The sequence below is a fragment of the Haematobia irritans genome, chromosome 4 (genome assembly GCF_050003625.1).
Source record: "Haematobia irritans isolate KBUSLIRL chromosome 4, ASM5000362v1, whole genome shotgun sequence".
Lineage (NCBI taxonomy): Eukaryota > Metazoa > Arthropoda > Insecta > Diptera > Muscidae > Haematobia > Haematobia irritans.
The window spans coordinates 227,362,751-227,480,102 of record NC_134400.1 but is presented as its reverse complement, the minus strand read 5'-3'; the positions used below and the strand labels follow the sequence as shown (position 1 = coordinate 227,480,102).

At 33.3% G+C, this 117,352-nt stretch overlaps 5 protein-coding genes across 5 annotated transcripts; 1 reads left to right on the top strand and 4 right to left on the bottom strand.

The window, feature by feature from the left end:
• Nucleotides 1-16,202: 16,202 nt before the first annotated feature.
• Nucleotides 16,203-24,506, bottom strand: LOC142236027 (uncharacterized). Its single transcript, XM_075307277.1, has 4 exons — nt 24,477-24,506; nt 16,683-16,842; nt 16,500-16,598; nt 16,203-16,424 (listed from the first exon to the last, which is right to left on the bottom strand). The coding sequence occupies exons 1-4, from the start codon at nt 24,504-24,506 to the stop codon at nt 16,390-16,392; spliced, it is 324 nt and encodes a 107-aa protein (XP_075163392.1). The 3' UTR covers nt 16,203-16,389.
• A 4,647-nt stretch (nt 24,507-29,153) lies between these two features.
• On the top strand, nt 29,154-34,205 carry LOC142236026 (uncharacterized). The gene is made up of 3 exons (XM_075307276.1): nt 29,154-29,951; nt 29,995-30,462; nt 34,053-34,205. The coding sequence occupies exons 1-3, from the start codon at nt 29,154-29,156 to the stop codon at nt 34,203-34,205; spliced, it is 1,419 nt and encodes a 472-aa protein (XP_075163391.1).
• An 8,070-nt stretch (nt 34,206-42,275) lies between these two features.
• On the bottom strand, nt 42,276-80,130 carry LOC142236025 (uncharacterized). The gene is made up of 5 exons (XM_075307275.1): nt 80,037-80,130; nt 55,757-56,734; nt 55,520-55,714; nt 53,904-54,414; nt 42,276-42,420 (listed from the first exon to the last, which is right to left on the bottom strand). Exons 1-5 carry the CDS (start codon nt 80,128-80,130, stop codon nt 42,276-42,278), a joined length of 1,923 nt encoding a protein of 640 aa, XP_075163390.1.
• An 8,456-nt stretch (nt 80,131-88,586) lies between these two features.
• Nucleotides 88,587-92,137, bottom strand: LOC142236024 (uncharacterized). The gene is made up of 4 exons (XM_075307274.1): nt 90,364-92,137; nt 89,356-90,304; nt 89,220-89,260; nt 88,587-88,729 (listed from the first exon to the last, which is right to left on the bottom strand). Exons 1-4 carry the CDS (start codon nt 92,135-92,137, stop codon nt 88,587-88,589), a joined length of 2,907 nt encoding a protein of 968 aa, XP_075163389.1.
• A 189-nt stretch (nt 92,138-92,326) lies between these two features.
• Nucleotides 92,327-94,325, bottom strand: LOC142236023 (uncharacterized). Its single transcript, XM_075307273.1, has 3 exons — nt 92,988-94,325; nt 92,709-92,929; nt 92,327-92,645 (listed from the first exon to the last, which is right to left on the bottom strand). Exons 1-3 carry the CDS (start codon nt 94,323-94,325, stop codon nt 92,327-92,329), a joined length of 1,878 nt encoding a protein of 625 aa, XP_075163388.1.
• Between the last annotated feature and the right edge of the window lie 23,027 nt (nt 94,326-117,352).

Genomic DNA, 117,352 nt, shown 5'->3' with positions numbered 1-117,352 from the left:
TATTTATACTATATTATTTTTTTTTAAATGAAACTTCGAAATGTGCGTTACTAAAGATTTATAGTCAGTAACGGTGCTTGATATAAACGAAATTGACTGATTTTTGGATAAAATATTATTTTTTATTGCAAAAATAACAAACTTGTAATAAAAAACTTTTTTTGTACAAAACTTTAAAATTTGGAAGGAATTCAAAAACTAACAAAAGAAGAACGTGGAGTCGAGTATACACGCTCACAAAAAATCGCTTCTGTAACATATACTCCCAAACATATTTTGCTTCAAGCATATACATTTTTTTAGTTTAGCACATTTTTCTGCAATACAAACATTGTAGAAGAAATTATTCAATTTTATGTTTTTTTTTTATTTTAAATTTACCTTTTGCCGGACGGGGATTCGAACAGCGGACCACACAGTTTGTAAGGATCAAAGAAGTAGCTGATCAATTGCCCAAGGAAAAATAAAATGTTAATTTTGTAATAACAAGCAACAACCACCAACTTAATTCAATATCGCTCCCTGTTAAATAGCGCTCCAAGCTACTAAACACATATATGTTTATAGGCTATTTCTAAATTAATATATGTTTGCATCCAAGCATATTATATTTACAAACATTTTATGTCCCAAACATAATATGTTCTAACATATTAACATATATGTCCCAAACATGTTATGCTAGTTTATGAACATTATATGCTTGCACTCAAAAATATTGTGTTTAAAAATTTGTGTTCCAAACATATAATGTTTATAGCCAAACATATGAAAAACAGTCTTTTTCATCCGTGTAAACATACATACATAATTTTATAATATAAACATAAATTTATTTAGGAGTGAACAGTTTTTTACTAGCATTTAACACCATCGCTCTAAAATTCCTTTTATTTTTCTTTAATAATTCATTTTAAAGAAAATAAACTTTTTAAATTGTTTTAGCTGTAAAACTCGAACTTAATGCCCGCTTTTATATTTGATGGTGTCCGTCAACTCCTCGTGGACTACTTTTTAATAAAGAGGAACTAAAGTTTGTTTTTTTTACATTTTACTGTGTAATTTTTCACTATTTCCTTCTTATTTCATTTTACTGTCCCAACTCTAAAAAGAGTATAGTGCCCTTTCGTTATTTTTATGAAGACCCCTGATTTCTTTTAACGAACCAAGAAAAAAATTGTGCCCATAATGCCAAAATGATAAACAAAACACATGTCCACACATACATAAAATGCTGCTCTCAAGGCGAAAACATAAGCTGTTTGTTTTTCAAATGTCTATTCTCTTGGTTCAGAATGTATATTCTCTTTATTTAAATTAAATAATATTTAGACTTAAACATATCAAATTTTTGGCCTTATCATAAAACAGTTTTCCGAAACAACATACAAGCGGTTCTCTTTTGACTCTTTTGCTGTGTTATATTGATATCTTTCGTCAACTCTCCCGGTTTCCATCTCTATTTCTCTCTATACTCTCTCTGTCGCTTTGAATAAAATATCACAACATATGTATGTTTAGTCGAAATTTGTAAATTTATATATGTTTGTATTCACACATATGATTTTTATGAAACATTCATGCCCCAAACATAATATTTTCTAACATATTAACATAGATGTCCCAAACATTTAGTGTTAGTTTAGGAACATTACATGTTCGCACTTAAATATATTGTGGTTTAAAATCATGCCCGAAACACATTTTGTTTATATCGGAACATATGAAAAACATATTTTTCTAACAGTGTATTTGTTGTGGACTCATTATAACTTGACGGGGAATATCCCAAAGCAAATTTTCACACAGTTTGTATTCATTAAAATGGATTATTAAAGAAAAGTAATCGTGAAAAATGACGATTTTAGCGGCTAAACTCGAACTTAATACCCCCCTTAAATGTATAAACTAGTGTAATTACTATTTTTTTTTACTTTTCATAACAGATTGTCTTAACTTTGTTATGTTTTATCCGCGTGTATAAGGTCAAAGAAGAAAAACAAACGAAAATAAATCCTGGACAACAATCCAACTAAACTTCCAATACTTTGATGGAATTCAATTTATTTCACATATTTAATAAATGTAGAAGTTATAGTATTGATTGATTTACCGGTTTCCTTTCAACATATTGTTAAAAAACGGCAAATTTTGTTACTGGGACAACAAACATTTGTAGTTGTTATAGCAGTAAAAATGTTAGCTATTTCAACTAACGCAGTTTGATACTTTAGCAGTGATGTTTGTCAAAAACTTTTAGCAAACACGTTTGTTAATTAAGCATCATTTGTCTGCTATTTTAGCTGTAAAAATTTTTTGCTGTTCCAACTAACGAATGTTGCTGAAACAACTACATGCTTATGCTGTCCCTTTTTCAGCAAACAAAAACTGCTGTTTTAGCAAACATTTTTGCTATTGTAACAAATTTTTTTGGGTGTATTTATACCGTAAAGTTATTAATGTATAAACAGCGCGGTATTACCTAATAATACTAAAGCGGTATTCCCTGCCAACATTTTTGGAATTTGACGGCGCTTCTGAGAATCCCCACCACGTCGAAAAATATTGTACACAGAAAAAAAAGTATCTTGTAAATTTAAGGACCATTTTGACTTCCACATAGTTCAACAAATTTACTGTAATATAGTTCATTTTTCGTAACCACAACGAAAATTAACTTAGCTAAAGCACAACTTATAAAAATTCAGTAAATGTTTTTTAGTTCACTAACTACGAAATGGGAAGGATTTTTCCTTAAATAAATTTCCAACACAGTAGTTAATGCATCGTTGATTCTATTATAAAAATACATGGGCAATGTAAAAATCTTACTACGAAATGTGGACAATTTACTAAGACAAAATTTTGTATGGAAACAAATTTTTTTAGTAAAAATTAACTTAACGACATTACCGATTCGTACGATGACTACTTACAGATTATTTCCCTTTTTATTATATGTTGGAGTGTTTTTACTCACATTGAAAATTTTAGTTAAAATAGAATAAAAATTATTTAATATAATCCTTGACAGGTGTATATAATTTTTATAGATTCCTCATAGATTTGGTATATATTTTACCTTAACTTATAGATAGAATTCCTACTTATCAATAAACGTGCTACTGGAAAATGTGAGTGCATCATGCGAGGGAGTTTTTAGAGACATTTTGTGTATATCTCGTATGATTGTTTGTGTTTGTTATTGCGTCATTTATGCTGTTGTTGGTTGTTTTGATTCTAGAGACAATGGAATGTTCCTTGTGTGTTGTTGGTATCTTTTGTGGTGAGAGTTGTTTTTTTTGCAATAGCAAGATCAGAAAGGGATCGTGTGTGTGTGTGGAGTTGTGTTTCTTTACGGCAGGTATGTATCCCTTATGACTATTTGTGCCTTTGAGTTTTATTGTTGCATTCAGTTATGTTGATGCATTTATGAAGTGCACACGTGGATTTAATTTTGCAAAATTGTACGTGCGGTATTGGTGTTTATTAATGAAAATACATTTATTTCGAAACATTTTAGAAACTGAAAAGTGAATGATGTGATGTTAGAGGAATCAAAAACGCTTTTTATTGATAAAAAAACAAATAACAGATTAACGAACTGTATATTTCTGTTAATATGTTAGTTTAAAATTAGTGCGGATTTTAAATTGATTTACATAAAAAATATACAACATGAGTGGTAATAGGATGATTTATATTTATTCTACATCTGGATCACAGGTTGAGAAACAACCATTTTTTTGAATCTATATTTTTTATGTTACAGCAATTCCTACAGGTGAGTACTAAGTTCGAGTTTAGCCGCTAAAATTAAAAATAAATCACTAAGCAAAGTATAAAATTATACGTCTTCGATACAAATTTAAATATAACTTGATGGAGAATAGCCCAAATCAAGTTTTTTATAAAGATTATTTTTTATAATGGATTATTAAAGAAAACTTATCATGGAAATTGCAATTTTAGCCGCTAAACTCGAACTTAATATCCACCTTAAATACTAAATGCTATACTGACAAGTGGAAATTATGTCTAATTTTATAATATTTTTTATTTCAAATATATTCTGAGAATAATTTCAATAACGTCCCATTTGTCCATGGATATGATTCCAATAATGTACCTACTGGATGGATTTTTCAATGTGGTAAGTTTTTCTATAAACGGTATTTTGTCCGTTTTTAATAAAACCAAAATTTCAATTTATTAAAAATTATTTTTTTCACTTGCAGGTAGACAGGTCTCGTAATGGTAATTTTTTGAATATTCTTACTGTTTAATACTAATTAAGCTGATATCCTTATTGACTCTAGGAAATACTCTTGAAAACCGTAAGTTAGAGATCAATATGAACGATAGAATTAATTAATAATATTTTTCTTATATTTTGTATAACTTTGCAATTTCAGATGCTTATAAGCCAAAACCGCCCAACAAAAGTTAGCCAAAATCGATGGAATTGGACAATTCAATTGAATATAGCAACTTATGCCACATATATCTTTCATATGGATAGAAAACATGGAAATTTAAATTAATTAGTTTAGTCCTAATAACATAGAATATTACTCTTTTGAAGAAGCAATTACTAACTACCGACAAGTAAATGCGTCCAACGTACTAATAAAAATATTTCCTTTATTGTATATCATAAGCCATAGTTTTGTGTAATATAATAATAATTCTTTGAAATAAAATACTGGTGGTTATAGAAAATTGACTTGTTTTGTACGAAAAATTTCTTGGTTGTATACAGGCTTTTTGTACGTTTGATTCCTCAATTTCTCTACTTTTTTGAAAATTATACCGACAAACAGTTTATTTCAAACCAATTTCTTAATACAGGTTTCCCAAAAAATTGTTAATTTTTCCGGATAGCAGGAATATTTTGAATGAGTTTAACTATATTCTTCCCACAGCATAGTAATAATGAACTAAAATACGATGTAATACATGAACTAATTTATAAGAAAATCATGAACTTATCTAGATGAAAAAATTCTTTGGCGCCAAATCATGGTCATTCTTACTATGGGTTAGTTCATTTTTCATAAAAAATAGTAAACTTTTTTTTCGGTGTATATGATATCCAAAACTCGTCGGAAAAGCGCCGTCACTATTGAGAAGTTGTACCACGCCACGTTACTACAAACAAGTATCGCATGAGTGCAATTATTAGGTGCCTTTATTAATAAATTTAGAACGACGCCAATAAGAGCCCCTTCAAACAATCAGAGAGAGAGAGAGAGTACATTTTAAGATAATTGTAAAAGAATCATTGTGGTCATGTAAAACACGATTGTTTAGATGTTTATTAATTTGATTAAACATTTATAAACACTTATAAATATAACATTTATACCACTATCACAATACATTTAACACAATTTTTTGCATTAATAATATAATGATGTTGAGTTACATGTTGCAGCGTCTATCAGCCAGTGTTTTTATTCTCGATGGAAGCAGCGTGTCTGTAAAATATCTGAAAAACAATCACTTTATTCCATTTGGAAAGTCAAAAAGTGTTCACCAATATACCTTTTACAATTTTGAGCGAAATAACTACACCCAGAAAAAGTGCCTTCGAAACTAAAGGAAAAAATGTTTATCAATTTAGTTTAGCCATTTTATTTCCATTAAGTTAAATTTTTGTGTGAAATAATAAAATTTACTTGTTTCAGGAAAAAAAATCCTAAACTGAAAGCAGTTAGGAATAGTTCATTAACTGGAATAAGGCATGGAATTTTACTAATACTGTTTTCTTCGCTGGGTATAAGATTTTACTACTGAACAAGAAAATTTTATTCACTGATAACAAAACATTCGTAAAAATAAACCGAACTGCAACCAAGTTTCCTCAAATTTAGTAAAATTTCTTTTAAAATGATAATTCTGACTTCCTTTATTATAGAAAGCTTATCATACATACGAATAACACTTAGCATAGAAAAATATTTTAGTTCATTTGAACTAAGAAGTATTCAATCCTTTCAAAACTTAAGGAAACACAATTGTTAGAATATAGGAAATTTTCCCACATTTTTTTATCTACCTGTAATCGATACCTGTCATCGATGTAATCGATATGTTTGCGCGTGGGTTGTTTTTTTTTTTTTAGTTGGAATCGCGTTGTTATAGTATACGGAGAGATTGTTAAAAAATAATATAATAAAAAAACAAATAAAATATAAAAATATCTTCCTAAATATGCCTTGATTAGAACCGATCTACTCTAGAAGAGACGGAGTATTATATCTAGCAGTTTGTTTTATGCCGAACCAATTACACAAATTGTATTTTTTGTTTAGAGAATAATATTAAATTAAAACACAGCTTCAATTGAATGTCGCCTTTCACACCAACGAGTGTCACAAAACTCCACATTCAAATACTCGTTAAATTGCTTGCAAGTGATAATAAGTTCGTGATGATAAAACCAAGCATTCGCAGAGATGTAGTCTAAAAACTGTTTTACTTCGATATGTGGCAATTCGCAGAAATAACATTGCCAAAATTACTGCCCATAGCCTTTTCCACACCAGTCCCGCCCTCGGCAACAACATCTACACTTGCAACAGCTGCAGCCAAGTCATTAGTGATAATTTCCTCTTCATAGTTTAATAACGGGACGTTGTTGTCATTGGTCTCAATGGTCGAAGTGGAAGTGACTACTTTAACACCTGGCCAAATGGTTATTAACGCTGTACGAGAACAAGGTAAGCGAGTCATTATTCAGTACAGAGGGGAAAAATGAAAAGATGTGTGTGAGCTAGCTATAACCCTAGAACACACTCACAATCACATGCACATACACATCCACATAAACTTTATTGAATTGTGTGGAGCTTACTAACACATCTACTTAGTTGGGTTGGCAAAGTTCTCTTAGCTGCTTAGTTTTTAATTATCGCTTGTAGTGTAATTATAATGTTATTATTATTGCTTTTGAAACGTTCTCGCTCTCCCTTTATTTCTCTCTGAATGATGGCGAAGTGATTAATTATTGAGATATAAAAATACCAAAGGAGCCTTAATGATTGTTGATGGACATGGCGCATACGTTCAAGTAATGTTATTGGACTTTTAATTAATTGGTACAACGTGCCGTAGACCACCGGTTGACCATGTTGCAGAAGCGTCTACTCTGAAATGTATACACTCCCATGGTCTAGCTTTAAAGGCCATATGTTCTGTACATATTCTATGTCCGTCAATTGACAATTATGGTCACTTAACCACAAAACTTTAGAATGATTTCTTTTACAAAACCTTAGCGGAAATATTAGTAGTGTAAACTCACGAACAAAACTTTATACTCACGCACGTGCACGCACATTAGTCGTGAATTACGAAAATTTTCTATCAAAAGTAGTATGTTTTAATCACATTCACGAGAGGTGATTTGAATTTTGTTCACTATCACACCATTATCGCTCACTCCTCTACTGTAGAGTCTCCTCTAACGTTGGCATATGAAAAGGAGCCGCTAAAGAACGGCAGGAAATTAATTTAAAATCATTTTTTTTGATACTTACCTTGATTGATGTAAAAACAAGTAAGGAAAGTCTAAAGTCGGGCGGGGCCGACTATATTATACCCTGCACCACTTTGTAGATCTAAATTTTCGATACCATATTACATCCGTCAAATGTGTTGGTTGCTATATATAAATGTTTGTTCCAAATACATACATCTAAATATCACTCGATCTGGACAGAATTTGATAGACTTCTACAAAATCTATAGACTCAAAATTTAAGTCGGCTAATGCACTAGGGTGAAACACAATGTTAGTAAAAAAATATGGGAAGCATTGAAATCTGAAGCAATTTTAAGGAAACTTCGCAAAAGTTTATTTATGATTAATCGATCGATATATATGTAGTAGAAGTTTAGGAGAATTAGAGTTATTTTTACAACTTTTCGACTAAGCAGTGGCGATTTTACAAGGAAAATGTTGGTATTTTGACCATTTTTGTCGAAATCAGAAAAACATATATATGGGAGCTATATCTAAATCTGAACCGATTTCAACCAAATTTGGCACGTGTAGCTACAATGCTAATTCTACTCCCTGTGCAAAATTTCAACTAAATCGGAACAAAAAATTGGCCTCTGTCGTCATATGGGAGCTAAATCTAAATCTGAACCGATTTCAATAAAATTTGGCACACTTGACTACACTACTAATTGTACTCCTAGTGCAAAATTTCAACCAAATTGGGATAAAACTCTGGCTTCCATATCGGGCGAAAGATATATACGGGAGCTATATCTAAATCTGAACCGATTTCAATAAAATTTGGCACACTTGACTGTAGTACTAATTGTTCTTCTTGTGCGAAATTTTAAGCAAATTAGGGTAAAACTCTGGCTTCTGGGGCCATATAAGTCCATATCGGGCGATATATATATATATATATATATATATATGTATATATATATATATGTATATATATATATATATATATATATATATATATATATATATATATATATATATATATATATATATATATATATATATATATATATATATATATATATATATATATATATATATATATATATATATATATATATATATATATATATATATATATATATATATATATATATATATATATATATATATATATATATATATATATATATATATATATATATATATATATATATATATATATATATATATATATATATATATATATATATATATATATATATATATATATATATATATATATATATATATATATATATATATATATATATATATATATATATATATATATATATATATATATATATATATATATATATATATATATATATATATATATATAAAGACATCATGTGTCCATCTCGTCTCCTTCTGGGTGTTGCAAACATATGCACTAATTTATAATACCCTGTTCCACACTGTGGCGCAGGGTATAAATATGCAGCATTTGGTGGAAGAATTATAGCTGAAATCTTGGGTTTAAGTTCCCATATATTTGCTTAAGGTGAACCATAACATGTTTGATCAATTTTTTTTGAACCAAATATATACTGAAAATATATGTATATGCTTGAAGCAGAATGTGTTTTGGAGAATATGCTACGATTTTAGTTGAGGGTGAGTGTATGAGATTTTATCTGATCTTTTTATAAAGGGTGATTCTGTTGAGGTTAAGATTTTCATGCATTAGTATTTGACAGATCACGTGGGATTTCAGACATGGTGTCAAAGAGAAAGATGCTCAGTATGCTTTGACATTTCATCATGAATAGACTTACTAACGAGCAACGCTTGCAAATCATTGAATTTTATTACCAAAATCAGTGGCAGAAAATCCGCTTTTTTATCGACAAATTTTGTTCAGCGATGAGGCTCATTTCTGGTTGAATGGCTACGTAAATAAGCAAAATTGCCGCATTTGGAGTGAAGAGCAACCAGAAGCCGTTCAAGAACTGCCCATGCATCCCGAAAAATGCACTGTTTGGTGTGGTTTGTACGCTGGTGGAATCATTGGACCGTATTTTTTCAAAGATGCTGTTGGACGCAACGTTACGGTGAATGGCGATCGCTATCGTTCGATGCTAACAAACTTTTTGTTGCCAAAAATGGAAGAACTGAACTTGGTTGACATGTGGTTTCAACAAGATGGCGCTACATGCCACACAGCTCGCGATTCTATGGCCATTTTGAGGGAAAACTTCGGAGAACAATTCATCTCAAGAAATGGACCGGTAAGTTGGCCACCAAGATCATGCGATTTGACGCCTTTAGACTATTTTTTGTGGGGCTACGTCAAGTCTAAAGTCTACAGAAATAAGCCAGCAACTATTCCAGCTTTGGAAGACAACATTTCCGAAGAAATTCGGGCTATTCCGGCCGAAATGCTCGAAAAAGTTGCCCAAAATTGGACTTTCCGAATGGACCACCTAAGACGCAGCCGCGGTCAACATTTAAATGAAATTATCTTCAAAAAGTAAATGTCATGGACCAATCTAACGTTTCAAATAAAGAACCGATGAGATTTTGCAAATTTTATGCGTTTTTTTTTAAAAAAAAGTTATCAAGCTCTTAACAAATCACCCTTTAGTTTATCACATTGATATTCTCCATTTCTGCAACGGCTAAAAAACAGAAGTTTGAACCTTTTATCCATTGCACGGCATCATCTTTAATTTTTAAATAGATCTCTCTAGTTTTTTAAGTTCTCTTTTAAGTTTCGAAAATGTTCATTTTCTTTTATATGTTTATTGTCTTCTCTTTTTTCCGAATATATAATTTAATGTGTCAATTCAATAATGTTTAGACTTTAGCCCCGTTAACGTACCAGGCGCATGCACGGATGAAAAAGACCGTTTTTCATATGTTCCGGTGTAAAAATTATATGTTCATTTTGGTATGTGTCTGGCGCAGGAACGAGGCACCCCAAACATTTTGAATGTTTAAGTCTAAACATTATTATTCTTGCGGTCTACATTTTCCGACCAAGAGCATTAAACATTTATGAAGAGATATATTTAAGAAATATAGAAAGGGACCTTAAAAAGATATGCTTAGGGGGAAACATAATATGTTTGCACAGCACAAACAATTTTTTGTTTGAACAAATTCGGAAAATATATAAGCTTGAAGCAGAATATGTTTGGGAGTATATGTTACAGAGGCGATTTTTTGTGAGGGTATAGTGGAAAACTCTCAATTACTGCCGGAAAAACAATCATTTGTTATGTTGATGTTTTTCGTCAACTCTCTCCTTCACCATTTTTAGTTCTTATATAGGATACTTGCACTTAAAAATATAGTGTAAAAACATTTTTTTTATAGCGACACATATGTCTGTTCTCTCACTTAAGGTGAGTACTATGTTCGGTTTTTTTTTTCACGAAAACACTAAATTAAAAGTACAAATATATTTATGAAGATGATTATATTTTGATCAAATCTTGTCAAATAGTGGATGGAAAAGATCCAAGAAATTGATTGCAAATAATTTTATATTTCTAAATGAATTAATTACAAAATGTAACAAGCTGGTTTTCAGCTTGAAAACTGAACGTAGTACTCAGCTTTAGATGCAAACAGGAAAACTAAAGTCCAATAACTGTTGGCATCAGTGTTGCCAGTATTGGAGATTTTTCCCCAAATCGGGGATATTTTTCCGTGAATGGGGACGAATTTTCTGAGTTCGGGACTTGGGGATTTGGTGGGGAGTTTCCATAAATTTGGGGATTTTTGTGCACAGAAAAAAATTTCCGTAGTTAAACTAACTCTAAATTTAAATTATTTTTATTGGAAAAAATTTATTTGCTAGTAACATAGTTAAATTTTATTATTTTTATCGAAATTTTCCACAGCTTAATGAAATCTTACTTTTTTTAAGTATGTCTCAAAAATTTTATGAACTAAACGTGAGTATAAAGTTCAATGACCGTACACATAAGTTCAATATGAACTAAAGCAAAAGAAGATTTTCGTACGATTCCCAAGAATAGTAAGAATGAACTACTGTATGGTTAAAATGGTCATGATTTGGCGTCAATGATTTTCTTCTTTACTTTTAGTTAATTTTTTCTTCTATGAGAGGATGTAATTTCGTGAACTGCAGTTAAAAAGTACAACAGGACATTAAAATTTCCTGGTTTTAACAATGCTTTATGGAAATCTCAAAATGTAGAGCAAAATTTAGTCCAATTTTCGTGCGAGGTAGTTCATTCTTCCTATAAAACAGTTCACTTTTTTCCGGTGTGGGGACTGTTTTGAAATCGGTTTAACATAATAAATTAACATCAACTTTCTACATTTTTACAAAAGAAGTCCAGTGGTTCGTCAACATTTAAAATGGGCAACTATGATACTTTTTATTCCATGGTATTCGAAAGGGTGCAAATGGAGCATTTCAACTAGAAACGGACACAGAATTTTATTTCGGGAGCCCAAGCTCTTTTTGTTTTTAATTTTACTCATTTCGGCTAAGATATTTTTCTACAATTGCAAAATTATTTCAGACTCTTTGCCTCCGTAGTCAGTGAACATCACTGATTTGTACAATATATCCGATAAATACAGACATTATGAAGATAATTCAACCTTGTATTGACTACCATTGATACCAAAATTGGGAGAACATTTTACGAAAAAACAAAACCAACAAATCTTTTTTCCAAAATTTTCTTTCTATATTGAAAATTTTGTCAACCTTTTATTTTTATATGAGAATTTTGTCCAAATTGTATTTCTATTTAGAAAATTTTGTCAAAATTTTATTTCTATATAGAAAATTTTCGTTCATACCTCCAGCATTTAGAAGACGATCACCGGACTATTGGTGTTGTGGTTCGAAATCTTGATCTTATTGTAGCTTACAAGCTGGTTTGATAAAATTTTATTTTTTTTAATTTTTAAATTATTACTGATTTTCTACAGCAGAGCCTTTTTCGTTATTAATTTATTACTTTTCTTTAATGTATTGGGGATTTTTGGGGACGAAAACATCATAATTTGGGGACAAGGGGCCAGAAAAATACTGGCAACACTGGTTGGCATGGAGATTGAGGTACCAAAAATATTGCCACACACGCTTACAGATGTATGTGTGTGTTTGCGTGTGTAGGTACAAATGCATACACCCTCAAAAAAAATCGATTCTCTAAGATGTGTCCCGAATATATTTTGTAGAAAGAATATATATTTTTTGATATTGCCAAAACATTATGATGTTTATATAATATGTTTGGAAACACACTCAAATTATAAAGCATGTTCTCACTCTAATTATAAATTATTTCTCGCAAATCGAGTATAAACATTAATATTTTTCCATGGAATCCTACACCCAGAGAAATGGTTGGTTGTAATTCGATAATTACAATGAGGAAATGATGTCAGTAACTTATTTTTTGTTACAAGAACAATGTTTTGATTATTTTCCCCATTATACATTCAACACGACCATAAAAAAGTTCACAGGATCAAAACGAAATTCCCATAACCATTCAATTGGTTACAATAACCAATGCCGATAAATTTGGTTTTATGCTGCATAAAATTGTTGAGCTAACCACCAGCATAGTGAGACCTACATCATGGGAATCAACAAATGGTTGGTACAACCAAAAGTTGAGTATACTAATAGAATCTTAGTTCAATTATAGGACGGGCGTAAGGTAGTTGTTGCAACAAATAAATATTTATATCAACATCGACATGATAAATGGTATGACGCTACAAAATTTACAAAACCGGGAACAACATTTACTTGATAATAGTCCGCAATACATTGAATAAAGTTTATCCCATAGAAAATAAGTTGCCTTCAGGTAAGTATCGCACCGATTTATAAAAAAGGGATATTACAATAGTTTCCATAAAAATTGCAGGCTTCATACACCAACAAACACAAATACTTTTTACGGCAAGCGAGCTTTTTTTATTGTATTAAGACTACAGGAAGAGTCTAAGTCGATCTGTATTTATATCTAGAGGCTTAAGGAAGAAATTTCTGGCAAGTATAAATTGAATTAGGTTCTGTAGTTTGACAACATAATTGCAACCTAATAACCATCTGTCATTTGTATACAAACATTACCTATAAAAATTGTAAGTAGTTGATGGCCTCAGTTGCCAATGCTTTTTATATCTTTATACTAATATTATATTTACTATAAATTTAGTATCAACTATAAATAAATAAATAAATAAAAAATTTTAAATTGATCTCACATATATGTAGATCAAAAGCCTTTGTTGTTAGCACCTTTTGTATTTATTTTCGTAGTTTATTATGATTGTAAATCTTGTAATAAATTAATAAAATCTCAATATAATCTGCCCTTTCATTTGATATTGGAATTTGGTTAGGATAATAGTAAAGAAAATCGAGGGCGGTTGCACCAACAAACAAAACAATTAATATGAAATTGCGACAACCAATGCAAAGTTGATCCAACACACTACCATGTAGTTACAATTGCCAAATGTTAGTTGTGCTGACAGATATCATTGATAGTTGATGGAACCACCTGCTTTCGGTTGGCAAATAATTCGGTTGAGGCAACGAATTTGTTTTCTGGGTTGTTGTTTAGATCCTAAACAATACATTACCAACACACATCATTAGGGGTGAACTATTTATACCCTGCGCCACACTGTGGAACAGGGTATTATAAGTTAGTGCATATGTTTGCAACATCCAGAAGGAGACGAGATTGACATATGGTGTTTTTGGCAAAAATGCCCAGGGTGGGCTCTTGAGCCGATATAGCGATGTCCGCCTGTCCGTGAACACATTTTTGTAATCAAAGACTAGGTCGCAGTTTTAGACCAATCGACTTCAAATTTGGCACAAGTATGTGTTTTGGCTCAGAATAGATCCCTATTGTTTTTGGAAGCTCCCATATATATGTTTTTCTGATTTTGACAAAAATGGTCAAAATACCAACATTTTCCTTGTTAAATCGCCACTTCTTAGTCGAAAAGTTGTAAAAATGACTAATTTTCCTAAACTTCTAATACATATATATCGAGCGATAAATCATAAATAAACTTTTGCGAAGTTGCCTTAAAATTGCTTCAGATTTAAATGTTTCCCATATTTATACCCTGCGCCACACTGTGGAACAGGGTATTATAAGTTAGTGCATATGTTTGTAACACCCAGAAGGAGACGAGATAGACACATGGTGTCTTTGGCAATAATGCTCAGGGTGGGTCCCTGAGTCGATATAACCATGTCCGTCTGTCCGTCCGTCCGTCCGTCTGTCTGTGAACACATTTTTGTGATCAAACTCTAGGTCGCAATTTAAGTCCAATCGCCTTCAAATTTGGCACATGTTCCTAGTTTGGGTCAGAATAGAACCCTATTGATTTTGGAAGAAATCGGTTCAGATTTAGATATAGCTCCCATATATATATTTCGCCCGATATGCACTAATATGGACCCAGCAGCTAGAGTTTTATACCGATTTGCTTGAAATTTTGTACAAACATAACACTTAGTCGTATAGTCAAGTGTGCACAATTTGATTGAAATCGGTTCAGATTTAGATATAGCTCCCATATATATCTTTCGCCCGATATGGACTTATATGGCCCCAGAAGCCAGATTTTTGGCCGAATTTGGTTGAAGTTTTGCACTAGGAGTACAATTAGTAGTATAGTCAAGTGTGCAAAATTTGATTGAAATCGGTTCAGATTTAGATATAGCTCCCATATACATCTTTCGCTCGATATGGACTAATATGGTCCTAAAAGCAAGAGTTTTGGCCCAATTTGGTTGAAATTTTGCACAGAGAGTAGATTTAGCATTGCAGCTATGCGTGCCAAATTTGTTTGAAATCGATTCAGATTTAGATATAGCTCCCATATATATCTTTCACCCGATATGCACTTATATGGACCTAGAAGCCAGAGTTTTATCCCGATTAGCTTGAAATTTTGCACAAGGAGTACAATTGGTAGTATAGTCATGTGTGCCAAATTTGATTGAAATCGGTTCAGATTTAGATATAGCTCCCATATATATGTTATTCTGATTTCGACAAAAATGGCCAAAATGCCAAAATTTTCCTTGTTAAATCGCCACTGCTTAGTCGAAAGATGTAAAAATGACTCTAATTTTCCTAAACTTCTAATACATATATATCGAGCGATAAATCATAAATAAACTTTTGCGAAGTTTCTTAAAATTGCTTCAGATTTAAATGCTTCCCATATTTTTTAATAAAATTATGTTCCACCCTAGTACATTAGCCAATTTAAATTTTGAGTCTACACCGAAAAAAAAGTTTACTATTTTTTATGAAAAATGAACTAACCCATAGTAAGAATGACCATGATTTGGCGCCAAAGATTTTTTTCATCTAGATAAGTTCATGATTTTCTTATAAATTAGTTCATGTATTGCATCGTATTTTAGTTCATTATTACTATGCTGTGGGAAGAATATAGTTAAACTCATTCAAAATATTCCTGCTATCCGGAAAAATGAACAATTTTTTGGGAAACCTGTATTAAGAAATTGGTTTGAAATAAACTGTTTGTCGGTATAATTTTCAAAAAAGTAGAGAAATTGAGGAATCAAAGGTACAACAAGCCTGTATACAACTAATAAATTTTTCGTACAAAACAAGTCAATTTTCTATAACCACCAGTATTTAATTCCAAAAAATTATTATTATATTACACAAAACTATGGTTTATGATATACAATAAAGGAAATATTTTTATTAGTACGTTGGATGCAGTTACTTGTCGGTAGTTAGTAATTGCTTCTTCAAAAGAGTAATATTCTACGTTATTAGGACTAAACTAATTAATTTAAATTTCCATGTTTTCTATCCAGATGAAAGATATATTGAATTGTCCAATTTCATCGATTTTGGCTAACTTTTGTTGGGCGGATTTGTCTTATAAGCATCTGAAATTGCAAAGTTATACAAAATATAAGAAAAATATTATCAAATTCTATCGTTCATATTGATTTTTAACTTACGGGTTTCAAGAGTGTTTCCTAGAGCCAATAAGGATATCAGCTTAATTAGCATTAAACAGTAAGAATATTCAAAAAAATACCATTGCAAGACCTGTTTACCTGCAAGTGAAAATAATAATTTTTAATAAATTTAAATTTTAGTTTTATTAAAAACGGACAAAATACCGTTTATAGAAAACTTACCACATTGACAAATCCATCCAGTTGGTACATTATTGAAATCATATCCATGGACTAATGGGACGTTTTTGAAATTATTCTCAGAATATATTTGAAATAAAAAATGAAAAAAAAAATAGACATAATTTCCAATTGTCAGTATAGCATTTAGTAAAGGGTGATTCTTTTGAGGTTAGGATTTTCATGCATTAGTATTTGACAGATCACGTGGGATTTCAGACATGGTGTCAAAGAGAAAGATGCTCAGTATGCTTTGACATTTCATCATGAATAGACTTACTAACGAGCCACAACGTCGAATTTTCAGTGAATGGGCCCTAGAAAAGTTGGCAGAAAATCCGCTTTTTTATCGACAAATTTTGTTCAGCGATGAGGCTCATTTCTGGTTGAATGGCTACGTAAATAAGCAAAATTGCCGCATTTGGAGTGAAGAGCAACCAGAAGCCGTTCAAGAACTGCCCATGCATCCCGAAAAATGCACTGTTTGGTGTGGTTTGTACGCTGGTGGAATCATTGGACCGTATTTTTTCAAAGATGCTGTTGGACGCAACGTTACGGTGAATGGCGATCGCTATCGTTCGATGCTAACAAACTTTTTGTTGCCAAAAATGGAAGAACTGAACTTGGTTGACATGTGGTTTCAACAAGATGGCGCTACATGCCACACAGCTCGCGATTCTATGGCCATTTTGAGGGAAAACTTCGGAGAACAATTCATCTCAAGAAATGGACCGGTAAGTTGGCCACCAAGATCATGCGATTTGACGCCTTTAGACTATCACAATGGACTGAATAGTCTAAGTGAGCCTGAATCTTAATCGGGCTGCCACTTTAACCACTTTAACCTTTAGACTATTTTTTGTGGGGCTACGTCAAGTCTAAAGTCTACAGAAATAAGCCAGCAACTATTCCAGCTTTGGAAGACAACATTTCCGAAGAAATTCGGGCTATTCCGGCCGAAATGCTCGAAAAAGTTGCCCAAAATTGGACTTTCCGAATGGACCACCTAAGACGCAGCCGCGGTCAACATTTAAATGAAATTATCTTCAAAAAGTAAATGTCATGGACCAATCTAACGTTTCAAATAAAGAACCGATGAGATTTTGCAAATTTTATGCGTTTTTTTTAAAAAAAAAGTTATCAAGCTCTTAACAAATCACCCTTTATTTAAGGTGGATATTAAGTTCGAGTTTAGAGGCTAAAATCGCAATTTTCATGATACGTTTTCTTTAATAATCCATTATAAAAAAATAATCTTTATAAAAAACTTGGTTTGGGCTATTCTCCATCAAGTTATATTTAAATTTGTATCGGAAGACGTACAATTTTACACTTTTCTTAGTAATTTATTTTTATTTTTAGCGTATAAACTCGAACTTAGTACTCACCTGTAGGAATTGCTGTAACATAAAAAATATAGATTCAAAAACATGGTTGCATCTCCAACCTGTGATCCAGATGTAGAATAAATATAGATCATCCTATTACCACTCATGTTGTATATTTTTTATGTAAATCAATTAAAAATCCGCACTAATTTTAAACTATTAACAGAAATATACAGTTCCTTAATCTGTTATTTGTTTTTTATCAATAAAAAGCGTTTCTGATTACTCTAACATCACATCATTCACTTCTCAGTTTATAAAATGTTTCGAAATAAATGTATTTTCATTAATAATCACCAATACCTCACGTACAATTTTGCAAAATTAAAACCACGTGTGCACTTCATAAATGCATCAACATAACTGAATGCAACAATAAAACTCAAAGACACAAATAGCCATAAAGAAAAACAACTCCGTAAAGAAAAACAACTCCACACACACACACACACGATCCCTTTCTGATCTCGCTATTGCAAGAAAACAACTCTCACCACAAAAGATACCAACAACACACAAGGAACATTTCATTGTCTCTAGAATCAAAACAACCAACAACAGCATAAATGACGCAATAACAAACACAAACAATCATACGAGATATACACAAAATGTCTCTTAAAAACTCCCTCACATGATGCACTCACATTTTCCAGTAGCACGTTTATTGATTAGTTTGAATTCTATCTATAAGTTAAGGTAAAATATATACCAAATCTATGAGGAATCTATAAAAAATGATATACACCCGGCAAGGATTATATTAACTACTTTTTATTCTACTTTATCTACAATTTTCAATGTGAGGAAAAACACTCCAACTTATAATAAAAAGGGAAATAATCTGTAGGTAGCCATCATACGAATCGGTAATGTCGTTAAGTTAATTTTTACTACAAAAATTTTTTTCCATACAAAATTTTTTCTTAGTAAATTGTCTACATTTCGTAGTAAGATTTTTATATTGCCCATGTATTTTTATAATAGAATCAACGATGCATTAACTACTGTGTTGGAAATTTATTTAAGGAAAAATCCTTCCCATTTCGTAGTTAGTGAACTAAAAAACATTTACTGAATTTTTATAAGTTTTTCTTTAGCTTTTTAGTTAATTTTCGTTGTGGTTACGAAAAATGAACTATATTACAGTAAATTTGTCGAACTATGTGGAAGTCAAAATGGTCCTTAAATTTACAAGACACTTTTTTTCTGTGTATAGGTTTTGTAAAAGTCTATCAAATTCTGTCCAAATCGAGTGATATTTAAATGTATGTATTTGGGACAAACCTTTATATATAGCACCCAACACATTTGACGGATGTGATATGGTATCGAACATTTAGATCTACAAAGTGGTGCAGGGTATAATATAGTCGGCCCCGCCCGACTTTAGACTTTCCTTACTTGTTTTTTACTAAAATTGTGTTCCACCCTAGTGCATTAGCCAACTTAAATTTTGAGTCTATAGATTTTGTAAAAGTCTATCAAATTCTGTCCAAATCGAGTGATATTTAAATGTATGTATTTGGGACAAACCTTTATATATAGCACCCAACACATTTGACGGATGTGATATGGTATCGAAAATTCAGATCTACACCCTCACAAAAAATCGCCTCTGTAACATATACTCCCAAACATATTTTGCTTCAAGCATATAAATACAAGGCCGTATTCAGGGGAGATGAGGGGGATCAAACCCCCCCCCCCCCGAAATGAATGAATATTTTTATATAAATAAATATATATTTTTAGCTGCATAGAAAAATCTTATCGAAGATGTTGAAGAAAATCTGGAGGTTTTATTTTGAAAAACGCTTACCTATAAAACTTGCACAAATCATAAAATACTAGTTGAAAAGCACGTCAAATGACGGTCGAAAAAAACAAATTGTTTTTGTTCTCGCACCACAAATTTCATTTTTGGAAAATGTATTTCTGCTTTTTATGTGTGTTTGTTGTTCCTTTTGTGAACATGACTCGCTTTGTTTGGCCATAGAACAACAACGAAACAGCCAAACATACGTGTGTAAATGAAATGGAGCAAAATCTGCGAAAAGAACCTGCCTAATTTAGCGATGGAAGCAATAAAGAGATATTTCCAAACGTGCATATTTTAAAAATTTTGGTCACTTTACCAGTTACTCAGGGATGGAAAATACAATTTTTAAGAAAGTACAAAAAAGGTATTTTTTGATCGGAAAGGTACTTGTTACTAAATTTCAACAAAAATTTCACTTGAATATTATTGTCAAGAGACTGAATTTTAAAGAAAATAAAATTTTGACAAAATTTTAAAGAAAATAAAATTTTGACAAAATTTTCTATATAAATAAAATTTTGCAAAAATTTTCTATAGAAATAAAATTTTACATTCGTTTTGTTTTGTTATTGTTGGTTTTGATCTTTAAGCATTGTTGTTTTTTTGTTGCAGCTTAAAACCATACATTGACTAAACTACAAGTGTAGTTTAACCAACAGAGGAAAATAATGTTTGTCAAATTTATTTGGGCAAAGACCTATAGACTGCAAGATGGTTGGATGGTTTCGGAATTACCACATTCCTTATCAGCATCCTCTATTTGCAGCAAAACTATCAACCAATTATTAGAATAAATTCAGGCAGTTCATTAAACCCAATGAACCACACTTGAACACTCCGAAAAAAGGTTTTGTATGATAGCCGGCTTATGCCGAAATAATTTTGCAAAAAAATTCTATAGAAAAAAATTTTGCAAAATTTTTTCTATAGAAATAAAATTTTGCAAAAATTTCCTATAGAAATAAAATTTTTACAAAATTTTCAATTGAAATAAAATGTTGACAAAATTTTCTATAAAAATAAAATTTTGCAAAAATTCTATATAGAAATAAAATTTTGACAACATTTTCCACCGAAACAAAAAATCGATAATATACACAGTCTCACATAAGTTTACATACCCTTGAGGTTTTTACCTTATAACTAAAGATGTTTCTTGTTGTTGTTTATAATCCAGACTAAAAAATCTTCTTAAAAATTTACAAATACTTTGTTTTTCAAATTAATTTACAAAATCTAAAGCATATATATCCATATTTTATTATATTTTATTAATTAAAGAAAATACAATTTCTTAAACCGTATGTACACTTGTGTAAGACTGTGTAGAACCGCATTCTTTTTTCGACTAAAACATTCTTGAAGTTCAATAAAATCTTGTTTTTGACTATGTCTTTTACAAAATCGAGATTTTCTTCCCACATGAACATGTCTGTTTTGCCATATTTGTAAAAGACTATTAGCAAATAAGGTTGATAAAGACTTTCTCAAAATATTAAAATATTTTGTCAAAGCTATTGTACCATAAATCTGATATCGACTCAAAAATGTCTACACAAAAGGTACTAAATCATTCACGGGGGTACTACGTTACTGACCGGGGTGAAAAAGTTTTGAAAAAAGTACTATAGTACTGCATTTTCCATCCCTGCAGTTACTACGTGCTCATCCGAACGTTCATTTTTAACAATGAAGAGATTCATGGCTTAACAAGAAGGTTAAATAATGGGGCCATATGAGTACAATTTTTTTATTTCGACCAAATTTTAAGATGTCAAAATCATATGTTTATGGTGATTGCAGCTCTCCAAATGACACTGCATAGCAAATGCATCTCAAACAAACTAGCGCATTCATAGCTGGAGAATTGTTCAAAGATGACTGGAGTATCTTGATAACATATTCCAGACCCAAAATACCACGCACATCAGTTTTTAAACTGCATCTCTGGATTTGAATTATTTTTTCAGGACAATTGAAGGAATAAATAATTGCCACTTTTGCCAATGCCCAAGGCATATTAATTAAAGGTAAAGTCACGAGCAAACGTGTGTACACCCCATGATATTTAGAAAGTCAAACTAAAATGGCAGGTCACTAGTTGAGTTGGTAAGTTGACATTTTTTGTATGTGTAGTGTTGTTGTATTGTAATATTTATGTACACAAAGAATGTAAACAAACCTACTAAACGTAAACAAAGCATTTGACAATATGAATATCGATATTAGTCACCTGATTGCATGACTTTACCTCTTTAATATGCCTTGGCCAATGCCATACGATTCTTTTATCAGCTGATTTTGACTTCTTAAAATTGTAAACAACATATTGAAATTTGTTGTTTTTGTTATCGTGATTCAACCTCCTTATTCAGCCATGGAAGAGATTAAAGACGTATCTTAGAAATTCGACTAGCGAGAGTAGACTCAAAGGATTGGCATTAATGTCGGTTCATCGCCGAATAAATGTGCCGACTGAAGAAGTCATTGATTTATTTGCTGCCCAAAAAGCCCGTCGGTTCAATTTAATATTATAAATATATTGTACAAAGTTGTGCACACGGATGAAAAAGACTGTTTTTCATATGTTTGGCTATAAACATTATATGTTTGGAACACACATTTTTAAACACAATATTTTTGAGTGCAAGCATATAATGTTCATAAACTAGCATAACATGTTTGGGACATATATGTTAATATGTTAGAACATATTATGTTTGGGACATAAAATGTTTGTAAATATAATATGCTTGGATGCAAACATATATTAATTTAGAAATAGCCTATAAACATATATGTGTTTAGTAGCTTGGAGCGCTATTTAACAGGGAGCGATATTGAATTAAGTTGGTGGTTGTTGCTTGTTATTACAAAATTAACATTTTATTTTTCCTTGGGCAATTGATCAGCTACTTCTTTGATACTTACAAACTGTGTGGTCCGCTGTTCGAATCCCCGTCCGGCAAAAGGTAAAATTAAAATAAAAAAATCATAAAATTGAATGATTTTGTATCGCAGAAAAATGTTTGTATCACAGAAAAAGGTGCTAAGAACTAAAAAATCTCGTGGAAGTGAGAAAGATGTGAGGGAATATACAATTAGGCAGAAACAAAATTTTGAGCATTCAGGTCGAAAACCTATGTTGTTAGCACCTATATTACCTGTTTATTTTCATAATTCATTATGATTGTAAATATATAAATAAATAAATAAAATTTTGAGCACAATATTGTTTGGGAGAATTTTTTTAAGCATATAATATTTTTGGGTGCAAAATGCTTCCAAACATATTATATGTTCACATAATAACATATTGTTTTTTGGAAGACAACATTATTGAATTTGGATGCAAAAATACAAAATGTTTGGAACTTAGACTACCCAAACATATATTGTTTAGACCAATATGCTTTCAAACATATTATATATTGGAAGAGATCAAACATATAAATGTTTGGGCAATACCCAAAAATTGTATATGCTTGAAGCAAAATATGTTTGGGAGTATATGGTACAGAAGCGATTTTTTGTGAGGGTGCAGGGTATAATATAGTCGGCCCCGCCCGACTTTAGACTTTCCTTACTTGTTTTTACTGGCATTTTGATTGCAGTGTCGTATTTAGAAACACCAATGAATATGAACATTCTAATGAATAATTTTGTTCTTAATTTCATTTATACCTTGTTTATATAAAATGTATCCACCATTGTTGTAACCTCTAAAAAGAATAGATCGCCCTGTCGTTATAGCTTGTTTTAATTTCCTTTGTGTACTTTGACTTACTCCCCAGGTATATCGATTTGTTTTACGCCTCAAAAAGAAAATCTGATGCCGATGTTGGGAAGCAAACACATACATAAAACGCTGATCTAAAGACAAAAACACATTATAATGTTTTCAAATGTCTATTCTCTTTGTCACTCTATTTTCACCGAATACACATTTTAATATTCAAATTAAATAATAGTTACACTTAAGCATATCAATTTTTTGGAGAAGGCGTTTTAACATGCAAGCGCATACCCAAAACGACTGCTTTCATTCAAGAACTGTTTTCCGAAACAACATACAAGCATTTTCAAAGCAACCACTAATTGCTCTGCTGAATTGTGTTTATATATTTTTTCAAGTTTCTCAGTTTTCATTTCTATTAATTTCTCTTTACACTCTCGCTTTCTGAATAAGATATCGCAACATGTTTAATCGAAAATTCTAAATTAATATGGGTTTAGATCAACATATCCACATTTTATAAAAAATGGATGTCCCAAAAATAATATATTCTAACATATTAACATATGAGTCCCAAACATTCTATGTTAATTTAGAAACAAGTATATACGGCCGTAAGTTCGGCCAGGCCGAATCTTATGTACCCTCCACCATGGATTGCGTAGAAACTTCTATGAAAGACTAACATCCACAATCGAATTACTTGGGTTGTGGTATCTTAAAACTTCTTAACATCGTTTTCTAAATTGTGAGTTAATCCATACGTGTTATATATTAGACAAAAAAGTTATGTATAGTTAACCCTACGGTCCATAACCAGCTGGATGAACGGGAGTCCATAACCAGGGTACCCGGGTACCTAGTGCAGTTTTTTCGTTCATTTTCAAATAAAATAGTATGTATCGTCACAGATTATTAGAAACGCTTAGTTTTTACGTCTCAACTGTACAAATTTCATGTTTGTGTTTTTTTTTGTAGCATGTGTACCGTTACACATTTCGTCATTATAAGTTAAACTGTTGTACAGTGAAGTTGATGAAAAATGATCCGCAATAAACAATTTTTAACTGAAAGACAATATCTGCGTTTGAGTGAAGAAGCCAGAGGAATATATATTGAGTCTTTACTTGATGATATGACTTTGGATGACGACGCTTCCGGGCCAATTGAGGAAGAACAAGAGGTATTTGCTGGAGAAGTGCAAGACTCAGAGAGTGAAGACTGGGAAAATTACAACGAAACTTCAAACGCTATTGATACGCCAATGCAAATTGAGCAAGATGTATTTGAAGATGAGAGTGACTATGAAAGTGATATTGTTGAAGAAAATGCACCAACATCAAGCACAACAGAATGTATGATTGCACGTGATGGTACTCAGCGGCTAACAAGACCAGTTGTTTTTCAACAAATAAGGAGTCACAACATCATTAGAACTCGCAGTGGTCCATTACGAATGACGGAAAGTATGACTGGCATGCAATGCTTCAAGAGTTATTTTACAATAGAAATGGTCGATATAATCGTGCGTCTTACCAACAAAAAAGCCAATTCGACCTATGATGCCTACAATGCAGCGAATCCAACAAAGCTCCAATTGAAGTGAAGGGATACGACAGTGGAAGAAATATACGCATTCATTGGAATTCTGATAATGGCAGGCACAAATCATTCTAATGATGAAAATGCTAGGGACTTATGGACGCACTTGTCGCATCCTCTATTCCGCGCAACGATGGGATTAAACCGCTTCTGGGATCTTATTCGTTTTATACGTTTTGATGACGCAAGAACAAGAAACGAGAGGCAACGTACAGATAAAGCTACTCCAATACGAGATATTTGGATAATGTTGAACGCCAATCTCGTAAAATATTATGTGCCTACAGAAAATTTAACAATCGACGAACAATTGTATTCGTACCGCGGCAGAACGAAATTTACACAGTATATTCCATCAAAGCCTGCGAAATACGGTATCAAGGTGTGGTGGATATGCGATGCCGAAAATTCATATCCTCTTCATGACCAAATCTATACTGGCAAACAAGACAATGTTCGCGAAATTGGTGTAGGCGAACGAGTAGTCAGAGATTTGGTGGGACCATACCATGGTAGCGGACGTAATATCACCATGGACAATTTTTTTACGACGCTGCCACTGGCAAAACAGCTGATGTCCTTCAAACTAAGTATTGTCGGAACACTGCGTCGAAACAAAGCCTATATACCAATAGAAATGAAAGACGATAAGAGGTGGACCATTGGGACAAGCAAATTTGGTTTCCACGAGAAGGTGACTATGGTTACATACAAACAGAGAAAAACTAATTCCGTAATATTGCTGTCGACTATGCATAATGATGCAACTGTAGAAGAAAACGGCAAACCAGAAATTGTCAATTTTTATAATAAAACGAAAGGTGGCGTGGATGTAATGGACCAGACGCTTCGAGAGTATACCACACAGAGACACACAAAACGGTGGCCTTTGTCGTTTTTCTACAATATGCTCGTTAGTGCTTTTGCGGCATATTTTATGAAAATAACACAACTGTCCCATATCAAACAACACGTAGAAAACACTTTTTGCGTAAACTTGCTGAAGATTTGTGCGCGCCAGTAATAGAAGAAAGAGCTACCAATCGCCAAGTAACGCGTCACTTTTCCACCAAAACAGCAATTGAGAACTTTTTGGGAAGACCAGTGGGGCCGGTAACCTATACCGAGCAACCATCTACTTCTACAGCCGCTTCTACTGGTGATGACAGGAAGCCAATAACAGGAAGCTGTTATTTGTGCGCTTCATTACCAGATAAAAAGAGAAGAAAGACGAGAAAAGTCTGCAGCGTTTGCAAGAAACCAGTTTGCGATCAACATACTAAAACAATATCAAAATGTTTTCCATGTTTTAATGATTAGAAATAAGTTAAAATGAATAAAATATAAATGATTCAAGTAAGAAACAATTACATTTCCTATTTTAAACACCAATAAACGATATGAAAAAAACCAAAAGCTTTTTCTTTGAAATATAATTTATAATTTGCACTAAGGTACCCGGGTACCCTGGTCATGGACCCCTGTATACAAAAACATTACACTCAGTTTTTGGCTAAAATATTTAACCAAATGTGATAATCTTTTTTCTAGTCTCTAAGTTTAGCCGAAATGGCTGATGATTCGGAGTTTCATGTTGATATCTTCAATATTGTAGGAACAGCAGCATTTTAAATTTCAAATTGTTACCCGGGTACCCGGTTATGGACCGTAGGGTTAACCCTACAAATAATTACGAATCGACATGGACTTTTGCACGGTACGTAGAGAGCCAGAATTGAAATATGGGGGTCGCTTATATGGGGGCTATATAGAATTATGAACTTGATATGGACCAATTTTTGTGTGATTGGGGATCGATTTATCTGAGGGCTATATATAACTATAGACCGATATGGACCTAGTTAGGCATGGTTGTTAACGGCCATATACTAGCACAATGTACCAAATTTCAACTGACTCGGATGAAATTTGCTCCTTCAAGAGGCTCCAAAACCAAATCTCGGGATCGGTTTATATGGGGGCTATATATGATTATGGACTGATATCGACCACTTTTCGCATGGTTGTTAAAAATCATATACTACCACCACGTACCAAATTTCAACCAGATCGGATGAATTTTGCTTCTCCAAAAGGCACCGGAGGTCAAATCTGGGGATCGGTTTATATGGGGGATATATGTAATTATGGACTGATATGAACCAATTCCTGCATGGTTGGTGGATACCATATACTAACATCACGTACAAAATTTAAACCGAATCGGATGAATTTTGCTCTTCCAAGGGGCTCCGGAGGTCAAATCTGGGGATCGGTTTATATGGGGCCTATATATAATTATTGACCGATTTCGACCAATTTTTGCATGGGTGCTTGAGGCCATATATTAACACCACCTACCAAATTTCAACTGAATCAGATGAATTTTGGTCTTCCAAGAGGCTTCGGAGGTCAAATCTGGTGATCGGTTTATATGGGGGCTATATATAATTATGGACCGATGTGGACTAATTTCTGCATGGTCATTAGAGACCATATACTAACACCAGCCACCGTGGTACAATGGTTAGCATGCCCGCCTTGCATACACAAGGTCGTGGGTTCGATTCCTGCTACGACCGAACACCAACAAGTTTTTCAGCGGTGGATTATCCCACCTCAGTAATGCTGGTGACATTTCTGAGGGGTTCAAAGCTTCTCTAAGTGGTTTCACTGGAATGTGGAACGCCGTTCGGACTCGGCTATAAAAAGGAGGTCCCTTGTCATTGAGCTTAACATGGAATCGGGCAGCACTCAGTGATAAGAGAGAAGTTCACCACTGTGGTATCACAATGGACTGAATAGTCTAAGTGAGCCTGATACATCGGGCTGCCACCTAACCTAACCTAACCCTATATAATTATGGACCGATGTGGACCAATTTTTGCATGGTTGTTAGAGACCATATACAAACACCATGTACCAAATTTCAGCCGGATCAGATGAAATTTGCTTCTCTTAGAGCAATCGCAAGCCAAATTTGGGAGTCCGTTTATATGGAGGCTATACGTAAAAGTGGACCGATATGGCCGATTTGCAATACCATCCGACCTACATCAATAACAACTACACTGTTAGAAAAATATGTTTTTCATATGTTCCGATATAAACAAAATGTGTTTCGGGCACAATTTTTAAACACAATATATTTAAGTGCAAACATGTAATGTTTATTTATTTATTTCGTCTAGGGAAAATATTCCTTACAGACTAATGCTTAATAATAAATTGTGTTTAACAAGTTCTTAAATTGATTAATATTCAAAGAAAAGTCTACGTCGTATAGCAAACTTATTCTATTACATTCTGTAAGAAATCTAGTGATGGGCTCATTCATAGCGTAGCTAGTTCTATGACAAGGAACATGAAAAACTTCAAAATTTCTTAATCTTCGGGATGGTACATGAAATCCTATTTTACTAAGAATATAAGGACAATCTAAAGTGCCACATATAACTTTATATAAGAATAGAATGCATTGCAGAAGTCTTCGATCTTTTAATGTAGGCAAATGTATCAATGTATAAACTAACACAAAATGTTTGGGACACATATGTTAATATGTTACAATATATTATGTTTGGGGCATGAATGTTTCATAAAAATAATATGTGTGAATGTATACATATATAAATTTACACATTTCGAGTAAAAATATATATGTTGTGATACTTTATTCAGAGAGCGACAGAGAGAGAGAGAGAGAGTTAGTATAGAGAAAGGAATAGAGATGGAAACCGGGAGGGTTGAATAAAAAGATATCAACATAACACAGCGAGAATGAAGTGAGAGCAATTTCTGTGAAACCGCTTATATGTTGTTTCGGAAAACTGTTTCATGATAAGGCCAACAATTTAATATGCTTAAAACACAGTATAAATAGACATAAAAATTTAAATGAAAAAGTTATAAGGACAAAATCGACAATGACTTTCCTAATAAAATGTCGCAACGAGGGAATTATACCAGGATTCATAAAACAAGCAATGAAACATGTTTACAATATATTAGGAAATAGACGAAAGGAATATGAAGTACAGAAGACGCTAGACAAGCATATTGAGAATTTTCAAAGAAAAATTCTAAATGTTGTTATAAAACATCAACATAATATAAAACGAGATATTGAACGAGAAAACGACGGAATAAAATCATACTTAGACAGTAAACTTAATGAAGAAGAAAAGAATTACCTTTGGACAAGAGAAAATAAAATTACAAGGGAAATTAAAGAAAAGTCAACAGCAACACACAAGAAAAAATTATTAAAACTTCAAGAACAACAAAGAGAGGAATTGGACATAAAGATAAACGAAAAATGGTTTATTAATACAACAGATACTCAATTTCCCGAAAATGTAAAATGGTTACTGTCGCTAGGACAAAAACATGGTCTCCCAACATCAAAAGCCGAATTTCCACTTTTTAAATATATAAGTGATGGGGAACATATAATACAATCTACAAAAAAAGAAAAGGAAGAACAGGAAACTGCGAGAACAATGTTCGCAACAACTTTAGAAACTCATTTAAATAAAATGAAATACAACAGTAGGGAGAAGTTCGTTACAAGAACAGTGGAGCAAACTCGACAATTTCTAAAGAAAAATAAAAATATATTAATTTTAAATGCAGACAAAGGCAATACAACAGTTGCTATGGAAAAAAGTGAATATCAACAGAGAATGATGATTATTATAAGCGACTTCGAGCAATCTCTGCAAGTACATTGGAAACCTTTTAAACATTTTAACACAGGACTCGAAGTACAATATAAAGGACTCCCTGCAATTTAAAAATAAGATCAAGAACCTGACTATCAAGGAGGATGAAAAATTAGTATCTTTTGACGTTGTGTCCCTATTCCCAAGTGTACCGGTTGACTTAGCTTTAAAAATCATCGAAAGTAGATGGCAAGAATTGGAGGGCCATACTAGACTTACAAAGAATATATTTATGAAAATTTTAAAATTCGGCATAGTGGTGAATAGATACTTTACGTATGAAGACAAAACATATAAACAAAAGAGAGGACTGCCGATGGGATCATCTGCTTCACCTATTGTAGCTGATATAGTTATGGAACATTTACTGGACAACTGCATGAAAAACTTGACAACAAAACCAAAAATCTTGACGAAATATGTGGACGATATATTTGCTGTGGTTCGGGAAGGTGCAATACATGAGATCTTGACAACATTAAATGGCTTCCATAATAGCATAAAATTCACGGTAGAAATAGAGAAAAACGGCAGAATTCCATACTTAGACACGCTGGTTATCAGGAAGGAAAATTATAAACTTGGTTTAGATTGGTACCAAAAACCAACAGCATCGGGGAGAATAATGAATTATTTTTCACAACACCCAAAAAGGATAGTGATTAACACAGCAAAAAATCTTATAAACAGGGTGTTAAACATAAGTGACAAAGAATATCATTCTAAAAACAAATCCATTATTAGAGATATTCTACACAACAATAATTTTCCAAAATATTTAATTAATGACTTAATATCACAATTTAAACCGGAGGGGAAAAAACAAAACGAAAATAAAAACGAGGAAACAATATACAAGTCACTAGTATATGTCAACAAATTATCAGAACGAATTACAAACTCTGAAATCTTTGATAAAGGACAATACACTTTAGCACACAAGTCAAACAATACTCTCAAAAAATTATTTTCCAACATGAAAACCAAGATCCCCACTATGGAAAAACATAATACGATTTATGAAATACCGTGCGGTGGAAATAATAAAGAAAAATGTGAAAAAGTTTATGTAGGAACATCCAAAAACAAATTAAAAACAAGAATTTCAGGACATAAATCGGATATTAAATTACGCACCAACTCGAATACCACAAAAACGGCACTAGCAGACCACTGTGCGAGAAACAATCATACCCCAAACTTTGACGACGTAAGAATATTAGAAAGAGAGAATAATTACAGCAAAAGGTTTACATATACCATTTAAGATTATTAACTAAAAGTAATTAAGATTTACACTTATTTTAAATTATTAAATGTTTAATACTGTGATATTTATGAAATGTAATTTCTATAAATCTATTGTAGACCCCTGAGGAAGCGATTCAATATCGTAATCGCGAAATATTGGGAATAATAAATAAAATATTTTAAAAAGACCTCGAGCTTGAAGAACCATTAATTTATAATTTTAAGTCTAAATATTATTTAATTTGAATATTAGAATGAGTATTCGGAATAAAGAGAATAGACATTCGGAACCAAGAGAATAGACATTTGAAAAAAAAACAGCATATTTGTATTACAGAAAAAGATGCGAAGAACTCAAAAATTTCGTGGAAGTGAAAATTATGTGAGGGAATGAGCACAATCTTCTTTGAGGATTCTTCCAAGCATATACTATTTTTGGACTCAAAATGCTTCCAAACATATAATACGCTCACATAAAACAAACATATTAATGTTTCGCAGTATCCAATAATATATGTGCTTCCTGCAAAATATGTTTGGAACATATGTTAGAGAAGCGATTTTTTTTGAGGGTGTACTTGTGCCAAGTTTCAAGTCGATAGCTTGTTTCGTTCGGAAGTTAGCGTGATTTCAACAGACGGACGGACATGCTCAGATCGACTCAGAATTGCACCACGACCAAGAATATATATACGGCCATTATGGGGTCTTAGAGCAATATTTCGATGTGTTACAAACGGAATGACAAAGTTAATAAAGGGTGATTTGTTAAGAGCTTGATAACTTTTTTTAAAAAAAAAACGCATAAAATTTGCAAAATCTCATCGGTTCTTTATTTGAAACGTTACTTTTTGAAGATAATTTCATTTAAATGTTGACCGCGGCTGCGTCTTAGGTGGTCCATTCGGAAAGTCCAATTTTGGGCAACTTTTTCGAGCATTTCGGCCGGAATAGCCCGAATTTCTTCGGAAATGTTGTCTTCCAAAGCTGGAATAGTTGCTGGCTTATTTCTGTAGACTTTAGACTTCACGTAGCCCCACAAAAAATAGTCTAAAGGCGTCAAATCGCATGATCTTGGTGGCCAACTTACCGGTCCATTTCTTGAGATGAATTGTTCTCCGAAGTTTTCCCTCAAAATGGCCATAGAATCGCGAGCTGTGTGGCATGTAGCGCCATCTTGTTGAAACCACATGTCAACCAAGTTCAGTTCTTCCATTTTTGGCAACAAAAAGTTTGTTAGCATCGAACGATAGCGATCGCCATTCACCGTAACGTTGCGTCCAACAGCATACGGTCCAATGATTCCACCAGCGTACAAACCACACCAAACAGTGCATTTTTCGGGATGCATGGGCAGTTCTTGAACGGCTTCTGGTTGCTCTTCACTCCAAATGCGGCAATTTTGCTTATTTACGTAGCCATTCAACCAGAAATGAGCCTCATCGCTGAACAAAATTTGTCGATAAAAAAGCGGATTTTCTGCCAACTTTTCTAGGGCCCATTCACTGAAAATTCGACGTTGTGGCAGATCGTAAGTCTATTCGTGATGAAATGTCAAAGCATACTGAGCATCTTTCTCTTTGACACCATGTCTGAAATCCCACGTGATCTGTCAAATACTAATGCATGAAAATCCTAACCTCAAAAGAATCACCCTTTATATTCCCATCCTATGGTGGAGGGTATAACAAAAATATTGTGTTTCAAAAGTTCACATACTTTTCTATCCGTGTAGGAAGGCAACATAATTTTTGGTCAACATAAAAAATCATTTCCAACAAAATCATCCTTCTCTCATCCAACTATAGTTTATTTCCTTTCCAATATCTTAGCGTCGTTTATGATCATGCAAAGGACCACTCAATCTCTATGAAATTAAAAGGAAATTGGATGCGTTAGACTTTTCAGTTTATGGCTTCACGGGTTTCGAGATGGTTGTTGTTGATGGAAGAATGGAAGAGAACACCACACCATTCTCATATCTCAACCATAAGGAAACGGCATGAACTACCCCCTCTAGAGAAGTTTGTAATCCAATTTGAGACGAGCGAAAAAGGTCAGATTGGCCCCTGTAATCATATTAGGAGTCATGACGACCCATCATCCATCGATGGTTGTGCGCAATACATTGCAAACATTTGTACTCAATTGGAAAGACATCATTTCATCACTTTTATGTATGTCGACAAGAGGGGAGACGTATGAGTACATTTATTTTTTTATAGCTTTACCGTCGACAAGGGATATACAAGGTGCAATGGGTGATTTTTTGTGTTGAACAGGACACATCTATTCGTTTGCATTAAAATGCTCAATGAAGCTGGGAGATTTCATTCATATTTTATACGGATTCTTGTTTGCCCTTCTACTAATCGCAAGTATAACCATTCGTAAAAGGAATTTAATAAACATTTTCCATTCAACTATTTTTAAAGCAAACAAGTGAGCAGAATAAAAAGTCGGTAGGGGTTGGTTCCGACCAGAGGTGACTTCCTTTTGGTATTCTGGACATCAATTTGGTATTCAAAATTATAAAACTGGCTACATTAAAGTATTCAGCAGCTGGTATCCGAAAGTACCGATATCGAAGGACATAATGTTGAATTTTTAATCTCGAAAGCAGTTTCGGCTAATGCACACAAATTGTAAACCAGCTGATCGCTATTAAATAACTGTTAATATATGTTCCATATACCCTTAAATGAAACGTCGCACCTCTTAATTTTTTTGCTCATAAATTATTCAATGTTTTACACGTACATCGTTTGATAACAATAAAATAGTTGCTGCCGTGAGTTTCCACCATCTTGTCAATAAATTGCATTTAATGCTACCGAATACTTCGTTAAGATAAATAGCAATGCATTTCTTTGGGAGGAACATTTGTTCACACCAGCCAAGGCTACCTCTCAACTCTCAGTACTAACTCCTCCTATTCTTCATTGTTTCACGTGTCGCATGCATAGATTACAAATGGTCCGTTTTTCTCCGTGTCAGTTCTAAAGAAAAATTGTGTTATTTTCAACGATTCCTTCAGGTTTCCTACTACAGCTCATGAACTATTGAAAATTTTACCAAACAATCAAGGTAAGAAATGTAGCCTATATATTTATGAAAAACTTTCTAGTTCACACAAAGTTCATACGATTACTCCTTAACGATTTTTTTCCAATTTTATTCGTTTTTTTTTAATTCAAGCATTTTAAAACGTTTAGTGACTTTCCTAGTAAATTGCGGTTTTTTGTTTTGTTTTTTTTTTTGTTTACATGGTATGTGTAGGTTCTTGTAACAAAAATATATATGAGCCGGAGCTATCCATAGCTCTGAGATGCATGTGAAGTATATTGGGCACTCTTGATTTCTTACGAGCGGTAGCTACCTGATTTTTTTATTACACTTGTTTCAGGCCTCAGATTAATTTTCTGCAAGGAAATCTACAGTTACCACTGAAACCTCGTTTATTTGAGATAAATATACTAATATTTTGGCAACATGAAGACCCAATTTTTTTTTAATTTAGTTTTTATTTTGCAGCCAAGACTACACACGCAAAGGACTTATTCATATCTCAAACCGTCAGACTTCAATATGTAATTCCAACCATTTCTCTTAATTGCCAACAAAAACTCAAAGATCCCAAAATTTGTAAACCTGAGTGTTTCTGAAAAATATCATTCATTCATTAATTAACAGGGAAAAGCAGTTTTGCCATGGCATAAAAAGATTTCTGCAAATGATCCCATGTAAACATTTCCAATGGCACTTCAAAACAGTTTTAGTTTTACTCCACGAAAAACGATCTCAAATGTCATAAAAAAGTACACACAAAAACCCATCAAATAACTACGAAATAAAACATTTAGCAACTTCTATTTGTATATATTTAAACTACACGCAAAGAAGAAAAACGTTTGGAAAACGTGTACCGAAAAAATTTAAATTTATAAAATCGTATAATTTCTTCTACATTGTTTGTATTATAGAAAAAGGTGCTAATAACTAAAAAACTTCGTGGAAGTGAGAAAGATGTGAGGGAAAATGAAATTAGCTAGAAAAATTTTTTTTGAGGTAGTCTTTATGAAATTGTTTTTACATCCTGAAAAAGAATAAACGTTTATCACAAAAAGTATATACTTTTCTTCCAAATACACTTGTTTGTCTAAAACTTAGTTTGGGATGAAAGAATTATTTCTATGCGTGTACTCACCTTGAGTATTCTCATATTTCTCTCATATATTTTTTTATAAAAATATTTATTTAAAAAACTATTTTTTAATTTTACAAAAATTGCGCTGCTTTACTCTTTTTATCACCGAATAAACAATTTTGTCAACATTAATCAACTAATAAAAAATTTTGTACTCACCTTCAGTATTCTCATATTTCTCTCATATATTTTTTTATAAAAATATTTATTTAAAGAACTATTTTTAATTTTACAAAAATTGCGCTGCTTTACTCTGCTGTTTGTGCATAAACAGGGTTGCCAATAGAACAATTTATTTTGATTTTTACTATCAATATGTTCGTTAGTAAACCCCATCTAGAAAATATTAAAAATTTTAAGTTGAAAATTTGACTTTGTGCCGCTAAAATCGCGATTTCAGTCATAGTTCAATGGACTGAATAGTATAAGTAAGCCCATATAACGGGCCGCCACTATACCTAAACCCTTAGATCATGTTTGTATTCATTACATATGTCGAGGAAAATTTAAATGCAATATTTGAAGTCTTAGAAATTCAGTTGAAAACTATTTTATTTTTTCTTTGTTTAAATTATTAAAATTCGGAAGCAAACGTGATATGTTTCATATATCTAAAGTTTATTTTTTGTAAAATGTGCTGCCACACATATTATTAAAAAGATGTAAGATGAGTGACGGTGATTGAGGCTTATCTTAATATTTACACTTTTGGTGTTGTATATAAATTTAGAATTTTTATCCAATGCCTTTGTTTTGTTATCCGTCAAGCCAAACACATTTTTTATTGGTTGTTTTCTGTGCGTAGTTTGGACTTCATTTTCTGAAAGTGTTCCATGGTTGATGTGTCATTATCGCAACGTATTTGACAAATTTATCATCCTTGTGTATTTATTTTGAATAACCCACTAACACGAATGCTAAGTGTATTCTATGGCTTTGTAGATTAATTAATGTGGGTACTGAATATAAAGATGGGTCGATTATGTTTTATACAGTCAATTACTGGAAATATTCTTTACTAATATTGACGTGGACTACGATGGTCGCCTTTACTTACACAAACTCTTTTTGTTGTGGTTATAACAATGAATTCTGTTATTGCGACCCAAAAATACTAACTCGTTGTTTTCATATTTTTAATGGGTAACTTTTTTTTTAAGGTTAAAATTGAGTAGGAATCATTAAAATGGCTCAAATTATTAAAATATTGCAGAAAAAATGCTAAATACATTCTAGAAATCAAATGTTCAGACAAGCGCTAGAATGCATCGAAATTCATAAAAAAATTATGAAAATTATTTATTTGGGAAAATATCACAAAATTTTTTAATTCACATTCAAAACACTGAATTTAGATCACGCTTTAAGAAGTGATGCAAACTCAGTGCAACGTCTATTGAAATGGTTGGCGTTCGTCCTGCGCCAATTTTGAACCACTTTCGGACCCAAAAATAACATTTTCACTACAATTTTGTTGACGTTTTTTAAACAGCGATATTAAGACATTCATGTTTGAAAGAATAGTTTTAATATCAATTACTATTTTTTTTTTAATTAAAACAAAATAATAAATGAGCTTTTGTTATTAAACTAAATTTAAATTTAGGAAATTAAATTAAATGTTTTATTTCATAAATATCAGACTTCAAACATTCACATATAATAAAGAATCTAACTTACAATTTAAAAGACAATGTTAAGAAACAAAACTACACCCTCATAAAAATCGCTTCTGTAACATATACTCCAAACAAATTTTGCTTCAAGCATATATATTTTCAGGATTTGTCCAAACAAAATATTGTTTGTATTATTCAAACATATTATGTTTCCCCTTAGGGCATACACTGGTAGTAAAAAATTTTAATGAACTTTTCTTTGTATGGATATATTTTTAAGGCGCCAATTGGTTACTTCCATTATTTTACTTGCAGCATACTCTTTCTAAACACATATATGTTTATAGGCTATTTCCAAATTCATATATGTTTACATCTAAGCATATTATATTTACAAACATTTTATGTCCTAAACATAATATGTTCTAACAAAATATTGTGTTAAAAAAATTTGAGTTGCAACCAGGGCTGTGGAGTCGGAGCCGGAGTCTTGGAGTCTGAAGATTTTGCTGGAGTCGGAGCCGGAGTCGTAGAAAATTTGCTCGACTCCGACTCCGGCGAAACAAACATTGAAAAATCTTCCTATCTTTATAACTAAAGAAATATTTCGACAAATTAGATTCCATTAGGGTTTTTAATCGAACAACGGAAAACGAAGTAATGGATTTCAGGCCATTCAAAGTGTATTTATATGAGTGAAATTTCACGGTGATATAAAAAGTAGGTTTTACTAAAGGGTGATTCTTTTGAGGTTAGGATTTTCATGCATTAGTATTTGACAGATCACGTGGGATTTCAGACATGGTGTCAAAGAGAAAGATGCTCAGTATGCTTTGACATTTCATCATGAATAGACTTACTAACGAGCAACGCTTGCAAATCATTGAATTTTATTACCAAAATCAGTGTTCGGTTCGAAATGTGTTTCGCGCTTTACGTCCGATTTATGGTCTACATAAATAAGCTACGTAAATAAGCAAAATTGCCGCATTTGGAGTGAAGAGCAACCAGAAGCCGTTCAAGAACTGCCCATGCATCCCGAAAAATGCACTGTTTGGTGTGGTTTGTACGCTGGTGGAATCATTGGACCGTATTTTTTCAAAGATGCTGTTGGACGCAACGTTACGGTGAATGGCGATAGCTATCGTTCGAAGCTAACAAACTTTTTGTTGCCAAAAATGGAAGAACTGAACTTGGTTGACATGTGGTTTCAACAAGATGGCGCTACATGCCACACAGCTCGCGATTCTATGGCCATTTTGAGGGAAAACTTCGGAGAACAATTCATCTCAAGAAATGGACCGGTAAGTTGGCCACCAAGATCATGCGATTTGACGCCTTTAGACTATTTTTTGTGGGGCTACGTCAAGTCTAAAGTCTACAGAAATAAGCCAGCAACTATTCCAGCTTTGGAAGACAACATTTCCGAAGAAATTCGGGCTATTCCGGCCGAAATGCTCGAAAAAGTTGCCCAAAATTGGACTTTCCGAATGGACCACCTAAGACGCAGCCGCGGTCAACATTTAAATGAAATTATCTTCAAAAAGTAAATGTCATGGACCAATCTAACGTTTCAAATAAAGAACCGATGAGATTTTGCAAATTTTATGCGTTTTTTTTTTTTTAAAGTTATCAAGCTCTTAACAAATCACCCTTTAGAATATTGGCTGAATTGATCAATTATATTGTCCATTTTTAACATATTAAAATATCGATTTTTGACCATACACGCTCACAAAAAATCGCTTCTGTAACATATACTCCCAAACATATTTTGCTTCAAGCATATACATTTTTGGGTATTGCCCAAACATTTATATGTTTGATCTCTTCCAATATATAATATGTTTGAAAGCATATTGGTCTAAACAATATATGTTTGGGTAGTCTAAGTTCCAAACATTTTGTATTTTTGCATCCAAATTGAATAATGTTGTCTTCCAAAAAACAATATGTTATTATGTGACCATATAATATGTTTAGAAGCATTTTGCACCCAAAAATATTATATACTTAAAAAAAATTCTGCCAAACACTATTGTGCTCAAAATTTTATTTATTTATTTATATATTTACAATTATAATGAATTATGAAAATAAACAGGTAATGTAGGTGCTAACAACATAGGTTTTCGACCTGAATGCTCAAAATTTTGTTTCTGCCCAATTGTATATTCCCCCACATCTTTCTCACTTCCACGAGATTTTTTAGTTCTTAGCACCTTTTTCTGTAATACAAACATTGTAGAAGAAATTATTCAATTATATGATTTTATTTTATTTTAATTTTACCTTTTGCCGGACGGGGATTCGAACAGCGGACCACACAGTTTGTAAGGATCAAAGAAGTAGCTGATCAATTGCCCAAGGAAAAATAAAATGTTAATTTTGTAATAACAAGCAACAACCACCAACTTAATTCAATATCGCTCCCTGTTAAATAGCGCTCCCAGCTACTAAACACATATATGTTTATAGGCTATTTCTAAATTAATATATGTTTGCATCCAAGCATATTATATTTACAAACATTTTATGTCCCAAACATAATATGTTCTAACATATTAACATATATGTCCCAAACATGTTATGCTAGTTTATGAACATTATATGCTTGCACTCAAAAATATTGTGTTTAAAAATTTGTGTTCCAAACATATAATGTTTATAGCCAAACATATGAAAAACAGTCTTTTTCATCCGTGTATATGTATGTACTCTTGATAAAGGTACAATTTTAAGGCAATATAGCAGTAGAACCTAACGTTCTAATTTTTTTGGCGGGCATGTCGAGTTCGAAGATGGGTCGTACCGGACAATTTTGAGATATAGCACCTAACAGGTTGGCTGATAAGTCCCCGGTCTGACACATAGATGGCGTCGCTAGTATTAAATGCATATTATTTTTATATAGTACCAACCTTCAAATGATTCGTGTCAAAATTGGAAGTCTGTAAGTCAATTAGTTTGTGAAGCAACTTTTGTTATTGTGAAAAAATTGAAAAAAAGGAATTTCGTATAAAATACTGTTTTCTGAAGGGAAAAAATACGGTGGAAGCAAAAACTTGGCTTGATAATGAGTTTCCGGACTCTGGCTCAGGGAAATCAACAATAATTGATTGGTATGCAAAATTCAAGCGTGGTGAAATGAGCACGGAGGACGGTGAACGCAGTGGTCGCCCGAAAGAGGTGGTTACCGACGAAAACATCAAAAAAAATCCACAAAATGATTGTGAATGACCGTAAAATGAAGTTGATCGAGATAGCAGAAGCCTTAAAGATATCAAAGGAACGTGTTGGTCATATCATTCATTAATATTTGGATATGCGGAAGCTCTGTGCAAAATGGGTGCCGCGCGAGCTCTCATTTGACCAAAAATAGCAACGTGTTGATGATTCTGAGTCGATATGTGACAATGGATGAAACATGGTTCCATCACTACACTCCTGAGTGCAATAGACAGTCGGCGGAGTGGACAGCGACCGGTGAACCGTCTCCGAATCGTGGTAAGACTCAAAAGTCCGCTGGCAAAGTAATGGTCTCTGTTTTTTGGGATCCGCATGGAATAATTTTTATCGATTATCTTGAGAAGGGAAAAACCATCAACGGACTATTATATGGCGTTATTGGAGCGTTTGAAGGTCGCAATCGCGGCAAAACGTCCACATATGAAGAAGAAAAAAGTGTTGTTTCACCAAGCCAACGCACCGTGCCACAAGTCATTAAGAACGATGGCAAAAATTCATGAATTGGGCTTCGAATTGCTTCCCATTCGTATTCTCCAGATCTGGCCCAGCGACTTTTTCTTGTTCTCAGACTTCGCAGGGATGAAATTTGGCTGCAATGAAGAGGTGATCGCCGAAACTGAGGCCTATTTTGAGGCAAAACCGAAGGAGCACTACCAAAATGGTATCAAAAAATTGGAAGGTCGTTATAATCGTTATATCGCTCTTGAAGGGAATTAAAAAAATGTGTTTTTCTTTGTTAGTCCGGGGACTTATCAGCCAACCTGTTACATAAATATAAACCCATCTTTTGATTTGTTTTCAGAAGTTTTTTTCCAGTCTAAAATTTTCATTAGAAATTTTGAGTTATTTGAGAACCATAAATAAATGCGGAAATTTCCCGTCGGCCCAGATTTTGTTTGATAAAAATTTGTTATTAAAAATTCCGCCCGTCCTAATTTTTGGCAGTTTATGTTTGTTTTCTATATCCGACACATTAAATTTTTTAATATCTAAAATTTCTATCTGATTAGCCCGACATTTTGATTTTTGTGTATTTTTGTTTTTTGTATAGATTTTTTTCTATAAAATGCCTATAATATAGATTAATACCAGGATTTTACTTCTTAACTTGAAAATTTTTGTTTTTATAAATACATATTATGGAGATTGTGGTTATCTACCCATATTTTGATGTGGTCTCTATATAGTCTTGTGTCGTATTTTAATTTATTCGCCTGAAATTAAAATGTAGAGTTCTTTACATCCCTGAAATGCTGAGATTTGTCGTCGAGTCGTATCAAAATTTAAAATTAGGGTTCTTTAGGACATATAAACACATATGGCAAAATAGAATACTTATATCGGTCTATTTTTGGAACACTACACCTTAAAATTACAATTGGAATACTGTTAAATTGAGATTTAGGTACACCACCTGGAGTCGACTCCGGAATCGGAGTCGAGGCTAATAAGAAATGCTGGAGTCGGAGTCGAGCAAAATTGAATCGACTCCACAGCCCTGGTTCCAACCATATAATTTTTACACCCAAACATATGAAAAACAGTAATTCGATTGTACATGAAAGTCTTTAGCGGAACTTTGTGCGGTTGTATTTACTTTGTTTCATATCTACCGTTGATGACCCACCTTAATGTAGACACGCATATTAATGAACCACTGCCATCGTTAGTTCTGGTCGGTTACCGTCCAGTACGTTGGAGTTAGAATCGCCCAACACTTGGTAGAAGGGGCCACAACCGTGTGTCTTTGGGCCTACAAGGATGCGGATGTTGGTGTGCTACAATGTCATCATTTTATGTTTGATGATGTCTAAATAAAACTAAACATAATGTAAACATTTGTCTTGTCGTTCGCTCTCGCTCTCCTCTGCAATTACTGCTCTGCCCCGCACTCTGGTGGATATGCTTACAAGTGTTTACCTAACCTAAACGTCAGATGCTCCAACTGCATCAGATTCACATAGCATTAGCAACGACATCCACAAACACACTCATACACTATTGCCAAGTTTGGGTGGTTCGTATGTTAGACACGAACACAGCCTGAGTGACAAATGGTGAAAGTAAGGATGACAATGGCACCATAGCAATCTCAAAGCGCAGCATATCCATTATCGCAGCGTAGTGGTTCTGAATAATGCATCTGTGTGAGTTGGGGTTACATTTTGAGAGTGGTGTACGGAGGGCGTCTGATTTCCGAAATCTTGAGATGAACCCATGGAATAGGAGAGACGGGATATGACGTCGATGGGGGAAATCACCCGAATTGCGATGTGATGAGAAAGCGTTCTAGAGAGTGCAAGGACAGACCACTCTGGGCAATGTCATGTTGAAGCGTTTCCGTCTTTTTTTGTTACATTCACTCGCTGGGATTATAGTCTACATATTTAGTGCAATATTTGTTATTCAATTTCAGTCAGATGGAAAAGTTAAAATAATCGTTGGTGTTCAGATGGAATGAGGAGTAAAACGGAAGCGGTGAATAAACATGAATTTGTTCCATTTGTAATGACATAATTCATTATGCAGGCACCTCTGACTGCCATAGTGACTGTATTTCATTAGTAATAAAGGCACTAATGTTTCAGGCCTACGTGCACTGAAATTAAACTTACTTAATATGAAACATTGTGCAACCTGCATCGTGTCCTAACGGTACTTAGCACAAATTCCTTTGAAATAAAGAAACTTATATTAAAAGAAAGTTAGCAATTTAAAAATTGTTTTCATTAGTTTTTGGATACTCAATAAGGCAATTTTTTTTGTTATTATTTGAAGAAATAATCTTTAGATCAGCGGAGATATTGAATCTATAAAAAGTTTCAACTATAAATTAATATATCAAATAGATCAAAAAGAGAATGAAAATTCAATAAATGAGATCTGTTTTCTAATTTTCATTTTATAGAGCCTATATTTAAAACTAGATGGTTCCCTAAAAATAACTTCATTTTAAAGAACTCGCATTGATGCCGCCGAGGGGCAATGGTTAGCGTACCCACTACCATTACTGAGAGACCCTTTGTCCTGAATGGTGGATTATCAGTGGCAGATTATCCCCTTTCGTTAATGCTGGTGAAATTTATGAGCGTTTCAAAGTTTCTCTCAGTAGTTTCACCGCAATGTGTAATTCCATCGGGATCGGCTATAAAAAGGAGGTCCCTTGTTATTGTCATAAAATTAGACAGCACTCATTGATAAGAGAGAAATTCACAATGGACTGAATAGGTGAGTCTGAAATAACGTGGTGCCACTATATCTAACTTAAAGAAGCAGCATCCTTCGCTCGGAATGAATACCAAATGCAAGGACAAAATCGGCCCTTTATGCTAACTCCTTATGGAGAAAACATCTAGGAATTTTTCTCTTACAAATTGAATCATCTTTACTCCCATCTTTACTCCCACAATGGACTGAATAGTCTAAGTGAGTCTGATACATCGGGCTGCCACATAACCTAACCTACTCCCACCGTACATCATCTTTTCATATAACTCCAAGTCCCTTAATTTTATTTTTATTTAATTTTGTTACTGCAGTAATACAACAACATGAAATTTATTTTTAGAAACTATTTGTTTCAATTCACCTTAATGGTGGACAATCAAACAATGCTTTTGTTTCTACAGTCAACAACTCCATAAGGAGTTAGCATAAAGGGCCCACAATTGAGTTATCTACACCAGCCAGATCTATAATAAAGGCTGTGGAAAGGTTTATTCGCCCGAACCGAACCATGTACAGTCTAGGCGTGTATATATTTGTATCTGGCGTTTTCTTTTCAATGACGCTATTAATCAAGTTCCTTAATCAAATTTGTTCATAAAAGCTCGAATAATAATTGTTAATTAAAACATTTGAAATTTCTTCATTGTGAATGTCTTCTTTTTTAGGGCAATTAAGAGGCAAACAAATGGTTTCACATAAAATCATAGACCAAGAAAATATAAAGACATACTTTTACAGTGCGCAGTCATTCCACTCAATTGCGCAGTCAAGTAGAAAACGAGAATTACCGTACAAATCAGTCAATTTGCATTATAAACAAGTAAGTAAAGTAGAAAGTCGGGCGGGGCCGACTATATCATACCCTAAACCACCCTTACTGAATTAGTAATCATAAGCATTTGTACACGGATGAAAAAGACTGTTTTTCATATGTTTGGCTATAAACATTATATGTTTGGAACACAAATTTTTAAACACAATATTTTTGAGTGCAAGCATATAATGTTCATAAACTAGCATAACATGTTTGGGACATATATGTTAATATGCTAGAACATATTATGTTTGGGACATAAAATGTTTGTAAATATAATATGCTTGGATGCAAACATATATTAATTTAGAAATAGCCTATAAACATATATGTGTTTAGTAGCTTGGAGCGCTATTTAACAGGGAGCGATATTGAATTAAGTTGGTGGTTGTTGCTTGTTATTACAAAATTAACATTTTATTTTTCCTTGGGCAATTGATCAGCTACTTCTTTGATCCTTACAAACTGTGTGGTCCGCTGTTCGAATCCCCGTCCGGCAAAAGGTAAAATTAAAATAAAAAAATCATAAAATTCAATAATTTCTTATACAATGTTTGTATTACAGAAAAAGGTGCTAAGAACTAAAAAATCTCGTGGAAGTGAGAAAGATGTGGGGGAATATACAATTGGGCAGAAACAAAATTTTGAGCATTCAGGTCGAAAACCTATGTTGTCAGCACCTATATTACCTGTTTATTTTCATAATTCATTATGATTGTAAATATATAAATAAATAAATAAAATTTTGAGAATTTTTTTTAAGCATATAATAATTTTGGGTGCAAAATGCTTCCAAACATATTATATGTTCATATAATAACATATTGTTGTTTTGGAAGACAACATTATTGAATTTGGATGCAAAAATACAAAATGTTTGGAACTTAGACTACCCAAACATATATTGTTTAGACCAATATGCTTTCAAACATATTATATATTGGAAGAGATCAAACATATAAATGTTTGGGCAATACCCAAAAATGTATATGCTTGAAGCAAAATATGTTTGGGAGTATATGTTACAGAAGCGATTTTTTGTTAGCGTGTAGGGTAACATTGATATAGGTCTGGGAGATAAACCACAGTTGCATATTTAAGAAAATTAAGGGGTACATGTTTATGGGTGCTTTGTCTCAATCTGACTATAGCTCATAGTCAGTGTTGCTAGAGAAAATTTTCGGTTAACTCTACAAGCACAAAAACAGTTTCCTACTTTCCCATACATTCCCAAACAATTTTCCCTACAATATTTTTCGTCTGGGAGATAAACCGCAGTTACATATTTAAGAAAAATAAGGGGTACATGTTTATGGGTGCTTTGTCTCAATCTGACTATAGCTCATAGTCAGTGTTGCCAGGGAAAATGTTCGGTTTACCCTACAAGGACAAAAAAGTTTCCTACTATCCCATACATTCCGAAACAATTTTCCCTACAATATTTTTCGTTAAATTTAAACAAATTTTACAAACCAAAAATGGTTCTAAGTACTTTATTATATTAAAACATGAAAATGCAATGTACATAACCTAGAATAAATTTGTATTACACCACGGTTGCCACAGTTGGTAGAATTCTACCAAAAATACTATTTTTTTTGTTAAATCTCTATAGAAATAAAATATTGGAAAAAGTTTCTATAAACAAATTTTTTTGAGAAATTGTTCTATGGAAATAAAATTTTGATAATAAATTCTATAGAAATTAGAATTTTGAAAAAAAAAAATACCACAGAAATAGCATTTTGAGAAATTTTTTAATTGAAATAATATTTTGGAAAAAAATCTATAGAAATACAATTTTTTTCTATAGAAATAAAATGTTGACAAAATTTTCTACAGGAATAAAGTTTTGACAAAAATTTCTATAGAAATATTTGTTTGGTAGATTTGTGGTAATCTTCAAATTTTGTTAGATTTTTTATTGGCACGAGTGGTAAATGTTGTTAAAGATCAAGCCTTGCCGGCTTCTAATTTCCTCCTCTAGAGCCACCAAAATGTAAAAATTATTAGAAATTGTGTTGAGTGAAAATGTCCCTACATTGTGGTCCAACGTGCCTACAAGACGCTAAATATTAGGAAAACCCTATATAGGGAATTTCCACTACTTCTAGCAACACTGGCTGTATTTGATATTGCACCTACGGAGTTAGTATGCCACTAATATTGATCCCATTATTAAAAAAGAGAAAATCGTGCAATATTCTTATGTAAGATTTGAGTAAGATCAGTTAAGAAATGAGGCCTGTATGGTCAATCATAAGGTTATTAGGGGCGAATTTATAAAAATCGGGCGATACATATATGGGAGCTATATCTACATCTGAACCGATTTCGATGAAATTTTGCACATATAGTTAGTACCATAGAGGACTGGATCTAGCCAACTTTGAGTAAGATCGGTTAATAAATAAGGGTTCTATGGCCAAATTTTGGAAAAATCGGGCTCTACATATATATGGGAGCTATATCTAAATCTAAACCGATTTCGATGATTTTTTGCACGTAAAGTTAGTGCTATAGAAGACTACATTTATCCAAATTTGAGTAGGATCGGTGGATAAATAAAGGTTTTGTGGCCAATTTGGGAAAATCAGGCGATACATATATATGAGAGCAATATCTAAATCTGAACCGATGTGGATAAAATTTTGCAGACTTGAAAGGCGGTGAAAAAGATTACCTTTTGCCAACTTTGGTTACGATCCGTTTGGAAAAAAGCGCAACGTGACCCCATTTGTCGAAATTGGGCGATACATATATATGGGAGCTATATCTAAATTTGATCCGATTTCTTCCAAATTCAATAGCGTTCGTCCTTGTGCCCAAAAAACTCCCTGTATCAAATTTCATCAAAATCGGTTAATAATTGCGACCGGAAACCTGTGAACAACAAATACATGGACAGACGGACGGACGGACGGACGGACACCAAGCGCTAGATCGACTCAGGAGGTGATTCTGAGTCGATCGGTATATATTTTTTGGGGTCTAAAATCAATATTTCTGTTAGGCACATTTTTTGGCAGATCAAACTTATTATACCCTGACCACTATGTGCACCCTCACAAAAAATCGCTTCTGTAACATATACTCCCAAACATATTTTCTTCAAGCATATACATTTTTGGGTATTGCCCAAACATTTATATGTTTGATCTCCACCAATATATAATATGTTTGAAAGCATATTGGTCTAAACAATATATGTTTGGGTAGTCTAAGTTCCAAACATTTTGTATTTTTGCATCCAAATTCAATAATGTTGTCTTCCAAAAAACAATATGTTATTATGTGACCATATAATATGTTTGGAAGCATTTTGCACCCAAAAATATTATATGCTTAAAAAAAATTCTCCCAAACAATATTGTGCTCAAAATTTTATTTATTTATTTATATATTTACAATCATAATGAATTATGAAAATAAACAGGTAATATAGGTGCTAACAACATAGGAACTCGACCTGAATGCTCAAAATTTTGTTTCTGCCCAATTGTATATTCCCCGACATCTTTCTCACTTCCACGAGATTTTTTAGTTCTTAGCACCTTTTTCTGTAATACAAACATTGTAGAAGAAATTATTCACTTTTATGATTTTTTGTTATTTTAATTTTACCTTTTGCCGGACGGGGATTCGAACAGCGGACCACACAATTTGTAAGGATCAAAGAAGTAGCTGATCAATTGCCCAAGGAAAAATAAAATGTTAATTTTGTAATAACAAGCAACAACCACCAACTTAATTCAATATCGCTCCCTGTTAAAAAGCGCTCCAAGCTACTAAACACATATATGTTTATAGGCTATTTCTAAATTAATATATGTTTGCATCCAAGCATATTATATTTACAAACATTTTATGTCCCAAACATAATATGTTCTAACATATTAACATATATGTCCCAAACATGTTATGCTAGTTTATGAACATTATATTCTTGCACTCAAAAATATTGTGTTTAAAAATTTGTGTTCCAAACATATAATGTTTATAGCCAAACATATGAAAAACAGTCTTTTTCATCCGTGTGGTTTAGGGTATAAAAAGGTGTGGATGTATAGAATTTTATATGCTTTTACAATATTTGGTGTTTCATCAAGAAAACAAAGGAAAGAAAGCAAATTAAAAAAAAATTACTCAATTGCAGACGAAAAAGAGCCCTCACGGTGTGCAGACTAACTACAGCTCTGTGAATTCACTTAAGATGTCTATACCTTCCTTGGTCTATGATAAAATGAAGATGAACCAAACACTGTGCATTGTATGGAAGACTACTAATATCCAGTGCTATCCTAGTTCTATTTCCACTATTGTACTATGGTTATTTTTTCAATATGGTTTTCATTTACTCATTAGCGTAGCTAGACAATTTTCCTAGGGGGGGCTATAGCCCCCCTAGCTAATAATTTATAGACTGAACTTACAAGCAAAAAAATAATTCTTTCCTCCCAAACGAAATTTTAGACAAACAAAGTTCGTTTCTCATTTGCTTTTCGCTGTAAGGAAGTGTATTTGGAAGAAAAGTATATACTTTTTGTGATAAACGTTTATTCTTTTCCAGGATGTAAAAACAATTTCATAAAGACAAACTAAAAAAACACATTGTTTTCTTGCTAATTGCATTTCCCCCACATCTTTCTCACATCCACGATGTTTTTTTACTTCTTAACACCTTTTCCTGTAATACCAACAACGGAGAATCGAACCGCGGACCATGCACTTTGTAAGCCAACACACTAACCACTGAGCTATGTACCTGTTATGGTCATCAATACATAAATATCCATATAAGTTATACATTTATATAGCATAGCTTGCGGCGCCCACGAACCGAATAAACAAAGTTTATTTAACAGAAACAAACATTTAGTTTGGCACCGTGGAGCAGTGGTTGCTACGTCCGACTTGCATGCCAAGGGTCGTGGGTTCGATCCCTGCTTCGACCAAAGTTTTTTGTTTGTTGTTTTTTTACATATATTCAAGATATGTTCGGAAGATTCCGAAAAAATGTTCAACATTACATTGTAGTATATTAAATTTTGAACTGTAAAATGTGTCTTATTAAAGACCTACAGTCAGAAAAGAACAGTGGTTGATATAAACGAAATGGACTGTGTTGTTGTTTCAAAAATAACTTTTTTTATTGAAAAAATAAAAAATTTGTAACAAACGAATTTTTTTGGTGACAAAAGTTTAAAATTTTCGAAGCAATTCAAAAAACTCTAACAAAAGAAAAACGTTTGCGGTACACGTTTTCCAAACGTTTTTTTTTCTTTGCGTGTATAGGTTCAATTATTGTTTTATTTCATAAAAAAGAATAAAAATAGACATCAAAATAATATATAATAAAGCAACTAAAAGTAGTTCCACACTTTTCCCAGCAAAAAATTGGGATTTGTTTTAAAGGCACAACTTTAAAAGCACTTCCAAAAATGTCCTCACAAAGAAGTTAATTATATTAACTACACAGGAAGTTTTTTACTTCAGTTTTTTCATATTTTAATGCATAATTTTTGTTTTCTTTTTTCAAATAGTTTAAAAAAAGAGTAAGAATAAATAAAATGGTAAAAATTATTCAAATTTTGCCACAAAAATGCCAAATCCATTTTAGAAAAATCGATAATTTTTGAAAATATTCAAACAGGCGTAAGAATGCATTAAAAATCATAAAAAAATATGAAAATTATTATATATTAATGTTTCTTGAAGCTCGAGGTCTTTATAAATATTTATATAATTCTAACAAAAGGTCGACCAAAAATCAAATAAAAAACGAATAAATAAAAATTATTTGCGCGTGACATGAAATTCTCGTGATACGCGTGAATCATGCGAGTCGTGAACAAAATCTAAAGCAACTCTCGTGAATGTGCGTGAATGGGACTAAAATAAATATGTCGTGCGTGAGAAATAAAATCGGTTCGTGAATGTGCGTGAATAAAATTTCTGCAAAATCACACTCACGAAAATAATCAAGATTTAATTCACGCTCGTATGTTAACTGAAATTAATTTAACTCTCGAACTGTATTCTATTTTTGAATTTTGTTACCTTGGTTGATTTCCGTTTGGAAAATATCGTTAGTGATTTTCCTGACCATATAATGGTCTCAAATTCTATCATTTAAATAATAGAACATGTTTGCGGCATTTGAGAACCATTTAAATGCTTATTGCCAACATATATTTTTTCCGCTCGAAAATTATTTTTACAAAGACAAAATACATGGTTTTCGCGACAATTACATACTCTAAATAAGCATTAAATGGATGCGGCAACCATGTCCAAACATGTTTTTTCTGTGCGTGCATAAGGACCATGTACATTGTTTTCGGGACCATTTAATTTTTTAATTTTTTTGCAGCGAAAAGAATTTTATAAAAACATTGAGCAGGTACACACGATTTTCATTTTGGGCGTCAGTCGTGTGTTGATTGTTTCTTTGAGTGGACGGAGAATACGGAATTACTGTGTTTTGTGTAAGTTTATTTATTCAGAAGTGGCACGTGGTCTTATGTGAACACAAAAGGGAATGTATAATTGAAAATAAATGTACCTATTTTTGTTCTGCATTTTGATATATGTTATGGTATAATTTATTTTTATTTGCAGTTAATTTGATGTCTGCGTTGGTACATTTGATGGGCACGAATTAAATATGGAATGATTACATATTGTTGAAATTGAACCAAAATAGAGTGTGTAAAATTATGTGATGTTTGCTTGCACGACATTATAAATACAAATAAACACGGAATTAGTTTATAAATAAATAAAAACAAATGAATAAAGTTAATTTTGTGTTTTCTTTCTTAAGTGGGGTCCTTTTTTCGACGACTTTTTAACTTTTTAGATGAGGACAATTTTCATCACAGTGGACTGAATAGTCCAAGTGAGCCTGAAAATCGGGCTGCCTCTATACCTAACTAAAGTAATGCAGAGAGTAGTCTATTGTTTAAATTCATAGGTACTCACTGCTTCTCAGAACAAACGGGTATTGTTAGTTCAATTGTAGCGAGCAGTGTGTATTTGTGTGTGTGAGTTATTGTGCTGATGATTTGCTGACATGAATGAGGATGAATTTCCATTTATCACCTGAAGACGTTTACAATCAAATCCGGATCCGATCACCGCTCTTGCTTCATCCAACAGAGGCGGTTAAAACTGTAACGACTTGGCCTATTTCTGTTGTCCATTGTAGAGATTGCTGGCCCCCAAAAACTGAATGTCTTAGACACAATGCCATTTGGGGTGAATATCCTGGTTGACTGGTGAACATTTACGTGATTTACACAAAATTTAAATACAATCAAATAATGAGGAAGTCACAATGAGGTTCATATCACGACTGGGAGAATTTAATGGCTCATTTTATTAATTTATTTTAAATGAGAGTCTTCCGAGACATTTGTCGTGCTGTTGGTAATGGATACTGTGCTTGTTATTACGAAACGTATAAGAGAATTAACATAAATAATGTTTAGCACAAAAATGGAGGTAATCTGTGAGCCATAGAGACGAACACCCGCATCGAGATAAAGCCTACATCTCCATAGGCGACAGAAGAAGAAGGGAGTGAGTATTTCTCAAGTTATTACTCAATGAATTCAAATATTTTACTTAAGTTTGTTTTTGGTTTTGGCTTGGATGATGAAATGTGCACTGAAAAAATATTGTACTGAAGCCTAAGATTCCTAGTCCTTAAATATACATAATGTGTTTTTTTCCCAAAGTCGATAAACTTCTCAATAAAGTCCTTTTTCCTTATAAATAAGTGATTTGACTTAAAAATGGGTATCTTAACATGAAAGAAAATTTTGTTGACTAAGAACAAAATTAATGAAACACTCCCTTTGTTCCATTCGTGTTTTTCTCTGTACACTGAAAAAAATATTGACCTAATATGGAAGATTATGCAACTTAAATTTTAGGACTCAAAATTTATGTAATGCTAAGGACAAAATTCTTTAAAACAATGACATTTTAATTAAAAGAAAGTTTATAAGTTGCTTCAAAAAAAATTTCATTAAATTTAGGACACAAATCTTGAAATTTTGCATCTCTCGGCTGAAGTTGTAGATCTTTGAAGTAAGACAAATGTTCATTAAAATAAAGAAAACATTTTTAATTTAAAGAAATCGTCTTTAACTCAACTGACATATTGAATTTTTAAATTTAAGATAAAAACGCTTCAAATATAGGCTAAGACTTATTTTAAGAATTTGCATCTTTGGTTTAAAGTATTTTTAGCATTAAGAAAACTGTTTTTACTTTGAAGTACCTGGCATAATTTGGATTTTGAAATTGAAATTTGTTTGTATATAAATACCTTTATTAATATATCGCAAAAAGAAAATAAAAACTCGATGATTGAGATCTCCATCCAATTTTAAATTTATTGATCCTAGATTTAAAGCCAGGTAGGTCCATAAAAAATGTCTTTATCCTTAAGGGAAGGTCAAAATCTTTGAATCCAAATAAACCTTTTTTTTGAGTGTATGGCCTGGATATTTCACTTTTTTGAGTGTGTATTCCTAAATAGAACCAACATTTTGTTATTGAAGATGAAACGGGTGGGTGTTTCATGTAGAACTTCTCTACACTGAAAAAAGTCATGTCCGGTTCCAAAGATTTTGTCTTTACTTTAACAATTTTGGTATTGATTCCGAGCCAAAGAAGCGGAGAATTCAAGTAAGGATACGTTTAAGACACAATTTTCTTTTAAATTTGGGTTTTGTGTACTTGACTCTACGAAGCAAATTTTAATATTTCGCTTTTTAATTTTTTTTTCTTCATATGCTATCAAAGTCCCTTAAAAACAAGTTCACGACAACTTAATTTTCCAAATTCAGACACGACTTCCAGTAGAAATTATGCTATGCTTCAAGTAAAAAACGTCTTTAAAATATCTTAAAGTGTTGGAAAACATGTCCTATATTTGAACGATTTTTTGCTTTGTAGGCAAGATGGAAAACGACAACAAATTTAAAGACAATTTCGTTCATTTTAAAGAATTTTCAATTCAATTTCAATTCAAACATTTATTTAATCAATCTTTAATCTTGGACCATACATTGATAGATTTGAAAAAAAGTACAACAAGCTAAAGAAATTACAAATGCAAAGGAAAAAAATCATAATAATACTTAAAACTAATGTGAATACAATATTCTCAAAAGCTGAAAAACTACACGCACATTTCTTTACCTAAACACCAAAAAAACCAACACCGCATATGGAGGTAATTATCAGTGATGATACAAAAACAAAGTTAATTGTTATAATTAAAAATACGGAAAAGTTCTTATAATCGGATGGAATTGCATTCCATAATCTGGATAAACGAATTATGAACGATCTTTCAAAAACAAGGTGTGAGAAAGTCTATCAGAATTTGAGTATTACGAGTAGAGTTTAGAAAATTAAAACATTGGATGTAAGCGGGTTCACCATGTTTTATAATGCTAAAGAAAAAACTAAGGCATCTTATGCTTGGGAAGTGCTCAAAAGTACAGCCAAGAAACTGATGCGTGAAATACACATAATTACGTCGGCAGTTACGACCATAGACATACCTTAAAATGCTGTGAAATGAGGATTCAGTATATACCTCAGCTCCGTACAATATATGAGGCATTAGTAACGAGTGAGCCAACATATACTTTATTTGCGTAGGCAAGATAACATTTATGCTGTACAACTTTTTTAGGATGAGATTTAGTTTGGAGCAGATGTGGGCAATATGCTGCGCATAAACCAAATTGGAGTCAATTTGATAACCAAGTGAAGTTATGACATCTTTCGAAGAGACTATATGATTCTGTACAGTTATAATTTGAGGAGTATTTTGGCGACGTGAGTAGTTAAACACTATACATTTAGTTTTCGGAATATTAATGTTGAGATGGTTGCGACGGGCCCAGTCGCATATCCTCCCAATATCGTCGTCCAAATGTGAAATGCAGCGTGATAATCCTCCACTAGTACACGTACTCAACAGCTGAAAATCGTCTGCATAAATTCCCATATTTACATGTTGAACACAGAGCCGAACATCATTGACATACAACATGAACAACACAGGACCTAAAATGGAACCCTGAGGAACACCGGCAGAAATTGCATTAACACCAGACACACGACCATCACATCGAATATACACGCAATAAAATAATTGTTTCCTCCCAAACGAAATTTTAGACAAACAAAGTTCGTTTCTCATTTGTTTTTCGCTGTAAGGAAATGTATTTGGAAGAAAAGTATATACATTTTGTGATAAACGTTTATTTTTTTCCAGGATGTAAAAACAATTTCATAAAGACAAACTCAAAAAAAAAAAACATTGTTTTCTTGCTAATTGCATTTTCCCTGACATCTTTCTCACATCCACGAGGTTTTTTTAGTTCTCAACACCTTTTCCTGTAATACCAACAATGTAGAAGAAATTATACGATTTTATAAATTTTAAAATTTTTTTTTACCTTTCGCCTGGACGGAGAATCGAACCGCGAACCATGCACTTTGTAAGCCAACACACTAACCACTGAGCTATGTACCTGTTATGGTCAATAGATAAATATCCATATAAGTTATATTTATATAGCATAGCTTGCGGCGCCCACGAACCGAATAAACAAAGTTTATTTAACAGAAACAAACATTTAGTTTGGCCCCGTGGAGCAGTGGTTGCTACGTCCGACTTGCATGCCAAGGGTCGTGGGTTCGATTCCTGCTTCGACCAAAGTTTTTTTTGTTTTTTTTTTTACATATATTCCAGATATGTTCGGAAGATTCCGAAAAAATTTTCAACATTACATTGTAGTATATTAAATTTTGAACTGTAAAATGTGTCTTATTAAAGACCTAAAGTCAGAAAAGAACAGTGTTTGAAATAAACGAAATGGACTGTGTTGTTGTTTCAAAAATAACTTTTTTTATTAAAAAAATAAAAATTTTGTAACAAACGAATTTTTTTGGTGATAAAAGTTTAAAATTTTCGAAGCAATTCAAAAAACTCTAACAAAAGAAAAACGTTTTCGGTACACGTTTTCCAAACGTTTTTTTCTTTGCGTGTATTGAGAGCGACCAGACAGGAAAGACAATAAAAGTTTACAAGCTGTAGAAGAAAATTTAAATTCGTGGTAGAGCTTCGAATGTAGTATAATATGGTCGACTGAATCGAAAGTTTTACTCAAATCAAGAGCCGCGAGAATACATGGGTCACCTCTATCAAGTGCCCGCCTAATGTCATCCGTTAGCTTAATCATAAGAGATGTGGTACTATGATGTCTCCTGAAGCCCGACTGACAGTCATAAATTAATGAGTACCGATCAAGATGTTCAATAAGTTGGTCCTTTATTATTATTTCAAAGACCTTTGATAAAGCTGGAAGGATAGAAATGGGACGAAAATCAGAACAGTCATTACCACTAGTACCCTTTTTCCTCATCGGCGCCACTCTAGCCAGTTTCCAAGCCATAGGAAATTTATTAGTCAATATAATAGTATTAAACAAGTGCAAAATATGCTGTGATACAAATGGAAAAATCAATATAACAAATCTAATAGGTATTTCGTCAGAACCAACTGCGTTGGACTTAATTCTGTATATTGCACTTTCTAATTCTACCATATCTATATTTCTAAAACTAAGACAGTTATTGCGATCATCCTCGTATATAAAATTTCCTAAGCTATTAACAGGTACATAATGAGGCGTAGTAAAATAATTATTAAGATTATCTAGATCTACATCACAGTTATCGCTATCACAGAATTTAGAATCGAGAACTCCCGTGGAACGAAACATTCGAAAACCATACGAACGTTTAACTCGTCGAATGGTTCGACGGGCAATAGCTCTATACATCTTGAAACGAGATCTACTTTCGTCGGATCGATTCTCAATAAAATCCCGGTGAGAGAGATCCCTATTAATAATAGCTCGACGTATGTCTCTGTTATCATACCATATAGGCTTGTCATTTCTAATTACTCTTGACCTCAAAGGGACATAGTAATTAAACAATGCATATAAAATATTACTCAGGATTGAGAGTTGTGTGTCAGTATCATTAGTAAAATAAATAGCAGAAAAGTCAGTATTCAATGCCGCGAGAGACAAATCATCCAGTGAAATAGAATCATAATCCCCAAAAACATAAGTAAGATTATCACTATAGGTCGGGATCCTATATTGCAGAAGGATGAATGCATGTCGGGAATTCAAAGCAGGGAAGTGAAATTGACTGCTGCGGGTGATAGATGAAGTATTACTGACAAGAGTATAGTCAATCATTGTAAGCACATTTCTTGTGAGATCATAGTGCGTTGGAACGTTATTATGCAGCACAGAGAGATTGCAGCGGGTTAACATCAATTTAAGACAGGAATACTTTCTACGATCTAAGATATCACAGTTAAAATCACCTTAAATAATTACATCAGGAAACCGTATAATAAATTCTGAAATGTAATTCTCCAGGGCATCTAAATTACCACTGGGCAAATACACCACACCAACAAGTAACTCATATCCGCTGGACACTATTTTCAAGAACAGCGCCTCACAAGAATTCGGCTCGGATAAAGTTGAAACAACCTTGGCCTGTAGGTTCTTGGAAACATATAGCCCGACACCCCCTCCTCTCATTCCTAGGCGATCATTCCTAAAAAAGTTATAGCCCGGGATTTGCACGGATCTGGAAGGAACATATGGCTTGAGCCAAGTTTCAGCCACACCAACTATATTAAGGTGTCCACTGTTTAAAGCATTTTGAATCTCATCAAATTTGGTAGAACGAATAGAAGGTTTCATCGACTGCGCGTTAAAAAATCCAATATTTAGAAATCCTTGGTTGGCACAAAAATGTCTTATAAAAGAATCATCACTGACAACCTCGCCGATGCAGTTATCCGTAATCAATGTGAATATCGAAAGAAATGTGCGTCAATATGGAATGGAAAGGAAATATTAAACTAACAACTATAATAAATATTATGTAAAATACTAAACGAAACATTAGAAATGATAAAAAAATTTTGTTTTAAAATAAATCATGTAATAGCTGACTAATATAAATAAAATAAATAACAAAAAAACCGCTACCTAGATAAAGTCGGACAGCCTGAACAACGTACCGTTCATACCACAAATACACCCGCACAATCTCCCGGGGCCCCACATGAGACGCATGGCAATCCTGACCTGACTCAAATGAAATTATTAAAAGCCAAGTCAACCTTGCCAAGCATCCCACATAGTATCCACCAAAAAAAAAATTGCCGGAGTAAAATCGTAACATGAACAACCTATGAATCCTAGCAATCCGACAACTAACCCACCCACCCTTTCCAAATCTAGTGAAGAAATATCTAGTACTTAACTGAATTATTAGCCTTACCTTAGCCCACAAAAATTTTCTTTCATGTTATGATACCCATTTTTAAGTCAAATCACTTAATTACAAGGATAACACGACTTCATTGAAAGGTTTATCGACTTTTGGACAAGGAAAAAAACTTTATATTAGAGAAATGTGATTTTGCATTCGTATTTTCAGGACATAAAATCTTTGGCCTCACGACAATATTTTTTTTCAGTGTATGACTTGTGTGGAGCGCCATTCGGACTCGACGATAAGATAAGCAATGAGAAGAAACTAGAATCGGGCCTCTACAGTGAAAAAACAGTGAACCCAACAGGAAGAAACATTTTAGAAAATTTAGATTATGTTTAGAAAATTTCAACCAAACAGTATTACAAACGCTGACATCAAGAATGCCTTTAGTGCCATACGAAGTTCAAGATGGGCGCATTTTACAAATTTAAAGAAAAAATGAACTATTTTGTGAGAAGTACGAATTTAGTAAATCTTTATGCTTCATTTGTGTATTATACTTTGCCGTAATTTAGTTAATTTAACGAACGTACACTCTTACAAAAAATCGCTTCTGTAACATATACTCCCAAACATATTTTGCTTCAAGCATATACATTTTTGGGTATTGCCCAAACATTTATATGTTTGATCTCTTCCAATATATAATATGTTTGAAAGCATATTGGTCTAAACAATATATGTTTGGGTAGTCTAAGTTCCAAACATTTTGTATTTTTGCATCCAAATTCAATAATGTTGTCTTCCAAAAAACAATATGTTATTATGTGACCATATAATATGTTTGGAAGCATTTTGCACCCAAAAATATTATATGCTTAAAAAAAATTCTCCCAAACAATATTGTGCTCAAAATTTTATTTATTTATGTATATATTTACAATCATAATGAATTATGAAAATAAACAGGTAATATAGGTGCTAACAACATAGGTTTTCGACCTGAATGCTCAAAATTTTGTTTCTGCCCAATTGTATATTCCCCGACATCTTTCTCACTTCCACGAGATTTTTTTTAGTTCTTAGCACCTTTTTCTGTAATACAAACATTGTAGAAGAAATTATTCAATTTTATGATTTTTTTTTATTTTAATTTTACCTTTTGCCGGACGGGGATTCGAACAGCGGACCACACAGTTTGTAAGGATCAAAGAAGTAGCTGATCAATTGCCCAAGGAAAAATAAAATGTTAATTTTGTAATAACAAGCAACAACCACCAACTTAATTCAATATCGCTCCCAGTTAAATAGCGCTCCAAGCTACTAAACACATATATGTTTATAGGCTATTTCTAAATTAATATATGTTTGCATCCAAGCATATTATATTTACAAACATTTTATGTCCCAAACATAATATGTTCTAACATATTAACATATATGTCCCAAACATGTTATGCTAGTTTATGAACATTATATGCTTGCACTCAAAAATATTGTGTTTACAAATTTGTGTTCCAAACATATAATGTTTATAGCCAAACATATGAAAAACAGTCTTTTTCATCCGTGTACGCAAATAATTTTTAGAGTAAAGGAAACATAATATTCCATGAACTAAAATAAAGTTAAATTGGCTTTATAGAAATAGAGGGTTCACTTTTATTGAGTGTAGGATATTCTGATTTTAGTAAGTAAGAGTTAGCACCTTTTCTGTAATTACTGATTTAGTAGTAAGAGTCTACAGGATGGTTGACTCGAAGAGAATCAGAATCCCACAAAAAACGCTTTGACACATGTACACCCTCAAAAAAATCGCTTCTTTAACATATGTTCCAAACATATTTTGCAGGAAGCACATATATTATTGGATACTGCCGACACATTAATATGTTTGTTTTATGTGAACATATTATATGTTGGAAGCATTTTGAGCCCAAAAATATTATATGCTTGGAAGAATTTTGCACATACTCGTAATTTTTACTTCCACGAAATATTTTAGCACCTTTTTCTGTAATACAAATAATGTTGAAGAAATTATTCACTTTTATAATTTTTTTAAATTTTACCTTTCGCCTGCACGTAGAATCGAACCGAGGACCATACAGTTTGTAAGCCAACACACTATCCACTGGGCTACGTAGCTGTTATAGTCACCAGTAGATAATTATCGTTATAAGTTACATTTATATAGCATAGTTTGCAGCGCTAACGAGCCCATGCAAACAGAACACTGTTTAACAGAAACATACATTTGTTTGCCATGTGGAGCAGTGGTTAGTATGTTTGCCTTGCATGCAAAGGATCGTGGGTTCAATCCCTGCTCCGACAAAACACTTTTTTTATTTATTTTTTTTTTTAATTAACACATTTATATTTATACTATATTAAATTTTTATAATGAAACTTTGAAATGTGGGTTATTAAAGATTTATAGTCAGTAACAGTGCTTGATATAAACGAAATTGACTGATTTTTGGATAAAATATTATTTTTTTATTGCAAAAATAACAATTTTGTAAAAAAAACTGTTTTTGGTAAAAAAATTAATATTTGGAAGCAATTCAAAAACTCGAACAAAAGAAGAACGTGGAGTCGACTATAAACATATATAAATAGATTTATAATATAAACATAAATTTAGTTAGGCGTGAACAGTTTTTTACTAGCATTTAACACCATCGCTCTAAAATGCCTTTTATTTTTCTTTAATAATTCATTTTAAAGAAAATAAACTTTTTAAATTGTTTTAGCTGCAAAACTCGAACTTATAGTCCGCTTTTATATTTGAAGGTGTCCGTCAACTCCTCGTGGACTACTTACTAATAAAGAGGAACTAAACTTTGTTTTTATACATTTTACTGTGTAATTTTTCAATATTTCCTCCTTATTTCATATTACTGTCCCAACTCTAAAAAGAGTATAGTGCCCTTTCGTTATTTTTATGAAGACCCCTGATTTCTTTTAACGAACCAAGAAAAAAATTGTGCCCATAATGCCAAAATGATAAACAAAACACATGTCCCCACATATATAAAATGCTGCTCTCAAGGTGAAAACATATGCTGTTTGTTTTTCAAATGTCTATTCTCTTGGTTCCGAATGTCTATTCTCTTTATTCAAATTAAATAATATTTAGACTTAAGCATATCAAATTTTCCGAAACAACATACAAGCGGTTTCACAGAAATTGTTCTCTTATGATTCTTTCGCTGTGTTATGTTGATATCTTTCGTCAACTCTCCCGGTTTCCATCTCTATTTCTTTCTCTATACTCTCTCTCTGTCGCTTTGAAAAAAATACCACAACATATGTATGTTTAGCAGAAATTTGTAAATTTATATATGTTTGCATTTACACATATGATTTTTATGGAACATTAATGCCCCAAACATAATATATTCTAACATATTAACATAGATGTCCCAAACATTTAGTGTTAGTTTAGGAACATTACATGTTTGCACTTAAATATATTGTGTTTTAAAATTTTGCCCGAAACATATTTTGTTTATATCGGAACATATGAAAAACATAGTTTTCTAACAGTGTACAAATGTTAGCTGCCCGTTTAATGGCTTTTCTCAGCGCGGCCATACAGGCATACGTTTTACACCCTTTTCTCGCTCGCTACACGCAAAGAAAAAAAACGTTTGGAAAACGTGTACCGAAAACGTTTTTCTTTTGTTAGAGTTTTTTGAATTGCTTCGAAAATTTTAAACTTTTATCACCAAAAAAATTCGTTTGTTTCAAAATTTTTATTTTTTCAATAAAAAAAGTTATTTTTGAAATAACAACACAGTCCATTTCGTTTATATCAAACACTGTTCTTTTCTGACTTTAGGTCTTTAATAAGACACATTTTACAGTTCAAAATTTAATATAGTACAATGTAATGTTGAACATTTTTTCGGAATCTTCCGAATATATCTGGAATATATGTAAAAAAAAAAAGCAAAAAAAAACTTTGGCCGAAGCAGGGATCGAACCCACGACCCTTGGCATGAGAGTCGGACGTAGCTACCACTGCTCCACGGTGCCAAACTAAATGTTTGTTTCTGTTAAATAAACTTTGTTTATTCGGTTCGTGGGCGCCGCAAGCTATGCTATATAAATATAACTTATATGGATATTTATCTATTGATGACCATAACAGGTACATAGCTCAGTGGTTAGTGTGTTGGCTTACAATGTGCATGGTCCGCGGTTCGATTCTCCGTCCAGGCGAAAGGTAAAAAAAATTTTAAAATTTATAAAATCGTATAATTTCTTCTACATTGTTGGTATTACAGGAAAAGGTGTTAAGAACTAAAAATCCTCGTGGATGTGAGAAAGATGTGAGGGACAATGCAATTAGCAAGAAAATAATGTTTTTTTTTTTGAGATAGTCTTTATGAAATTGTTTTCACATCCTGGAAAAGAATAAACGTTTATCACAAAAAGTATATACTTTTCTTCCAAATACACTTCCTTACAGCGAAAAGCAAATGAGAAACGAACTTTGTTTGTCTAAAATTTCGTTTGGGAGGAAGGAATTATTTTTTTGCGTGTAATTGTGTTATTGCTTATAGATCTAAGGATGATGAGTTTCGATCATTCCTAGTTAAATTTGCAACTCTTTATGCTTGAATGTGCTTTAATGAATCGCAAACACCCACACACACATATTTTTAAGCACAACACAATTTTGGCACCTTAGGTTTGTGAAAACGCTAGTTGATATTCGTAAAGCTTAAAATCTCCGCAGAAAATTGAAATTTGAATTTTTGCAATGTCATGGGAATTCAACACCACAGTTTTTATTTGCATAGTTTCAATAATCCCCTCATATCCATACTATATAAAATTTTAAAAAATGGGTAAAAGTAACATAGGGGCCCCTATGCAAACCGGTTTGCAGATACATACACACACACAATCGTGACTACTAGCCCTTGTGTACATACATTCATGGCCAATGTTCTCTGCAAGAGACGGAGGAGTGAAGAAGTTTCTAACAGCTCTTACGGCTCCTTGGGGAATTAATTTCGTTCTTCTTAAAGGGGTTGTGTGTCTTCGTTCCTTGTGAAATATAAGCCTCTAGGGCCAATGGCTATAGCCAAAGGCAGTACGATAGGCAAAGGCGAAAGCATGAAAGAACTTTGCCTTAGACGAATAGCACATCGGTGTGCTAGAGAATTCATTGGATGGGATTTTCTATCGATTCAAAATGAATATGTTTCAGTCCATGAAAAAAATTCTTCCGAAAATATTTAGTAAGAAATTTAAATTTGAGTAACTCCATGGGAAGAAGAAACGAGAAGGAGGAGAAAGAATGCACTGCAACAAATATTGTCGTAAGCATCAATATACCTTATTTTTATGTTTTCGCTGATGCAAGTATCTTTTGCTCATCCAAAAATCGATAAACTGTTTACAGAAAGCATTGTGTCTTCAGAGTTAGGCGGTTCGACTTTAAAATAGGACTAAAAGACTGCAAGAAAAAGGAAGTCCATTTTGGCTTTAATAGATATAAAACAATTCTTGAATACTATAGACGATAATTTTTTATAACTTGATTAAGACAATAAAACCCAGTTTGAAAATTGGAGACATCTCTATTTTAGGGACTCATTTTTAGTCGAGTTTAAATGTCGAATTTTAAGTTTTACTTTACTCAATTATGAAGGACTTTTACGCTACATTATGTTGTCTCTTAAATGTATTCCTTCTTTGGCTCGGAATCAAAAAAAAAAAACTCATTACTGTAAAGACAAAATCATTGTGTGCGCGTTTTTTCCAGTGTGGTTAAATCATATTAATCGTTTGTTACACATTAACAAATTTAACCTTTTTTCTTTTGCCATTAAGATAAATGATCTCTTTGTGAGAATAGTTTTGCCATTAATTTCATTGAAAACTCAAAACTGGAGGACTAAAAGACTATTAGCGTAGTAGGCATTAGGGTTAAATTAATTTTGTCGGGACAACAACAGCAGACAGACATTCGAGACGCCGACTTCCAAACTCATCATCTCATTATTTCGGAGCAAAACTGTTGTAATTTTATTGTTTCTGCACTGAAAAAAATATTGTCGTGAGGTCAAAGAATTCATGTCTTTAAAATACGAATGCAAATTTGGCTTAGCATAGAAGATGCATTTCTCTAATATAAAGTTTTTTCCTTGTCCAAAAGTCGATAAACTTTTCAATGAAGTCGTGTTGTCCTTATAATTAAGTGATTTTACTTAAAAATGGGTATCACAGCATAAAAGAAAAATTTTTTGGGCTAAGGTCAACTTGACTTTAATAATTCAGAAAAATTCTTTAAAATAATGAAATTGTCTTTAAATTTGTTGTCTTTTTGCATCTTGACTACAAAGCAAAAAATCGTTCAAATATAGGTCATGTTTTTCAACACTTTATTTTAAAGACGTTTTTTACTTGAAATAAAGCATTATTTCTACTGGAAGTCGAGTCTGAGTTGTCGTTAACTCTTTTTTAACTCTTTTAAATGACTTTGATAGCATATAAAGAAAAACAGCTGACAAAAAACGAAAAATTATTATAATTGTGTCTTAAAAGTATCCTTACTTGTATTCTCCGCTTCTTTGGCTAGGAATCAATACGAAAATGTTTGAAGTAAAGAAAAAATCTTTGGAACCTGACATGCTTTTGTTCCATTGTTGGCATCGCTCGCTTAGGGAGTTAAAATTTATATTAAATTGGATGACATAACCTGTTACACAAAGCGTTGGCAGAATTACTCCAAGTGGTGGAACACATTGCATTTTTAGATGGGAGAAGTCTCTCGATCTCGATTGGGGGGAAATCTAAAACGAGCTAAGAACGTTCGTCTGTCTGCTGTAATCATGCTAAATCCATCAATATAACATTCTGAAATTTGGCACAGATTCGTCCGAAATCTGGTCATGTTCAAAAAGAGGCTATATCGTGCCCATATAAACCGAGCATTAGGTTTGGTTAGGATAAAGTAGCAGACTGTTTTTATTCAAGATCACTTAGACTATCCAGTCCCTTGTGAGGCCATATTAACTAAAAATGTGGAGATCGATTTATATGGGGGCTATATATAATTATGAACCGATTTAGACCAAGTTTGTGCACGGTTATTAAATAACATATATTGATATCACAAACCAAACATAAACCGGATCGGATGAAACTGAAGAGGTTCCGAAGTAATTTTCAATTCCATCCGACTTACGCCAATAATTATTCAAAATAGGTCCTTACAATCAATCAATCACCCTTTATTTTGGAAAATTTTGGTTGGGTTGAAGTAAGTAAAATTTGCCAGTAAATATTTAAAATAAAGTTTCATGTAACTAACATCTTCTCGAAAGTCTCATTTGAGCAATAACTAAAATTAACTTAAAACAAGTAAGGAAAGTCTAAAGTCGGGTGGGGCCGACTATATTATACCCTGCACCACTTTGTAGATCTAAATTTTCGATACCATATCACATCCGTCAAATGTGTTGGGGGCTATATATAAAGGTTTGTCCCAAATACATACATTTAAATACCACTCGATCTGGAAGAATTTGATAGACTTCTACAAAATCTATAGACTCAAAATTTAAGTCGGCTAATGCACTAGGGTGGAACACAATGTTAGTAAAAAATATGGGAAACGTTTAAATCTGAAGCAATTTTAAGGAAACTTCGAAAAAGTTTATTTATGATTTATCGCTCGATATATGTGTATTAAAAGTTTAGGAAAATTAGAGTAATTTTTTCGACTAAGCAGTGGCGATTTTACAAGGAAAATGTTGGTATTTTGACCATTTTTGTCGAAATCAGAAAAACATATATATGGGAGCTATATCTAAATCTGAACCGATTTCAACCAAATTTGGCACGCATAGCAACAAAGCTAATTCTACTCCCTGTGCAAAATTTCAACTAAATCGGAGTTAAAAATTGGCCTCTGCGGTCATATGAGTGTAAATCGGGCGAAAGCTATATATGGGAGATATATCTAAATCTGGACCGATTTCAACCATTTTTGGCACGCATAGCTACAATGCTAATTCTACTCCCTGTGCAAAATTTCAACTAAATCGGAGCAAAAAATTGGCCTCTGTGGTCATATGAGTGTAAATCGGCCGAAAGCTATATATGGGAGCTATATCTAAATCTGAACCGATTTCGACCAAATTTGGCACGCATAGCTACAATGCTAATTCTACTCCCTGTGCAAAATTTCAACCAAATTGGGGTAAAACTCTGGCTTCTGGGAACGTATTAGTCCATATCGGGCGAAAGATATATATGGGAGCTATATCTAAATCTGAACCGATTTCAATAAAATTTGGCACACTTGACTATAGTGCTAATTGTTCTTCTTGTGCAAAATTTTAAGCAAATTAGGGTAAAACTCTGGCTTCTGGGGCCATATAAGTCCATATCGGGCGAAATATATATATGGGAGCTATATCTAAATCTGAACCGATTTCTTCCAAAATCAATAGGGATCTATTCTGAGCCAAAGCACATACTTGTGCCAAGTCGATTGGACTAAAACTGCGACCTAGACTTTGATTACAAAAATGTGTTCACGGACAGACGGACATCGCTATATCGACTCAGGAGCCCACCCTTAGCATTTTTGCCAAAGACACCATGTGTCTATCTCGTCTCCTTCTGGGTGTTGCAAACATATGCACTAACTTATAATACCCTGTTCCACAGTGTGGGGCAGGGTATAAAAATACGAATTTAAAAATTGCATTTCTAAAGCTCTTCTTCCCAAATGACTTCTGCCAAGTGCCTAATTTAAGAAAAGGGGGAGTAACACAAAGATGAGTATTGGTTCAAGGAAAAAGTAACTTTAATTGTGGCAAAAATCATACACGCCAAAAAGAAGACACCAGAAAGCATTGGCAAACAATCCCAAGAGATGACAAACATATTCATCCATTTTACTTGCAAGCAATCTGCTACCCCCTCCTTGTCTGTTACAAAAAATTCTTTCATTAACATGTCCAACATGAGGAAGAGGAAATTCTTAAAACTCATCTTTTGTTCAGTTGGAACCAAGATAGAAGCAGTACCTCAACATTTTGCAAATTGTCCAACAATTCGGAATTCCGGTTGGCTTCCCCACCCAAACTCAAAGTTTTCCAAACTCTTGTTGGTCTCTACGACGGTTGGGAGTTTGCAATAAACAAGTGACGGTCATAAGCCAGATGATGTGTATGGACGAGTGTATTCCTTGCAGGGACAATTGGATGGATCACCGGACGGATGAAACTACAAACAGGACCACGCACGTACGCACTTATCTCAATGAATAAGACGTTCGTTGAGAAAGTCAGGCTGTTAACATTAACAAACGCTACAAATTCAAATTTCAACTATGGCACGAAATCCAACAAACGAGAAGAGCACTTCTCGTTTGCTCTGTTTGCATTGTGCATAGAAGGTGGAGGGTTGAGGTGGATGAAATCCGAAGCAAACATGACTAATATAGCGCACTTCCAATAGAAACATCAGACATAAAGTGGTTTCAGTAAAACGAAACTTATGTTACATCAGACCCGTGTACACTCAAATAGTTTGGGTTAGACTAACCGGCATTGGAGTGCTTGCCATCTTTGTCTTAATGACATGAAGGAATACCCCACAATGACAATGAGAAATAAAGATTTCCACAATTAAAAGAAAATCGTAATCAACAAAGATGTTATGATTTCGAGGAGAGTATTTTGCTTATTTGAAAAAAAGAAGTGCTAAACATTTGTTTAAATTAATTTCAAAACCATCCATATTCCCAATTATTATTTGTAGGGCGTAAGTATGTTGTGTTTCACTCCAAGTATGTCCACTTTTAGACACTTTCAGTTATTAAACATTTGTTTACTTGCGTAAAAATGCCCTAAATATAATTGTGTTTGGGTACACCCTCACAAAAAATCGCTTCTGTAACATATACTCCCAAACATATTTTGCTTCAAGCATATACATTTTTGGGTATTGCCCAAACATTTATATGTTTGATCTCTTCCAATATATAATATGTTTGAAAGCATATTGGTCTAAACAATATATGTTTGGGTAGTCTAAGTTCCAAACATTTTGTATTTTTGCATCCAAATTCAATAATGTTGTCTTCCAAAAAACAATATGTTATTATGTGAACATATAATATGTTTGGAAGCATTTTGCACCCAAAAATATTATATGCTTAAAAAAATCTCCCAAACAATATTGTGCTCAAAATTTTATTTATTTATTTATATATTTACAATCATAATGAATTATAAAAATAAACAGGTAATATAGGTGCTAACAACATAGGTTTTCGACCTGAATGCTCAAAATTTTGTTTCTGCCCAATTGTATATTCCCCGACATCTTTCTCACTTCCACGAGATTTTTTTTAGTTCTTAGCACCTTTTTCTGTAATACAAACATTGTAGAAGAAATTATTCAATTTTATGATTTTTTTATTTTAATTTTACCTTTTGCCGGACGGGGATTCGAACAGCGGACCACACAGTTTGTAAGGATCAAAGAAGTAGCTGATCAATTGCCCAAGGAAAAATAAAATGTTAATTTTGTAATAACAAGCAACAACCACCAACTTAATTCAATATCGCTCCCTGTTAAATAGCGCTCCAAGCTACTAAACACATATATGTTTATAGGCTATTTCTAAATTAATATATGTTTGCATCCAAGCATATTATATTTACAAACATTTTATGTCCCAAACATAATATGTTCTAACATATTAACATATATGTCCCAAACATGTTATGCTAGTTTATGAACATTATATGCTTGCACTCAAAAATATTGTGTTTAAAAATTTGTGTTCCAAACATATAATGTTTATAGCCAAACATATGAAAAACAGTCTTTTTCAACCGTGTACAAGTGCAAATATATGTTTCGTTATGATATCACTAATGTTTAGCCAGCAACCTTCACTTTCATTTATTAAAGTTTCGGTGTTTTTCGTATTTGTGGTGAATTTTACAAACACACAAAAAATAGTTCGTTTCTCCGAAACAACATTTTAGACCAACGAAGTTTCCTTTTTGTCTTTGGTTAAAGTGACGGTTGTCCCAACCGAACTTGATTTGGCCAAAAGAAAAATTCGTTGGTCAAAAATTTCGTTTCTAAGAAAATAATTGCTTGGTTGTAGTCTTGATTTGCTTTTATGCCAAAGGATTCCGATATAGATAACAAATGAAATGCTTGTAGTTACTAATAATTATTCCCAAACACATTTCTTTTTCGCCGAAACCTATGAAACACACGCTTGTGTACACGCACAGAAAAACCATGTTTGGACATGGTTGCCGCATCCATTTAATGCTTATCTACAGCATGTAATTGCCGCGAAAACCATGTATTTTGTCTTTGTAAAAATAGTTTTCGAGCGTAGAAAAATGTATGGTGGCAATAAGCATATGAATGGTCCTCAAATACCGCAAACATGTTCTATCATTTAAATGATAGAATTTGAGACCATTAAATGGTCGGGAAAATCATGTACCTGACCATTCAAATTTTTTACTTTTTTACAGGGAAAAAGTATTTTTATAGGTTAAGTATAGACATGACTAGAACCATTACATGGCCATAAAGACCATTTACATTTTTTTCGTGACCATTTAATTTTTTACCTTTTTTGCAGCGAAAAGAATTTTATAAAAACATTGAGCAGGTACACACGATTTTCATTTTGCGCGTCAGTCGTGTGTTGATTGTTTCTTGGAATGGACGGAGAATACGGATTTACTGTTTTGTGTTAATTTATTTATTCAGAAGTGGCACGTGGTTTTATGCGAAGACAAAAAAGGAAAGTGTAATTGAAAAAATGTACCTGTTTTTTATTCTGCATTTTGCTATATGGTATCATTTATTTTTATTTGCAGTTACATGATGTCTGCGTTTGTATATTTGACGGGCACGCAATAAATAAGGAGTGATCAGTTATTGTTGAAATTGAAAAAAAGAGTGTGTGTGCTTGAACGGCATTATAAATACAAATAAACAATGATTAGTTTATAAATAAATAAAAACAAAAAATAAAGTTAATTTTGTGTTTTATTTTCTCAAGTGGCGTCCTTTTTTCGACGATGAAAAAAGTTTTTTCATAAAGATCAAAACATTTTAGGTTGTGACCATGTTCTTTTAACTAGAAGAAAAACATTTTGAATGAATACCATAACATTTTAAATTGTGACCATTGTCTTTTCATTCAAACAAAATTCTTTTTATCAATATAATAACATTTTAGATGAGGACAATTATATTTTTCTTAGAACCATGTTCACTGAGCCAACATGGTTGCAGGTGAAAATGTTACATGGTCGCCGCAAAAATAGCTCCTATCATATTATTTTGCTCTTGAAATATGATTGTGACAATCTTCTCTGCGTGTAGGTGTACTCCATGGAATGTATATAAGTATCACTATGACGAAATTTGCCGAGGAGTGTGGATGCAGTGACATAAAGATACGCTTCTATGCGCGCAAAAAATAAACATGAAACTTCATAAACGTTCTTAATAAAAAGTTTGTTGTTCTTTTTTAAACTAACTTTTTTTACAACTAAAATAAAACAAACGATTTTCGATCTTCTGGTTAAACTGACGTTATGGTTCGAGTGTAATGATCCGTAAGAGGGGAAAAATGAATCAACCAGAAATAAAATGAAAAATCTTGTTAAAAATGTGAATGACTGTTCCACAAAAAAAAAAAAAAAAAAAAACAGAAAACAGAAATTGGAAAGCATAAAAGACGGTGGGGCGAGCATGGAGAATGAACGGGAAGCGTTAGCAAAGTAATTCAAGAAGAAAAATGCCTTTGCTACAACAATAACAAGCATTTTTTCGGATTGCTGTACTTGTTCTCCATTCTGCGAATTGAGTTTTTCTTTTCCTTTCTCACAACATTTGCAAAGATTTATGTTTTCTTAAGCTTTCATTACTTGTTTCTGTTTCCTTGTTCCTTTCCTTGAAGTTACTGTAGATTTTTTTATCCTTCACTTTCAGCTTAATTTTGAGCCGAGGGTTTCTTCTGAGTGTTTTGTTTTTGCCCAGAGAAGTATATGAAATTTATTTTGGTGCACAGTTAAAGCAAAAACCCCAGAATTTATTCACTTTCGACCAGTGTGTTTAAGAAAGTGTCAAAGGTTTTTTGCATGAAACGACAATTTTCATCCCAGCCAATGGAGTCGTTTACGTCCCATTCATTAGGGCATAAGGACCAGTGTATTAGGTTTGAAGATCCCTTGACAATAGAAGTTTGCCAAGATGTCTAAAAATTGATTTTTATAACAATACTGAAAATCATGATTTGGATTTAATGATTTTGACATTAATTTATGGATTTTGGTTGTGTATTTATTTGAAATATAAGTTGCTTTCTTAACTTCCAATAAATCCCACACTAAACCGAATTTACCATATTATTATTTTAGCTCATTGAAATTATTGTGAGTATTAAGTTCGAGTTTAGCCGCTAAAATCGCAAATTTTTCACTACTACTTTTCTCTAATAATCCATTGTAAATAATATAAACTTTGTAAAAAGTTGCTTTGGGGTATTCTCCATTAAGTTTTGCTAAAATTGGCATCAAAGTGGTATAATTTTATATTGTTTTTACTGATTTAGTTTCGATTTCGATAGCGGCTAAGCTCGAACTTAATACCCACCTTTACTTAAACATTTTCTCAATATTACAAAGTTTCCTTCACTTTAATATTTTTTTAGTTCAGTTATACGAACGAAAATTTGTAAATTATGCCAAAAATCTGTCCATCTTGAATGTTGTGCTTCAAATTTATGTATGACTACTAAATTTTCTCGAAATTTTCGAAAAATATTTGCTATTGTAATTTTGTGGTTCATTTCCAAAAAATTTAAAAAGAACATAAGGTCTGGTTGCCTAGACCTTCGCCTAAAACATTTATAAAGTTGTACACCAATACGAAATAAATTGTGACACGATATGGAAAATATGAAGTGAATATTTATTTTTATTACCTTAAAGCAAAGCTCGCATCTCAAGCTTTAACCCTCTAATGCCCCAATTTTTTTGCCAGCTGATTAAATTTTCAATGTTAACGACAAAAAAGCAAGACAAATTTATACCGTAAAATTCAGCATATGCTGCAAAGCCTCTTGAATAGTTTCGAATAAGTTTTCTTTTTATTTCGCCCATTTTTGTTGTCTTAAGGTGTGTTTTACTGAAAGCTTCCTTATTAAATGATTGGGCATTAGAGTGTTAATAATCTCCAAAGTAAATCTCATCGAATGAGAAACATTTTTATCTTCATTTAAAGATTAAAATATTTTCCTTCATATTAAATCTAAATGTAATGAAAAAAAATGTACAACAACGACTATGAAATTTCGTTTATCTAAAAGTGATTATTAAAGAGAAAATAAGAAGTACACAGTTGTGTAACAAAAAAATTTTTGTGGTGATAAAAAAAAAGAAATTTTCAAAAAATTCAAAGAGCTCTAACATACTTTTTCATACTTTTTTGTTTTGCGTGAACATTCGATATTGCACTGCATAGTTAATTTAGGAATAATTTAAAACTCCAAATTAAAATACCCTAAGTAGTATTTAATACTTTTGTCCTAAATATCATATTCGCGAAGTATACGTTTGTCCATTTACTGAACCATACCTCTTTTGTGTGCATAAAGGCTTCTCGACAACATCGAATTACATAGACATCCAGTTTAGGGTGTCCAAATAACCGGTTTCCATTTTTTTTGGCCCAAAACCTGGAAAAAAACTGAAAAACTAAAACCAGTGAAAATGGGGTTTAAACATTTATTTTGTTGTAAACAAACAACAAAATGAATAATTCTCTGTAATAAATGGTCTAGGGAGCATAATTCATTTTATGTGTTTTTGTTTTTAAGAATAACGTAAAAATTGAATACAGTTGGGGTGCTCCCTTTGCCGACGAGATTTCGTAATTCTACACTGAAAAAAATCGTTTAGTAAAGGTGGATCGACATCCACGACTAAGTCAGCCTTGAACATGACACGGAATTTATCGGTATTCTTTTCAGTTTTATCATCATCGTATAAAGACCAGGGTATACGATTATTGAAAAGGGGTTTTAATTAGTCAGCTTTTCCCCTCTTCGATACGTATCTACACAGAAAAAAAGTGTCTTGTAAATTTAAGAAGATTTTTACAATAATTTATAAGTAATAAGGGAGCCACCGTGGTGCAATGGTTAGCATGCCCGCCTCGCTGCGCCTTCCGAAACGTATTTGTAGGAACATTTTGCGTTAACTTAGTCAACCATATCCTTCGTGCTGAAAACAAATTCGAAAAGATTTGAATTCTTTCAAACAAATCGGACTACTTGCTTTTTATAGGTACAAATACGGCAGATATGCATATGTAAAACGGTTCATCTTAAAAAATGTCGTGGAGAGGGTCCCCCTCCGCGACCAGGTGTCAAAAATGAGGTACCCTATTTTCACCACATGAACGCCCCCTACGATCTCTGAAAGTTTCAAGTAAATCGGTTCAGCCATTTCGGAGCCAACTCGGAACATACAAACAATCAAACAAACAAACATAAATTGAATTTTATATATAGATAGATAGATGTAAAAAATTAATATTTAATTCCAGATGAAGTTGGAAAATGTTTGTTATATCTCAGCGTATAGTTTAGTCATAAATTGGTAAGTATTTTTTAATATGGCTTTCTTTTAAAAAGAAAATTTTTATGTATATTATTATTTGTTAATTATTTTTTTTTTGGAAACCAGTTTAATGTATAACTTAATTTTACCATTTCCCAATAAACTAAAATGCATTTTAAATCGAAAATGAAATTACGTGTCGTCATTTTGACGAATAATGACTCTCTAGGGTTAACCAGAATATTTGTTTTTTTTATGCATATTATTATTTTTATACCCTGCTCCACACTGTGGAACAGGGTATTATAAGTTAGTGCATATGTTTGCAACACCCAGAAGGAGACGAGATAGACACATGGTGTCTTTGGCAAAAATGCTCAGGGTGGGCTCCTGAGTCGATATAGCGATGTCCGTCTGTCCGTGAACACATTTTTTAATCAAAGTCTAGGTCGCAGTTTTAGTCCAATCGACTTCAAATTTGGTACAAGTATGTGCTTTGGCTCAGAATAGATCCCTATTGATTTTGGAAGAAATCGGTTCAGATTTAGATATAGCTCCCATATATATATTTCGCCCGATATGGACTTATATGGCCCCAGAAGCCAGAGTTTTACCCTAATTTGCTTAAAATTTTGCACAAGAAGAACAATTAGCACTATAGTCAAGTGTGCCAAATTTTATTGAAATCGGTTCAGATTTAGATATAGCTCCCATATATATCTTTCGCCCGATATGGACTAATACGTTCCCAGAAGCCAGAGTTTTACCCCAATTTGGTTGAAATTTTGCACAGGGAGTAGAATTAGCATTGTAGCTATGCGTGCCAAATTTGGTTGAAATCGATTCAGATTTAGATATAGCTCCCATATATATCTTTCGCCCGATATGGACTAATACGTTCCCAGAAGCCAGAGTTTTACCCCAATTTGGTTGAAATTTTGCACAGGGAGTAGAATTAGCATTGTAGCTATGCGTGCCAAATTTGGTCGAAATCGGTTCAGATTTAGATATAGCTCCCATATATAGCTTTCGCCCGATTTACACTCATATGACCGCAGAGGCCAATTTTTAACTCCGATTTAGTTGAAATTTTGCACAGAGAGTAGAATTAGCATTGTTGCTATGTGTGCCAAATTTGGTTGAAATCGGTTCAGATTTAGATATAGTTCCCATATATAGCTCCCATATATATAAGTCTATCAAATTCTTCCAGATCGAGTGGTATTTAAATGTATGTTTTTGGGACAAACCTTTATATATAGCCCCCAACACATTTGACGGATGTGATATGGTATCGAAAATTTAGATCTACAAAGTGGTGCAGGGTATAATATAGTCGGCCCCGCCCGACTTTAGACTTTCCGTACTTGTTTTCATTAGATTTGAAAACCTATTTAATAATTTTATTTAATGTAAAAAATAAATATTTAATTTCAGAGTAACCCAAATAAATTTGGACAACTTCTTATATTTCCCCTCAGCATACAATTTAATAGAGAATTGGTAATTTTTATATTAAAACTTTGGCTTTCTTTCAACTAGAATATTTATTTTATTGTATCCTTCACATCGATAACAACACAGTTTTATGAGTTTATATAGAATACTTCATTATTTCTCTAATTGTTTCAGGTACAAATTTTATGAGATACGTTTTCTAAAGAAAAGTTTAATTCCTTACACCATTTGATAAAATGCCCTCAAATATGGTAAGTTACAAGCTAAAATAAAGAATTAAAAAAATATATTTCATTACATGGTGTTCATTTTTAACAATTTTCATTATTGCTTCCATTTTTTTCCAGCAATATGTGTGAAAAAATTACCTACGATGAATAAAAAAAGGATAAGTTAAAATGTCAAATGAACTACTCTCTGTTCCACGTGACCATAATTTTTATTCACAAAAAACATTGTATTAAGAACTTCCATCATAAGTTTTTATAATAAAGTACTTTTGCTTAAAGAAAGTTTAATTTTAATGTATGAAATTTTTCATAATAGTAAAACGGTTTGTTGTTCCTTTAATTATTTAATTTCTCTGTACTGTGGAATGATTGGTTAACAGAGACTGTTAACCAATTTTTATTATTGGGTTTCCCAAAAAAAGGAAGTAAACCAAAATACTACTGACTTTTTAACTTGGTAGGGGTATAAAATCTTATGGTGTTGTAAAAATGAACTAAAATACAATGTTATATATGAACTGAAATTTAAGAGAATTATAAACTAGACAAGTTGAAAAAAATCTTAAGGGCTAAATCATGGTCAATATTACTACAGCTTAGTTCATTTTGCAATGGAAAAGGGTTCACTGTTTTTTTCAGTGTACACAAACTTTGATGTTCGGAGAAAACATTTGTCGAAATATATAGAATATTCATTGAACTTCAGAAAACCAGTTACCCAATGTTCAAAACCAGATTCCCGAGAATCCCCATGAAATGAAAAATCATTACCCGGGATTTGTTATTGTAACGGAATCCGGTTAACCTAACCTTTGTCGATTTTGGACACCCTAATCCAGAGATTCTAAATTGTTTCGATGATAATGTTTGCAATCTACAACTTTATTAGAAGACAAATTTCATTTAAGGTCATTACTACAATGTCCCCTATTCACAAATGTTCATTCTGATTTTCTCCTCACTTTTGATTTCTTCTGACAATGCCAAATTCTTTGGTGCTGTCAATGGTGTGCTGATTATGCTTGAAATCGACATTGTCCAGGACCACTTAATACATTTTCTGCTGAGGGAGCAATCCGCCTAAAGTATATCACATTCACGGCCAAACATAATGGAAACCTTTGTGGATGGTGTCATGGAAATTTTAAAAGAAGGCAATCCTACCAAATGAACCAAGATTCCATCTAATTTATGGCCTACATTCAAATCATTCGCAAATTGGAAAAGTGCCGATGTCACGGAGATATGAATGCATGGGCGACCACCGACTCATCTCCCGCTTAGCACTCACCACTCGTTTATTTGACTTTATTGTGTGGACAAAAATGAAATGTCTTGTACAGCTCGATTGCGTGGACCAAGTGGCCAGGACACACAATGCGAATGTAATATCTGCTGCCAATTTGGATGTTGACAATGAGGCGCTGGCCTTGTTTGTCTTTGAGAATCTTGCGAATATTTGCTGAGATATTAGCATAAATGGCGCACGGTTCATCACTATCCATCGTTTCATATAATTAAAGTGATTCTTCAACCTCACATCCACATGACTGCTTTGGATGGATGGCAGGATGGTGGGCAAATAAAGAAACACATATAAAATATGGACTTTTTGTTCGTACCCACCTAAAACTATTTCAATTTAATCTAAAAGCGTCAAGTCAAGTAAGATTCCCATTTTTTTGTCGAATCACTCAACTGTAAGGACAAAACGACTTCATTGAAAATTTTATCGGCTGTTCGAGAAGGAAAAGAACAGAACAGATCATAGAAATGCGTCCTCTATGCTAAGCAAAAATTCGCATTCGTATTTGAGGCATTTGAAATCTTTGGGCTCACTGTTTTTTGTACGAAGTACACATAGCGTACTCTAATACATGTACACATAGCGTATTTTCATACAAGCAAACAGTCTCGAATGCGCATCACTATGATAAATGCATTTTGAAAATAAAAGACTGAAAAACAAAAACAACAAAAAACAATGAACAATGAACATGCAACATATGACTATGGAGTGTCATTAGATAGCATTTAAATCTCTAATAAATCAATTTCCGACGGCAATATACTGGATTGGTGCACTTGGAATGTGAAAATGCTTTTACTACATTCCTTTTTTGACATGTTTGATTTTTTTAAAGCTCGTTCTTTGGAATAAAAGAACGCCTTACCAATATAGTCTAATAATTGAACCGACTAGATCGTCCAATAAAGGGAACTGATGAGGATGTGGAAATCCGAAACAGCTGTCTTCCCAACCATTTTGGACAACATTTTTAACATTCCAAACATTTTAACTTTCAATTTGCCGTAAAAAAGACTATATACACTGAAATAAATATTGGCCTTATACGAAGGATGAAGCAACGACAATTTTAGGATTCTCCATTTGCACAATATTAAAGACAAGTTTTATTTAAAATAAGGAATAATTGACAGAACTTTCAGAATCTTTGCTTTAAAAGCTTTTTTAACTGGTTGGCTGATAAGTCCCCGGTATGACACATAGATGGCGTCGGATAGTACCAACCTTCAAATGATTCGTGTCAAAATTTGACGTCTGTAAGTCAATTAGTTTGTGAGATAGAGCGCCTTTTGTGAAGCAACTTTTGTTATTGTGAAAAAAAGGGAAAAAAGGAATTTCGTGTTTTGATAAAATACTGTTTTCTGAAGGGAAAAAATACGGTGGAAGCAAAAACTTGGCTTGATAATGAGTTTCTCTCTGCCCCAGGGAAATCAACAATAATTGATTGGTATGCAAAATTCAAGCGTGGTGAAATGAGCACGGAAGACGGTGAACGCAGTGGACGCCCGAAAGAGGTGGTTACCGACGAAAACATCAAAAAAATCCACAAAATGATTTTGAATGACCGTAAAATGAAGTTGATCGAGATAGCAGAGGCCTTAAAGATATCAAAGGAACGTGTTGGTCATATCATTCATCAATATGTTGATATGTGGAAGCTCTGTGAAAAATGGGTGCCGCGCGAGCTCACATTTGACCAAAAACAACAACGTGTTGACGATTCATGGCTCCATCACTACACTCCTGAGTGGACATTGACCGGTGAACCGTCTCTGAAGCGTTGAAAGACTCAAAAGTCCGCAGGCAAAGTAATGGCCTCTATTTTTTGGGATGCCCATGGAATAATTTTTATCGATTATCTTGAGAAGGGAAAAACCATCAACAGTGACTATTAGTGTGTAAATATAACCATAGCGATAGGCGGTAGGCGAAACATTTTTGTCGCAACGGCAAATACAATAAGCTTGACGGCGAATAATTCCCTTTTTCACGTTTCCTAGCGTTTTTGTTGTCAATACAACATGCTTTGACAATATTAAACAATGAAGTTGAATAAAAACATACAATGGCTTGTTATTTGTTGAGTTATTTCAAGAAAAAATAATCTACACGTGTCCAGGCAACAGCAATTCCTAGTGGTGAGTTAAAAAAATTGATAAGCGATGGCAACACTATACCAGTTTTCGCCAAGGAGTTAGAATAAGTTTTAATTTAGCGACACGCCGCTAGCCGTCACGGTGTTCCGTCGCGGATTTTGGGCTTCCCATAAGAAATACACGTAAATAAGTGTTCGCCTACCGCCTATCGCTATGGTTATATTTACATACTTATATTGCGTTATTGGAGCATTTGAAGGTCGAAATCGCGACAAAACGACCCCATATGAAGAAGAAAAAATTGTTGTTCCACCAAGACAACGCACCGTGCCACAAGTCAATGAGAACGATGGCAAAAATTCATGAATTGGGCTTCGAATTGCTTCCCCACCCATCGTATTCTCCAGATCTGGCCCCCACACCGAAAGAATTCTCTTCGTTAATTTTACGAAGAATTCTTCATTAACTATTCTTCCTGAATTCTTCATTAAAATAACCAAATTTTCATTCATTTTCGTAAATTTTATGAAGAACATTTTACGAATATACGAAACTTCTACGAAACATTCTACATTAGCTTTTCTTCGTAAAAAGTTCGTACTTTTAACGAAACTTTCTTCACATTTCATGAATTTTGTGAAGAAGTTTTTACGAATATTTTACGAAACTTCTGCGTTAAAATTTCTTCATAAAAAGTACGAAATATTTTCTTTGAAATAACGAAGAAGTTTCATTGAAGTTGTAAAATTTCCGTTCGCGGCATTAAATTGTCTTTTATAATGTGCTTGAGTGTATTCGTTTATTCTATTTTTTTATGCAAGTCTATGCTACTTCTCATTTGGGTGATAGCGCGCTATGAATAAAAGTGAAGCAATAAAACTAAAAATTATTCAAAAACTTAAGATGTAAAGTAGTGATGTCATTTTTCACACTTGCAACTACAACCAAATGAACTTTCGACTATAATTTTTTTTTCTAAAAGTTCGAACATTTTTCAGAAAAAAATACGAAACATTTTCATAAAAAGAACGAAATTGTTTCATAAAAAGTACGAAGATTTTTCATAAAAAGTACGAAGATTCTTCATAAAAAGTACGAATTTTTTTCTTACAAACTACGAAAATGTTGGAAGAACTTTTCTTCGTAAAAAGTACGAAATATTTCGTACTTTTAATGAAAAGTTTCTTTGTTTGTAAAACAATGACAAATTTCGTACTTTTAACGAAATTTTTCGTTATTTTTACGAAGAAAATTCTTTCGGTGCAGCGACTTTTTCTTGTTCTCAGACCTCAATGAAGAGGTGATCGCCGAAACTGAGGCCTATTTTGAGGCAAAACCGAAAGAGTACTACCAAAATGGTATCAAAAAATTGGAAGGTTTATAATCGTTGTATCGCTCTTGAAGGGAACTATGTCGAATTTTGACAAAAAAAATTGTTTTTCTTTGTTAGACCGGGGACTTATCAGCCAACCTGTTATGTGCTTATTTTATTTTATTTTCACCATTTATTTTGAGAATTTTGCTTAGTAGGTTTAAAGTTTTTTTTTCGTTTTTAATTGGCCATATGTACATGTATTGATCAGTAATCATCACAAAGAAATCTCTTCAATGCCAATTTTACTGTACTCTGTGCTTAGCAATCGTTTTATCCAACCCTCGACATCCTTGTCCTCAATGTAAAGTAGAATCAAATTAGTCTCTGGTTTCATGCCCATCACACTTCATTATCTTCTACAGCGTCATAGCGTTTACTATGGGGACAAATTCAACTAAACGTTCGTCAATTTCCCCATAAATGAAATTAGATTTGCTATTCATGCTTTAGCTAAATGCGTTTTATTGCCAAGGCGAAAATCCACCAGGGGTTCGTTTGGCCGCACCGCTCTGTCGAACACACGCAGAGAAGAAACATGATTGTCACAATCATATTCGAAGAGCAAAATAATATGATAGGAGCTATTTTTGCGGCGACCATGTAACATTTTAACCTGCAACCATGTTGGCTCAGTGAACATGGTTCTAAGAAAAATATAATTGTCCTCATCTAAAATGTTATTATATTGATAAAAAGAATTTTGTTTCAATGAAAAGACAATGGTCACAATTTAAAATGTTATGGTATTCATTAAAAATGTTTTTCTCCTAGTTAAAAGAACATGGTCACAACCTAAAATGTTTTGATCTTTATGAAAAAACTTTTTTCATCGTCGAAAAAAGGACGCCACTTGAGAAAAGAAAACACAAAATTAATTTTTTTTGTTTGTTTATATTTATTTATAAACTAATTTATTGTTTATTTGTATTTATAATGCCGTTCAAGCAAACATCATATATTTTTACACACTCTATTTTATTTCAATTTCAACAATAAGTAATTATTCCATATTTACATCGTGCTCATCAAATGTACAAACGCAGACATCATATAACTGCAAATAAAAATAAATGATACTATATAGCAAAATGCAGAACAAAAAACAGGTACATTTTTTCAATTACACTTTCCTTTTTTTGTGGTCACATAAAACCACGTGCCACTTAAATAAATTAACACAAAACACAAAACACAAAAAATCCGTATTCTTCGTCCATTCCAAGAAACAATCAACACACGACTGACGCGCAAAATGAAAATCGTGTGTACCTGGTCAAGGTTTTTATAAAATTCTTTTCGCTGCAAAAAAGTTAAAAAATTAAATGGTCACGAAAAAAATGTAAATGGTCTTTATGGCCATGTAATGGTTTATTTAATGGTTTCAAATTCTATCATTTAAATGATAAAACATGTTTGCGGTATTTGAGAACCATTCAAATGCTTATTGCCACCATACATTTTTCTCCGCTCGAAAACCCGGCAATTACATGCTCTAGATAAGCATTAAATGGATGCGTGGATGCATGTCCAAACATGGTTTTTCTGTGCGTGCAGCAATGGTCGAACGATGTTATTGATATCGAATACTTAATTATGATTATGGCTACGAATATTGGAGTTGTTTTTATGCCACAGCCACCATCCCTTCCCCTTCTAAGCTCTTCGCAAGATGTAATCGAATCCACTGTGAGTGTTAGTAAATCATTTTCTAGATCTTCAATTGTGTTGAGTGTAGGAATGGATTCTTGTGAAACATAGTCCAACAGCTCCCCCCGAAACCCCAGCCAGTGATTCAATGTTTATGTGAGGCAAACTGGAGTTTATTGGGCATTTGCTTGTGTCCAACGATTTCTCACGTTAATCCAATGAATAATAATAATAATATCTAACACAATGGATAATAATGGTGGGGGAGAACAATCGTACTAAATTCACTGATGATGTTGATGAACTTGTTAACAACGGCAATCTTATGACAGTACGATTCAAAACAAATGTATCCACATGTTGTAGCATGGTGTGGCCCGAACGAATCCCAAATACTCTCCAGCATAGAGAACGAGAAAGGCAGGAATCAACCAAGTTCACATAGAAATAAACCTACACTCAACAAAAAGTGAACTCACTATTTCACTAAAGCCAATTTAACTATATTTTAGTTCATGAACTTATTATATTTGGAGAAAGTTTCATTTACTCTAATAATTTTTTGCGTACGTTAGTTAAATGAACTAAAATACGGGGAAATAATTATACACAATTTAAGGATATAGATTTACTAAATTCGTATTTCTCATAAAATAGTTCATTATTTCTTCAAATTTGTAAATTTTACTACAAAAGCGTCCATCATGAACTTCGTATGTCACTAAAGACATTCTTGCAATTTTGAACTCCAATTTTTTCCTTCAAACTACCAAATTTTCTTTAATAAATGAAAAAAATTTTTTATGTCTAATAAATTTTCTTGAATTTGTCGAAAAATATTTACTTAATTTTGTGATATCGACGTGATGCCAGCGCTTGTAATACTGTTTAGTTAAAAATTTCTAAAAAAATCAAAATTTTCTAAAACTAATGAAAAGTTTTCTTCCTGGTGGGTTCACTGTTTTTTCAGTGTAAGGACCTATGGTAGCATATAAAATTCGACTGAAGAAAGGTGATGATTCGCGTAGTAATTGTACCACTTTATTGATGATAGCTATCTTTGAAATCGAGAAGTTCTGATGGTGGATGTAGTGAAAACTGTGTTGTACTATCCAATAATGTTACGTTAGTAGATGGAAAACCTAAAAACTCTGTAAATATGCAGTCATTAGCATGGTCTTGATTTATCGGTCCACATTATGAATTTAATGTATGATTTGTCTAAGATTTTTGAAACAATGTTGTTGATATATCTAAGACAAAACAATGTATATATAAAATATTAAAAAAAGTCGATTAAAAGATGTCTTTTTAAAAAGAAACATACCCTTTGGTCAGTTCCTTTCGTACAAACGATGTCTCAAATACCACTTTTGGAGATAGATATAATGTAATTTTACGCATATTCTAAAAAGTTTCCCAAGCTTTAAAGCTTAAAAGTATTCGTTTTTGCAAAGATAAAAATTTTGTAGAAAAAAATTTTGGTGACAAAGGTTTGAACTTTTTCAAAGAATTTCAAAATATATGTGCTACAAATATTGATATTGTCAACATATATGAGTATATCAGGAGATATATGCAGATATGAACTCAATGGGTACATTTGGCCGATAGAGTTGTTTGTAAAAAATTTCCGGTTGAAGCGAAACGACTACTAAGTCCGAAATATGGACTGCCACTACAAAACTATTTGATGCATTTGTTTATCCATAATTTTAGCCGTGTATTGACTTCTTAATACACTGAATAATATTGTGTCGGTAGGCCAAAGATTTCATGTCCTTAAGATACGAATGCGAATTATGTTTCGCATTTTTCCTTGTCCAAAAATTAATAAACTTTTCAATGAAGTCGTTTTGTGCTTATAATTAAGCGATTCGACATAAAATTGGGAATCCTAACATGAAAGATTTTTTTTCGATAATTTTGAAAATTCCTAAAAATAAATTTAAATTTTCTTTAAATTTGTTGACTTTCTGCATCTTGACAATAAAGCAAAAAAAGTTAAAACATAGGGCATGATTTCCAACACAATGAACTAACTTGAACATTGAACTAAATTGTACTCTACATTTTGAGATTTCCCCAAAGCATTTTAAAACCTGGAAAATTTAATGCCTTATTATATTTTTTAACTGCAGTTCATGAAATTACACCCTCTCATAGATAAAAAATTAACTAAAAGTAAAGATTAAAATCATGACCATTTGAAGCATACAGTAGTTGAAATTTTTCTTTAGTTGCCCAGCAAAAAAAATTTGGAAGTTCTTCCAACACAACTTTAAAAGCACTTTCAGAAGATGCACTCCCAATGATGTTCTTTATTTTAATTACACAAGAAGTTCTTTTAATTCAATTTTTTATAACTTGGTGTTTAATTTTGCAGCTTTCTCAGTGGCTGAATGTGCGGGGAGTGAAGATATGTCACCACTTGGGAAAGAGATTAGTGGACTGTAAGATGAGTAAATGTAGATTTGGCGGGACTGGTCTGCTAGTAGCAATCACTGTAGATGTGACACAAATTCTCAGTCCGAGAAATTATGTCCAAATGAGATCCACCCGTGAAAAGACAGTAAGTAAGTAAAAACCAAAAGTGAAGTTAGTTAGTGTCACAATTAGTTTATTTGGTTAGAAGTTGCTCACCAGTTGAAGTGTGCGAAGTAAGTAAGTTCGCATATACAGCTTCTTACCAAGAAACTTTATTTGACATTTATCTATAACTAGCTAGATATTAATCCATAATGAATTTCAATTAGTTTCAGTGTATCTTAAACTATGTAATCAATTCAAAATCTTGACGTTAATTAATTCAAAATTTAAATTCAAATATATGAAATAAGAAAAATTATATATAATACATATTTAAAAGGAAACAAATATGAACATCAATAAAATTTGTTTTGTCTAATATTTGAATATTAGACATGCTGCCGACTCAGAAAATAGCATTTATGATTGATTAGTACACAGGACAGATGTAAGTGCACGTATAGCTTCCGATACGATTTGTTGATTAGATTTTTCTGAATTAGTCGTATGGTTCTGCAAATTTTTTGCCGTTCGATTAGAGTTGCGGTTTCTGGATGACTGTTTACGGTTATGATCTGCCCCTCGAGATGGTCTATGAGTAACAACTTCGTCATATTCGCGACGGTTACGGTCTGTAGCTCGAGATTGTCCATGAGTACCAATTTCATCATTATCTCGATTATTTCTTGATCCTCGATTACGCAATTGATTAGTACTGTCATAATTCGGATGCAGAAGACTGTTATGAGGTCTGCCACATAAACGACACATATTTCGGGATCGACAATCGCGAAATCGATGAGTGCGTGCAAAACAGTTGACACAATAAGACTCTTTTAGTATAAAAATATTGCTTATAAATTAAAAATTAATGGTTCTTCAAGCTCGAGGTCTTTTTAAAATATTTTATTTATTATTCCCAATATTTCGCGATTACGATATTGAATCGCTTCCTCAGGGGTCTACAATAGATTTATAGATATTACATTTCATAAATATCACAGTATTAAACATTTAATAATTTAAATAAGTGTAAATCTTAATTACTTTTAGTTAATAATCTCAAATTGTATTATAGGATAATATAATTATACAAAAATCGGACAGACATATCTTAATCTCATTTTTCAAGTATCAGGCGAACAGAAAAATTAAAACAGCAACACAACCAATGACTTACATGTATAGTATCCACAACACAAAATACTTAAAGCTACTGTAGATTCACTACCCTCGTCAGCTGTCTGTATTGCACTGAGTTGTTTTTACTATTGCACGATGATCACTACCATGTATTTGTTGTTTCCTTTTCCGAAGCAAATGCCTGTAACAGTGAGCGATGTTTTCTGTATCAACTTTGAAGTTCATTCGTTTTGTTGCAGGTACATTGTTTATGTGAAGTGTTTCTAGTGTAAACCTTTTGCTGTAATTATTCTCTCTTTCTAATATTCTTACGTCGTCAAAGTTTGGGGTATGATTGTTTCTTGCACAGTGGTCTGCTAGTGCCATTTTTGTGGTATTCGAGTGAAATTCTTGTTTTTAATTTGTTTTTGGGTGTTCCTACATAAACTTTTTCACATTTTTCTTTATTATTTCCACCGCACGGTATTTCATAAATCGTATTATGTTTTTCCATTGTGGGGATCTTGATTTTCATGTTGGAAAATCATTTTTTGAGAGTATTGTTTGACTTGTGTGCTAAAGTGTATTGTCCTTTATCAAAGATTTCAGAGTTTGTAATTCGTTCTGATAATTTGTTGACATATACTAGTGACTTGTATATTGTTTCCTCGTTTTTATTTTCGTTTTGGTTTTTCCCCTCCGGTTTAAATTGTGATATTAAGTCATTAATTAAATATTTTGGAAAATTATTGTTGTGTAGAATATCTCTAATAATGGATTTGTTTTTAGAATGATATTCTTTGTCACTTATGTTTAACACCCTGTTTATAAGATTTTTTGCTGTGTTAATCACTATCCTTTTTGGGTGTTGTGAAAAATAATTCATTATTCTCCCCGATGCTGTTGGTTTTTGGTACCAATCTAAACCAAGTTTATAATTTTCCTTCCTGATAACCAGCGTGTCTAAGTATGGAATTCTGCCGTTTTTCTCTATTTCTACCGTGAATTTTATGCTATTATGGAAGCCATTTAATGTTGTCAAGATCTCATGTATTGCACCTTCCCGAACCACAGCAAATATATCGTCCACATATTTCGTCAAGATTTTTGGTTTTGTTGTCAAGTTTTCCATGCAGTTGTCCAGTAAATGTTTTTTTTGTCTTCATACGTAAAGTATCTATTCTCCACTATGCAGAATTTTAAAATTTTCATAAATATATTCTTTGTAAGTCTAGTATGGCCCTCCAATTCTTGCCATCTACTTTCGATGATTTTTAAAGCTAAGTCAACCGGTACACTTGGGAATAGGGACACAACGTCAAAAGATACTAATTTTTCATCCTCCTTGATAGTCAGGTTCTTGATCTTATTTTTAAATTGCAGGGAGTCCTTTATATTGTACTTCGAGTCCTGTGTTAAAATTTTTAAAAGGTTTCCAATGTACTTGCAGAGATTGCTCGAAGGTGAATCTATAGATGAGCAAATTGGCCGTAATGGATAACCATCTTTATGTGTTTTTGACAAGCCATAAATCCTTGGTGCTGTAGCTACGTCCATTTTTAGTCGCTTTTTCTCTGCAGGCGAAATCATGTTGTTTCTGTCCAGTTCCTCCACTAATTCGTTATTTTTATACCCACCACCATAGAATGGTGACGGGGGTATAATAAGTTTGTCATTCCGTTTGTAACGCATCGAAATATCGATTTCCGACTATATAAAGTATATATATTCTTGATCAGGGAGAAATTCTAAGACGATATAACGATGTCCGTCTGTCCGTCTGTCTGTCTGTCTGTCTGTCTGTCTGTCTGTTGTAATCACGCTACAGTCTTCAATAATGAAGCAATCGTGCTGAAATTTTGCACAAACTCGTCCTTTGTCTGCAGGCAGGTCAAGTTCGAAGATGGGCTATATCGGTCCAGGTTTTGATATAGTCCCCATATAAACCGACCTCCCGATTTGGGGTCTTGGGCTTATAGAAATAGTAGTTTTTATCCAATTTGCATGCAATTTGAAATCTAGAGGTATTTTATGCCCGTAAAGAGGTGTGCCAAAAATGGTGAGTATCGGTCCATGTTTTGGTATAGCCCCCATATAGACCGATCTCCCGATTTTACTTCTTGGGCTTATAAAAACCGCAGTTTTTATTCAATTTACCTGAAATTGGAAATCAAGAGGTATTGTAGGACCACAAATACGTGTGCCAAAAATTGTGGGTATCGGTCCATGTTTTGGTATGGTCCCCATATAAAACGACCTCCCGATTTGGGGTCTTGGGCTTATAGGAACCGTAGTTTTTATCAAATTTGTCTGAAATTGGAAACCTAGAGGTATTTTAGGGCCATAAAGAGGTGTGCCGAAAATGGTGAGTATCGGTCCATATTTTGGTATAGCCCCCATATAGACCGATTTCCCGAGTTTACTTCTTGGGCTTCTAGAATCCGAAGTTTTTATTCAATTTACCTGAAATTGGAAATCTAGAGGTATTGTAGGACCACAAATACGTGTGCCGAAAACTGTGAGTATCGGTCCATATTTTGGTATAGCCCCCTTATAGACCGATCTCCCGATTTTACTTCTTGGGCTTATAGAACCAGCTGTTTTTATTCAATTTACCTGAAATTGTAAATCTAGAGGTATTATGGGACCACAAATACGTGTGCCAAAAATTGTGTGTATCGGTCCATATTTTGGTATAGCCCCCATATAGACCGATCTCCCGATTTTATTTCTTGGGCTTATAGAAACCGCAGTATTTATTCAATTTACCTGAAATTGGGAATCTAGAGGTATTGTAGGACCACAAATACGTGTGCCAAAAATTGTGAGTATCGGTCCATGTTTTGGTATGGTCCCCATATAAAACGACCTCCCGATTTGGGTCTTGGGTTTATAGAAACCGTAGTTTTTATCCAATTTGTCTGAAATTGGATATCTAGAGGTATTTTAGGACCATAAAGAGGTGTGCCGAAAATGGTGAGTATCGGCCCATATTTTGGTATATCCCCCATATAGACCGATTTCCCGATTTTACTTCTTGGGCTTCTAGAAACCGTAGTTTTTATCTGATTTGCCTGAAATTGTAAATATTCTGGTATTTTAGGCTCACAAAAACGTGCATCGGATTAAGTTTTTATCGGTCCATTTGGTAATGCCTCCATATAGACCGACTTCACTTCTTGAGGGTGTAGAAGGCGCACTGATCATGAAAATTGCTTGAAACTCAATGTAAAATTTCCAGATTTTACTTCTACAGATTTAAGATTTCAAATCAAGACGTTATTTTATAATTTTCTTGCACACTTACAAGAGATGTTAATGATTCCTCTAAAACTCAAACAAAAATGGTTCTTATAAATCCAGAATCTGATATAGTCCTCATAGTTGAAATCTTTAAATTTATCTTCGGGAAGTGTCCTCAAGCCCTCCTGAAATTTCAAAGGAAACCCTAATATTTGGTTCATGGTGGTGGGTATTTAAGATTCGGCCCGGCCGAACTTACTGCTGTATATACTTGTTTCTTTGCAACGATGTCGTTGGATCCTTGTTGATTCTTTGATACATCATCATGTCGCTTATAATATTCATCATTCTCTGTTGATATTCACTTTTTTCCATAGCAACTGTTGTATTGCCTTTGTCTGCATTTAAAATTAATATATTTTTATTTTTCTTTAGAAATTGTCGAGTTTGCTCCACTGTTCTTGTAACGAACCTCTCCCTACTGTTGTATTTCATTTTATTTAAATGAGTTTCTAAAGTTGTTGCGAACATTGTTCTCGCAGTTTCCTGTTCTTCCTTTTCTTTTTTGTAGATTGTATTATATGTTCCCCATCACTTATATATTTGAAAAGTGGAAATTCGGCTTTTGATGTTGGGAGACCATGTTTTTGTCCTAGCGACAGTAACCATTTTACATTTTCGGGAAATTGAGTATCTGTTGTATTAATAAACCATTTTTCGTTTATCTTTATGTCCAATTCCTCTCTTTGTTGTTCTTGAAGTTTTAATAATTTTTTCTTGTGTGTTGCGGTTGACTTTTCTTTAATTTCTAATTATGACGTTCTTTTGACGTCATAATTAGAAATTTTGGACAATCTTTAATAGAATGAAAACGTTTGCAAAGCTTACACATGTACGTATCCCGTTTACGCTGCTGGGTTCTAGGTGACCTGGAATGAAAAATAAAGTGAGCACAAAGATAACTAAACACCCTTTATATTGTAAAGAATGCTCAAACGGCAAATGTTTTTAATATTTTGTTCACTCTTGATCGGATGGCAAGTTATCGCATAGAGGCAAGTAGCACAGTTTGGTTATCGGCCGATTCACAAAACCGGTAGCAGTGCGTACATCTGCAATTCGAACGTTTTGGTCGGAGCCTGGATATGTATTTATAATTCTTCCTAATCGCCATTCATTAGGAGGTAGTAAATCATCTAAAATCACGACTAAGTCGTCAATCTTCAAATTACAAGAAGGGGTTTTCCATTTGTAGCGTTTTTGCATGGATTTCAAATAGTAATTTTTCCATCTCAAAGAGAACTGATGGTGTAAAGCTTTAAGCTTTGTCCATCTATTAACAAGGGACAAGTTCTGAGAAATCGGTTCAGGTAGTGCTACAATAGGGGCACCTTTCAAGGAGTGTCCCGTAGTTAAGGCGGTCAAATCAGCAGGATCTTCTGATATGGCTGATATGGGACGCGAGTTTAATACCCCTTCAATTCGTGCTAAAATAGTCGAAAACTGTTCGAATGTAAATCGGTGGCTACCAGTTATTTTCTTAAAATGAATCTTAAAACTTTTGACGGCAGCTTCCCAAAGGCCACCCATATGAGGCGCGTGGGGAGGTATGAATTTCCATTCGAACCCATAAGTTGCATATTTTTCGGCAATATCGGTCGAAGTGCATCTTAGAAACTTGGCGAATTCACGAGTAAGGTTACGGCTAGCTCCTAAAAAATTTCGCCCATTATCCGAAACTATCCTATGGGGTAGGCCTCGCCTACCAACAAAGCGGGCAAATGCCGCTTCAAACGCCGCCGAACTTAATTCCGAACACGCCTCTAAATGTATTGCTTTTGTTGCGAAGCATACAAAAACACTTACGTACCCCTTTATTATAGGCGATTTTCGTAAACTTGAGCTTTTGAGGTCGAAGGGACCGGCAAAGTCAATTCCCGTTGTGTGAAAGGGCGGGGCCAGTGTACATCTATCTGTAATGGTGCCATAATTTGAGACGACGGTTTGTGTTTATATATTAAACAGGTTTTACATTTGTGAATTATGGTTTTGACGAGGGATTTCAGACGAGGAACGTAAAATTCGGTTTGCACGAATCTACACATTAAGATACATTCCCCATGAGCCAAAAATGTGTGTAAATGCGACAAGTATAGAAAACAAAATCTTGATTTTCCGGGAAGGATAATTGGGTACCTTTCTTTATAGGGTAGTGACGAGTTGGAAAGTCGCCCATTAACTCTCATTAAATTATCACAATCGAGAAATGGATTTAATGTAGACAAGTGACTCTTTTTTCCTATGGGAGCAGACGAACGTAATGAGTTATATTCATTGCTATAAAATTGACGTTGAGCCAATGATAGTAGCCGATTTTTTACATTTTGTAATTCGGTAGTAGAGACACGAATTGTCTGGAATCGTTGCGAATTTCCGATGCTAGGGTGACTGTTAAAGAAAAATCTAAATACATAGGAAAGAACACGTAGTGCTTTCGTATATGAAGAGAATCTTTCCAGAATGTCAACTGATTCTGTTGTAACCTGATAAGACTGAACTATTTCAGCTGGTAGATTCGTGGTTAGTGGGTTTCGATTTGGCCAATTGAACTCAGGAGTAGTCATCCATGAAGGTCCGTACCACCACAAGGGGTTGCTAGTAAGATCTTGGGGTCGACATCCCCTAGTACCGAGATCGGCTGGGTTTTCGTGCGTTGGGACATGTCTCCATTTTACGTTAGGGACAATGTCATGGATCAAAGCCGTACGATTTGCGACATATGTTTCCCATGATCGCGGTGGCTTAGATAACCACCCTAATACTATTGAGGCATCTCTCCACAAGGTTATTGAGTCGAATTCAACTTGAAAAATTCCTACTACGTACTTAATGAGTTTCGCGAGCAACACTGCTCCGTTTAATTCTAATTTTGGCAACGGGATTTGCTTGATTGGAGCAACTTTGCTTTTGGCTATCAACAAATTCGAAAAAACAGTGGCAGTAGATGTTTTGCAACGAACATAGACACATGCGCAATAGGCCGCTTTCGAAGCGTCACAGAACCCATGTATCTCTATACTATCTTCCGGTAATAATTGGATCCACCGGGGAACACTTATGTGTTCAATATGAGGTAAATCATTTAAAATCTGGTTCCAAGTTTGAAGTGCGTCTGAGCTAATGGAGTCATCCCATCCTAACCCTTCTAGCCAAAGCTGTTGCATAAGTATTTTAGCTTTTATAATTACTGGAGTTAACCACCCAGCTGGATCAAACAACTGTGCCACAGCTGCAAGAACTTGACGCTTAGTATAATCTGCCCGTATTTCAATGTTACTACAGGAGTAAGAAAATGCGTCTTTTAGAGCATTCCAGTTTATCCCTAATGTTTTTGTAGAGCTACTTTCATTTAGTCGCAAGAAATTCAAGTCATACAAATCTTCCTGTGGCAGATGAGCCAATAAACACGAATCATTGGCTGTTAACTTTTTTAGCGGAAATCCAGCGGATTTAAGGACAGAGATCAGTTTTGTTTGGGCCTCTATAGTTTCTTCAATTGAAAACCCTCCTGAAAGGATGTCGTCCACATATGTCTCCTGGCGTAAAGTGGAAGCGACCGTAGGATATTGATTAGCTGAGTCTGTCGCAAGTTGCAATAAAGTGCGAATTGCTAAAAATGGGGCGCAACTTACGCCAAACGTTACCGTTTTTAGCTGGTAATCCTTTACTGGGCTATTTGGGTAGCTTTGAAATAAAATTCGTTGAAAAGCTCGATCTTCGGGATGTACCATAATTTGACGGTACATTTTTTGGATATCTCCACAATATACATATTTGTACTTCCTCCAATTGAGGATGACGGAGACTAAGTCAGTTTGTAATGTGGGGCCAGAATAGAGGACGTAATTTAGTGAAAACCCAGATTTTGTTTTACGGGACGCGTTGAATACTACCCTGACTTTCGTAGACTTATGATCAGTGAACCATATTTACCTTCAATGCCAACTTCCTGAGAAGAGGATGCTTTGCATTCTCTTATATTGTCCAAGAGCCAGGGCTCTGGATGCGCCCAACCACATAGATGTGTTATATTTTTTATTAAATGGAAGCCTTACGACATAGCGACCATCGGGTTGTCGAGTGGTAGTTTTAGCATAATAATCTTCACAACATTGGTCATCAATTGACGAGGCGTCAATTTTCGGAATTTCTTCCATTTCCCAAAACTTTTTCAAAATATCACAAAGCATACTCTCATCGGAAGCCATAACATTGGTTGTAAACGATTGTATCGAATTCGCTCTAATGGGTCCACTGAGAACCCAGCCGAATATGGTATTTTATGCCGAAGTTTCTCCACATACATTCTTTACAAACCCTTCTAGATTTATGTGACTCTCCGAATCACTACCTAATATCAAATCAATATTCGATGATACATTAAATCCTGGATCGGCCAAATCAAGGCCGCGAAGTTTGGATGAGGTGGGAACTTCAAATGTGACTGACGGTAGTCTCTTAGTTAATTTAGGCAGTACAATGGCATTTATGGAACATCGTGTGTTATGTTTCGTTGAGTACAGTTTGTGTTTGTGCCCCTATACCAACAATTTGGTAAAACGATCTTTTGTATGGGATTTTCAAGCGGTTTCTAGCTCTCTCGGAAAGGAATGTCCTTTGTGGCCCGGGATCAATAAGAGCTCTGATTGTGAAGAACTCCCCCCGCACTTCAATTTGTACCAAAGCAGTTCGCAGAAGTATAGTACCATCACAAGATGAGACGTTAGCTTGAACTTGAGATTGACCTTCTATTGTGCTAAATGAAGGCTCATGGGTTGACACCACCAATGAGCTGCTTGTGCATGGTTGTGCATTCTCTACAGGGACTGTATTATCGACTGTTTGCGCCAATGTCTTAGAAGTCGATAATTGGTTTAAATGCAGTAAGGAATGATGCCGTTTTTTGCAGAACATGCACGTATTTTTGCTCTTACATTTAGCCTTAACATGAGATTCGGATAGACAATTGTTACAAAGTTTATTCCGAAACACAAAGTTAATTCGCTCTTGTGGGGAAATTTTCTGAAAATCTGGGCATATCCGTATGCTATGGTTATTTTTACACATGTAACATTTCTGCGTCAACTTCTCCTGTGAAGTATATGTCTGAATCTTACTATGAGGCCTGGATGAAATTACCGAAGGGAGGCTATGGCGTTCCTTCGTGGACCTAATAGAAGAAATCCTTTCTACCACCTCAAATCTGTTCATCAAGAACGTATCCATTTCTTTCCATTTCCATTTCAAGTATATCAATATGGGGTCCCAAGACTGTATGTCAACCTCGAGCGACTTGAGGGTCGAGAGACAATCGCTAACTGCCGAATGTATTTTTTGTAAACAATCGCTGTTTTCAGTGGAAGCCGTGGGTATATTAAAAAGTAACCTGAGTTGATTATCTACAAGAACACGTTTATTTTCATAGCGCGATTTTAGAGCTCCCCATGCCAAATCGAAATTGGTATCACAAAAAGTATATCTCTTTACAATCGCTCCCGCACTTCCTTTTGTTTTATTTCGTAAATGATAAAGTTTTTGGACACGTGTGAGTTTTGGATGGTTCACGTACACGGCCGTGAACATATCTCGGAAAGAAGGCCAATCTTCATAACTTCCCGAGAATGTGTCCGTATCACATGGCGGAACTTTGATACAAATATTCGCTGCCCCTGGGCCTTGGGTATCAATGATATTATGGGAGCCATTCAAACTATTAGCAGGATTTCTGAACGTAACGTTTTGCAAGTTATGACTTCCCGACATTCGTAAAACTTCCAAAATAGTTGACCGTGCACTGTAATATGCCTCGGCCGAAATATTGAAATTGAGCTTCGCGTTTTCTTTATCCTCCTTTGAACAAGATGTTTCGGGGGACAGAAGTACCGTCTCATAATCGATTTGTATTTTTTTCCACCTAGCCTCTAAATCCTCCATTTTCACCTCTAACATTAAGTCCGTTTGGTCCGTAACATCGCAGTTCTCTAGTTGTTGGCAGAAATTGTTCAAAATTTGAACAATTTCTGCCAACACAGTCAAAAACTAGTTTTTCGTAAATGAGTGACGGCTTAATGGAACCCTTGCTGACGGTGGAACCAGATTGCTCCGCTAGGTTATTCATCTTTTTATAAAGGGTGATTTGTTAAGAGCTTGATAACTTTTTTTAAAAAAAAAACGCATAAAATTTGCAAAATCTCATCGGTTCTTTATTTGAAACGTTAGATTGGTCCATGACATTTACTTTTTGAAGATAATTTCATTTAAATGTTGACCGCGGCTGCGTCTTAGGTGGTCCATTCGGAAAGTCCAATTTTGGGCAACTTTTTCGAGCATTTCGGCCGGAATAGCACGAATTTCTTCGGAAATGTTGTCTTCCAAAGCTGGAATAGTTGCTGGCTTATTTCTGTAGACTTTAGACTTGACGTAGCCCCACAAAAAATAGTCTAAAGGCGTCAAATCGCATGATCTTGGTGGCCAACTTACCGGTCCATTTCTTGAGATGAATTGTTCTCCGAAGTTTTCCCTCAAAATGGCCATAGAATCGCGAGCTGTGTGGCATGTAGCGCCATCTTGTTGAAACCACATGTCAACCAAGTTCAGTTCTTCCATTTTTGGCAACAAAAAGTTTGTTAGCATCGAACGATAGCGATCGCCATTCACCGTAACGTTGCGTCCAACAGCATCTTTGAAAAAATACGGTCCAATGATTCCACCAGCGTACAAACCACACCAAACAGTGCATTTTTCGGGATGCATGGGCAGTTCTTGAACGGCTTCTGGTTGCTCTTCACTCCAAATGCGGCAATTTTGCTTATTTACGTAGCCATTCAACCAGAAATGAGCCTCATTGCTGAACAAAATTTGTCGATAAAAAAGCGGATTTTCTGCCAACTTTTCTAGGGCCCATTCACTGAAAATTCGACGTTGTGGCAGATCGTTCGGCTTCAGTTCTTGCACGAGCTGTATTTTATACGGTTTTACGCCAAGATCTTTGCGTAAAATCTTCCATGTGGTCGAATAACACAAACCCAATTGCTGCGAACGGCGACGAATCGACATTTCACGGTCTTCAGCAACACTCTCAGAAACAGACGCAATATTCTCTTCTGTACGCACTGTACGCATTCGTGTGGTTGGTTTAATGTCCAGTAAAGTAAACTGAGTGCGAAACTTGGTCACAATCGCATTAATTGTTTGCTCACTTGGTCGATTATGTAGACCATAAATCGGACGTAAAGCGAGAAACACATTTCGAACCGAACACTGATTTTGGTAATAAAATTCAATGATTTGCAAGCGTTGCTCGTTAGTAAGTCTATTCATGATGAAATGTCAAAGCATACTGAGCATCTTTCTCTTTGACACCATGTCTGAAATCCCACGTGATCTGTCAAATACTAATGCATGAAAATCCTAACCACAAAAGAATCACCCTTTATAAAAATCAAATCAAAAAATGGAAACTGAGTACCAAATGTATTTTGAGAATTGTTAAAATTGAGACACGAATAGCGTGTAAATAACGTAACGCAACTTCTTTGCAGGTAGAATACACTCAAAGAAAAATCTAGTAATAACTGAGGAAAATCAGATGTAATAGTTTCTGCCAAATATGAACGCGTAATCTGGGCGCTGAATTGACGATTCAAAGAATTATAGCATATAGCTTTTGTTTAGAAACGAGCTTCGTAAATAGAGCTACATAAATATAAAATGTTGACCATCAAAGGATATTTGATTTGTCACGTTTGAAATCGAAAATAAAGACAAAGTTTCAAACAACAATGAAAGACTTTTGAATACTTGTCATAAGGTCTGGATAAAGTACATTAAATTAGTATGTGATTTTTCCCTCAACCGATTTATTTTCAATCCAATTTAAAAGATAAAAATCCATAATAAACTTAATTTGAAATATTAGTCGTTTTCGCCAATCTAAAAACTTTTAGACTTTGGTAATTATTACCACAGTTTTTTCTATGAGTGTATGTAAGGCCGTATGAAGATAATAAGTGTGAATATGAAGATAACAAGTTGTGTTCTCAACAAATATTTTTGGAAGGGGAACGACTACCAATTACTACTGTCATTCACTTTTGTGCGTAGATCCCCGCAATTCCCATAAATTATATTGTGGTATATTTTTTCTTTTCAATTCCATTTAATCATTCAAAATGTAGAATACGAGACAAATGTCTATATAACGTAATGTTTATAAATACCAATGAGCACTAATCAAATAATGCCTTTCTCCCAAGTAAACCAAGTAAAAATTTAATATTTTAACGAATTTCAATAAATTTTACACATATGAAAATTTGGTTGTAAATCGAAATATTTATGTTGTTAACTACGGTATGTGATATTTTCTCCTCTTTTCGTTACTGTGCAAATTGACGGGAAATCAACACATTAGATTAGCATATGTAGCTTAATATGTCAACCCACAATACTTCTCCTGAGATGCTGAGGAATTCTTTTTATTCCTATGTAGATTGGCATGAATCAATCTAATGTATGTGATTCATGTGATTTATATTTCTGGAAACACAATTTGCAATTGTAATGCACTCATTAATGAGGTTCTCAAATTTCAAAATTTAAGAAAACTTTTCAGCTATTAGGAATGAGAATAAAATTTAGTTTTTACATCCCTTTCTTTTTGATAATTGCTTTCCACCAAAAATTCATTTATTTATTTGCGTTTGTGTTTTGCTTCTATCATTCTCGATAATACAAGTATCGAAATACAATTATCGAAATGCCCCTCTTTTAAGTGAGAAATACGTGAGATGTCTCGAAAGATGTGAGATGGTTGCGTCGACACATACACATACAATTTCATAAAGAGAGCTAATTAATTCTCTTAATTCAGCCGTATAGTATTTGTTGTACGTACAAAAAATGGTTATTATGTGTTTGTGATACAAAATTAAAAGAGAGTGCGATCATGCAGTATTATTTGCATGCATGTTATTATTGGTCATATCGAATTGAAGTAATATAAATGAAAAATTACCTTATAATTTGTATGGCTCTATTATAATTTTGTTGCTATTTTCTTTAATTTGTTAACGAACGGACAAGTAAACGATTTTTTATGGAATTTTGTAAATTAGGTGGAACTTCGATGTGTTCTCTTTAGACCACTATTTTTGCCATTTCTGTAATCTGTATAAATTATTTTCTCAACATTCTTGGATGTTGGTCATACATTTGTGCATTGAACATCACATGAAATTTTCTGATTCACTTTGAATATGATATGGGTATGAAATCTGACATGTAAGCCACACTTGGTTTTCCGATATCTCTTTTATCTCCTTTTCGTTTTTTAATATATCCAAGACTTAGAAATTTTATAACGGTAAACCCAATGCTTATATGTTGATGGAACGTCAATAACACATCACAATTACGTAATTTGTTTCGGCAAATTGTCGAAATTAATCTGTTACGTAATAACTTTTATTTCTTTTATGTAATAACTTTTTCACCAAATGTATGTATGTATTTTAATAATTTTTCAGCCTGTCTCAACAGAATTTTTCCTTGTTAAACTTTTCGCCTTTCCTATAGCGATTTATGGGGTAAACAGTTTTACCAACTGCACTAAGAAAATTTTCTGAATATTTCTTATGGGAATCACTTTATCTTTAATAATGCGAAAATACTTTTGCACTATTCCTTAATTTTTCTTGACAAATTACTTTAGAAACACCCGGTCTTAATTTACGCTGTTCGCCTTACCGATACCGAATGGAGACTAGTTTCATCAATACTCCCTTGAATGTGTTTTTTTTTTACCTTCTTCGGTGTTTGTGGGAAGATCGCTCACTTGTTGTTGCTCTCGGCGAATGGACCATGTTTAATTTTGCAGCTTTCACAGTGGCTGAATGTGCGGGGAGTGAAGATATGTCACCACTTGGGAAAGAGATTAGTGGACTGTAAGATGAGTAAATGTAGATTTGGCGGGACTGGTCTGCTAGTAGCAATCACTGTAGATGTGACACAAATTCTCAGTCCGAGAAATTATGTCCAAATGAGATCCACCCGTGAAAAGACAGTAAGTAAGTAAAAACCAAAAGTGAAGTTAGTTAGTGTCACAATTAGTTTATTTGGTTAGAAGTTGCTCACCAGTTGAAGTGTGCGAAGTAAGTAAGTTCGCATATACAGCTTCTTACCAAGAAACTTTATTTGACATTTATCTATAACTAGCTAGATATTAATCCATAATGAATTTCAATTAGTTTCAGTGTATCTTAAACTATGTAATCAATTCAAAATCTTGACGTTAAATAATTCAAAATTTAAATGCAAATATATGAAATAAGAAAAATTATATATAATACATATTTAAAAGGAAACAAATATGAACATCAATAAAATTTGTTTTGTCTAATATTTGAATATTAGACACTTGGTTTTTTCATACTTTTAATGGATAATTTTAACTGTTTTTGTTTCAAATAGGTTAAAAACAGAATAAGAAATCATAAAAAAATGCTAAATCCAATCTGAAAAAATTTTGAATTTTTGAAAATATTTGAGGTCAAACGTTTCCGATAAGCGTTAGAATCCATTAAAAATTATAAAAAATTATTTCTTTGACAAAATATCACAGAATTTTTTTAATTTACATCCAAAACATTGAATTCGGATCACACCTAAAGAAGTGATGCAAATTCAGTGCAACGGCTGTTGAAATGGAGGACTTCCGTCCTATGACAAGCCCATGTTAAATTCATCGCTTCTGCGTCAATTTTGCACCACTTCCGGATCCAAAAAGAACATTTCCATTACTTTTTTGGCGACCCTTTTTTTGCTGGGTGATAAAATGTTTGAGACATTAAGCTGTGGAAAATTTAATGTTGGCAGATACACAAATCTGTAGAACTAGGGTCCCAACGACGTCATTGAATTGAATACAAGCAATGTAATTAATGAAACCTGATGAAGAATTTCTCCAGTTAATTAAGAGGAAATATAAAGAGGCTTATTCATACATACCCATCTATGTAGACAAAAATCACACATATTGCGATTATTTATAAATACCGAAAAACATGAAAATGGGGAAAATTCATTACTCTGGAGAATTGGGCTTAGTTAATTTATTGCATAGGACATAAATAAGGAAAGCGTCTGAAACGGCGTGAGGGGAGATTAATTACTCAATTCAATGCTCTTGGGAAACTAAACAATGCGGAAGGCGATGGTAAAGATTAATGGGACCACATGATGAAGGTTTCTATTAACTATCGAAATGATTGACCATACAGTAACCACAACACCAATATTCAATAGATACTGCCAATGGTGTCGTTAACTAAGTCTTGGATGTAGTCAAAATAGATGCAGAAGCTAATTGAGTAATGTAGGCTTATTCCAATGTCATCATACACTTTATAATATGAGCGTTAGTCGGTGGTTGATTAGGTTTTTGTGGTTCGTAATGGTCGTTGGTTTGGGTATCGTGGTTGACGATTCGTTAATTCGAGTCTGTCGTTAACGATCTGTTGATGCGGTTATTGTTAACGATCTATTGACACAGCATTCGGTAGTTCAGGATTGTCGTTGACTGTTCGGTTGATAAATCGGTTCGGTGATGCAGGCTTGTCTTCGACGATTTGTTTCGGTAGTTCAGGATTGTCGTTGACGATTCGTGCTTGATTGTTGATTTGGTAACTCACGGTTGTCGGTAATTCGGGGTTGTTGTTGACGATGTTTTGATAGGGTGGTCGTTGACGGGTTGATTTCGTGATCGTTGCTTTCTCGATGATGAGATGTTGGTGATTCGTTGATTGTAGTTCGTTGACTGCTCGATGATTCGTTCGGTTCGGTTAGTAAACTAATACTAAGGGAAGATACACTAATGTAGAAGCAAGCTAATGGCCGAAGCGGTCAGTGCGGAAGCAAGCGAATGCTGAAGCAAGCTAATTGCCGAAACAATTAGTACGGAAGCAAGCTAAAAGCCGAAGCAATTAGTGCGGAAGCAAGATACAAGCCGAAACAATTAGTGCGGAAGCAAGCTAAAAGCCGAAGCAAGCTAATTGCCGAAACAATTAGTACGGAAGCAAGCTAAAAGCCGAAGCAATTAGTGCGGAAGCAAGATACAAGCCGAAACAATTAGTGCGGAAGCAAGCTAAAAGCCGAAGCAATTAGTGCGGAAGCAAACTAAGAGCCGCACTAAGCAATTAGTGCGGAAGCAAGCAAATAGTGGGGGTCACAATGAAGTGAATGAGAATTATCTCCATTGCGACCAAAAAAATATTGTAGTCAGAAGTCATGTTACCATGTAACTGGCATCACTCGGTAGTGAAAACATAATCGGCATTGAGTGATAATGAGCTATAGTGGTAGGCACAGTGGCTCTCAGCAAGAATATGTAGAGGTGTAAAACGATTATAAGTAATGGTACGAAAAATACGTATTTTTATACCCTTCACCACTACTGTGGTACAGGGTATAATAAGTGTGTGCATTTGTATGTAACGCCAAGAAGGTGTAATCATAGACCAACCTTTTAGAATACGGATCGGCTTAGAAATAAATTCTGAGTCGATTTAGCGATGTCCGTCTGTCTGTCCGTCCGTCTGTCTGTCTGTCTGTTGGTGTATTTTTGTGTGCAAAGTACAGCTCGCAGTTTTAGTCCGATTGTCCTAAAATTTGGTATAGGGTCCTGTTCGGTTCAGATTTAGATATAGCTCCCATATATAGCTTTCGCCCGATTTACACTCATTTGCCCACAGAGACCAATTTTTAACTCCGATTTAGTTAAAATTTTGCACAGGGAGTAGAATTTGGCACATGCGTGCCAAATTTGGTTGACATCGGTTCAGATTTAGATATAGCTCCCATATATGTTTTTCTGATTTCGACATAAATGGTCAAAATACCTACATTTTTCTTGTTAAATCGCCACTACTTAGTCGAAAAGTTGTAAAAATGACTCTAATTTTCCTAAACTTCTAATACATATATATATATATATATATATATATATATATATATATATATATATATATATATATATATATATATATATATATATATATATATATATATATATATATATATATATATATATATATATATATATATATATATATATATATATATATATATATATATATATATATATATATATATATCGAGCGATAAATCATAAATAAACTTTTGCGAAGTTTCCTTAAAATTGCTTCAGATTTAAATGTTACCCAAATTTTTTTACTAAAATTGTGTTCCACCCTAGTGCATTAGCCAACTTAAATTTTGAGTCTATAGATTTTGTAAAAGTCTATCAAATTCTGTTCAAATCGAGTGATATTTAAATGTATGTATTTGGAACAAACCTTTATATATAGCACCCAACACATTTGACGGATGTGATATGGTATCGAAAATTTACATCTACAAAGTGGTGCAGGGTATAATATAGTCGGCCCCGCCCGACTAAACTACAAGTGTAGCTTAACCAACAGAGGAAAATAATGTTTGTCAAATTTATTTGGGCAAAACCCTATAGACTGCCAGATTTCAAACTTTTATACAAAAACCATTTTTTTTGTTACAAAATTTCACAAGTATAAAAATTATATTTTATGCAAAAGCTCAGTCCATTTCGTTTATATCCAACACTGTTCTTTTCAGGGATTGAACCCAGGATCCTTTGCATCCGAGGCGGACATGCTAACCACTGCTCCACGTGGCCAACAAATATATGTTTCTGTTGAATAATGTTTTGTTTGCATCGGCTCGTGGGCGCTGCAAACTATGCTATATAAATGTAACTTATAACGATAATTGTCTACTGGTGACTATAACAGCTACGTAGCCCAGTGGATAGTGTGTCGGCTTACAAAGTGTATGGTCCTCGGTTCGATGGTCCTCGGTTTCCAGCCGAAAGGAAAAATTTAAAAACATTATAAAATTGAATAATTTCTTCAACATTATTTGCATTACAGAAAAAGGTGCCAAGAACTAAAAAAATTCGGGAAAGTAAAAATTATATGAGGGAACGATCACAATCTTCTTTGGGGAGAATTCTTCCAAGCATATAATATTTTTGGGCTCAAAATGCTTCCAAACATATAATATGTTCACATAAAACAAACATATTAATGTTTCGGCAGTATTCAATAATATATGTGCTTCCTGCAAAATATGTTTGGAACATATGTTAGAGAAGCGATTTTTTTGAGGGTGTGGTGAGTATTTTTGATTGCTTCAAATCTATGCTCTACCACGATTTGGAATCAGTATTTAGCTACTGTGTTATGGATAGGTAAACTTAACTTTAATTTATAGCGGTAGTAATTTTATTTACTTTTTCAGTTAAATTGAAGCTTATGTTTAATTAGCCTTTATCATTCTTCGTTATGAACTCTATCATTTCCGAGTTTAAACTACTGCTGTGATCTGTATCAGTGACATATAATTATATGATACCTACACACAAAAAAAAATCTGATTCAATAACGAAATTAATTGATCCAATTGATTTTTAATTGAAATGTCTTCAATCACAGAAATGATAGTATCAATTAAAAAATTATTTGAAGGTCAATTAAAAAGTTAATTGATTCAATTAAAAAATTAAATGATACTATTACTTTTGTGATTGATTTTTGTTTCAATTAAAAAATTTGTTTGAATTTTTAATTGAAGATTTTTTAAAACTCAATTAAAATTTTAATTGGAAAAATTTTCGTGAAATTTGTTTGTGTGTACCTCAATCTTCAAGGCATATTAATCCAGGTAAAGTCATGCAATCAGGTGACTAATATCGACATTCATCTTTGGCTTTGTTTACGTTTAGGCTTTGTTTACGTTTAGTAGATTTGTTTACATTCTTTGTTTATATATATATATATATATATATATATATATATATATATATATATATATATATATATATATATATATATATATATATATATATATATATATATATATATATATATATATATATATATATATATATATATATATATATATATATATATATATATATATATATATATATATATATATATATATATATATATATATATATATATATATATATATATATATATATATATATATATATATATATATATATATATATATATATATATATATATATATATATATATATATATATATATATATATATATATATATATATATATATATATATATATATATTCACAAAAACGTAAAACCGAATTCAAAGTGCGCAAAATTACAATTCGGGAACAGCTCAAAGAATCACAATATGACGGAGGCATAAGGCAAATAAATGTTGAAGAATGTATTGCTAAACTGAAACACTATGGTTCGAGTGTACGAATTGAGGCATTAAGGAATCTAAGAGATGCAATAGCAATAAATCATGGGATCCCTATGAAGTTCAAAGAGCTTATGTGGAAAAGGTCATCATATGTCTACGAGATGGATCAAATGGTTTTCTGGAATCCCCAACGGGTATAAAATAATGTATAACTATGTAACCACAAATAAAACAAAAACTTTCTCATAGAAACCGGTAAAACCTTACGTTCATCTTTGGAATGGCTCCAATCCCGAAGAGGAAATGAAGATGCAAATACAACAAACAGCACCGCCACCAATTATTTTAAAAACAATACTATTTAGGCGGAGCATCTGTAAATGATTGCTCGTGCAAAGCCCAAGGGTGCTAGCTGGGGTCTTCCTAAAATAATATATATATAATGGGTACTTGAGGTACCCATTCACATCTAACGCAAGCTATGTAAGAATTAAAGCGGACATCTTACTCATTTACGAGAGCGGTGGTTTTGGGATCCAGAGATCAATTGTGTATATATCCCGAGGTATTGCGAGAACAGGGCAATTCAAATAAAACACAGATCGATTTGTCGATTGCGAGTCCAAAATAGAACTTGTGCCTTTCATCATCGTGTGGAATCGCGCAAAGATGATCTGGATTTAATGGACATTGAAGACTTGGTTAAAGTAGGTAAAAACTCAAAATGTGTCCATATTATGGAGCCAAAGAATTGATTGAAGATGCAGACAATGTATTTATGTCCTATAACTATTTATTGGACACATCTGCACGGAAAGCAAATAGAATTGAATTGAGCAATACCTCATAATATCGGAAAGATAAATAATAAATAATTTTTATGATTTTTTATAATTTTTAATGGATTCTAACGCTTGTCTGAAACGTTTGACCTCAAATATTTTCAAAAATTCATAACTTTTTCAGATTGAATTTAGCATTTTTTCGACAAAATTTAAATAATTTGTACCATTTTATGAATTCTTAAATAGTTTTTAACCAATTTGAAACAAAAAATTTAACATCACCAATTAAAAATATTAATAAAACATGTTATAAAAAATTGAATGAAAAGAACTTCCTGTGTAGTTAAAATGAAGAACATCATTGGGAGTATATCTTCTGGAAGTTCTTTTAAAGTTGTGCCTTTGGAAGAACTTCCAAATTTTTTGATGGGTAACTCTGCACTTCTGCCACATGGGATCAGCAATAATTTTTTATGAAATAGCGCAATGCCTCATGCAAACGATCCACAAATTCTGTTCCTGGTGTAATACAATTGCTACCGAATCGTTCGTGTTCTCTCACTTCACCTAGGCTCTGTGCTAATCGTTCCAAAATTCAGCTTCCTTGGCTGAACGAAAACGTCTACTACGCTGTTGATTCATTTTTGCATGAGGGGCCACGCCGTCAATGGCCATAAAGAATAATTTCTGTGGTTTAATTGGAAAAAACAACTTGTCAGTATAGTTGAATATGTCCTTCAACATATCCTCCTGTTATGTTGAGATGGATGTTTGTATCATCGGAATGGGAGCAATTGTGAATAATGCCATTCATATCCAAATAAAGATTATCAAAATCGGGAACCTACATGTCACTCCAAACTTACGCATTGTTCCCAGGCCAATTCACTGAGGCAAGGATACCGTTCGCTTATGTAGCGGAAAAATTTCGCCCCATTTTTTGTTGTTGTTTTGTATTGATGTCTGCCTTAGGCATATATTTAACTTCAAATGACTTTTTGTTCTTTGTAATAAACAATTGTTGGCTGAAAACAACACTACACATACACAAAATGTCAACTTAAGTCATCTGCCATTTTAGTTTGACATTATAATTATCATGGGGGGTACACACGTTTGCTCGTGACTTTACCTTTAATTAATATGCCTTGCTCAATCTTGTACTGTAAGAAAAACGTAAAAACTAATCTGAAATGATTTTAGTAATAGTTTTTGTACAGGAGTCCATTTGTTAGGGACATACTACATAATAAGGGGTCTTAAGTTATGATTTTTTGTACGTACAAATACGTCGCAGCATCCAGCAATATGGGTTATGTAAGTTGAAATAAATCACGGCTTTAAAAAAAAAAAAATAAAAACTATTCCGGACTTTGGGCTTCACGATCATCTTTTGGCAAAGAAAGAGTTAATACAATTTCATTTTCAACTTAAAATACTGAACATTGAATTATGGAGAAAACTCTCGGCTGTCAAGAAGAAACCAATTATCAAACTGGACTGAATAAAAGAAACACACACACACAAATTCGTGATTAATGCCAGCTTCAATTTGACATTACAATGGATAGATAGAATCACTGGCACATAGATTTTGCCATTTCCAATCCAATTCTTTCCTTTCTCTTCATTCTATTAATTTTTTTCTATTTAAGAGTTTCGAAGCCAAAATCTAAAAACTTTGCACAAGAAACATGGTACAATGTTGCTACGATAGCTTACGACCAAAGAAAATGCTAGACGGTTTTTATACCGCTTACTTCAAACCACATCGAACGTGCCAACATTAAACAGTAAGGATAGTCGTAGTAGACAATGTGAAAGACTATGACTATCCTTTAGAGCTGTGCACGTGAGTAATATTTTACTCACGCTCACGCACACTCACGACGGAAAAATTTTACTCACGCACGATATTGTAGGTCTCACGCACACTCTCGAAAATAAAACTTTTACTCACGCACGAAAATGTCGTGACTCACGAAAAATATCGTGACTCGCGAAATATGTCGTGACTCACGAATAATTTTATGAGTAATTTACCTGAGGAACGTGTCTGAAATCATGAGCACGATTAAAATCGAGAGCGTTATTAAACTCAACATCCTAGGTGTCAATAAAATTGCAAATGAATTTAACTTTTAAGCGTTTTATGTTGGAGAGCGAGATTATTTTCGTAAGCGTAATTCGTTACTCACGCACACTCACGAAGATATTGTCGTGACTCACGAATAATTTTATGAGTAATTTACCTGAGGGACGTGTCTGAAATCATGAGCACGATTAAAATCGAGAGCGTTATTAAACTCTTAACATCTTAGGTGTCAATAAAATTGCAAATGAATTTAACTTTTAAGCGTTTTATGTTGGAGAGCGGGATTATTTTCGTGAGATTATATATTTCGCGGGATTATTCACGAAGATATTGTTTTCGTGACTCACGCTCGCGCACGACATTTTGGTTTGTTAATCACGCACACTCACGCCGTTGACATGAGTCACGACAATTTCGTGTCACGTGCACACCTCTACTATCCTTGTCCCACACACACATACGCGCAGACATTGCAACTTTTCGTACAGACGGAAAAGGAAATGGGAACAAGAAAAGAAAATGAAATGAAAATAGCAATCCTGCGGCTGTGTTTAATACCAAAAAGCCATGTTCACCAGACAACTCATGGATGATTTTCGTTGAAGTGTTTTGGATTGGCATTGGCGCTGTGAAAGTGATTTTTATCTTTAATGCCACGTTAGAGTTAAGTGCCGTGGCAAGTGATTTCCGTTTGACACATCGTGTATTCTAACTGAGAACAGCAAGTAGTTATGCCAGCAAAATCAGTTAATTAGCCCGATAGTGCAATAACAGCCTTAATAGAGGCCCTTCTGGAATTTGGTCTATAGTAACTTAATATGAATATCATGCTTATGTGTTTTTTTAGGCTTTTTAAGAATAGGTATTAACTTAATGAGTTGAGTTAAGTTTGTAACGAGATTACAGTTAAAATTTATTGGTGACTATAAAAAGCCTCAGACTTTTTATTGATCGCCTATTGAGGTTGTTACTTCAAAATATTGAAATTCCAGTAAAATTGAGTCCTAAGCTCTAGGTGTCATTCGATCACTGTAAATAAGCACATTTGTGATTTAAAGAAATCATCTTTTAATTAACTGATATATTCAATCTTTAGATTTGAGATAAAACCCTTCAAATGTAGACTAAGGCATATTTTGAGGATTTTGCATCTATGGTTTAAAGTTTTTCCGAATTAAGAAAAATGTTTCACTTTGAAGTATCTAGGTTAAAGTGCTAGCCCGATTTGATTCAGGCGCACTTGGACTATTCAGTCCTTTGGGTATCTAGCTTTTTCGTATCTAGGTTTTTTCTTTGGAGTGATCTAGCTCGTAATTTATGATAAATTTTAAACTTCAATTTAGTTAATAGCATTTCTACCCAGTCTGTTCGAATTTCAAGAGTTATATGAAAATCCCATAATAATTATTATTTTGAACTCTTTTACAGTTCATGCGACTACCTTAAAATTAATTAGTTAAATATTTTACTTAATGTGGTGAACTTTGATATAGTTTGCACTTACAAAAATTTGGTCAGTTATTCTGCTTTCACAGATATTTATTTATTTATTGTTTATTTTAATCATACAGTAAATGTATGATAAAAAAGAAAAGGGAAAAGTAGCATTGGCTGCTAAGGCCATCAGCTATACTTTCACAGATATATTTTTGATTTTAGCGGCTAAACTCGAACTTAATACTCACTTTAAAAATTTACCCTGTTTTAATTTCATGGAAAATGGAGCGAATTCGATTAGAATATGATCGTTGCGTTCTTGGAAAGATTAATGAAAGATAAATTAACTTAATTAACAAAGACCTTAACCTCAGATTTACATTGAATTGTTTGACTCGTATCTCTGTAGTGCCATCCAAAGTTCCCCAGTTGCTATGTTTGGTTTTGAAAATGTCAACAATGAAGAAGGAGGAACTCACGTACGTACGTTCACGTACTGTGTTAACCACAGTCTGTTTTTGTTGTGGTTTTCCCCAAGCAGACATGCTTCTCAAGCTGTGATTCCAAATAAATACAATCCGAAGGAGGGGAGACGCTAATAAATGCAACGCTCTCATAATTTCTCTCCAAACTGTTTTATTTGTTCTAACATAAAATAATGCAATGTTGTTAAATACAAACTTTATTTGTCTAAAATATCGGTTCTGAGAAAAGAACACTCTTCATTTAGTGTGGTTAGCCATGTTTGCTATTCAACCGATTTTAATGACAACTATTTGGAGGTGAAATTAAAAGCATGTTTCGCATTGTTGTCCTGCAGACAGTTACTATGTCCGTGTCATTACGGGTGTTTGGAAAATACGTGACATCATTAAAGTGCAGTTGGTGCTGTTGTTTTATTGGCATTTCGCCTCCCTCGTCCATTGTCCTCGAGTCATAAGGCCAGTGGAGCAATACGAAGTAAAGTTATGGAACACTTGAGGTGAAATCACAGCTCATCTGCGCTTGGTGGAAGTTTAATAGCCAGAATTATGTTTAATGGACAATAAACATGATAAGTTATACTCAAATGTATGGTTCAGGTGATGGTTCTGACTAGATTACACCTTTGAATTGCTTTGTTTGTTTCATTGCTAAGCACCAAAACCAAGTTTCCTCAAATTTAGTAAAATTTCTTATAAAATGATAATTCTGACTTCCTTTATTATAGAAAGCTTATCATACATACGAATAACACTTGGCATAGAAAAATGTTTTAGTTCATTCGTACTAAGAAGTATTCAATTCTTTTAAAACTTAAGGAGACACACTTGTTAGAATATAGGAAATTTTCCTATATTTATTTTATCTACCTGTAATCGATAACTGTCATCGATGTAATCGGTATGTTTGCGCGTGGGTTGTTTTTTAGTTGGAATCGCGTTGTTATGGTATACGGAGGGATTGTTAAAAAATAATATAATAAATAAAATATATAAAATATTTGTTATTTTAAATTAGTGAGAAAAAACTATGTTCGTGATGGTGTATAAAGAAAGACAACAGAATAACAACCCCTTCATTCGTCTTCATTTTGGAATCTTCAATTAAAAGGTAACATTCAGTGACGCTAACCTTTTGTGAAAAAATTGGTTTATGATTTTTTTATTTGTAAGTATTGAAATTGTAGAAGGAGGACAAACTCGTTACGCGGCAACTTATTAAAAGTGAAAGGTACAAGAAGAAGGAAAAATGCGTTTTACAGTTGATGACATTACATGGAAATTGGAAATAGTGGAATATTAAACTAATATTTCAAGCCCAGTCGATGCTGTTGTTTCTTAATAAATATATTTGATATATTAATAAACCGTTTTTTTATTGAAGAAAAAATTGCCTATATAAATAAATAAAATAAAACGAAGCTAAGTAGTTCTAAGTTTGAAGTAAAAAGGTTTACCACAGATATGTAAGATTTGTCCCAATGTATGAAAAAAGTTCAATAAAATCATTCCATATATGAATTCAATTCAGTTAAATTTTTTCATTCCGTGGTAAAGTGGTACATAAATATAGGAAAATGTTAACTAATATATGGAATGCATTCTACCTAATTTCAACGAAAATCACATCGTTCAAAAAAATAAAAATGTCTTTGGCGCTATACGAAGTTCAACATTCTTCACAATTAGTTCATTTTAACTTAAAGAAGGGGTCACTTTTTTCTGGGTGCATTAATATTTAAGTAAAGAGATTCGTTTTTCAGATGCATTACAGATAACGCGTCGTCCGCATTTAGTAAATCTTTATGCTTCATTTGTATTTAATTTTTCACCATTATTTAGTTCATTTAACTAAGGTACGCAAAAATGGATTTTTTGAGTATAGAAAACGCTTTTGAAATCCTAGTTTTGAATGTTTTTCAACATCATTTATTAAACGCAAGTTGCATTCAATTTAACAAACGTTTTAGTTATGTAGACCCAAAAAAGTGCATTCGGAACTGAAGGAAAAAATGTTTTGCCAATTTATTTCCATTAAGTTAAATTTTGTTTAAAATGATAATATTTACTTGCTTCAGTAAAAAATCCTAACCTGAAAGCAGTTAGGAATAGTTCATTAACTAGTATAAGGCATGGAATTTTACTAACACTATTTTCTTCGCTGGGTATAAGAATTTAATACTGAACAAGAAAATTTTATTCACTGATAACAAAGCATTCGTAAAAATAAACAAAATATGAACTAAAACCACGTTTCCTCAAATTTAGTAAAATTTCTTATAAAATGATAATTCTGACTTCCTTTATTATAGAAAGCTTATCATACATACGAATAACACTTGGCATAGAAAAATATTTTAGTTCATTCGTACTAAGAAGTATTCAATCCTTTTAAAACTTAAGGAACACACTTGTTAGAATATAGGAAATTTTCCTATATTTCTTTTATCTACCTGTAATCGATATGTTCGCGAGTGGGCTGTTTTTTTAGTTGGAATCGCGTTGTTACACTGAAAAAACAGTGAACCCACCAGGATGAAAACTTTCGGTTAATTTTAGAAAATTTTGAATATTTGTAGAAAATTTTAACTAAACAGTTTACAAACGTTGGCATCACGCCGATGTCATAAAAATAAGTAAATATTTTCGACAAATTCAAGAAGATTTATTAGACATAACTAAGTTTTTTCACTTGTTAAAGAAAATTTTGTAGTTTGAAGGAGTTCAAAATTGCAAGAATGTCTTTAGTGACATACGAAGTTCATGATGGACGCATTTTTGGTAAAATGTACAAATTTAAAGAAATTCTGAACTATTTTGTGGAAGACACGAATTTAGTTAATCTTTATGTTTCATTTGAGTATATTTTTTTCCTCGGGTTTAGTTAATTTAAATAACGTACACAAACAATTATTAGAGTAAAGAAAACTTTCTCCAAACATAATAATTCTACGAACTAAAATAAAGTTAAATTGGCTTTAGTGAAATAGAGAGTTCACTTTTTTTTTGAGTGTATGGTATACGGAGGGATTGTTAAAAAATAATATAGTAAAATAATATAATAAATAACAAATAAAATATATAAAATATTTGTTGTTTTAAATTAGTGAGAAAAAATTATGTTCGAGATGGTGTATAAAGAAAGAAAACTGAATAGCAACCCCTTCATTCGTCTTCATTTTCGAATTTTCAATTAACAGGTAATATTCAGTGACGCTAATCTTTTGGGGAAAAAATGGTTTGTGATGATTTATATTTGTACACTCTTAGAAAAATATGTTTTTCATATGTTTTGATATAAACAACATGTGTTTCGGGCACAATTTTTAAACACAATATATTTAAGTGCAAACATGTAATGTTCATAAGCTAACACTACATGTTTGGGACCCATATGTTAATATGTTAGAATATATTATGTTTAGGGCATGAATGTTTCATACAAATAATATGTGTGAATGTAAACATATATAAATATACAAAATTTCGAGTAAACATACAGTAATCCCTCGATTTACGTCGTCAAAGTTTTTGTTCCACCAAACTTCGATTTACGTCGTCGATTTTTTTTGCCCACTTAATCAGAAACGCCTTGAAATTGAAACCTTTTTTTCTGAAGTTCTTACCGAAATTACTGAATTACCTTTATTTCTGAAGATTTTTATTATGTACGCGCAAATATATAAATAAATGGACTTAGGAGTCAGTATGAGCAATTTTTAATTCGGTTCACGTCGTTTCGATTAACGTCGTCAAATTCCGGAACCAATCACGACGTAAATCGAGGGATTACTGTATATGTTGTGATATTTTATTCAGAGAGCAACAGAGAGAGTATAGAGAAAGAAATAGAGATGGAAACCGGGAGGGTTGACGAAAGATATCAACATCCCAGCAAAAAAGCGTCGCCAAAAAAGTAGTGAAAATGTTCTTTTTGGATCCGGAAGTGGTGCAAAATTGACGCAGAAGCGTTGAATTTAACATGGGTTTGTCATAGGACGGATGTCCACCATTTCAACAGCCGTTGCACTGAATTTGTATCACTTCTTAAGGTGTGATGCGAATCCAGTGTTTTGGATGTGAATTAAGAAATTTTTTGATATTTTGACAAATACATAAATAACGCTTGTCCGGAACTTTTAGAGCGTAAAAAATGAAATTAAGTACAAAACACGATAAGTTTTAAATGTATTTAAAATTGTGTTATTTGCTAGTAAAAAACTGTTCACGCCTAAATAAATTTATGTGTATATTATAAAATTATTTGTGTATGCTTATACTCTACTCCACGTTCTTCTTTTGTTAGAGTTTTTGAATTCCTTCCAAAATGTCAAACTTGTTTTTTGTTACAAAATTGTTATATAAAAATATTATATTATATAAAAAATAATATTTTATACAACAGCTCAGTCCTATGCCAAGTGTTATTCGTATGTATGATAAGCCTTCTATAATAAAGGAAGTCAGAATTATCATTTTATAAGAAATTTTACTAAATTTGAGGAAACTTGGTTTTAGTTCGTATTTTGTTTGTTTGCTTTGTTGTCAGTGAATAAAATTTTCTTGTTCAGTAGTAAATTCTTATTCCCAGAAAAGAAAGCAGTATTAGTAAAATTCCATGCCTTAGTTTAGTTAATGAACTATTCCTAACTGCTTTCAGTTTAGGAGTTTTTTAGTGAAACAAGTAAATTTTATTAATTCACACAAAAATGTAACTTAATGGAAATAAAATATCTGAACTAAATTGATGAACATTTTATCCTTTAGTTTCGAATGCACTTTTTTCTGGGTGCATAAAAGAAACATATTAATGCATCGGCAGTATCCAATAATATATGTGCTTCCTGCAAAATATGTTTGGAACCTATGTTAGAGAAGCAATTTTTTTGAGGGTGTAGGTATTGAAATTGTAAAAGGAGGACAAAATCGTTACGCAGCAACCCAGCAAAAAAATTTGGAAGCTCTTCCAAAGGCACAATTTTAAAAGCACTTCCAGGAGATGCACTCCCAATGATGTTATTTATTCTAACTACCCAGGAAGTTCTTTTAATTAATTTTTTTATAACATTGTTTATTCATATTTTTAATGGGTAATTTTAACTTTTTAGTTCAAATATGTTAATAACACAGTAAGAATTCATAAAATGGTACAAATCATTTAAATTTTGTCGAAAAAAATGCTAAATTCAATCTGTAAAAATTGTGAATTTTTGAAAATATTTGATGTCAAACATTTCCAACAAATTATTTATTTGACAAAATATTACAGAATTTTTTAATTTACATTCAAAACATTGAATTCGGATCACACGCAAAGAAGTGATGCAAAATCAGTGCAACGGCTGTTGAAATGGAGGACTTCCGTCCTATGACAAGCCCATGTTAAATCCATCGCTTCTGCGTCAATTTTGCATCACTTCCGAATCCAAAAAGAACATTTTCATTAATTTTTTGGCGACCCTTTTTTTGCTGGGAACTTATTAAAATTGAAAGGTACAATAAGAAGAAAAAAATGCGTTTTACAGTTGATGACATTATATGGAAATAGTGGAATAATAAACTAATATTTCAAGGCCAGTAGATGCTGTTGATTCTTAATAAATATATTTAATATATTAATAAAACGAAGAAGAAAACAATGCCTATATAAATAAATAAAATTGTATTTAAAAACGAAGGTAAGCAGTTCTAATTTTGAAGTAAAATGTTTACCACACATATGTAAGATTTGTCCAAATGTATGAAAAAAGTTAAATAAAATCATTCCATATATGAATTCAATTCAGTTAAATTTTTTCATTCTGTAGTATAAGGGTACATAAATATAGGAAAATGTTAACTAATATATGGAATGCATTCTACCTAATTTCAATGAAAATCACATCGTTCAAAAAAATAAAAATGTTTTTGCGCTATACGAAGTTCAACTTTCTTCACAATGACTTCATTTAAACTTAAAGAAGTGGTCACTTTTTTATGGGTGTAGTTTGGTAATTGTAGATTTTTCTCTTCAATCCTCACAATGTAGTTTAGTTTCATCTTAAAACCGTATATTAGCTAAACTAAGCAATAGAGGAAAGATATTAGTACGATCGTCCTGAAAATCTGGATCGATGTGGCCCGTCCGTCTGGTTTATAGGATTTCCGAGAGGAGATATTGCTATGAGATCTGTACAAGATCTCCAGTATAAATTCTCCAACCCAGTTTTTCGTTGTGTACTACACATTTTTTAGTTGTTTCAATAAATTATAGTTTACCCAATTGATGCTTGCTCTCCTCCAGTAGAGTGAGGAAATCTTTATCACAGATGTGGGCAGATCTCGAATTCATGGACAAAACAACCAGTAGTCTTTCAAGACAGACCCTCAGTATTGAGTGCTATTGATGGCAAATGCCATCACAGGCAGGCATTCTTACTCTTGTTAGACTTTTGTGTGTTTTGTTCTTTCAGTGCCATCCCAACAAACACAAGGATGAGTATTTTTCTTAGGTAATGCCATATAAAATTCATAGTGAATCCCATCTTCAACATTAATTCAAATGGCCTTGCAAATTGCTTGCTTTCAACAAATTTTCCAATAGGTTTGAAGCATTAAAATGAAATTTTGTTTGAAAAGTTGTTGCTAACGTGTTGAATTGTACTGTTGAGGGTAATGTCTGTTTTTGTTGAGAACGCGATTTTCTCAACAATTCCTCAAATTGAATTCTAATATAATTCTTTTGATATACTTTATTCAACCGTCGAACGGAACGGACGTGTTTTCAAGTGTGGTGGGATATTAGGCCACCATGCAGAGAAATTTAAAGACATCCACTGGATTGCTAACTTCAGGGCCCAGTGTACGGGTATCGACTGGAGTTATAAATTTGGGCAGCGACCAAGTGTCAGGCCCAATTAGTCGACCTGTAGACGGGTCGACAGGTGGCGACAATTTGACAAGTCGAACCTTTTCCAAGGTAACGGCATCAAAAGGAGGTAATCCCTCACGAAAGAGATTCAAGGAACGCAGAAATGCTTTGTTTATCCTAAAGAAATTAGGATCAGTCGACCCAAGCACGTTGTCGGCTAAACGAAGCGATTCTTTAAAATGGGATCAAGGAATTCTTGAGGCTGAAAAAAGGGAACGATCACCGGATGAGCTGCCAACCTCCAAAAGGGATCAAATATCGTTTGCCTCAGTTGCTAAAGACAGCCTTGTGATGGCTATCATTAATAAAGGAGCATTGGACGGTATGGTTCCAAAGCAAAAATGGGGGGAAATTGAGAATGCTTTGTCTGGCGTCTACTCACAGGTGCTGGAAAAGTTTCCCGGCCCAGATCCTCGACACCATGAGGCTGGTTGGTATCAAGGACGATTTAAGCTAGTCGCATTTGAGGACCAGAGGTCTATAGAATGTTTTAAAGCTGCTCTGATACTAATTGGTGAAGTTTGGGAAGGAGCTGCTAGAGTTAGTCGAGAAGAAAGACATACCGGCTAGACCAAGAGCACATGCGTGGATACCTGCAAACCCTCCTGACCCTGAATCTATTTTAAATAGACTGAAACAATGCAATCCAGATCTTCCAACAGCTGATTGGAAGGTTGGCCATTTGGATGAAGTGGATGGGCCAAGACAGCATGCAGTGTTTATATTGAACACTCAGTCTTTGCCACATCTAGCAAAGTCTCAGGGCCATGTATGTTATGGCTTTCATTATATCCAAATGAAGGTGTATAAAAACGATCAGCTAAAGGATTCAGAAATGGACAAGCCTTCAGACAGAAGCAGAAGTAAGCGGATCCTCTTGCGAAGTCGAGGGAGATACCAAAGTTGAAGACATGGATAGATACCGTATGAGTGAGGAGGCTTCTACAGCCTCAGAACTCACCAAAGTTGAACCTATGGTTATTGCGAGAGGCACCGATATCTCTGAAGAGGACATTCTTGATGACTCGATTGAAGCGGCTGATGTGACGGTTGTTGAAAATCTCGAAGGTCCTACGGATCCTCCAGATAAATCTTCATCATTGTAAGGCTGCATGTGCTGCCTTAAAAGTTCTCCTGATGAAATGGGACATAGACATAGTTCTTATTCAAGGACCATATGTTTATAGAAACAAAATATGTGAATTAAGTACTCCGGGGTTCAAACTATTGCAGTATACTGGTAATGATGTAATTCGAGCCTGTATAATTGCTAAAAACGAGCTTAACTTGTTTCTGCTTCCTTCAATGTGCAATGCAGACACTGTCATTGCCAATTTAGAAATAGCCAAATGCAAATATTGTGTATCTTCGGTCTATATGGGACATGACAGGGAGATGCCTCCATGTGCCGTTAAGACCTTAGTTGAGGAGTCACTGAAAACAAAGGCGAAACTCATTATGGGATGCGATGCGAATGCGCATCATAGTATATGGGGAAGTAGTGATACTAATGCAAGGGGAGAGTCGCTAATAGAGTTTATTTTGCGTACTAATCTGGTAGTTTGCAACAAGGGAGATGCCCCAACCTTTGTCACTAAAAACAGGCAAGAGGTTTTGGACATCACCTTGGCCTCGCAAGAAGTGAATGAAATGATATCTGAGTGGCATATTTTAAGTGAACAGCTTCTCAGATCATCGCTACATCAGTTTCAAATTTGATGTTCATACCACCAAGACCATATTTCCCCCAAATGTTAGGAAAGCTGACTGGAATAGGTATAGGGAGTCGTTCAATATGATGATACCGGAAATACCAGAGACAAATATGAGCACTGTGCAAGTTATCGAACACGCAGTGGAGCGGATTACTAAGGCCTTCAACATTTCACTGAAAGCTGCATGCCCTAAAGGGAAGCCAAGGGGGAAAAATCGACCACCATGGTTGTCTACGGAATTAGGTAATATGAGGAAATCGTGC

Coding starts and splice junctions, on each gene's coding strand:
- LOC142236027 (XM_075307277.1), bottom strand. CDS start 24,506: ATGAACGAAAAAACTGCACTAGGTACCCGG. Junction 16,843..24,476: donor AAACTGCACTAGGTACCCGG/GTACCCTGGTTA, acceptor TAACCTCAAAAG/AATCACCCTTTACTAAATGC. Junction 16,599..16,682: donor TGGATGGATTTGTCAATGTG/GTAAGTTTTCTA, acceptor TTTCACTTGCAG/GTAAACAGGTCTTGCAATGG.
- LOC142236026 (XM_075307276.1), top strand. CDS start 29,154: ATGACTTTCCTAATAAAATGTCGCAACGAGGGAATTATACCAGGATTC. Junction 29,952..29,994: donor ACTTCGAGCAATCTCTGCAA/GTACATTGGAAA, acceptor CAGGACTCGAAG/TACAATATAAAGGACTCCCT. Junction 30,463..34,052: donor ATAATAGCATAAAATTCACG/GTAGAAATAGAG, acceptor TACTTCGTTAAG/ATAAATAGCAATGCATTTCT.
- LOC142236025 (XM_075307275.1), bottom strand. CDS start 80,130: ATGGGCATGAAACCAGAGACTAATTTGATTCTACTTTACATTGAGGAC. Junction 54,415..55,519: donor TCTCGCGGCTCTTGATTTGA/GTAAAACTTTCG, acceptor GTTCCATTTTAG/GTCCTGTGTTGTTCATGTTG. Junction 42,421..53,903: donor TCATTTCACAGCATTTTAAG/GTATGTCTATGG, acceptor CAACTCACACAG/ATGCATTATTCAGAACCACT.
- LOC142236024 (XM_075307274.1), bottom strand. CDS start 92,137: ATGTACCGTCAAATTATGGTACATCCCGAAGATCGAGCTTTTCAACGA. Junction 89,261..89,355: donor AACTTGCCATCCGATCAAGA/GTGAACAAAATA, acceptor TTTTCATTCCAG/GTCACCTAGAACCCAGCAGC. Junction 88,730..89,219: donor TAAACGGGATACGTACATGT/GTAAGCTTTGCA, acceptor TTTTAAATGCAG/ACAAAGGCAATACAACAGTT.
- LOC142236023 (XM_075307273.1), bottom strand. CDS start 94,325: ATGGAGGATTTAGAGGCTAGGTGGAAAAAAATACAAATCGATTATGAG. Junction 92,930..92,987: donor GGACATTCCTTTCCGAGAGA/GCTAGAAACCGC, acceptor TTGTTGGTATAG/GGGCACAAACACAAACTGTA. Junction 92,646..92,708: donor AGTCACATAAATCTAGAAGG/GTTTGTAAAGAA, acceptor CTGGGTTCTCAG/TGGACCCATTAGAGCGAATT.